Source organism: Pyrus communis, chromosome 12 (genome assembly GCF_041283825.1).
Source record: "Pyrus communis isolate YQ-2024b chromosome 12, ASM4128382v1, whole genome shotgun sequence".
NCBI classification, from domain to species: Eukaryota; Viridiplantae; Streptophyta; class Magnoliopsida; order Rosales; family Rosaceae; genus Pyrus; species Pyrus communis.
In genome coordinates, this window is record NC_142576.1 from 5087390 (window position 1) to 5222670 (window position 135281).

A 135281-nucleotide genomic window follows, 5' to 3' on the forward strand; every position below is an offset into this window, starting at 1 on the left:
CATATTTTATATGAAATCTGAACCCATGAACAATATGACTTTTATATCTACTCACAACTTTACCAGGATAATTAGCTAGCCAATGCAAGTCTTGAGATATCAACGTGTCATTAGCATGACATCTTGAATTCATTTGTAATAAGTATGAAGATAAAAGTTGACAAAATAACTATAAACATGTTATAATTAAAATGCAAAACAATAAAGAAATAATGTGATTGTAATATCAACTCACATGTTGCTTGAACCATTCTGGAAATCCTTTCTTGCTTAGCTTCTTAATTTGTTGCATAGTTAACCTTTCTCAAAGATGTTTAGTTTTCAAGAATTCCTCATGTTGCCTAGGCAATTATGTCCAAATTTAGATAATTAATTTTTCAAAGTTAAGATAACCAATAAAACATTAAGATGTATAATTAAACATTCTTACCTTCTAAATGGATTAACTTCATCACAATTATTTAGAATGTATCTATGGCACTGATCAAGAACATTTAGATCGAGCTCCACACTTTCTCCTGAACCCATATAACATCATTTGGAGTAAAAAATTGATAACCCGCTAGATACTTCACGTCCAATACCATCTTCATTTCAGCCTCTACAGGTACGATGAGACTCAACATCTCTAAGATATATGGAACAAAAGGACAAGCACTCATCCACCAAATATGCTTCAGCAATGGAAACTTCAGAATGACCCTTATTACGAACATAGCGCTTCAGTGTTTGCAAATACCTACAATTATAAAACGAAATACAAATTAATATAATTATTAATTAAAGTTATGACTACAATTGTAAAAAATTTATAAAAAATTTATTAATTACCGTTCAATTGGATACTTCCATCTATATTGAACAGGCCCTGCAAGAGCTGCTTCATTTGCCAAGTGAACTGGGAGGTGCACCATTATATCAAAAAATGCAGGAAGGAATATTTTTTCAAGTTGACATAATGTCAAGACAATTCTTGAATTCAGTTGCTTGAATCCTTCCACAAACTCCTTCTTACTACACAACTGTCTGAAAATTGTACTCAACTCTAATAATACCATAATAACAGCTTTAGGCAAAACCGGGCATATTGCAAGCGGGAGTAACTACTGCATTAAAACATGGCAATCATGACTTTTCAACCTATGTATTTTTTGTTCATTCACGTGCACACATCACAACAAATTTGATGAATATCCATCGGAGACCCAAATAACAGAAAACACTTTGCAAAATGCAGTTTTTTCTTCTCTTTTCAACGTGAACAATGTTGGAGGTCGAAATGTTCTATTTCCTTCTCTATGTGGGTGTTGACTGCGTCTTATGTTCAAGACTTCAAGATCTGCACGTGTAGCTAATCCATCTTTAGACTTTTCTATATCTAGTAAAGTTCCCACCACATTGTCACATATATTTTTCTCGATATGCATAACATCAAGATTGTGTCTAATCAACAGATTCTTCCAATAAGGTAGTTCATAAAAAATAGATTTCTTCTTCCACTGACTATTACTACTTGTATTGCTCGAAGTTCTTCTTATGCGTTACCCAATTGAAGCATCTTTGTTTGGTTTTCCAAAAGTAAATCTCATTGTAGAAAGTTCTTCGAGACATTGTAAACCAGTCCACTGCCTTGGTGCACTATGATGCTTTTGGCGACCATTAAAAGTTATGGTTTGCATTCTAAGCCTATGATTATATTCAAGAAGGCGTCGATGCCCCATATAACAAATCTTAAGACTCACCGGCAAGTAAATAGATTCTTTATCATGCATGCAATGTGGATAGGCTTTATAACCATGCGTATTCCATCTTGACAACATTCCATAAATTAGAAAATCACTTATAGTCCATAAGACGGTTGCCTTCATCGTAAAACTTTGTTTGGAATACGCATCATAAGTGGGAGTGCCTACCTCCCACAACTCATTCAACTCGTCAATTAATGGATGTATGTATACATCAATCTCTCTACCAGGACTGTGTAGTCCTGGTATTAACAGAGACAACAACAAATTTGGTTGCTTCATGCACATCCAGAGCTGCAAATTGTAAACAAAAAGCACCACAGGCCATGTGTTATGGTCATGCCTCATTTTTCCAAAAGGATTAAATCCATCACTGGCCAACCCTAATCGGACATTTCGAATTTCTGACGCAAAATCTGGATATAAATTATCCAAATGCTTCCACGCTGGAGAATCTGAAAGATGCCTCATAAACTTATCCTTAGGACAGTTGCGTGCCACCTCATATGTTCAGCCATATGCTTCGACATAAAAAAACCTTTGCAATCGTGCTTTTAAAGGAAAATACCACATAACCTTAGTTGCGATCTTTTTTCTCTAGCTATCTTTTGTGTTGGTAATTTTATATCTTGATTTACCACAAACCGAGCACACAGTTAACTCCGAAGTATCTTTCCAATAGATCATGCAATCATTGGGACATGCATCAATTTTCACATACGTCAAACCCAAGTCATTTATAAGTGTTTTTTCCTTATAGCAGGATTCAGGGAAACAATTCCCTTCAGGCAACATTCTTTTAATTAACTCCAGTAAAGTGGTAAAGATCTCATCTGGCATTCCCGCTAAACACTTGATTTGATACAGTCTTACAACTACTTCTAATTTCTTAAACTCCTTACAACCTGGCCACAAATCTTGATCTACCTCTTCAAGCAACCTAAAAAAAGTCTCCACCTTTTTTGGTCGCCCTTCCCTAATAGGGGGTTCAGTAGACGGCCCAACACTTTCTTCTGTTAATGGTTGGACAAATACATCGTTAAGAAAATCATGTATACTAGTCACCTCATCTCCTGTTTCTTATTCTCCAATTGCCACATTTTGCTCTCCAATGTTTTGCTCACCATGATGTTGCCACCAAGCGTTTTTATAATCTTTATCCATGTCATACAATATGAGATGTTCAACAATAGTGTTCTTAACAAAAGTATATTTATTACAACATCTTTTGTAAAGACATCTAAACTTATCAGGGCCAACGCCATTTGCAACTGCTTGATCCAAAAACAAATTAATTCCAGCTGTATACGCTTCCAAATTTCAAGGTATCGTCAACCAACTCTTGTCCATGTTTTACCACTTAACGAGGGCAAAATATTACGTTGACACTAAGATCTCTACAATCTTTCAATCCCTATCATGTAGGCATAACTATAAGAATTTTCAATTTCTATCTTTCAACCCTCAAACTCTATCATGATTGCAATCTTTTAATGTTCAACACTTATTATAGTAAAAACAAATTAAAATAACAACAAAAAGTAATCAAAATTATGCTCATCTAATCTATTCTAGTAAATAACAACAAAAAGTTATCAAAGTTATCAAAATAACAACAAAAACAAATTAAAATAACAATTAGAGTGCAAAACAAATTAATTTAACATAATATATTATAAGTTTATGTTATATTTAATATTGTTAATTTAACATAAATGCTTATAAATATTATTCATTTCCATTTTCTCATAACAATTCAAGTGACAAAATTAATTAATTTGACTAAATATTTATTAATTTAACAAAAATAGTAGAAATTTATCTAAGTACTTAAATAAATAAACTTGTGTATTATACAATTTAAAAATTAAGGAATTTAGTGATAGAAACCTGAATTATAGAAGAATTCCGTCGTCGATCAATTCTTTATGTACTCAACCAGCTTAAATAAATTCCCCACAAAAATAAATTGTAAATAAAAATTAAACAAAAGAGGAGAAAATAAAAATATTAGAAGCAAGAAAAACTTACTGTGATGAAGAAGGAATTAATGAAGTTGGAAGAACAAATAAGAAAGATGCTAGAGAGGAACAAGAAAACACGGGAGGGTTTATAAATTGGAAGAACAAATAAGAAAGATGCGAGAGAGGAAGAAGAAAACACGGGGGAGAGTATATAAAGGCCATCAATCTGTCGCTTACAACCGACACTTGGTTTCAAAATATTTAAAAACAATCATTAGTGTCAGTTAGAAGCGACACCTATTCTGACACCAACTTTATGTCGCTTAAAAGCGACACCAGTATTTAAAAATTATTAAAATTTATGTCGGTTATAAGCAACATTAACTGTTTACGTCGGTTAAAAACGACAAAGACTGTTTATGACGCTTATAACCGACAGTAAATCCAACATCATGTTCAGTAGGTGTCACAAATGTCTTGTCTACCACTATATTATATTAAACCGACATCACCCATTGACACAATAAGGCCGTTTTGTAGTAGTGACCTTCGGGCCTTGTTTCGTCCCATAGCCCTAGGTATGGAACCTTCACCCGAAGACGGATTTTCTACCCTTGTTTGTTGAATGGTAGGAGATCCATCTTCATCCCCATCTACAGTTGAGGATTGAGTTCTGAACACCGGCGTAGGACTTACTCTATGTTGAGGTGGATCTTCAATTAACACACACCCTTTACAAATTTCCCAACAACCGTGAAACTAATTAAAAGGGTTTTGAGCTGCTCTCCATATACAATTCCTCTGCTTGGCGTACTTAGAAAATATAATTACAAAAAATAAAGGAAATTAATTTATGAAATTAAATGTAATATAATTAAATATTTAAAATAAATTGTGAAAACATTTACTTCGTCGTAGTAATTTGCGCCGCTTTCATGTCTACTTGCGGCTGTTAACAGTGCTTGATGCCATTTATTCAAACTTGGATGAAGATGTTTCTTCCATCTTGAAGAACAACTCTCATGGTTCGGGTCTTCGGTGGAGTGGTGCCTTCGTAGAACTCATAGTATTTTTCAGACGCACGAGTCCAAACACCTTCACTTGTTTGAGAACTCCCCCTCACACTATCTTCCGAGACCCATCTATGAGCCATGCAAAGAGCTTCATCTTCTTTTTGGGGCCAAGCCCTAGCCTTCATTGCACATGAGGCCATTTGAAAATTATTGAAAAAATTGAAGGAAAGATTATTGGAAAATGTAAGAAATTATGAGAATTGAAATGGTGTAGGAATTGACACACCCCGACCGAGATCAGGGCGTGCTGGCCGTCACACGTAGGTGACGTAACCATGTGCGCGTGCGGAAGCTAATTAAGAAGGTAATATAAAAGTACGAATAGTTAAAAACCTAATAGCATACAAAGTACTAATACAAATACTAGTGTATGTGAGAAACACTTTCAGAGCAATCTACACAGTCCAAAAGGAAAAGATACGACATATATACACCCGAAGGTGACCCTACAATGGTGAGTGTCTGTCAGAAATGCCGAGACGCCCTCTGGGATAAACCACCGAACTTGCTAGACCACTAGAACCTGGAGGGGCGCAAAAACAAAAGCGTGAGTGGGCAAAAACAAAGTTCCTTGAAAACTCTTTAGCAAAACACATTCTAACCCCTCGCCGTAAAACCTGTATACTTCCCAGAAAATGAACATATATACGTATTTATAGGTATGTCAATCATGCTCCATGATATGCCATTTATGCTCGAGAATATGCCATGACAGAATCTCATAATCAAATATAAATGCTCAAGCGTAAATCACATCAACAACATATAATCTGGCAGCCGGGAGTCACCTAACGTGACATGTACCGCTGCACCTAGAGCTCCACGCTCAACTCAATCACTGAATCTGCACACGAGTCGGAACCACCTAACGTGGTCTGCACGACAAGCTGGGTGTAATATATATGTATGCTCTAGTGCTACGATCACGTGAAGCTGTGCGATAAATCGCGGGTCACCTACAAGTCGGAACCACCTAATGTGATCTCTACGACAGGCTTGCACCTAACTTGGATCCAAGACGAGCATGCGGTGCTGGTGAACATACACGTGAAGGCTGTGCCCTGGCCCTGGACGGGAGCACTAACACCGGGGGTGCAGATTATGAGCTCTCTAAGCATTTCAACTACTATTGCATAATAAACAGGAATGTATAACCACCTGAATACCGCTTACCTGGCACTTACCTGTGCATCCACAGCACCAAATACACATGTATATAGGTATGTATGTCACCAATAATACATGCAATGATGCGTAAACAACATTCATATAATGCATAGCATAAAACAATAACCTTTTCTATTTAATTTCTGGGAATTAATATGTATATAGGTATATACGGAAAACAAAAGCCCACTCACTGATAATTAGAAGGGTCGTAGCCCCCCTGCCTCGAGTGTGTACGCTCGTCCTCGGAAAACGAATCACCTATACGCGACAAAGTTACGAAAACATTAATTTAAAAGCACCTAAGCAACTTCTCGTAATAACTTCTCATACATTGCTCAAATTGGACAAATGAATATACCAATGTGATCTACACAACCTCAGGATCACACCCATATTTTTAGAAAAATTTTTGGACCACGCACGCGCCCCCACGCGCCTGACCCCGCACGGACCTACGCGCCCCCACGCGCGGCCCACGTGCACTGCACACTGACGGTGTCAACAGACGCCGTCAGGAATATTCCGTTAACTGACGGAATATTCCGTCAAATCTAACCAGATTCCATCCACTGCCGTTAGGAATATTCCGTTAGACTTAACGGAATATTCCTCTTTCTTCTCCGGCGAACCTCCGGCGCCGGAAAACTGGGTAATTTTCAAACCTTGTTTTCTCCTTCGTTTTTCAACCAAATTTCACGTTCTTTATACCAAAATGAAGCCTAGGACTAGTAGAACAACGTTAGACTAGTTTTAAGGCCTAAAAATTGCTAGATCATACCTGTCTTCAACTTCAAGAATCGGCCAACTTCGTACAGGACGATCCCGACGTCCAAATTCACCCAACGAACCACTCCGAGGCTCCTTGGGACCTCACAAACACATCTACAAGCTTAGAATCTCCTAAAACAAGCTAGATTAGGTTTGCATGAACAGTGCAATAATCGGACCTCGTTGAAACGACGTGAAAACAACGATATCCTTACTTGAAAATGGCACCTTTGAACTCCTCTCAGCTCCACGAACACGATGGTGGTCTTGGTTTCTTGTTTGGTGAAGATTTGATTAGGTTTGTATGTGTGTCCGTGTGTAGAGGAAGAAGAAGAAGGTGAACTCGGGGAGGAAGAGAGAGAGAGAGAGACTGAGAGAAGAGAGAAGAGAGAAGAGACAGAGTGAGGGAATGAGGGAGGGAATCCCGGAAAGTTAAAGTGTGTGTGTGTGTGGGTGTAATCCAATACATTCCACACCACACCAACAACTAATAACGTGACAAAAACGATCTAGGGGTAAAATCGTAAATTCAATGTACGTTTCTATAAATCCCGGGACGGGATGTTACAACCTACCCACCTTAATAGAATTTCGTCCCGAAATTCAAAACAACCAAAATACACCCCTACTGGTCAAAGAACAATCTAGGATACAAATCCCTCATTCTATTTTCTGTCTCCCTAGTCGCTTCTTCAATTGAGTGATTCCTCCACAAAACTTTCACCAAATTCACCGTTTTGTTCCTCAGAACCTTCTCTTTCCAATCCAAGATCGTTAACGGTTCCTCATCATACGTCAAATCTGGATTTATCTCTAACGGTTGAGGAGGTATCACATGCAATGGATCAGCAACATAATGTCGGAGCATAGACACGTGAAAAACGTTATGCACTTTAGACAACTCCGGAGGCAACTCCAACCTATAAGCTACCTCACCAACTTTTTCTGTGACTATGTACGGTCCGATATACCTGGGACTCAACTTCCCTTTCTTTCCAAACCGCACAACACCTCTCCACGGTGAAAGCTTCAGAAATACCCAATCTCCGACCTCATACGTTCTGTCCGTAGCATGCCGATCTGCTAAACTTTTCTGTCTGTCCTGAGCTGCTTTCAGGTTAGACTTAATTACCTGAACATTTTGAGTCGTCTCCTCGACAATCTCCGGACCTACCAAGACTCTCTCGCCAACCTCTGACCAACATAACGGAGTGCGACAAGATCTACCATACAAGGCTTCAAATGGCGCCATGCCAATGCTCGAATGGAAACTGTTGTTGTAAGCAAATTCCATCAAATCTAACCGCTGGTGCCAAGCATCACTGAACTGTAACACTGATGCTCGCAGCATATCCTCCAAGGTCTGAATAGTTCTCTCTGACTGTCCGTCTGTCTGTGGATGATATGCGGTACTGTATAGTAGTCTCGTACCCAAAGCTTCCTGAAAAGCTACCCAAAACTTCGATGTAAATCGTGGATCACGATCCGAGACAATACTTACAGGGACACCATGGTACTTCACAACCTTTGAGATAAACAACTCTGCTAACCGGCTCAAAGAGTACTTCTCTCTCACTGGAATGAAATGTGCCGATTTAGTGAGTCGATCAACGATCACCCAAATGCCATCAAAGCCATTATGTGTACGCGGCAACTTGTACACGAAATCCATAGTGATATTTTCCCATTTCCACTCTGGAACGGGAAGCGGTTGCAACAATCCAAACGGCTTCTTTCTTTCTGCTTTAACCTGTTGACAAACAGCACAACTGCTCACATACTCAGCTATCTCCCTTTTCATACCCGGCCAATAGTAAAATGATCGAATGGTATGATACATTTTAGTTGCCCCTGGGTGCATGGCATAAGCCGAGATATGTGCTTCATCTAGAATTTCCTTCTTCAACTCCGCATTACTAGGCACGAACATTCTACCTTCTAACATTAACATGCCATCAGAATCACGAACTCGGAGATCTCGCCTCCTTCCTTGATCTCGAGCTCGAATTAGTTCTTGAATCTGTTCATCAGCTACCTGAGCTTCAAGCACCCGATCAACTAAGATTGGCCTAACTTGAAAATTAGCAAGTAATGCCACTTCTCGATCTTCTGCTTCTAACCTTACTCCCGTAGCACGTAAGTCCACCAAAAGAGGAATACGACTAGCGTACAACGCATTGATACGGCCATGTGACTTTCTGCTAAGTGCATCGGCTACTACGTTCGCACGACCAGGGTGATAATCAATCGTGCAATCGTAATCGCTGAGCAACTCCAACCACCTCCGTTGACGAAGATTAAGTTCCTTCTGGGTGAAGAGATACTGAAGACTCTTGTGATCTGTGAAGATCCTGCACTTCTCTCCGTAAAGATAGTGTCTCCACAACTTCAACGCAAAGATAATAGCAGCCAACTCCAAATCATGTGTAGGGTAATTCATCTCATGGGTTTTCAACTGCCGCGAAGCATAAGCAATCACCCTACCATGCTGCATCAATACACATCCCAGACCATTCAAGGAAGCATCGCTATAAACCTCGAAATCACCACTATCGTCCGGGAGTGCCAAAACAGGTGCATGAGTGAGACAATGCTTCAACTGCTGGAAACTTTGCTCACACTTATCATTCCACTCAAACTTAACATCTTTCCTTGTTAACCTCGTCAGTGGCAAGGCAATCACCGAAAAATCCTTAACGAATCTCCGATAATATCCCGCCAAACCAATGAAACTTCTCACCTCAGTGACGGTTCGTGGTTGCTCCCAACTCTCTACAACTGCAACCTTCTGAGGATCAACAAGAATACCTTGAGCAGAAATGATGTGCCCCAAAAACGCGACTTGATCTAACCAGAACTGGCACTTGCTAAACTTAGCATACAATTGGTGTTCTCTCAACCTCTTCAACACCAAAGTAAGATGTCGGACATGCTCCGCTTTTGACTTAGAATACACCAGAATATCGTCAATGAAGACAATGACAAATCTATCCAGGTAAGGTTGAAATACCCGGTTCATTAAATCCATAAAAGCTGCTGGTGCATTCGTCAACCCAAACGGCATAACCAAAAACTCGTAATGACCGTAACGAGTCCTGAACGCCGTCTTAGGAACATCATCCCTACTAATCTTCAGCTGATAGTACCCAGACCTCAAGTCTATCTTAGAAAATACACATGCACCTCTCAGCTGATCAAACAAATCATCGATACGAGGCAATGGATAACGGTTTTTAATCGTCACCCGATTCAATTGTCTGTAGTCGATACACAGCCTCAAAGTCCCATCTTTCTTTTTCACAAACAACACTGGAGCGCCCCAAGGTGAAATACTAGGCTGAATAAATCCCTTATCCACTAATCCCTGTAACTGCACTTTCAATTCCCTTAACTCAGCAGGAGCCATACGATAAGGAGTTAAAGAAATAGGATTGGTACCTGGAAGCAACTCAACATTGAAATCCACGTCTCGATCCGGGGGTAAACCAGGTAAATCCTCAGGAAAAACATCAGGGAAGTGTCTGACCACTCTCACATCCTCAATTCTACTAGGAACGGTCTCCTCTAGCACCACATGAGCTAGATACCCCTGACAACCTTTAGTCAACAACTTCTTCGCTCGCAAAGCCGAAATAACGCCGTGTCTTACTCCACTCTGTTCACCCACAAAAGTAACCTCGGGTAATCCAGGGCGGTGAAACGTAACTACTTTCCCGTAACAATCAATGTTGGCACGATAGAAGTGCAACCAATCGTTGCCCAAAATCACATCAAAATCGACAATATCTAACGGGATAAGATCGGCGGGCATAACAACACCCTCTACTAACACTGGACATCCTGGGTACATACAATCTACAACACATCTCTCTCCTCTAGGCATAGCGAATTCTAGGTCGTACCCTAGAGGTGTGGGGCGAGGTTGCGTTACTTGAGCAAATGTATGAGAAATAACGGAATGTGTAGCTCCACAATCAATTAAGACTCTAGCAAAATAACCAAGAATGTTTAACGTACCCATTATCAAGTCCGGGTTGTTCTGAGCATCCTGCAGGGAAATATTGTGAATACGCCCTTGGCCCTGCTGTCGTCCGCCACGACCTCTGCTCGCTTGAACACCGCGACCTTGAGCTCCACGCCCCTGACTGGGCTGACCCATTTGTCTCGAAGACCCGGCACTACTAGTAGCAATCTCACCCTGCTGATATTGTCCTCCTTGGTACCATTGAGAACCACCCGTTGGAGCTGGAGGATACGGCATGTAATTGCTGGGATACGAGGGATAACCACCTTGTGAATACGGGTCCTGGGGGTACTGATACGGTCCCGGAGCATAGGGAACAACATCACCCTGATAGTGATAGGCACCACCTCTACCTGCTTGCCCATAAGTACTCGGACCTTGGATTTGCCGAATCGGTGCAGGTGGCGGCAGAAAGGTCTGCTGCGGCTTCTGCTGCTGACCCTGGGGACAATCCATCGCTCTATGTCCCAACCGTCCACACGTGAAACAAGCACCGCTGATCTGCCTGCACTCGCCGAAGTGTCGGTTATTACACCTACGGCAAAATGGGGGTCGGTTTCGGCCACCATCACCTTGTCTCTGGCCTCGAGCACTTCCATAAAATCTACCTCCACGTCCTTGTCCAGAGGCACTGAAACCACCACTAGACGAACTCGAACTGGCACCACCCCTTTTAAAGTTCTGAGTTTGGCGAGGCCCAAGTGACACTTGACTTTTCCCCTTTTCATCTTTCTTTTCATCACTGTCACTAGACATATTCTCTGAGTCCTCTATTCTCAACAGTATCTCATAGAACTCCTGGTAGGACTCACAGTGAGTAGTAGTGGCCATAGAACGCCATCTCTTTCTAGTGCCCAAGCGAAAACGACGAAGCATCTCCGCCGGATTACCAGCGACATCAGGATAGTAACGAGATAAATCAGTGAACTTACGATAATACTCGTTAGCCGTCATTTTTCGCTGTTTTAACTCAGTGAATTCCTGTTTCTTACGGTCGATATACTCAGGGGGTACAAATCTCCTTTGAAACACGTCTTTGAAAACATTCCAATCGGTCCTCTGAGCTGGAGTCAACCTACGAAGTTCTTGCTCCCACCAAGCTGCAGACTCCATCTCCAGAAACCAAGAGGTTGTCTCAACCCACCTATCCATAGGAAGGTTCCCCTGGTTATGCAACACACGAAAAGTCTTCTCTATGTGTTCTAACCAACGTTCTGCGCCTTCGTGACCCTCATTACCTTTAAACTTATCCAACTTCAGGTTATACATAGTCTCCAGAGGAGTCCTCTGGGGAGGGCGCATCACTGTTTGAAGGGTTGTAGCAATCACTTCCCCCAACTGAGTAAGATCAGGGAAACTAGACTCATCTGAGCGACGTGGTTCCCGACGAGGCGGCATGATTCTGACAGAAGACACCAACTATTAGAATACTCACAAAGACACAGGACTGCCAAACCTAGGCTCTGATACCAAGCTGACACACCCCGACCGAGATCAGGGCGTGCTGGCCGTCACACGTAGGTGACGTAACCATGTGCGCGTGCGGAAGCTAATTAAGAAGGTAATATAAAAGTACGAATAGTTAAAAACCTAATAGCATACAAAGTACTAATACAAATACTAGTGTATGTGAGAAACACTTTCAGAGCAATCTACACAGTCCAAAAGGAAAAGATACGACATATATACACCCGAAGGTGACCCTACAATGGTGAGTGTCTGTCAGAAATGCCGGGACGCCCTCTGGGATAAACCACCGAACTTGCTAGACCACTAGAACCTGGAGGGGCGCAAAAACAAAAGCGTGAGTGGGCAAAAACAAAGTTCCTTGAAAACTCTTTAGCAAAACACATTCTAACCCCTCGCCGTAAAACCTGTATACTTCCCAGAAAATGAACATATATACGTATTTATAGGTATGTCAATCATGCTCCATGATATGCCATTTATGCTCGAGAATATGCCATGACAGAATCTCATAATCAAATATAAATGCTCAAGCGTAAATCACATCAACAACATATAATCTGGCAGCCGGGAGTCACCTAACGTGACATGTACCGCTGCACCTAGAGCTCCACGCTCAACTCAATCACTGAATCTGCACACGAGTCGGAACCACCTAACGTGGTCTGCACGACAAGCTGGGTGTAATATATATGTATGCTCTAGTGCTACGATCACGTGAAGCTGTGCGATAAATCGCGGGTCACCTACAAGTCGGAACCACCTAATGTGATCTCTACGACAGGCTTGCACCTAACTTGGATCCAAGACGAGCATGCGGTGCTGGTGAACATACACGTGAAGGCTGTGCCCTGGCCCTGGACGGGAGCACTAACACCGGGGGTGCAGATTATGAGCTCTCTAAGCATTTCAACTACTATTGCATAATAAACAGGAATGTATAACCACCTGAATACCGCTTACCTGGCACTTACCTGTGCATCCACAGCACCAAATACACATGTATATAGGTATGTATGTCACCAATAATACATGCAATGATGCGTAAACAACATTCATATAATGCATAGCATAAAACAATAACCTTTTCTATTTAATTTCTGGGAATTAATATGTATATAGGTATATACGGAAAACAAAAGCCCACTCACTGATAATTAGAAGGGTCGTAGCCCCCCTGCCTCGAGTGTGTACGCTCGTCCTCGGAAAACGAATCACCTATACGCGACAAAGTTACGAAAACATTAATTTAAAAGCACCTAAGCAACTTCTCGTAATAACTTCTTATACATTGCTCAAATTGGACAAATGAATATACCAATGTGATCTACACAACCTCAGGATCACACCCATATTTTTAGAAAAATTTTTGGACCACGCACGCGCCCCCACGCGCCTGACCCCGCACGGACCTACGCGCCCCCACGCGCGGCCCACGTGCACTGCACACTGACGGTGTCAACAGACGCCGTCAGGAATATTCCGTTAACTGACGGAATATTCCGTCAAATCTAACCAGATTCCATCCACTGCCGTTAGGAATATTCCGTTAGACTTAACGGAATATTCCTCTTTCTTCTCCGGCGAACCTCCGGCGCCGGCGACGGCGCCGGAAAACTGGGTAATTTTCAAACCTTGTTTTCTCCTTCGTTTTTCAACCAAATTTCACGTTCTTTATACCAAAATGAAGCCTAGGACTAGTAGAACAACGTTAGACTAGTTTTAAGGCCTAAAAATTGCTAGATCATACCTGTCTTCAACTTCAAGAATCGGCCAACTTCGTACAGGACGATCCCGACGTCCAAATTCACCCAACGAACCACTCCGAGGCTCCTTGGGACCTCACAAACACATCTACAAGCTTAGAATCTCCTAAAACAAGCTAGATTAGGTTTGCATGAACAGTGCAATAATCGGACCTCGTTGAAACGACGTGAAAACAACGATATCCTTACCTGAAAATGGCACCTTTGAACTCCTCTCAGCTCCACGAACACGATGGTGGTCTTGGTTTCTTGTTTGGTGAAGATTTGATTAGGTTTGTATGTGTGTCCGTGTGTAGAGGAAGAAGAAGAAGGTGAACTCGGGGAGGAAGAGAGAGAGAGAGAGACTGAGAGAAGAGAGAAGAGAGAAGAGACAGAGTGAGGGAATGAGGGAGGGAATCCCGGAAAGTTAAAGTGTGTGTGTGTGTGGGTGTAATCCAATACATTCCACACCACACCAACAACTAATAACGTGACAAAAACGATCTAGGGGTAAAATCGTAAATTCAATGTACGTTTCTATAAATCCCGGGACGGGATGTTACAGGAATTGCTTAGGTATTTATAGGGAAAAAAAAAAAGAATTTTTAAAAATATTTTTTAAAAAAAATTTGGCCAAAAAAAAAAAAAATCAAATCAAATCCAACGGTAATTGATGTCAGCTAGTCGTTGTGTTTAAATCTAGCCTGGTCCGGGGCCAGTTGGCTGGCTGGTTTGGGCCGACCAGTTGGCCCTTCGGCCCTTTTTTGTCCAGTGGGGCTCACGAGCCCTTTGACCTGGTCCTTGGTTGGAGACGATTTTCGGGCTATTTTCGACTTATTGGTCCTCTGGACCCTTTGGTTGGAGATGACCTTATGTTCTTGGTCCAAAGCTCTTACGGTTATTGAAAGAAAGAATCACTTTTGCAGCTTAAGTTTGCTTTTAAGCCTCACATTGGGACTCCTCCACTCTTAATATGTTGATTTAAGTGTTGATGGAGTTTAATTGGATTCGTCAGAATTAAGGGAGGCGTGCAGTGGTGGCGGTGCAGTTTATTGGGTGTAGGGATTCAAATTAGACTTCAATTTTATTTATTTTTATTTGTTTAAGGACAAAATCGAAAGTTTAATGGAGAGAAGATATTAGTTGGGTGTAGAGAGAAAAACTTTGGGTCTAAATAAAATTTTTCTAACTAGATATATCATATTATAGGATTATTGTTGTTTCTTTATACTTCTTATACAAATCATACAGTAAGATTTGAATATAAGATCTCGAATTAAAACCTCAAATACAAAAGTAATTGCTACTGAACTATTTAAAATTTCAAACTACACGCCTTTTGCAGGGCTCTTAATGTATATTTCTAAAAATTAATCAGTTTTGACGAAACACGTTAAAATTTGCTCAACATGGTTAATGTCAACAATTAAGTTCCATGAGTTCATTAATTTTTTTTTTTTAATAACGATTAAACTATATATGCACGTATCTTATTTGTTTGACTTTCATTGTGTTGGGATTTATTTACTCCCAAAAAAGCAGAAGAAAGAACAAAGGTCCTCTACTTCACATTCTCTCTCAGACTCCCACTTCAAGTTCAAGCTCTTTCAAATCACACAAAAGCAAGCCAAACAACACCAACATCGATCAATCCAAAATCATGTTCAGTGGCAACCCAGACCCTCCCAAAAAGTCGCTCACAACTAAACAAGCTGATGAGAACAAGTTCTTCTCTAAGCATTTGTCCAAGGAAAGCTCCGTAGCTAATCCATCTTTGAGAGTATATTATGGAGGATTGCCTGCTAACGTTCCATTTGTGTGGGAATCTCAGCCAGGTACCCCAAAATACGCATTCCGTGAGGATACAGTACTTCCTCCTCTCAGTCCTCCTCCTTCATACTATTCCAATTCCTATAGAAAATCAACCAACAAGAAGTATTCAAGATCCAATCTTTTGCACACCCTTTTCCTAAAAATAAGTCTCAAGAAAACCCAAGTGCCATCTTCACCATCTTCGCCTTCATCGTCACCATCTTCATTGTTCTCGCCATCGTCAAATTCATCAGTGAGTACAAGGAAGTACCATGGAAGGAACCGGTTTACGAGCAACTCCTCGTTTGATTCTATGGGAGATTATGAAGAAGGGGATGTTGGCTCACCTACTTCAACATGGTGCTTCCGATTAAGCAGGGTGAGCACTGGAGGCAACCGAGGCTGCCATGGATTTTAATATGATGAAAAAGGCATGATGGCCAATGCAAGGTTACTCTTAGTTAGTAATGCTTTGTAATGTATCTTAAGTTTTGTTTGTTTAATGTCTAGAATGTATTATGGTAGTAACCTCAATTACTGCTCAAAATTCTTAAACATAATTATTTATCTGAAAAAGTGTATATCTAGTCGTTGTGCTTCTAATCAGTCACGCATACTCCTTTTGCTTCTCTTTCATTTTCTGATTTGTACAAGTTCGATGACCATCAGTTACATAATTTGTAACTCAAGTGGTTAAAAGCGTTTATTATTGGAGGTTTCATATTTGAATTCATCTCCCTAATACCCCTTCTATAAGGGGAAAAGACATAAATCTAAGTAAAATGTGGCTGTTAGCCTGTTATCAATATCAAAATATTGATGCTTTATATATTGAATGTGCAGCAAAGATGAAGATTAATTAACTTTAAGGTAGTACCATTTACAAAAATGTCAAGTACAACTCTTTTATTACTAATATTATCTTGGTTTGGGTTTATTTTTATGTGTAAATTAGAAATATCATCCTGATAATCATAAATAAAAAAAACTCTTGCAGAGTTTGGTTGGAGAACAAAAATTAATCCTCAGCTAGCCACTTCTCATGTTCTCGCTGATTTTCAGTAACCAATTTCTTTTGATGTCTTCTTCCATTGAAAATCATCATCATTGTTCTCTTCATAGCGTATCGAGCTTGACGTGTTTTTATTTTTTTTATTTTTTTAATCTAAGATTAATATTGTTATTCAGGAGGAAAGCCTTTATGTTTTTTTTAAGCGCAATATCAAGGATGGTTGGTGCTGTTGAGGGAAGGGTGGAAGGGAGAGAATCCATACTTTGAGTTAGAGAAATGCTAAGGAGACTCTCTCAAAAGTAGGTACAATTCCCGTGCCAACATTATAAAACAATGTGCCAAAAACATGAGATGACGGAGAGTCTATGGAGAGTTTCACTTCGAGAGAGTCTCTTTAGCATTTCTCTTTGAGATATCCATTGAGCAGCTCTTGTTTAAGCTGTTCTTAATACATCTACCATAGACATCATCTTATTTTGATTTGGGTTTTGAGAAATGGATTTGCTGTTTTGCACTCTGGTAGTTCGTTGTTGGGAACATTGTGTTTGATTTGTTTTTTTTTCCTCTACATCTGGCTGCTAAATATTTAAAGCAGTGGGGAAAGATGGGTGCAGGTCCCTGTCCATGTATTCAATATAGTGGCCACGTGATTTGTTAGGTATCTTTTAATTTGGCTCTGCCTTGTCCTCTTCACATGTTAACGACATTTTCGAGCTGTAAAGACTGTGTGTGCATCATGCAGTCCCTTCTTCTCCATTCACTTACTCCATTATTGAGTTGTACATAATATTATTACCACAAGGACCCATATTTCATTAATGCATCATATAGATATCAAATATGCCTAACTTGCCTACAAATCTTACAAATATCATATTCATCGCTGTCTTCGTTAAGACATCTGCAAGCTGATCTTCAGACTTAACTCCAGGTATTTCAATAATCTTCTTGTCAAGCTTCTTTTTGATGGAAAAAAAAAAAAATCTAGTTCCAAATATTTGTTCGATCATGATGAACTGTATTGGCTGCAATCTAACATGCGGCTTTATTGTCACAATACAACTTCGTGGCTTCTTTCAGACCATATCTTAAATCCTTCAAGATATTCCATAACCAAAGCATTTCATTAGTTCCCAAAGCAACTATCCTATACGTACTCTACTTCAATACTTGAGCGAGCAACAACATTCTGTTTCTTACTTATCCAGGTCACCAAATTACCTTCCACAAACTTGAAGTAACCTGAAGTTAAATGCCTATCATCGATCAATCCAGCTCAATCGGCATATGTATACGCTTCAACCTTTCAATGACCATTCTTTGAAAACAAGATCCCTTTTTTGGAGCTAGCTTCACATATCATAAAATTTGCACCGATGCATCCATATGTTGCTTCCTAGGATCATGAATAAATTGACTTACCACACTTAAAGCATAAGTCAAGTTTGGTCGCGTATGAACCAAATACATCAAATCTTCTTACTAACTGGTGGTATCTCATCGTATCACATAGTAGTTGATCTAAATCAGACAACAACTTCAACCCTTCTTCCAACTACATATCAACTGGTTTTGTGAAATCCTGCTCTTGGATTTCACTATTGTAAATTACGTACTATGTATTAGCAAGATTTTATATTATTTGCCAGAATTTATATGAGTTTTATTAAATCTAGATTTTGATTAAATTAATTACGAAGTTTGAATTTTGGTCAGTAATCGTTAAAAATCCGTAGACCTTACGAAGTCACATTAGGTACAGATGGACAAAGCTCAATCCTACGAGCGCGTAGGCGAAAATTGTTCGTGAATCGGAGTTGAAACAAAGAAATTAGAGGCATTTAAAAATAAAAAAAATGGAAGCTGTTTAATGGCAATGGGTGAGAGGGGAAAGGAGAGACGTGAGAGAGAAAAAGGGGGAGAGGGTGACCAATCAGGAGGAAGGGAAAGGAGGGAAAGGAAAGAAGGGGGAAGATGAGGGAACCCGATCTAACTCCTCGACCTGTTTTTGCGTGACTCGACCTGATTGTAACCATGGATTCCGACGCCAACTTTGGCTTTTCTCTGGCGATTCACAGTGAAAAAAACACATGGGGACAACTCCATAACCTTCCCTCTTCCATTTTCATAAAAAATATGATACAAATTCGTCCATTTCTTGAGAATTAAAGCTGAGGGCTTTGTGGGGTGCACGGCGGCGATCCGCCGTTTCTGAATGGTATTCCGATGCTTACCACCATCAAAATGCTTCCCTTGAACCCAGAAGTAAACCCCAAACAAGTATGGGCATGGTGGAGTTGTGGATTTGACAAATTGAAGCTCACCATTTCTAGGTTTTAGATGGATTGAGGGCAATTTCAAGTATTTTCTGGCCAAATTGGACTTCGGCCCAGGTATGAAAGTTATTCCCCTTGTTGTGTTCTACAATTCTATAAAATTCGATAATTTTTGCATGCGGCGGCATATGGCCAGTGGGCCAACTTTGTCTTTCTAGGCTAAATTTGATATTTTGATTTGATATTTGACATCCATTCGATAAAATTCCGTCATTTGAACCTAGTTCCATTAGGGTCCACCACTTGACTCATGTAGCAAACAAAGATTCGACTGTTAGATCGTCACTGAATGTTAATATGTTATCATATGTATTATTTAAGGACTCCAGAAATTTACAGATAAAAAATCCTACGGGCGGATCTTCCTAATTGAATTACTAGGGTTGACTTTGATCAAAATATTAGTAACTGTTCTTAAGTTCAAAAATTGCAACTACTAGAGACTAAGTAGAGTCTAGTGGGGCTATATTGGTTAATGGGCTATCCCAGTTAATATATACCTCGATTTACATGTATGAGATGCATTATTGTGATATATATATATATATATATATATATATATATGTGTGTGTATTTAATTTCTTGTTAAAATAAATGAGATGTATGATTGCTAGTTTGAAAATATGAGATGGAACCTTGTTAGAAATATTCTGTAGAATTCATATGTTTGGGTGACTAGATATTGGGTAGTTAAGAGGAATTAGTATTATGTATATTTGAAATTGTGATTCATAATGAATTGACGTAGGTTATAGTATGTGATTCAATATTCGTTTGTTTTGTGGAATCGATAGTGTGTACGCTAGTAATTGTAATTTTATTTATGTTGATGTATGTTGTGTGAAGATGTGACTGCACCATGTAGCAGTGGTACATGGATGGTTCCGCCTGGTTAATCTGCATTGGGCGATCCTCGTTACCTAAGTATGGCCATATGTAGTTTAGGGGTGATCACGCCTGGTTGATCCGCATTGTGTGATCACTGCCTATCAGCATGTGTAGGAGTTACTCTGCCTGGTTAATCCGCATTGGGGTGTTACAACCTACTTGGTTACTTATTGTAGGCTTCGGCCGAACTGTGTCACTCTAGCCTTAGTTTTTAGTGTATTTGTGAACAATGGTTTTGAGAATCTTGTGAATTGAATTGAAAAGCCCTTGGACGTCTGGGTGACTTCTTCGGGATTTCCAGCAATTCAATTATGATTTCATAAAGTATGAAATTATAAGGTATGGATATAATTGTTATTATTATGGTCAGATTAGTTAATTAATTAATATGGCTAGAGAATGGTATTGTGTTTCCTAGGTTCTTTGATATGTTACATGATGTGAATTGCGGTATTGTGTTGAAAACCTAATGATTTATATGATTGATGAAATGAAAATCTTGGTTGTCATGTGGGTTCACAATAGAGCCCTGAATCTAATAATTCATGCTTGTCGAGTTCCAACAATTATTTGTGGAATGTTATGCCTTTCTACTAGAACGTTTTGTGACAAAAAGTTGGAGTGTGGTGAGTGTTGAACTACGAATGGTTTAATCCCATCAGAGGGTACGCAGATAGTTTAACAAAGAGGTCAGATGCAGCAATAGAGTAAACAAAAATTTACTACGCAATTCGAATCTTGAGTTGTGCTTTGTTCATATCCCGAAGGCGGGGTATGTTAGATATACGGGTACTTGATGATGTTGTGCATTGATCCTGGATGTATGTCTGGATCGGGGCGTGACATGTTTACAGGCTGACATTCCAGTCTTATGTAACAAATCAAGAACATATTTCCTCTATGACAGAAAGATATCATTCTTCGAACGGGCAACTTCAACACCCAAGAAATACTTCAGTGGACGAAGATCTTTCATCTCGAATTCGTGTGACAAGTAACTTTACAATGCTTGTCGCTTCTTAAGATCATCACTAGTCATTACCATATCATCTACATAGAAAATGAATACCGTAATCTTACATTTCTTTTCTTTAGGAACAAAGTATGATCAGATTTTATTTGTTTGTAACCAAAGGCTCTCATAGACTTCATTCATTGTTGAAACAAAGATCTCGGTGATTGTTTGAGACCATACAATGGTTTCTTCAATCTACACACTTTATTTTGATATTTGGCTAGCCTACTCAAACCAGGTGGGAGCTTCATGTACACTTTTTTAGTTAATTCTCTATGCAGAAATACATTCTTCACATCGAATTAGTCCAATAACCAGTTGAGATTTGTTGCCAATGACATGAGAACTCTAACGGTGTTGAATTTTGCTATTGGAGAAAATGTCTCGACGTAATCAATTTCATACCTATAAGTGTATCCCTTCACACAAGTCTCACTTTGTATTTTTCGATTGATCCATCAGAATTATATTTCATTGTATAAACCCATAAGCACCCCTACAAGTTTTTTACCCAGTGGTATTTCAACGAGCTCCCATGTCGTTGTTGATTTTCATCTTGAATCTGCAAGGGCTTCCCACATTGAACAAATACAGAAGATAATTGACATATATTATACCGTATTAAAACCCTAACAAAAATAGTTTCAAGTTCCAAGCATTTTACTTGTGAAAATGCACTTTTTAAATTAAGCCATGAAATAATCATTATTCAGCACAAGATGTGGGACTACGTGACACAGTTCCAAGCATGGGGTATGAATATACGTGTCGTTTTAAAAGTGTACCAAGAAGATCAAAGGACAAAGAAATAGTGAGTGCTGGGTACACCAAATGAGTGTACACAGAGATTTTATTCTTGGCATATTATTCAATGAAGAGGATGTTACTGAAGAACCTAAACAGGAAGTAAAAGGAAAGAATTTGAAACCACCAACCAGACATATCGACTGCAACTTGATCAATATATTTTCAATCTTTCTTTGTTTGTCTAATTAATTTGTCGGCAGCTCTTGTGCTGAAGAAAATGACGACTAATTGCATGTACACTGGTGCTCCATGTGCGCGGGCCATTCGTTGAATGGAATATTTTAGACACAAATGACTCCAACTGCATCTCGACTCCACATGCACAACTGTTTTTGCCCTTTGGCCATGTACTTTTGGGCAAACAATCGTATTAAGGGCAGAACCATGAATTTATAGAGTCGTTTACATATGAACATCGAAGTAAAGTTAATTTATTTCTTCTTAAGAAGCAGGAAACTCGAATGTGATTAGCTAAGGGAGTTGTTTTTCATTACAAAGAACAAAAAAGAGCTATTAAAGTTGTTGACTGGGGTTCCATTTTAAGAGTCACTAGAGCGCGGTGGGCTATTTTTTGTTTGGTAAGCTTGGTTTATATGAGAAATGGGGTGGGAGGTCTAAAAATTAGACTGATATTTATCTTTCCCAATCCCTGCCCTGTGATAGAGGGCATCCCAATCTTGCCTTATACAGTTCCGCCCTTGTATCATATATAGATAGTGGGGTAAGATATATAAAAGGTTTATTTGTTGATTTGCCCCTTGAACTTGTATGGAGCTGCCAATTTTTCCCCTGAACTTTAATTTTAGCCGATTACCTCCCTTGAACTTTTATAATAAGCCAATTTCCCCCTTGAACTTTAATTTTAACCAATTACCCCCTGAACTTTATAAATAGCCAAGTTCCTCCTGGCGTTAGATTTTAAAAATTTACATCCAGTTTTCCATCCATCTTGATCATGAAAACAACACATGATAACTGTATGGAGGCAAAAATGATGAAAAATTAGATGGATGAAAAATTAAATAAAAGTTTTTAAAATTGAATGCAAGGGGAAATTGACTATTTATCAAAGTTAGGGAGGGAATCGGCTAAAATTAAAGTTCAAGGGAGAAATTGACTAATTAATTAAAAAAATTCAAAGGGGTAATCAGCTAAAATTAAAGTTCAAAAGAAAAATTGGCAGGTACATACAAGTTTAGGGGACAAATCAACAAATACCTCTATATAAAATTAACACAAAGCAAAGACCTTGTTTATGGATATTGTGGAGAGAGTGAGGTGCTCCTAATTTTTATCTACTGCATTGGAGGAAATCGAACACTTGATTTATGATAATCACTATAATTATTTACCTTTCAATGAAAAAAATATTCGGGTCATATCTTTGTGAACATGATATGGGCCTAGTTATTTGACCTATATAAATGGTTAAGGTGCCATACAATATATATACACCAGCTAGATTGATGTTAACAAATCACATGTAGATATCTTGATCACCATGATGCATATCATTTTGAAGCAGTTCTTATGTAATCTTGAAGCAGTTCTTACGTATAGCTTGACCAACAAGTACTATGTGCAGAGATTCCTAAGATAGATCTTCAAGTGGCTTCGAATGATATCTCATTCTATTGAACAATTACTGAAAGGCGATGGATTTCTTATTGCGTATTCATGTATCTCCATACTCATATATATGAACCCGAATATCATATTATCGGGCCCTGCAAAGCAGTGAGGGTTTAGTGTGAAATCAAAGTTCATATCTATAAATATAAGATACTTATGATGCTTCAAGTCTGAGAACTTTTTGCTACTACAACCAGAAGCTTTGTAACGTTTGACATGTGGTATGTATTCGTGCGTTTAAGCTTGGTCGATGTTCAATAAACTTGTTTAAGTGTCGATGTTCAGTAAACTTGTTTAAGCCTCTAAGGTTTGAGACCATGCTAACATTAATACGATATGCAGCGACCTTTTTGTATAGTCAATGTCCAGTTGACTATTCAAACTAGGAACGTTATTTAAGAACTAAGGGATTATATAATACAATTATTTTTGTCCTAACCCTGTTTTGGACATTGCATCCATTACTTAAATCCTACGGATTCATTCATAGTGTATGATATATCACCATAATTCAAACTCATGAATGAAAAAACTTGCCCTTTTATTAATTAGTTTAATATAAAGTTATATAATATCTAATATTACAAAATTAAATTTTAGGGCACAACTCCAACAACGTGTTATAAGCCTTGTGCATTTATTCATACTAGTTTAAATATATTCCTTTAATGTTAAAAATGTTACAATCAGTATATTTATATTTATGGCTAAATTTTTTATCTTATATTTTTATTTTTAATTTGTACCTATTTTTAATTTGCAAACCTTTTTTAATTTGTACTAATTTTCTTTTCAGTTTTAATTTGTACTCATATATTAATTTCTTTTTGTGCCCATATTTTAAAAAAAATTTATTTGTATTTGTGCCCATGTGTTTACAGTCACGTGACCAAGGTTCTAAAAAACACTAGGTGCTAGTCGAGCGGCGGGCAGGGGCCTAGCACCTAGGTGGCCTAGGCGGATTTATATAAATTGATTAAATATCTTGTAAATAAGTGCTTAATTACACTTTAAAAAAAAAAAAACTATACTTGTATGGATGATAGAAAAATGATAAAATGCAAAAATAGAAGAAGAATACACAAAGTACAACAATTGAATAAATTTGTAGTCAATCCATCGTTTAAAAGTTAATAAGATTGTAAGCATATAAAATGGGCCGGCCCAACCCACCCCACACTTTCTTTTCTTTTTCTCCTCATGTCTTCTGCCGCATCAGACATCTTTCTTATATTATAAGACTCCTCGTTTCCATCAACTAATTAAAATAACCAAATCAGCTTTTTCTCCTCATGTCTTTTGCCGCATCAGCTTTGTTTCTCTATTATTGTAGTCAACTCTCTCTGTCCTTTTTGGTTTTCTCTATTATTGTAGTCACCTCCCTCTCTACTTTTTGGTAAACAATTCTCTCTCTCTCTCTCTCACTCTGTCTCTCTCTCTTATTGTAGTCAGCTTTGTTTCCATCGCTTCCTCTCTGTCTTTTGGGCCTTTGGCGCTGCTTCTTCTTCTCTCATATCTCCCATCATCAGACCTCTCCCACCATCTCCAAAAGCTACTTCAAACCCCTAACCTTCAACCCAAAAACCCGAAAGAATTCCAAAAAACCCAACTATCAAGCAACATCAACGCGGCTCCGACGAGGCTCCGACGAGATTTCCAGTCCGCCCTCTTTCTTCTCGTTAGATCGCAACAGAAAGGAGAACCGCCAAGGCTCTTACGAGGCCGCCTAGATAGTCGCCTACCACCGCCTAGACAGTCGTCTACCAACTCCTAGACCACCTAGATAGCGCCTAGGCGGCCGACTAACCCATACCCGATTTTATGAATGATTTGGCATTAATCCCGGCGGCACTCCACCGCCCAGCGCCTAGGCGGCCGCTAGGGCGTTTTTTAGAACATTGCATGCGACATTGTATGATTAATAAAAGATAGAAAAAAATTACGTATGGTATATTTATGTTTTATGGCTAAACTTTGTATCATATATTTATATTTTTAGTTTGTACCCACTTTTCATTTGCAACCTTTGTTTTAATTTGTAGTATTTTCTTTTTGCCTGTGAACTTGGTATTGCGATTTGTATTAGTAGGATGAAACTGATTTTGGCTTGTAAAGGGAAGGAAATTGTTGATCAAATTCTCTGAAATTCTCTAACCCCATGTAAAGAATTCTCTCACAATTCATGTGAATTATCTGTAAGTTATAATCTAATTCACTCAAAATCTCTCGGAATTCATTTCTTTTTTTCTCGCAAACTCTCTCAAATTCCGTAGATTTAAATTCCCTGAAACTCTCTCAAAATCCTAATTGAATACATCCCTCTAAGAAGAATATATTTGCTCCCCAAATTATACAGTTATGTATAAGTAAAAAATCTCATTCCCACGTTCTCTCTACTTTTAATTGACACAATCATATTTAATGTTGCATACTAACTATAATAAAAACAAGCATTACAGCATCTCAACCCTTCCTGATGTTACACACTTGCTATAACAAAAACAAGCTGTAATAGCATTTACAGCATCTCAACTCCATTCTCCCTCTTCACGTGATGAAAAAATCAAGAAAAATGCTTTTATTAATGGAATTAATTCATCTACAAAAACACCACGTCATAAAAAGCAAACAATCCAAAATAGACACTTGGAAATAAACAAGCCAGCTCCCTGGTTCTAGAACTTAGTTGACTTTTCTACAATCGGTCCTAATCTGACCCCTAGAGCCCGTGAGAGGGCTAAGGTTTCCCATCTTTTTGATAGCATTTGCAAAGTCTGCTCTGAAGGTTGCAGGATTGCTCACGTAAGCGTTCACCTGAGAGTCTGTAGACCCACCACTAAAGAGCTGTTGGTCAGAGTGCAATAGGCCCTTTTGGCTCACCAAATTCCTGAAATAAGCATTGTCAAAAGATGTTGGACTTGTGACATCGAGTGGGGAGAGATTGTTATCGCCTCCCCTAGTTGGACAACTTGATTTCAATGATGTTGCGAATGAATTGTCTATGTTTGTTTCGTTGTAAAGACGTGCCCGGAATGATGTGCACTTAGCTTGCCCAATTGTATGAGATCCTAATTATTAAACAACAAAAAACAAAGTAATTAGAGATTGGACTTGATTATTAACGCTAAATAATAAGTAGAGATGATACAACTTTGAGCAAACCTGAGAGGGCAACTAGCTCCTTGGCAGTGAAGCCTTTGTTTGAGAAAGCAGTAATTAGGCCAGCAAGATTCAATGTGGGAGCGGGTATGTTGGAATTGGCAGCACTTAGGCTTGCTGTGGTGGAATCTCTTCTGCCCAATGGCACTGTATATGTAGGTCCACCCAACTGTTTAAACAACACAAATTAAGATTTAACGATCACTAACTATATAGAGAAATCGTTATTAGCATTGTAAACAAATCATCAAACAACCTTTCCTTATAATAATTTAAAGGAAAATTGCACTTGAAGAAATGCATGATAATTCTTTTCAGAGCCTCAATAATAGTTGATTATTAGAAGGGTCTTTGACTTACTGTAACAATAGAGTCCCGAGCAGCAACGGTTAAGATGTCAGCACAAGAGACCACTTTGGGGCAGAGACTTTCCAATTGAGATTTAATTGTATTGATTACATCAAATCCCCTCAAAGAATTAGCATTAGGACCTGCTGTTTTCTCTCCTGTGAAATTGGGTGTGTCATCCAGCAGAACCGAAGCATCACATCCCTGCATGCACAATTCACATTTGTTATCCAAACTTGTCAACTTTTTCTGGGAGAAACATGACTCTTTTTTTGTCCTAATCTGTATATGCATATTAACTATTTTTTGGCACTCCGGCAGATAGCTCAGTAGAATGCGTGGTCCGTGAAGAATGAGAAAATGAGAAGTCAAATCAGATTATTGTATGGTTAAAAATTAAAACCGGAATAGAAAAGAAAATAACTTGCGAACAACAAATCAAAAAGTCCAAGATTTTGGCCGTCGATCCGAGTGTTAAAAAAGGTTGTATTTCTCTTACTTTATCTTCCACTTTAAAACTGTAGGTGATAAAGACAGCAGACAAAAAATGAGACAATTTCATTATACAACTCTTTTCCGACATTTTTTTCCTCTTCTACAAGACTAAGAAAAAACTGTCCAATTGTCCTTTTGAAACAAATGTCCTAGCTCAAATAAATAAAAGGAAATGGAGTGATTGAGAATTTGTTTAGGATATACTATCCACATATCCTATTTTACTTCTCACACATCCTTTGTTAATTTCTGTCCGTTGATCTTTTTCAATTCATCTGATCCGACGGCCGAAAATTAGAAGGGTGTGTGAGAAGTAAAAAATGGTGTGTGGATATCACATCCCTTCATTTATAACTATCTTCTTTTTTTTTTTTCCTCTTCAACAAGGTAAAAAAAGAATTCACGGAATTATATTTGAAGAATTTATTAACTTCCTTTTTGGTAGGAAAAAAACTCTAAAACAAACTCCATCAAATTTGTATTAAAAAATATATGGAATAACAAAAATGTTTTTACCAATATGTTCCATATATAGAGAAAAATGTCAGCGAAGCTTAATTTTTTTTGTCACAACATAACCTAAGCATATACTAAACTATCCATGACATATTACAAGTGAACAATTATATATATGTTGTTGTTAATAGGACTCCAAAAAAGCCTGACGCACTCTAACTATGCACAAATATGCGGAAAAAAAAATACACTTGAAAGGAGTGCAGAATGAATCTACAAAATGTATTTTTTAGAGTGTGCCAACAACAATCTATATATACACACGAGCATGCATGCATGCAGGTTAAAGATAAGACATATATATGAGTGAAAATCATTAGGCGGAAATTTAAAGGGACGATAGTATGTAGAAATGATCACTTGCGTTAACAAAACAATCATGGAAATGAAGACGGAGCAAGGAAGCTCCCATGCGAGCTTCCTTCGACACTGCTGAGTTCACCGCCGATTTAATGGTGGACAGTGCATTAGGACACGATTTTCCATAAAAAGTAGAGGACAACTGAGCAGAAGCTCCAACAAGAAGGAAAAATAATGACAATGAGATTTTAGTGTTTGTGGGAGTGCATGCACCAGTATCATATGAACCCATGACTGATGTCTAACTGGGTTTCTGATAACCAATATAACTAAGAAACAAAGAGAGAAGAAGAAGCTTGGGACTAGTTTCTTGGTTTAATGCAGCATCATGTCCTATGTATTTATAGCCCGTGCCCCGTGGTATAACTGGACTATTGCATTTTGATAATGCTAGACTTCGAGTTAACTCAAAAATAAATAAATAAATAATGTTAATCAACACTTAATTTAAGTAATAATTCAATTATCCACAATTATAATATTTAATTTACTAAATTTAATTTAAAATTTTGATCTCCTTAGCATTATTTATTAAAAAATATTATGTGAAAAAGTAACTAAGAAAAAAAGAAAATGAAGGATTGGTGAGGTAAAGGCAGTTTCATGTACGACTGATTAATTATTAGAACCTTTGGATTTGTCTCAACTTAATAAGATATTAAATTTGATTAGTAAGATTAAGACTAATGTTAGTTATTGGTCCAGTCCACGTTTCATAGCCAATGGGCAATGATGGTATTGGCTTTCATGGACTTGTCAATGCAATATATATGTGCGGGTCATTTTCACGGTATAATCCACTTTATTTTCGCCTTTTTTATTTGGAAAAGACGAAGATCGTAGCTCCTATAACTGATTATAATTTCTGGGTCATTTTCACGGTAAAACCATTTTTTTTTCCTCTCTTTTTTTTAATTTTTTTTTTTAATGTTGGAAAAAGAGAAGATCGTAGCTCCTCTAATTAATTATAACTTTTTTCTAGCTTCATTTCATTCAATTTCTCTTCATAGTCCTGATTTAATGTTGATGATTCTTTACTGCGGTCATAGAAAGCAATTATGCATACATACTCTTACAAAGGTAGATCAGTGGATGCACAAGGGGATCAAGGTGGTTCCAGGACCACCTAGAGTCGGGAAATATATGTAAAGATCTTCTGAGGATTCTCCGAATATTTTGTACGAGTCCTTTTATACCTACTAAGTGTTTGACAAAATACATGTCAGGCATCTTTCAACATGTTGTTTCGATAACACTCAACAAATTCTCTCAATATCACTCATCAGATTATTTTTGCACGTATAGTTAACTATTGAAATGTGCGCGTCATGGTATGATTCACAAGAACACGTTCACCCAGTGTTCGATGAAATGCCTCAGTAAATAAATTGAAAATATTTTGCAAACTTCGTGCTCATTTTTTGTCTAAAAAACTTAAACCTTTTAATCCTTAGACCCCCAAAGATTCGAATCCTGGATCCACCACTGCACTCTTGTGAGGGGTTTGACACACATTGAATCCCCTCCTCCTTAACAACTAAATATTTAACCCATTAAACTATCAGAGGCGTAAGCACTATGAGGCCAGCATAGGCTTAGGCATACCCTCACTCTTTCAGCCTTTCCAAATAATTAGTATTATACGTTTTTTTTGGGTAAACTTAGTATTATATTTCTTTTAGTTTATACAAAACTCTTAAATTCTATTCACCAATAGTTAAAATAAGAGGTTTCTTTTCTTTTCAAGCCCAACAACACTCATCCTAAACCTAAATTTAGCATCTTCTTTTATAAATAAATCAATATCTCTTAAAATTAAAACTTAAAGTCTAGTTTACTTATATCAAAAAATATTCTTTACATTACCAACTGAAGAATATTTAGCTTTGAGCTTTTCCTCCTCTCCTTCTTGAAATTTCATATATTTTGTCCTCCAAGTTCCCAACCCACTACAATATTAAGGTTCATAAATTTCTCTGTCTCTTTAACTTATTACTAAATTTTTATAACTTCATGAATTTTGTTCTCCAAAATCCCAATCCATTCTTTGCATTTATTGTTCAAAAATTCTCAATCCGTCTATATTGACCTGGGATGATAATAGAGAGAGCATCTACTTAACCATATTTTGAGACCACATCACAATATAACTGTTAATAGTTGGACTACTTCCTTAAATCATTAAAGAAGGAACTCAATCAAATCAATTGCCTCAAACAATTTAATTAGCCCACAACTCCAAGCATTTATTATCCTCTCTTGTAAATACTATATATTTATTTTAGTGTTTTTATCACAAATGGTCCCTAAAGTTGTCCCAAGCGCAGAAATTGAAAATGGATCAATGTAATCTTCGAAAATAGGTGTCACAAATTAATGTGGTCCTTCTATCACAATTTTGTCAAAAGTTCTATTATATGTTGATGTGGCACATAAATGAGACCCACGAGTTTTATGAGTTTTTATCACAAATGGCACTATCGTATGTAAAAAAAATTATGATGTAATATTCATTTTCATTATACTATTGACACTTATTCATAATGAGAACCATATTTGTAGCTAGTTAGTTGGGATTAATGCTAATCGCATTTAATTATGCTGTTGATTAAGCAAAATCATGTCGGCCCCCAACAAAAATCTTATGCCGTGTAGTGGATTTTGTATACGTGTGGCTTGGCTCGTTTTATTTTTTTTTAATTTTTATTCAAAGGTTTATGAGGGAGCCATGGCCAGGGCATTATATGTACACCAAAGTCAATTATTTACAGACAAAAGCAGTAGCACATTGGCTTTCTGAATAAGGCCAAAGACATATAAACCACATATTCCATCTTCTGGTTGACTTGCACTTTAGACATCTAGAAAATCTTAGTCCTTTGGATTTTTGTGCTCAATTCCACGGGCTATAATCACTGCCAGAAATTATTATTCGACCGACAATATTTTTTCGGACGAACAACATTTAATTCGTCAGGCAAATATTCTTTATCTCACGGAATTTAAATGTTTATCAGGTAAAAACGGTCAATGTTTTCGTCACACAAAGTGTACTTCGTTGGGTAACGTTTTCGTGCCAAGAAAAACACTTGGCGTGTAATATGGCATTCTTTGCACAACAAACTATTAGGGTTTCGTTGTGCAAAAGTGTATTTTAGGGTTTAGGGTTTATATTTCGTGTGGCAAACTACGACATTTCGTCGAGTAAAGGTGAGGGACATTATTGGCAATATTTAATTCTTTCGATGATTTTCATAGTTTGCAAAACTAATTTCAACAATCCAATCAACAAACTTGTTTGTCTATACTCCAAGATCGCATACACCAAAAGTCACACAAAAAAAAACTAAGGGATTACGTAGTGGGATGGAATCCTTAGAAGATTACAAACAAAAAATCACAATTTAACAGTTAGTTTAGCCCTGGTTTTGATGATTTTTTAAACTACACTCCTCAACCCTTGAAGAATACACTAGTGAATATCACAAAATCTTACGTTCTACTTAATGGAAGTATAGGATAAGCTCTACGTGTTTGTTGAATCAATTGTTTTAACTGGATACGCATTCTACGAAACTAGTTTCAACAATCAACCATCAAACTTGTTTGTATATATACTCTGATATCGCATATGCCAAAAATCATCAAAAACAAATTTTAGGAGATTAAGTAATGGGACAAAATTCTTTGACGTTTACAAACATATCACCATGATTTGACAACTATAAGACCTTTGATCTTGATCTTTTCTTTTAAGGACGGTAATTGAGAATTTGAGAGTAAAACCACATAGTGAATTGACCTGGTCATCAAATTCGATGATTTTTTAACAGGCGAATGCTTTTATTTCATCGGCAAACATTTGAGCGACTAATTTTACCTAAAAAAATTTTGTTGAGCAAAATTGGAGATGACGAAGCAGTATTTGGTCCGACAAAATATTTTCGTATGGAAATGTTTTGTGTTTTTTTTTTTTTGTTTGGGTAGTGAACATTGTTGTTTTGTGAAAATAATATAGTGGTATATGAGTTTTTATAGCTAAGGCAACAGGAGATATTTTGAAATTGTGTTTTAATTAAAATTATGAATGATTTAGCTTAATTTGATATTAATATAATGTAGATTTTGCCTTGACTATTTTTTGGGAGCATTTTTGCTCACCACTATTTTGGTGTATGCTCGCCATACACCTAATCATTTGTTATGTACATGATGTGTTCTTTCGCTTAACCTTGGTTAATTTTTTACAAAATTGGGAAAGTAACATTTAATGTAAAAGTTAATTAACTATAATTATAGTTGAAAGGATACGTGACAAATAATTAGGTATATGATGAGCATATACTATAATTATGATGGAGAGCAAAAATGTTCTCATACTTTTTGGTGCGTGCATGCTAATTTTGTAAGACATAAAAATATCAAAATATTGAATTTCAGTGTCTTGTTGAGTATTTTCCCTTCCCAAAAGAAAAGAACATTTCATGTTGCATTACAACTTGTTATTTGGTTTTCGATTGTTTCACATATGTATGAAATGTATCAAAACTATTCCTCCATGACCTAATTAATTAACACTTCCTCTATAGACTCTTTGTGTAAAGAAAAAAGGCATGCAGGCAACAAGCTTTTGCTGCCCTAGCTTCACCACTCATCACCTACCCTATTACGACACTAATTTGAAGAGTTATCTGAATCTCTTTAATTAATTAGTTTTCAAATGTCCCATGCATAGTTTAATCACCTCTTCCAGGTCCAGTCAAGTCGCATGCATGTTTCGTTTTCTCACGGTATTATTTTGCTTTTTTTTGTTTTTTTAAATTCTTGTTTCTTTTCCTAGAAAGAGTATGTGCTTAGCCTTAGCTTTTTTTAGTGCGCCCATTTGACATTTGCTCAATTTTGATACCAAAGAAGCGAGGAAAGAATAAACACGAGCGTGCGTCCATTCGTCGTTTTGAAAGATCCGCACCTTGGACGACCCCACACGCTAATCGCTTTCTATTTAGAATTTGAACACCATGCATATGCAAATTATTAATTATACATGTCCCACTAATTAAGCACTCGATTTTGATTAAGCGTAAAGTTCCAATTTTTTTACATTTTTCAACCATCAAAGATTTTCTCTAAGATCCAGGATTATGTTGCATGCATGCATGGTAATTGAGATCATATACGTGTTAAGCTTGCCTAACCATAATTGTTAATTATAATATAATTTTGGTAATTAAGATCCCATAGAATTTTTGAAAGTTGGAGTATATAAACGCAGCAACGTTTGATGTCTGAATTTCTGATGTACTCGGGTTCGAAATCTGCTGCTGGTGTGAAAGTCAGACTTGTGATCAGAATGAGACTGAAATGCCTCTATGAGTCTTCCTGACCCCCGAAAGTTATGGATAACCGTAACTTGTTATCAGTTGTCCCCTTTTAAAATAAATATATATATAAAATAAAAAATAAAAATAAAAAACCTAGATACTATGGTATATTGTTTTACTACTTTGGCTGGTTGACTTGCTTTTCAAGTCTTGCTAGGCGCTAGCTTTTTGTCGGTTCATGAGCACATGTGCTGGAAAATAATCATAATTTGTTGTCAAGTCGAAAGGTGATTAGGGTCTGGAAAGGAGTAGGATTATCTTCCCTTTTTTTTCCCCTTTTTTTCCTTTTCTTCTTATTTAAACGGTCACGGTTAAGCCATATCAATATCTTATATTAATTTTTAAAGAAAGAGAAAGACAAAATAGAGAATGTGAGAGGAGGGGATAGAAGGGGATGGAAGGGGATGGAAAAAAAAGGGAGAGAATCCTAGTCCTTCCGGTAATGACAATGGTTTGCAAATCAAATCTTATTTATCATGTAGCAATCATGCTTAAAACATAATTAAAGATTTTCACAAAGTCGGTAAAGAATAATCAAGGTTTTAATAAGAATAACTATTGGAATAATTACTACGAAATCAACCATTCTGCAGAAATGAAATTATGCAAAAATCTAGAAGAACAAGAAAGAAGGAAACATACAAAAATGAAGATAAGATAGAGAGAAAGAGAGAGCGGAAAAATCAAGAGAAAACTAAACTCATGTTATTATCTTAATCGTCGCGCTGAATTAAAAGGGGTTGTGGCAATGCCTGGTCCAAGTCTTGTCTGTTGTGGCGATCGAATTATATGCGTTGAAGTTGGGGTTAGAGTTGGCGATTGATGCAAACCACAATCGCCAACCTGCTTCCCCTTGTTGTAGAATCTGATTCGCAAGTGGTTGTCCAGTTGATTTTACAGGAAGATGAGTGTTTGACGGGGACAGGAAATATGTGGAGGAGGTGCTGCAAATTATACATGGTTGTCATTAATTTGTGTTAACCTTTGTTTATTTTTTTATGGTTTTGGATCGGTTTCTTAGGGATAGAATAGCAGAGAATTGAGAGGATATTGGAGTGTGTTTTTCAATTTCAAAGGTTGTGCAGAAAATGCAGCAGCCTTACTTCATTAAGTAGAAAAAAAGATGTAAGGGTATGGTACATTTCTATTACCCATACTTGTGTAAAAGAGTTGGTGATTAGACAATATTAAACACTAAAATTACTTTACTACTCCAGATTAAATCCTAGCCCTTCATTGGGATTTAAGTGATCTAATCTGTAGTGTACATTTGTCACTCACACAATTAAACAAAAAACTAGCCGTTGGAGGCCAACCCTTCATTTCTTCTTCTTCCTTCTTCGACGCAGACAACACCCTTCGCTCAGGAGCACTTTGCTGCCTTCGACCCCTCGACTCCAGGAGCTAGTTAGCTTCCAACACTCCTTTCTAAACTGCTTCTAGGAGTCATTCCGAGCAAACCCCTCAGGTAATTGAATCTCTCCTTAGGTAGTGCTTTTGTGAATATGTCTGCGATCTGATCTTCTGTGCTGCAATAGATTAGTTTGATTGTATTGTCCTGCAATGCTTCTTTGATGAAATTATACCTTCTCTTGATGTGCTTTGTTCTTTGATGAAAAATTGGGTTTTTGGTCATGGCAATTGTAGAGGTGTTGTCACATAAGAGTGGTGTGGCATTAACCTGTAATTCGCCAAAATCTTTGAGTATAAACCTTAGCCAAATAGCTTGAGCCTTTGCTTCTGATGCACTCACGTATTCCGCCTCGGCTGTGGATAGTGCAATACTTTGTTGTTTCACAGAGGCCCACGAAAACACCCCTGAACCAAAGGTGAAAGTGTAGCCCGATGTGCTTCTACTATTATCTTCACTGCCACCCCAGTCACTGTCACAAAATCCAATTAGGATAGTTGACTTCCCCATTTCATACTTGATTCCATAATCTAGTGTTCCTTGCACATATCTCAGCACTCTCTTATCTGTGCCTAGATGTATCTTGCTAGGATTCTGCATAAACCTAGAAAGTAAGCTTGCTGAGAACATTAGATCTGGCCTTGTTGCAATTAAGTACAATAGACTGCCAACAATGCTCTTATAAAGACTAGCATCTGCAGATTCACTTCCATCATCATTCTTAAGTTTCTCATTTGCAATTAAAGGTGTAGAGACCGGTTTGCAACCCTTCAAACCAAACTTTTCAAGCAAGGTTTCAGCATATTTCCTTTGATGAATGAAAATGTTGTTTGCCTCTTGAATTACCCCAATGCCAAGAAAATGATGCAAGAAGCCTAGATTAGTCATTTCATACATCTTCATCATTTCTTCTTTAAACTCTTCAATCATTGCAGCATCATTTCCAGTGTAGACAACATCATCCATATAGATTGAGACAATGAGTGTCTTGTTGTTGCTTTCTGTCTTGGTGTAGAGTTAGCTTCACTAGGACTTTTCTGAAACCCTTTTTAAGTGAAATAGGAATCAATCTCATTGTACCAAGCTCTTGGAGCTTGCTTCAGGCCATATAGTGCCTTCCTAAGCTTGTACACTTTCTTTGGAAATGCTTCACTTTTGAACCCTTATGGTTGTTCCACAAACACACCCTCCTCTAGCACTCTATTTAGAAATGCAGATTTGACATCCAATTGATGTAACTTCCAACCCTTCTTAGCTGCTAGGGCTATCAAAGTCCTTATGGTGTCTAACCTTGCTATTGGAGCAAAGGTTTCATTGAAGTCTACACCTGGTTTTTGTAAGTAACCTTTGGCCACCAACCTGGCCTTGTTCTTTTGCACAGAACCATCTAAGTTGAGTTTCATTTTGTACACCCATTTCACTCCAATCACAGGCTTGTCACTTGGTCGATTTACAAGTTCCCAAGTGTCATTCTTTTCTATCATTTCAAGCTTTTCCTTCATTGCTTTCTTCCAAGCTTTGTCTTTCTCAGCTTCTTCATATGTTTCTGGTTCTACTACACAGTAATTACATGTAGCATAAATCTCATCTAGGTTTCTTAATCTCACTAGAGTCGAACTTGGAATAGTTATCTGTGATTGACTTGATTGTGGACTCATACTAGCTTGCTATGTAGTCTCTTGTATGTCACCATTATCTATGACTTTTTCTTGAACTGAGGTCTCCATAGGCTCCCTTATTTGGCTTTCATTGAGATTAAGTTGTAGAGAGACATTGTCCTTCTCTTCTACTCTTGTTTCCCAGTTCCATGTTGAGTCTTCATCAAAGATAACATCCCTTGATAAGATTATCTTCTGAGTTGATAAATTGTAAACTCCGTACCCTTTCTCACTGGTTCCATAACCTACAAAAACACCCTTATTACTTGATTTTTCCAACTTGTTCCTTAGTTGGTGAGGGATGAAAATGTAACACACTGAGCCAAACACTCTCAAGTGCTTCACAGAGGGTTTCCTTGTGACATCCCACATCGCCCAGGGGAGTGATCCTTAAATGTATATTCTCATCCCTACCTAGCACGAGGCCTTTTGGGAGCTCACTGGCTTCGGGTTCCGTGGGAACTCCGAAGTTAAGCGAGAAGGGGGCTAGAGCAATCCCATGATGGGTGACCCACTGGGAAGTTGCTCGTGAGTTCCCAAAAACAAAACCGTGAGGGAATGGTAAGCCCAAAGCGGACAATATCGTGCTACGGTGGTGGAGCGGGCCTGGGAAGTGACCCGCCCCGGGCCGGGATGTGACATTCCTTCCGCTGAACACTTCAAATGGTGTCTTTTTATCCAGTGCTTTAGTATGACACCTATTCAATAGGCACATTGAGGTGTTCACAGCTTCACCCCAAAATGTATAGGGCATGTTTTTCTCATGCATCATAGACTTAGCCATTTCGACTATAGTCCTATTCTTCCTTTCTGCAATCCCATTCTATTATGGTGAATATGCCACAGTGAGTTGCTTCTCCAACCCCACATCTTCACAGAATGCATTAAACTCATGTAAGGTGTACTCACCTCCCCTATCACTTCTCAATCTTTTGATTTGGTATCCACTTTGTAATTCCACCATTGCCTTGAACTTCTTAAATACTGTGAATACCTTTGACTTGAACTTCTTGGTGTTGATAACCAAAGTTCCTCTTCCAATGGCTTTGACAATGTTTCCATCCCCCATTTTCACTTTTCCAGTGAAATTTGTGTCAATGTCAATGAGTAATGACTCATGTGCAGTCTTGTGGTTGCTGCAGCCACTGTCAATGTACCACACTTCATTGTTTTTCTTCACTTTTGCACTGAAGGTACAGAACACATTTGCTTCTTCCTTCACTTAGTTTGTGCAGTTTACTTGCTGCACATTCTTTGATCTGCAGTCCTTCATAATGTGCCCAAACCTGTTGCATTTGTGGCACCTAGGCTTATCTTTGAACCAACACTCTCCAAGATGAAATTTATCACAATGTTTGCATTGTTGTTTGGTTCTTGGACCTGCATTAATGTTGTTGCCTTGGTTAGGTCTAGATTTGTGATACCCTTTTCCTTCCCATTTCTTGTTCTTGCCCTTCCACTGTGGTTTCTGGTTGCTTGCACTGGCTTAACTACTAGATCCAACATTGAGTGATTGAAAAGCTTTCTCAGGTGCAAAATCAGCATGCCTCTCGAATCTTTGGTCAAAAGCTCTTAAGGATGCCATCACATCTTGCACACTGAGAGTTTCAGTGTCTTTGGTTTCTTCAATAACACTTACTATTGAATCATAGGGTTTAATCAAACTAATCAACAGTTTCTGGACAATTCTTTCATTAGGCAGTTCCTCACCATATGTTTTCATCTTGTCTACAACATCAAACAGCCTAGTGAAGTAGTTTTTTAACAACTCATTTTCCCTCATTCTTGTATACTCAAAATCTTTTCTAGGGGATTGAAGTTTTACCTTTCTGACTTTAGTGTCTCATCTGTACTCTTGTTGTAAAACTTCCCAATCTCCCATAACAGTCTCTTCATTTACTATCCTCAGGAAAATGGTGTCTGAGACAGCACCTTGAATGATTCCAAGTGCTCTAGCATCCTCCATCCAATTCTGCTTCAGTGTTTTGAGTTGTGTTTTTGTGAGATCCTTCTCTAGAGCATCGATCTCCATCTCAGGTAGTTTATACCCGTGTTTAACCATATCCCATAGATCATAGGATTTGAAAATGGTTGTCATTCTTATTCTCCAAAAATCATAATTCTCCCTATCAAAGACTGGAGCTTTTAGCTCACTGCTATTGCTGGATCCCATCATTATTAGAATTGTTTGTTGGTTGTTGTTGTTGAGGGCACTTCGTTGGTGCTCCCAAAAATCTTAACTTGCACAGAACGCCCATAAGGTTTTTCAGATCAGAAACTAAGCTCTAATACCATGTTAACCTTTGTTTATTTTTTTATGGTTGTGGATCAGTTTCTTGGGGATAGAATAACAGAGAATTGAAAGGATATTGGAGTGTGTTTTTCAATTTCAAAGGTTGTGCAGAAAATGCAGCAGCCTTACTTCATTAAGTAGAAAAAAAGATGTAAAGGTATGGTACACTTCCATCACCCATACTTGTGTAAAAGAGTTGGTGATTAGACAATATTAAACACTAAAATTACCTTACTACTCCAGATTAAATCCTAGCCCTTCATTAGGATTTAAGTGATCTAATCTGGAGTGTACATTTGTCACTCACACAATTAAACAAAAAACTAGCCGTTGGAGGCCAACCCTTCATTTCTTCTTCTTCCTTCTTGGACGCAGACAACACCCTTCACTGATGAGCACTTTGCTGCCTCCAACCCCTTGACTCCAGGATCTGGTTGGCTTCCAACAATTTGGTGTTGCATTCAATTCCAATGAGTGTTAATGGAGTTGCTCATCAGGTTTACTGTTCGCAAGCAAGGGCTATCATTTAGATGGATGTAGGGCCACTGCGGCTAATGGATTGTATCAATACTGAAATCGTAGTAGTTTGAGGTTTGATTCTTGGTTTATGTTGGCATGCCCGGCCTTTTTTTCATTTCTCGGAGTTTTTTCTATGTGGTTTTATCTGGGAAGGTTTTTCCAGAGGTCTTTTCTTTGGGCGTGGCCGGTCATCTTCATGTATTTTATTTGGAATGAAATATATCTTTTCCCTTAAAAAAACAAACTATAGCTGACTTGGAAGCCTTGACACCTCATTACTGACTTATAAGTCAACATAAGTCAATATTCCCCCTCAATCTCAACTAGGGTAACCTAGCTTGAGATTGAAACAATGTTTTACAAATGTAGGACTATGGAGTCTTTTTTTCAATACATCAGCAATTTGATCATCAATAAATAGATATTTAATATGAAGATCTCCTTGGCGAACCCTTTCTCTCACAAAGTGGGAATCAATATCAAGATGCTTAATTCCTAAATGGTACACCGAATTGGCACTTAGTGCAATAGCTGACATTTAATCATAGTAAATGATGGGAAGACTTGAAAAAAATAAAAAAACTCCCAATTTTTCAAAATTAATCTCACCTAAGCAACATTTATTGTAATATGTGCTAATGCTTTATACTCTACCTATGTTGAGCTTCTAGAAATAGAATTTTGTTTCTTGGATTGCCATGATATGGGATTGCTGCCAAAGTATACCACATAACAAATTATTGACCTTCTGGTATTCAAGTTTACAGCCTAATCCATTTGGAAGAATCATCGTCAACTGTAGAACGTTGCTTTCATTTTTTCCACAATCTACCTTGTTGGAGCTCTTCTCATCGAATTTTTTCTTGAAGCGTCCATGCTTCTTAGTAGAATTTGGTACCTTTGTTGCCAGGTTCTCGTCGTTCCAAAATGTGTCACATTCTGCTAAGTCAAAAGTCTCAACTAAGGTTTGCTTAGGGGTCATGGTAATATCTATGCAGAGTAGATGATCTACTGGCAATCCTCACTTGAAAGTTTTCCACACAACTATGTCTTTGCAACTGACAATCTTGGCTTGAGTATTCCTTCGTGTAAATGAAGGTATGTTCCTTGAAACTTTTGATAGAACGTGGTTTCAAAGTGTGGAACTAATTCTGTGTTGCTCCCTACAAAGTCACAGCTAAGATTTTGCACATCATGGCTTCGTCCTACTTGTGAAATGTCAAAACACTCCGATAATGCTTCAGGTGACGACCAGGGTCTAAATCTCTCTTGAATAATGGAGAGAATCTTTGGGAAGGTCGTGCTTACTTGATCTCGTATATGAATGGTGAAACATTCATGGTGTCTGCCTGCTTGCGAGCATGCCCTTCAAGTTTTCTTTTGGCTTGAAGTCTCTAAGCCGTTCATCGAGTAACCATCGTATTTTTTTCTAATTAGATAGGTTGTCTTCCTGCATGTGGCTTCGCTGCTCTATGATTCCAGGAATGGTATGCGCTCTACTTCCTGCAAATGATAGACTGAAGAATTGGTGGAACCTGTTTCAGACACACAATCATGATATTGCTCTCATCTTACTAGATGTTGTGCTAATCTGATTCTTAGGGCACGCCCCTAGAATTACTCATCATAATCTACGGTCTCCTTCCTTGTCTACTGGATAATGTCCAAGTTTATGCCTCTGCTTCTGATAATGGGAACTATGTCGTTTGCAACTTCTTTTCCTGGCCTTCTGCATAATGGTGATGCATGCTTAAATTCCCTTTTGATTTGGCTGTAAGAATATGAACATGAGTATTTGGTGAACAAGCATCAGCTATTTGGTCCGATTAATATAAGAAGGCCTTATAGGAAGATGAATGTAAGTTCTTGTTGATAGAGGAATCTGTCATGGAGAAGAACTGATATAGACTAGGAAATATGAGTTGTTTCCTAAGTGGATTGTAATAGGAAATCCTCTTTGTATTAGGAGAGGTATATGTATATATATATGCTGTAATCTTTGCTCTCGGGTACACGCGCTCAGTCAAGAACTAAGCCCTATTCTTAGTTAGAGCATTAAGAGTACTGCCAGAGAGGAGAAGAGAAGTAGCATACAGAATCTGGACATCTGCTGCAATGGCATTCTCCAATGGAGGTTCATCAGGTTAGTATGAATACGATTGTTCATGTCTAAACAGTTTTGTGTTTTCTTGGTTGTGTTTATTGTGGCTTTAATCTGGATCTTGGCTATGTCAATCTTACATGTGGTATCAGAGCCTTAGATTTAAGTTCTTAAAATCAATCAAGCACGGGTCAATGAAAATCACCATGATCAGGTTTCGAAACCGGTTTTAAATCTCAAAACAATTTTTTCTTAAAACGGTGCGTTTTAATAAAATTAGGTTAGTTTAAGATGACTGTTGGTATTCGAAATCGATGCGATTTTCCGATTGGGATTTTCTGAGTTTTGTTCTTTTGTAAAAGAGGACTCTAACTCGTCCCTCTCATTCTGACCCATTTATTTGCAATCCGAGTAACTCAAATCTTGTTATTGAGTGTTCAACACCTGTACAAAAATGTTTCCGCTGCTATGTGTTGATGGTTGTCTCTTTAAAAGGTATGTAATCTTCAAAACTCGGATCAGAAATATGAATATATAAGAATCTTGTATAGAGATTTGTATAATAATTTTGATGAACAAGAAAGAAGTCATTCTTAGCATATGATTTAGTTTCTTAAAATAATGCATCTTAATGATCTGTACAATGAAAGAAGTCATTTGTAAGATGATTATATCTGGATAAACTGAGATGTATGGAACAAATCAGTGTGATGGTTGGTTCTGAATATATGGTGATCAGTTTATGATCTATTCAGAAATCAATAATCCTATATGCGCCTATCAACTGGTTGTTGTTAAGATTGTATATATGGATATTGGTTATAAAGCTTTGATGTGCAATAGACTGTGAAACGAAATCAGAACTTTGAATGTTCATATGGTGATTTCAGGTTCATCGATGTCTGCAATATCAATGAAGACCTTAAACTTAGCAAATATTCCGATCCTTACTGGCGGTAGTAATTACAAGAAGTGGAGGAGGGATATCAACTTGCTATTGACTCTCAATGAGTTTGATATAGCAATTGAAAATCCCAAGCCTGTTATGAGTGATCAAAGCACCAGAGCTGAGAAGTCAGATTTTGAGAGGTGGTCAAGAGCTAATAAGGTAGCACTTTCCATCATAGAAGCTGGAATGACTGACACTATCAGAGGGGGAATTAAGAAACCAGAGCTTGCTGTGGACTATTTGGCTGCAATTGAAATGAAATTTAAGGAGTCCGAGAAGGCAGAAGTAAGCCAGTATATGTCTGTGTTGACTCAATACAAGATTGAAGGTACTAGTTCAATAAGGGACCATATAATGAAGATGTCAGATGCTGCCGAGAAGCTAAACTCTATGGACATAAACATTGGTGAAAAACAGCTTGTATTCATGATCCTTCAAGCCCTCCTTACCAAGTATAATCAGTTAAAGGTCTCTTACAACACTCGGGACAAGAACTGGGGCATAGATGAATTGATTGCACAATGTGTGCAAGAGGAAACTCGGCAGAAGCAAGAGAAAGCCAAGGAGATCGAAGAAGCAAATTATGTGCAATCTGGTCGAGAGAAGAGAGCATTCAATAATGGCAGCTCTTCAGGTCCTGGTAAGAATTCTAAATTCACTAAGAATTCTAACAAATTCAATATGTCTGCTAAAGTAAATAACTCCCCTAGAAAATCTATCAATTTTAAACCTAGACCTAAAGATGTATCTAAACTAAAATGTTTTTGGTGCAAGACTAAAGGGCATTTAAAAGTCAACTGTGAAATTTTCAAAGATTATGTGAAGAGTAAAGAAAAGGAACAAGTACTTGTCTGTGTTGAATCAAACCTTTGTGAAGTACCTGTTGATTCTTGGTGGTTTGACACTGGATGCTCAGTACATATAACTAACTCTTTAAAAGGTTTTCAAAAACAAAAGGAAGTTGATGATACTTTATACAATGTTTATGCAGGGGAAGGGACAAGGGTTGCAGTTCATTCGATAGGGATTGTGAATTTAAAGTTAACTTCTGGTTTTGTTTTAAAATTAAAAGATGTGCTCTATGTGCCAAAAATGAGAAGAAACTTAATTTCTGCCTCTAAAATTGTCAAAGACAGTTTTGCTTTCTTTGCTGATGATGAGTGTTTGAAAATCTTTAAAAAGAACTATCTAGATTCTGTTTTAGGTACTGCCCTTCTTTTTGACAATCTGTGGAGTTTAGAATGTTCTATAGAGTCAAGTAATCACTCAATTTTGAATGTTAGTTTCAAAAGAATGCTAGGAACTGACACTTCTTATATTCTTTGGCATAAAAGGCTAGGGCACATCTCTAAAGAAAGGATTCTTCAACTTTGCAAAACTGAACTAATTCCCAAACTAGATTCTGCCACTGTAACAGAATGTGTTGATTGTTTGAAAGGAAAAATGACAAACTTTAGAAAACTAGATGCCAAAAGAAGCAAAGGGTTGCTTGAAATCATACACACTGACATTTGTGGTCCTTTTCCAGTCAAAACCATATGTGGAAACAAGTATTTTGTAAACTTTATCGATGATTTCTCTAGACTGGGATATACTTTTCTGATTAATGAAAAATCCGATGCCCTTAAATGTTTTATTGTTTACAAAACTGAGGTTGAAAAACAGTTAGGTAAAGTTATTAAAATTGTTAGATCGGATAGGGGATGAGAATACTTTGGCAGGTACACTGAATCAGGACAACAGAAGGGACCATTTGCAATCTATTTAGAGCAAAACGGCATTGTAGCTCAGTATACAACACCTGGCACACCTCAACAAAATGGAGTCTCGGAACGAAGGAATAGAACTCTCATAGGTATGGTGAGGAGCATGATGTCAAGATCCAAATTGCCTGGTTTCTTGTGGGGGGAAGCATTGAAGACAGCAAATTACATTTTGAACAGAGTGTCGAGCAAATCTGTTATCTCAACACCTTTTGAGTTATGGCATGGTAGAACACCTAATTTTGAATACTTTCACGTTTGGGGTTGCAAATCAGAAGCAAGGTTCTACAATCCAAATGAAAGAAAATTAGATTCAAGGACTCAATCTTGTTACTTCATAGGATATCCTGAAAAGTCAAAAGGCTACAGATTCTATATTCCTCAACATCACACTCGGATCCAAGAAACGCACAATGCAGTATTCTTGGAGGACCAAGATGTTACAGATTTATCACGGGAAACTTTCATTTTTGAAGAGGTGGATCAGTTACAAGACATCCAAGAAGCCCTCAACTACACTCAGGTCCCTTTATTCAGTCAGCCGTCCAGTAATGAAAGAGAAAGAACACTTGCAGATTTGGATTCTCTCACTGGCCAAACTATGGAAATCGATAATCAACTTCCTGCACCTGCATCTGCTTCAAATTCTGAACAACCAGTGTCAATTGAATCCAGAAAGTCTACAAGAGTCAGGAAATCAACTGCTATGAGTGATTATGTTTACTTGCAAGAAGCAGATTTTGACATTGGTGATTTGGATGATCCCATTTCATATTCTCAGGCCATTGAAAGTTCACAGTCAACTCTATGGCAGAATGCTATGAAAGAGGAACTAGATTCAATGTATAAAAATAATGTGTGGACACTTGTGGAATCTAGCCCTCAAATCAAGCCTATAGGTTGTAAGTGGGTGTAAGAGACCAAAAGAGATGCTCTTGGTAAAATTGAGAGACACAAAGCAAGATTAGTTGCAAAAGGCTTCACTCAACGAGAAGGTATTGATTACAACGATACTTTTTCCCGAGTTTCTTCTAAAGATTCAATGCGAGTTGTCATGGCATTGGTTGCATATTTTGACTTAGAGCTGTATCAAATGGATGTCAAGACAGCCTTTCTTAATGGCAACTTAGAGGAATGCATCTATATGAAACAACCACCTGGATTTGTTGAAAGGGGGAAGGAAAACATGGTTTGCCAGCTCAATAAGTCCATCTATGGGTTAAAACAGGCCTCTAGGCAATGGTATTTAAAGTTCGATCAAATTGTCTCTTCTCAGGGATTTGAAGAAAACAAATTGGACGATTGCATTTATCTGAAAATTTCTGGTTCTCAGTTCATTTTTCTGGTACTTTACGTTGATGATATTCTTCTAGCAAGTTCCTGTCCACAGTTATTACAGAAAACTAAGAAGATGCTCAGTGAAAGTTTTGATATGAAGGATCTAGGAGAGGCACACTATGTATTAGGGATTGAGATTGTACGGAATAGACAGAAAAGATTACTTGGCTTATCACAAAGAGGGTACATTGATAGAGTATTACACAGGTTCAATATGGAGAATTGTAGTTGTGGACAAGTTCCAGTTCATAAAGGGGATAAGTTCTCCAAGAGTCAATGTCCGAGGACTGACTTGGAGACAGAGAAAATGCAGGGTAAACCTTATGCTTCTCTGGTGGGGAGTCTCATGTATGCAACTATATGTACACGGCCTGACCTTGCTTTTATAACTGGAATGCTGGGAAGGTTTCAATCAAATCCAGGAGAAGCACATTAGATATCTGCCAAAAAGGTTCTAAGATATTTACAAAGAACCAAGAGTTTCATGTTGGTTTATGGAAAAGGCGAATCCTTGGAACTTGAAGGATACACAGACTCTGATTTGGCTGGTGATGTAGATGATAGAAAATCAACCGGTGGTTACATCTTCATGTTAAATGGTGGTGCAGTTTCTTGGAAGAGTGCTAAGCAAACTGTGATAGCCACATCCACTATGGAGGCTGAGTTCGTAGCTTGTTTTGAAGGAATGAAACAAGCTGTGTGGTTGAAGAATTTTCTGACTGATTTAAAAATTGTGAAATCAGTTCAGAAACCAGTAAGGATGTTTTGTGATAATTACTCTGTTGTGTTCTTTGCAAAGAATAATAGAAGAACTTCTGCCTCAAGGTTAATGGATGTAAAATTCCTTAAAGTAAGAGAGGAAGTGAAGAATGGGACGATTGAAGTTCAGCACATCAGCACTGTTTTGATGGTTGCAGACCCTTTGACTAAAGCGCTGCCCATTGGCGAATTTCAAAAACATGTATCTCGGATGGGAATGTTGGAAACTTTAGATCAGTGGGAGTAATTGATCTGTTTCAGAAACATTGAAGGTTGTTGCTATGTGAGTAATTCAGTTTGGGACTGTGTTTACATTTTGTTTTGATCTAGCATACTGAGATATTTTGTTAGATTGTTTTATGTTTTAATAAGAGTCTTTGTTTCGAAACTTAAGGCTTCCGTTTTGGAGTGCTGAGGTTTTGATGATAGACTTGTTAGATTCATATGATGTTTTGCAAGAACAATTTGTTTGTTTTTAAAAGTTGTATGTTTCATGAATTTTATTCAGTTAGTGAAATGTTGTTTTTCATTGAAGATTGATATAGATTGTAATCTTTTGAAAAGTGGGAGCATATTCTGGATTGGTATGGTTAATCATGAGTCATAATTGCAGATTGGATACATGTGAGTCTTGAATCAATGATTGTTTTGGGTAGCAATCTGAGATTTTGGCTTCTGTGTTTTGAAATGCAATGGGACATTGGTCATGATGATAAAATCTTGAATAAGGCTATGTGATCACTTCTTATAATTGGTAAAGGTTGTGCTCGTTCAATGTCTCATGTTCAAGTGGGAGAATGTAAGAATATGAACATGAGTATTTGGTGAACTAGCATCAACTATTTGGTCCGATTAATATAAGAAGGCCTTATAGGAAGATGAATGTAAGTTCTTGTTGATAGAGGAATCTGTCATGGAGAAGAACTGATATAGACTAGGAAATATGAGTTGTTTCCTAAGTGGATTGTAATAGGAAATCCTCTTTGTATTAGGAGAGGTATATGTATATATATATATACTGTAATCTCTGCTCTCGGGTACACGCGCTCAGTCAAGAACTAAGCCCTATTCTTAGTTAGAGCATTAAGAGTACTGCCAGAGAGGAGAAGAGAAGCAGCATACAGAATCTGGACATCTGCTGCAATGGCATTCTCCAATGGAGGTTCATCAGGTTAGTATGAATACGATTGTTCATGTCTAAACAGTTTTGTGTTTTCTTGGTTGTGTTTATTGTGGCTTTAATCTGGATCTTGGCTATGTCAATCTTACATTGGCAAGCCAAGATCAAGATCTTTATCGAGATTATGATGAGTAAGAAGTTAAGTGTGCATCCTCACATGATAATTGAGGTCTGCAACCTGGAAATAAAGAGCAATCGTATGGGTAGATCTTCAGAGGTTTGCTCTAGCGAGGGTCTACTAGCAAACGTATGATGCAATACGAGTAGGGCCGCTAGAGGCTGCATTGATATGCCAAAAAAACATAAGGGAGCTAGGGCTTCTTAATCAATGGGCTTAGTTCGTGAGGTCTATTCGACTGAGATTGTCTGCGCAAGCTAGTACGGATCTGTCAGAATCAGCCAAGCCGGTGGTTGAGGCTTGGTAGGAACCTGCTTAACTAACAATGGTTGTTTGGCAGAGAGTGGACGAACCTGCTGGCGCTGTGCCAACGATGGCTGTTGTTGTGGCTCTGTAACTATAATGACGGCACACGATAGTGGCACAGCGGTGGTTGCGAAAGCAACCATGGTGGCGATTTGGAGCCTCAACAAAGTTCCTCAACAAAGTTGCAATAATCTTGTTCCACAGCTAAAGTGGCTCTAATCCTCGAATAAAAGGTGCAGGGGTCGTGATCAACGAAAACTCTAGATTCACATTTTGAGGCGTCAAAGTGACAATCCCAGATTGCAAGGAGTGGCCGTTTTTGTTTTTGCTCATTGATTTGACAAAATTCCACCTACAAGAAAATACACATCGTTAGCCTAATTGACAAACAAAAAGAAAAATGGAGAAGGGTGTCTGCCAGAGCCCTCGATCCTTAAGTCAGAAAAGTAATAGAGAGAAAAATAAAACTTGAGAGTGTTCTGAGTAATACGTGGCGATTAATTTTTCTCTTATTATCTTGCTTATTTATAGGGAAGAAACCTTGACAAGCAGCTGCGAAAGGAAGCTGTAAAGCATACTAGGCAATTCTTGATGATGAGGCCAATCTCTGCAGTTCTACCAGCTAGTAGTCTTGAAGGTCCATGTTGGTAAGAGCGCAAGTGCACCAGACATCCAAGGGGAGACTCTAGAAAGTCGTTGCCCTACCACAATTGGACTGGTATGGGCCGATGGAAAGATGTATTATGAGGCCCGAAAAGCCATAATATGTGTCATGAGAGACCCAAAGAACCCATGACCCGCACTAGGCAGCCTAGAGAGCCCATGACTCGCATCATGGGCAGCATGGAAAGCCCATGGTCCGTTAGTGGCATAAAAGCTAAATTACCTTAAGGCAGACAACGTCTTACTCCCTTAGGGTAATTTTGTGGTCTACTCACGACGTCAAAGGCAAAACTGTCATATTGAGTATATAGTCCACAAGTCCTTCTCTTATTAGATGTGATTATTTTGTGTCTCCACAGTGAAGATACTTTATTTACAAGGTGTTAGATATGTGCATTCCCTTAATGAGAGGAATGCATATTTTATTCAGAAGGGATTCGCCTGTTGGAAAGGAATTTTCATTGACAGAAAACAGACAATACACCAAAAAATAAAAACTACTGAAAGAGAGCCATGAGTGAGGAATTGATCGATCTCAATAGACTTAGAGCGATGTGAGTAGGGGAGGGACGGATGGGGGGGAGAGAGAGAGAGAGAGAACTGAGTAATTAATCAAACTCAATAGCAGAAATCTGGAGAGAGAAAGTGGCAACTGTGAGAGAAGGAAAGCGGGAGAGGCAAAGAGAAACGACGTCAAGAGAGAATAGAGATATGATAGTTAAGGCGTATAATTTTAATTTCTATCCTGGCGTATTCAATATTCGACAAGAAAATAAAAAACTTCCACGGCAAAAACATTGACGGAAAAGCATAAATATTTGCCGTCTAAAGTTATACCCGCGAGTTGACAATTTGAGGAGAAAAATATATTTGTGCCGGCCAATCACTTACTGGCTAAGGTTGTGATTTCGCCAACATAGTTTTTGCACCTTTAACTTCAGTTTCACTGTATTTCTCAAAGGACAAACGCAGAATTTTGCCGGGATAAATGTCCTTTCCTGGCAAATTCTAAATTTGCCGGCATAATTTTGCCGAGAAAGCCACATTTTTTTCTAGTGTTTAAAGGCATGCACATTATGATCATATATATAGACTGCATCCAAAGTGAATTAGTAAACAAATTTACAGAATCTAACAACTACTCTCATATTCCCTTTGAGATGTTCCCCCACGTACAAGGCCAGTCTTCCAAATTTACAATCATTACGCCCTAACATTTTGTTAGTTTTCCCATATTGTTAATTAATTAGTATCTAAATCCTCCAAACTTTTAAACCTATTATTCTCACCTGCATGACATTGCTGCATCGATCCACCCACAAATTTATCATATGGGCAGAAGGACAAACATGCCTTACAACAACTATGAAAGACATGAAAACAAAACACCCCATCGTAATTGAATATACATATGCACACAGTCATCTTCCGTTGAGGGACAACGTTTGGTGCCTATTCCATAACTTTTTCTCAACGATCCGAATCATTTATATTTGATTTATCATTAATAGATCGTCTTTGAAAAAATTAAATAAATTCAAAATCTGACATCTAATTGTAATGAAGAAAATACACGAATATAGTTTTTCCAAAAAACGCTAATAATGGCTACCATTTAATCTAACGGTCATATAAATACAAATTTCTATAATATAATATTGGTAATAACGATCTTTAAGAGAAGACCTAAAAAATATACCTTTGATCGCTAAATATATATGTGTGTGTTTCTGTGTGTAAATTATATGTGTAATGTAGCAAATTGTCTTTGATTCGTTCCACTCATTGAAAACAACATGAGCTACCAACAAGTGATCCATTACCCACTTGCCATACACATGTGGGAAAATTTTGGCAGTTAGAATCATCTTTCTTATTGGATGTACCTAGAAAAATTCTATCCAGAATCTATATGCTTCAGGTTGAATTTGAACCTTTTCAAATTGTTTTTTTCCTTTTGTATTGCATGATATTTTTTCTGATATAAATAACATACTACTTTAAGGGTGGAGAATTTTACACTCAAGGAGAGGTGGATTGAATTAGACCGCATAATGGGCTAGTCACTAATTAGGTGTCGAACTGAACACATATGTAAAATGTTATTGCCATCTATACATGTGAGTTGAACCTAAAACTTCTCACTTACAAATAAAAAAATACCACTAAACTTACTAGTTTTTTTCTGTAGTGCATGATGAATGATGTAATAAGTTTCACAAATGATATTTTGTTTTTACAAAGGCCTACTTGAGCGCATTGATTATCCGACATTATCTAATATAATTAAGCTAACATTTGTAACTAGATGATTACTTGAACAGTTCATTGGCCCCAGCGGAAGAGGGGAACATAGCTAGGGGATAGGACAAAGAAACAAAGGGTAGAAAGTGCAGCAAAAGATACAATACGTATGAAATATAGGTCAGTAATCTTGCTCACTGCTTGTGCTCCAAGTTTGAATAGCTTGCAAGACTGCTTGTTCCACCGCCTGAGCATCTATGCTATCAGCCCCCTGTTCAGTGCAATGGAAATGCAACATAAGTAAAAAGAATTTTTATAAATTCTAGGTGATCTCAAGCAATATACATACCTCGAGTGCCCTCGTTTCGACAAAGTTAAAAAACTGAGTTCTAACTCGCTGATTGAATTTTAAACCATGCAAATCAAAATTTGATGTCATGCCACAATAATTGCGTCAGAAATAGCGTAGTCGCAATAAGGAATACAAAAGGTGTGGTTAAGACCATGTTTGTACAACTCACGCGCGTGATGTTAATTTGTATAATAATATACGTAAAAAGTTAGAGTGCATGACCCATATATACATTTATGTATGCTGGCATAATATACACATTAAAAAAATAAAAAATAATAAAGGGGCCAAAGTAAAGGGTTAAGTACAATGGGGCTAAAGTGAACGAGACTAAGGGTTTTTCTATAGTACATTGGTGCTTGCACCACTTTTTGGATAGCTAGGTTATGACGGTTGAAATTCAACCATGCAAATCCTATCGTCCACTACACTGATACATCTCATACTTTATTGCATTGTAGAATTTTTGAGAAATTAAATTTGATAATATAATTTCTTACTTCTCCAACAGCTTCTAGTTGGAAAGTGTCTGAACAAGAAACCCTAGCATCCAGCACATCGAGGCCCAGTTCCTCAAAGGCTTCGAGAATGGAGACCAGCAAACCCGGGCATTTCTTTTCCGACAACACATGAATTTGGAAACCCTTTTCCAGGGTTTGAACTGTTACCTGCTGGAAATTATAACAGGAAGGACAATTAATCAAATGAACAAGAACTATGTTATGATAAGGTGTCCCAAAGAAAATAAAACAATCTTCACTAGTTTATTTGAGCAAATATGCACCGCGGGTAATGGATTTCGGGCAATCGAATTCTGGGAAGTTCCAACGCCTTGGCTCAGCATGTCCACTTTGCACTTCAACTCATTGATATATTTGGATGCATCAACAATAATTGAAGTTTTGTTCAGCTGCCAAATCACAGAAATCAGCAACAAATTATGAAAATTTGGACGAAAGATATTGGAATACTTTATATCACTAATAAAATTTGGATATACATATATAGTAACTAATTCTGGCTAAAGTAAGTCATAGCTTATTTTAAGTTAATTACATCACTGGAATTGGTGGCAGCACGAAGTTGCAGCAATTTCTGATACAGAGCTGCTTTCTTTCGTTCCTTAGAACTCATGCTTCTTCACCCCTGCAGTCTCTCTTGATCTTATTATGGATTTGAGGGCTTTTAAAGAGAACAGGGATGTTGCATACTCCGGCCTCAATATTCCCTAGATTTTTCTCCAGTATATTGACGTAATTGACCTTTCTAGTTAATAATTCAATTATTTTGACATATAACAGGGCACATATTTTGTTTTTACAAGCAAAAACCGGGCGTTTTTGGTTTGCAGCGCATGTACTGTTGGTGATCATATTTTAGGAAACAGTATCAAGTAGTTACAAATCATGCATGCGTTGTGTGTGATGGGGGGTAAAACAAAATCATGTGATAGAGATTGGAGTGGGGAGAGAATATATAATGATATATATGTTGGACTGGATTATTGTAGTGTCTATGTTGGTCGTATGAGGAAAATAAGAGTCATATATATGCATGAGCTGTAATTAGCATTTTGGAAAAAGGGTAATTAAACGCAAAGACGGGTCTATAGGTAGAAGATGTTAACCTAGTAGAAAGCGTGAGGAGGAAGATTTCGATTCAGCCCATGTTAGAGAGACCACTTATTTGGATTAAAGTTTATAAACAAATTGACATGTTTGTCAGATTAGATTATTACGTGTTGATTAACGTGCTTATTTTCTATCGGTGACACATCACACGATTTGCAAATTTGTTCTAAAAACTTAGTCTATCTAACATTACTCTGTAAAAAAAAATTATCAAAAACTCATTTCTTGTAAAAAATTAAATACACATGTATATCTTTTTAATTTTTTATTATCGAATAATTTTCTTCTATGAGATTTGAAGACTACCTCCAACAAAGGTGGATTCTATAGCTAATTAAATGGCCACTACACTAAATGGCTTACAGTATACACTACAGTAATATAACTTTAGCTTTGTAAGAGTGTTAATATGGATTTGAATCCTCTGTTTGAATGCTAGGGTCTCCTTGAATTTTCTTCTCCACATGCCACCTCATTTAAATAACATCTGATGGTTAGAAAACTAGTATCTTTAATGATCATCAGTTCTTTCTCAAATCAATTTCTTCTAACCTAGGGCTTAGTCTAGTGGAAAGTCAGTTAAGGCTTGAAACTTCAAACCAGGTTCGAACTCCTATGGATATTTTTATTGGGGCCACCGGCACTGCCTCAACAATACCGTTTCTCATTTGCAATGGGGCTTCATAGGGAATAATAGCTTTTCCCCGAGGAATTGTAAGCTGTGGACTTGGGGATAGATCTACCATAAATTAGTCTGAATGAACCAGTAATCCAGTGGCAGCAGCAATGGTGGCATTTCATTATCAAACGACATTGATTTTGATTTTTGATCCAACGATGTTATCTACACTAAAGGGGTAGAGGAGTGGGTTAAGCCTCATAATGGGCTAGCAATAATGTGGTTCAAATTCGTCTTTGGCGAGAATCGAACCTAAGACCTCTCACTTACAAATGAAAAGGAATATCACTAGAGCGTAGTACTAAGTGACTCAAATGACAGTGATTTAAACTAAAGAAAATGGAGTGATGTAGGGCAAGTGAGAGCTAAGGACAAAGGGACGACAGCAATCGAGAGAGAATAAGTACGTACGTGCGGGAGAGAGAAGTGAAGAGAGTGAGTCCCGTGAGTGAAGAGTTTTGGAAGGATTGACAGCTAAACAACATTTGACGCGTCCTTTGCACCTTTTGGATGCCTCACTCACTCTCGTCCTCCCTCCTCATCTCTCTTCTGATCACGCGTAGATTCTCTTCCGATGTATTACTTAACGAATTAGTAACTTTTTCATTTTGAATATTTTTGTTTTTTTTTTTTATTACTCTCCTTATATCCAGATCGTTTAATTTTTATGCCACTTTCTAAAAATCAACTCTGTCAATAACCAACCAATTCTAAAATTTCTTAATCATCTAATAGTAATTCAATAAATAGACAAACCTTATTATTAACTTAAACACTAAAAGGAGAACTGAGAAAGTAGAACGAGAATGATCGACTGAAAATGTTGATAACTTTCTCATTTGAATATTTTTTTTACGACTCTTTATATCCGAACTGTCTAATTTCTACCTTCTAAAGATCAACTCTGTCAGAAACCAATCAAATTCAAATATCTTAATCATCTAAAATTAATTCAATAAATAGACGAACCTTGTTATAAACTTAAGCAATAAATTTTTGACATTGTTAATCAAACCGTTGAACAATTTTGAATTTGGTTTTGTTTTATTTTTTTTATTTTATTTTTTTTGTAGATTTGATATTTGAAGTGTGAACTAGAAAATAGACGGTTCTAATCATTGTGCAACATTGCGAGATGAAAACGAGAACCAAGAAAGTAAAAGGAAAAAGTCCGACTGAAAAAGTTTGATATTATCTCCCCTTACTTATTCACCTTAAGTATAGAATATTACTGTCTGAAAATCTCTTTTGCACTTGCCCTGCGTTTGTGGTTTTTTTAAAAAGATTCAATCATTAAAGAATCAAGCTGCAGTACTACAGTTAACAATTTCGACGACTTGAATGTTCTAAATGTTTTTCAAAAACATGCAAATCACAACTAACAGTTTGCTGCATGTAGTACTACTCCTTCGCTTCAACTGAACATTAATTAAGGAACAATAAAGCATGAAAACCTATTACTAAGATATGAAAATTAAACAAAAATTCTCAAAGTTTGATAATCATATATAGCTAGTTAATAAAAGCGATTGAATATTTTGTTACTGGGATAAAAATGGATTTGGATATTTCAAATATATTGCTTCAGAATTGTCTTGCACACAAACAAATAAGCAAGTACCCCTATTCACATGTGTGCCTCTTTAATCATCACAACACAACAATGTACAAAGAACACACAGCAGCTCCGACCTTGTCTCTTTGCCTACTTTCAGTTTCTGTGTTTCTTAGGACGGCCTTTAAGGATCTATCATGCTCTGTAGTCATTATATATACGTGTGTGTGTGTGTATATACATATATATATGAATTTTTTTTCTTAAATTGTATCCTTTAAGTACAAGATATGGAGCTCAGACGATCGGACAGTGAGATCCCATTTTGGGCGAGATAGCTGGTTGGCACCAATGGACCGATTGTCTCACATTCGGAAAAAATTCAAATATAAATTTGATTTTGTGAGCTATTATTAGGAATAATCCATTTTTTTTAATTATCCTTTTGTTAAGTTTGTGATAAAACTGAAAATTTTAACGAATGCAATATCCTAAACTATAAGATTAATAGGAAAACTGACATTTGAAACCTTGAACTATTATTTCAGTTGACATCGACCCTCGAATTATTTTTTTGGTAAATTAACATTCTGAACTATTTGAAATTAGCTAATCAACCCCTCACCATTAGATTCGATGAAATTTCATCCACTTTGCCGTTAGATACTGGTACGACTTGACCCTCAAGAGTGAATCACGTGTTGGTTACGTGCTAGTATTTAACGGTAGAGTGGAAGAAATTGCATTGAATCTGACAGTGAAGGGTTAATTGACTAATTTCAAATAGTTCAAGAGATCAATTTCAAATGAAGTAATAGTTTAGTGGGTCAAACGAGAGTTTAATCTTAGATTAATACTTAGAATTAAATTCTTTCAAGTCCTATATCACAATTTCATTTATTTATTTATTTTATATACCTATATCATATGTTGTTCTAAAAATTCCCACCTAAGCACTAGGCGACTGGACATCGACCCGATTAATCTCTAAGCATTTGAAAATTAAGAAATGGTGCTTAGACCTACTTAGTCGCCTAGATCCACTTAGGTCGCGACTCTCACTTAGACAAAAAATAGATAAATTTCATTTTGCATTTTATTTTTCAATAAATTGTAGGAGACTTTTTGAATAATTAGTTAAACACTAAATCTAAAAAACAAACTTGGAATTTTGAACTTGGATCTAACTGCTTTACATATATTTTGATCTAGAGTTCATTATTTAGTATATATACAGTATTATCTCAATCAAACATATCAGTGTATAGTATGGTATAATTACTCTGTAAACACAATATACGTGCTACGCACTAATTTTAGTCAAAAACATATATAAATCCTTGTTGCGGATCCAACGAGATGGTCCCATCATATATTGCATCAATACATTATGCAAAAGAACTTTGTTTCAAGGATAATCAGCATGCAGCACATGCTCTACTACCTTGACTTATGTAATGACATGCTATTTGTTGTTTTCTACACAGAAATTCCAATCTAAACTGCTACAAACTAGATAAAGTGACACATAATTGGACATCATTATTGGTCTTGGAAATTCAACAGCGGTCTTCAATCTCGTTTCAATTTTCCCAACAATCATGCATGTAATTACAAAGTTGTCAGCCAATTAACCACTTGATAAGAGATTAACCTTCATTTTCTTATTAAATTATAATATATATATATATATATGTGTGTGTGTGTGTATCTAGTCAAACTTGATATTACGAAGTTACAAAAAATATATTTATAAAGACCTAATAAAATACTCTACCCTAACATAAAAATGAATCAAATTGCTAACTTGCAAACCTCTTCAACAATCTATGGCCAACATAAGTTGTATTAGTGAACTTAATTTTCAGCCACATGTACTGGTGCTGCATGGGTTTGTTAAACAGCAGAATTGATTGTTTCAAACCACATATTTAAATGCAAGAAGGATGGAACTGTGAAATGATTAGCTGCAGCATATTTACAATATTATTACAACAAAGCTAACAGGATCGACGTATATCTCTCGCGGTCTGTGTGTGTGCACGCCAGCAGATTGTGAGGTGCATTTTAACTGTGAACTAATTTTAAGTTTTACATGAACCGTTGGGAAGAATACATTTTAAGAAGCATGATTGGATGTCCAATCAGACAATACGGATATTAATACAAATAATGCAAAATTTGGAAATGTATCTCGTGACAAACCCTATTTCTTTCTGGATATAATTTTCTTGCAAATTGAGATTTCAATACCTTGGAAAATTAGTCACTTAATACTACAGTATAGTGGTATTTCTCTTCACTTGTAAGTGAAAGAGGTTTTAGGTACGATTCTCGCTAAAGACGAATTTGAACTACATTATGTCTGCATACTACCGATCATAATGGGAACTTAAAATGGCAAAAAAAATTAAAAAAATTAAAAAAAATAAAAACAACGAAGTATTCATGCAGTTTCAGAGATCATATCATATTAACATGTACATGTAAAGCATTAGAAAATAATTAAGAACTATATATATCTCTAAAGGTCTAGGGATCAAAATTTTATCTTGTCAATTTTATTAATCCAGTCATGCAAAACTTTCACAAAACCAAATCATTATTAAGGCTATATATCATAAGATCACAAGAAGAATTTATTGTAGGACAAAGTATGGCAACGGAAATTAGATAATTTAGCAGTTGCGAAAACACAGAAAGTTTAAATTAAACAATAATAAAGGATAACTAGGATCACTCCAGGGCATCACACCCGTTGTTGGCATCTCACCAAGAACTTTGGCAGCTCTCCAGAATCATCCCATCGCAGGATTAAAATTCCAATCTCTCAAAAACAACCCTTTTCTAGTTATTAACTCTTCACCATTTGTTAATATGAATTACAAGGGATGTTTATAAAGCCTTAAAACTAAGTTATAAAACCTTAAACCTAATGAACGCACAGAAAAGTAAACTTATTACAGGAAAGAAATCCTTATTCAAAATAGAATAGAATACTAAATCTAACCCTCATAATCAAACTAGAAAGAATGTTAATCCCTATAAGTAGGAAATCAAAAGATTAAAACCATAAATATTAAATTAAAGACTAAAACGCCCTTTAATTTAGGACAGCCACAATTTTTGTTCCACATCAAAATTGGTTTGAGGCTGCTTCCAAGTAGAACTCGGAAACACTGACTTGCATTTCTATTGTGAATCTGTGTGATGAAAAACTCGGAGGACATTTGAGCTCACGGGCAAGGTTCTAGCTAGGAAAAAAGATTAACATAAATTTCATATATCATGTCATAAAAACTAGATATGTCCCTAGCTAGATAAAGAAAATTTGGTAGGTTGGGACAACTAATATCTATAAAAGGGACAAAAAAGCTTAAAAATATAATTTCCAACCCCAGTGAAGTTTAGAACTCATGGAATAAATATAATCGAGTACAAGTTAGGCATTCTTTGTCCCTTTTCCTCACGTGTGGGATAGCCTGCAACATATCAGAGAACAAACCAAATGCATATGATAGCACAACGATCGATAAAACATCTCCAGACTTTTGAAAGATAAATTCTTGACTTGGGGCCGTGGACAGCTAAGATATTGTTTGATCCCCATAAAATAGGAGCCCAGCCAATACCAATGTCTCTTCAACAAGACTTTGACAACATTAATATACCTTTTAAGGAAAACAAAGCACCATTTCATACAAAACACCATTTCAAACAAAAACCTAACTGCCTTGATAATTGGAAAACCATTTCAGTCAATTAGAACATATGCAAATTGGTAGATGAGAGATTTTCTTCTTTTCTAATTGAGTTAAATGTGCAATCTAAAACTTATAATTATTGGAGTATTTTTTCTAATTTATTATTAAAGAAAAAGCAACAGCAACCCCTTCGAGACATTCATCGCAATGTATGATTAATAGTGTATCAAATTAATATTAGCTAGGTGAGACGAGAGGCCACCAACTCCAAACATATTGGCAGCAATTTGGAACTTCTAATTTGGGTTTATTCTATGAGCTTATGGTTTCAGAAATCATATGCATGAACATTAATGATCATCTTGATCAGAATGTGTAAGGTACAATTCTTATCAAAACTTAATGATGGTTCTTGACCCCAAGATTTGAGGATAAGGTGTGTTATTGAAAAGGGTCCTCTATTCACATCAATCATATATATCGGTACAAGGAAGGAAGGGCTGAAGCCCAACAAAACCTACGTACCTAGCTAATCTCAGAGAATAACTTACATAGAGTGAGTACACAGTTACGATGACGTCTTGTGTTAATACATGTGTAAATTTTATGTCCACATGTTCTTATTTCATTAGCACAAGACACATGGTGGTGCACCCGTACCATATAATTAATTAGTTGTTCTCCTAATCTAGACCAAGGGACCCCATGCATATCAGGTATCCTATTTTTTTCATACAAACCCTAGATAGTGAGTGGATTAGATTATCCTTCACATATCTTTAAACCCCAAGCGATTTACAAGATTTGGCCATTGAAAGTCGTACCTATACCCATACAAAGGTTACATAAGCGTAACAGTTACCAATTAATTGAGTGTTTGCCCAAAATAATTGAATGTTTCCAATTTACAAGAACTAGAGGATGATCACTGTTTGTTCTCTTCTAGAGGGTGAGCTCCTGTACGATACTTTGTTTCTCTTCTTTAATGCTTAGGATTGTTCACAATTTTCTTGTAATGCAACACAATCAAATCAGACGTTTATATATATGTAGAGAGAGAGAGAGAGAGAGAGAGAGAGAGAGAGAGAGAGAGAGAGAGAGAGAGAGAGATTTACCCTTAAGCAATGTGAGGGAGCAAGGTGTCAAAACCAGCGCCCAGACACCGCATGAGTTCTGTCTAGTTCTTGACTTGAATGTGGAAGCGTATTAGGGTCCTTGGTTTTTTTGGATCAAATAGTAGGGTTCTTGGTGATTGTCAATCTTGGAATTGGGGGCCCCGCCCTAAATCCCATCCTCAAATGGGAGAATGGTAATCAAGCCAGTGAACAACAAACAGTATTTGTCTGATTGTGGAGGACAGCTCGGTTGACCATTGGACCCTAGCTTGGATAGTTGGGCTTCATATGAAGCTACTAACTGCTGGTCTTGTGTATGAGTCGGGATTGTGGTCCTTTATAAGTGGGCTTCCCCGAAGTCACATTCACCTCTAAGTAAAGGGACAGTACTATTAGCAAATCACCCATCACTCTAATTTCATCACTTGTTACATGATCAAGTAACTGTAATAATAGTCACTTAAATTATAGTCTAGTAGCATTAATCTTTATTATTATTTCCAACCCATTGTGATGCTTAGCTCAATCCTTCACCCTCCTTAGTGTAGATAATATCACTTGCTCAAAAAAAAAAAAAAAGTAACCGTAATTAAAATGTGTGTACCATAACGACCTAGTCTTTAGTCTAATAGTATTTGTATTCATTTGATTGGAGAATCTATCTGATTTTAACTCACGTGGTAGCGATGAAGTTATACATTTGTGATGAGTTCAACACATAGTTGCATAGTTGCTCATAAACCATTGAAAAACTGAACTTAGCTTAGCAGGTGGACTACTAAGCAATGTGGTCTCTTAACAAAGTTAACCGATTTAAAGAATAATATTTAAAAAATTGCCTAACCCAAAAACTGAAAAAACAAACAAACAATTGGATTCGGTTCAGCTGTTGCTTTTGTAAATGTACTCTTTGAGCTTAATCACATTTCTTCTTCTCTTATGAACGTGTCAAAAACAACCAAAAATTCTGTTTCCTTTTCCTTTATAAATCGAAATCGAAGCCAAAAAAACAATGCAGTCAGTTGCTATGGCCATTAGGCAATGAGTGTCTTCTTCTCTTCCTTACCAAGTAATATCCAAGCCCTCCAAAAACAAGAAGAATAATCAACCCATCAACCACTCCTACCAAGATCAAAACCCATTTCTTCAAATTTGACTTCCCATGACCCCCATGACCTCCCCTTGGAACCTTTACCATATAACTCAATAATCCACTTCCCTTATTCTCAACCTGTTTAACACCAATTACCATTCCATATATAAAGCACTCTTTTGCAGAAGAGTACAATGCTGCTGTACAATTACAGTCCTCGAAGCACAAATTACCACATTCTTCTTTGCTCACATTAACAATCTTAGCACCTCCTCTCAAAACACTAGTAACACGCTTCAATTCACGCATCTCCACATTCGTTTTCTTCCCTCCTTTGCAAAACCCTCCTGATGAAATTCCTCGTCCGCAGTCAGAAGCAGTAGTACTAGTACTAGTACCCGTCTCATTTTCGGTGGGCATGAGTTGAATGCATGAACAAGCTCCGGACAATGTACAAACTCCGTAGGGCTTACACGCCAATGGAAGATCACATGTGGCGTTGAGCGCTTGAAAAGAAGCATCAAATTTCGACATACTAGGTGAGTAAAAATAGAGCCTCAAATTTCCTGTTTGGTTCCCCAATGCTAAAAACCTCATGGGCTGAAACTGAAATTTTTCATCAGATGGATGAATCTGTGCAATTTTCTTTTGATTATAACTGAATAACTCTAACCCTTTTGGACCCAATTGAATATAAGCAATGTTTCTGTTCTCGGTGGGCTTGAATTCCCAATAGGAATAGTTCCACTTACCAGAATTCAAGTAGAGAGCAATCCTGCTGGGTTCAATTTCGAGAGAATAGTATGAAGTGGAGTTGCTTGGGAATGAAGTCAACCTAGAAGCCACGCTTAGTCTCTGTCCCCAAAGCATTACATCAGTTGGAAAATTAAAACTCTGCCACTTTATTCTGCCTAATGCATCAACTAGAACTAGATTGCCTGTCCTCAATATCTGTAATTTCTGCACCAAATTGACAATAAAAATCAAAAAAAGGAAGAAAAAAAAAAAAAAAGGAAATCAGCACTGATCAAATATTGTACGAACAAAAGGTAGCGATTTTGACACTCCAATGTTAACCATCTGCACTCCAAATTGAATAATACAATTTTTGAGAAATGGTTTTCTATTCCTTTGTTCAACTCCAATTCTCATTTTGTTTTTCTTTTCCTTAATTCTCATTTGATCTATCAATACAACAGCTAAAAAGATAAAAGAGAAGTGCAGGGGAGAAAAATAGAGCGTAAAAGTGCATGAGGATAAAAAAAAATGAGCGTTAAAATTATCATTTGCAGAAAAACAACCATTTTTACGGTACCACTTTACACTTTAACCATATGCGCACTTACAAATGGAGTGTAGAGGCTAAAAGATGAGCATTAAAATAACTAGCCAAAAATTAAATTTATCGGTATAAATTTACCTGCACACCTTGTCCAGAAGTCCCACTTCTCCATCCCACTCTACCTTTTGGGCCCTTCAATCTCAAATCACCGTCACGGGAGAGCTCAAGAACACATATTTTTGAAGTATAAAACTTTGAGTAATGGCCAGAACTCCACACCTTGACATCTCCAAGAAAGACTTGCAAGGAGCATGAGTACTTCCCACTCACAGGTTCCACACTCATTCCAACTTTAAAACTTGGTTTGGTTTCATTGTTCTCCATCAAAAAAGCTCTGGATCCCAAACTGTTCTCAAATGGCACTGGCAACCTGAATTGGTATCCGAGAGGAGCATCGGTTTTCGAGTAGCCGTAAGTGCAGAAAATGGTGAGGGAGATGAAGAAGTACAGCTGCATGAGTGAATCGCAGGCTCAAGTTTCAAGCATGAAGGCCTTTTTCTGGCAGGAATTTGATGAGAGACAGAGTGGGGAGAAGGTAGGCACGAATTGTGGAGCTTTTGCAAAAAGGGTTCGTGCTTTCATTTTGCTTTGTTTTTTTGCTGTGTTAAATGTATACAAATGCGGGGGATATAGTGGAGTTGCTCATTGGCACGCTGGAATGACTTGTGAGTGTGAATATTCTTGTTAGGGTTTTAAAAAGTAAATAAATATAAGGTGATGATTCTCTACAGGGTGTCCACGTGAGGGTGTTTTTGGTCACGAGGAATACCAATAACATCTTAACATTCTTCAGATTGGATTTGGATCCTCTCTTAAACTAATGGAGAAGATCTTCATGACCAATCATCGTGAATCGTTATATTTTTATCCAACAGCTACAAACAGGAAGGTCCTTTTAAAGTTATAATAATTTTAGCCGTTAGATAAAAATTCAACCGTCCATGATGATTGATCAAGAGGATCCTCTCCATTAGCTCAGGAGAGGATCCAAATCCCTCCAGTTTTTGTACACTCTGAGGTGTCTTATTGCCTTTTAAAGCTAGTGTGGAGCCCATAGAGTGAGAGTAACGTGACAAGATTTTTCGAAGTATCTAAGATATGGGACTAAACAACACGTGTCATTATATAATTAAAACAAATTCTTTAAATGTCTCTCAAATTGAATAAAAATGTATAATGTTTCGCTTTGTATTTCAAATACACTGAAAATCCATCGGTTAAGTAAGACCGCCCATCTATGATTCTATAATGCGTTTGGTGTCAAATGAGTGCCAGTCGTCGTAGTGGGGGCAGCAGGCCAAGTTGCATGATGGAAAAACATGGAGCCTCCTGCCACGTGTACGATCATTATGTCCTCCACATTTCCATGCTGACGTAGTTCTCGCGCCACATTGACGTGTAGGGTTCCTAAAGGACCGAACCAATTGGGCCATTTTGGGCTTCATTGAGCGACCCGACCCGAGACAAATCCAGGTTCATCTGAATTCTTGCAGCTGACGGTTCGTTTATTTCGGTGTCGGTCCGGCTTCGTCGTTTTGGGATATTAATGGAGATCGGATATGCGGCTCTTCTTCCACCGTACAACCTCTAATTCCTCACCTCCTCTTCGTCGTTCGCTATCGCCGCTGTTCCTTCTCCGCCAAGTTCTTCTGCCGGGAAAGTGGATGAAGAATTGGAGGAACGACGGTCGTACGACGAGCTCTGAACCGCCGGGTTCTCCCGTCACTCCCGGTGGCAATTCCGTAATTCGATCTGATTCCGTGAGTTTCTCGTAATTCTGTTTTTCTATTTTCAGAAAAATAGACTGTATAAATTTACTGCTGAATGTGCGCTATAAAATTAAAGAATTTATTTAGTACATTATTACTTTGCTTTCCAGTGGAGGATAAATTGTTCACTATACCGGGAACACGGTTCGATACACCAACTGTTATAGCATATTTTTTAAGCCTCCGGCCATTTGTGTTATTAAACTCAATATATAGGCCGTGTTGTCGGCACATTAAAAATTTAGAGTTTAGAAATTTTGTTTGGTATTCAAATTATATATTTATATGGTATATGTTCTCTTTGATGTTCTTTTCATTTCCTTGTGCTTTTGTGTCTCCCTAAACAGTTGTTAATGTTATTTAAAGACACTCCAAGAACTAAACTTTAGAAAGAAGTAAAAAAACTCACAGTGAAAATGGTGCTTCTAAGGTTTTTCAAATTGGGAAGAACCCTATTTAAGAAAGTGTTTGATACTAGAAGTAAGCTAAGAAGTACACTAAAATGTTGTTCAAATATCCAGAGGTGGTTTTTTGAATTCGTAGTATTTAGTTTATTCCCGCCACTCCTTAGTCCTTTTGAATTTTAAGCAAAACCAACTAAAAAAAAGGACTACTGAAAAAATGAAAGCTATGGAACACATTTTGGTTTAGAGTTTTTGCAAGATATTATTTGTACCAAATTTACCGATCAAGTTACTAAACAATTTTTAAGCCTGACATGTGTTCGTGTTGTGCTTGAGCCGCTTGTTGTTGTAAATGTAGCATTACAGATTTAAGGTTTGGTAGTTAGTACTACATTAAACCTTTTATCTATCAGATTAATAGCAGCCCAATCATTGGATTCTTTTAATTATTACGTATTTGGATATCATTTTCCTAATTAAGTTCTGTTTCCTGTTCTTTAAACTAACAGGTGACCAGCTGTGGCTCTTCTTCAAATACTTATGCTGGTGTTGTGAGTGGAAATGTCGGAAACACAAACAAAAACTGGCAGATGATAAGGGTTGGAAGTTTTTCAATTGATTACAAGATTTCTGATGTCCCATCTGGTATTAGATCAACGCAACTTGTTCCCAAGTCTGCATTAGATCCTACTGATAAGGCACACTGCTACTCTCTCAGTTCGTTTATTCATTTCAATAAAAGGAAGTATCGAATCGATTTAAGATCAAAGCTAGTTAATATGGAAGATGCTGCTACAAGTTCAAGCTCTAAGAATATAAGTAAACTTCCACATGAAAGCTCAAATATGTCAGATTGTCAAAGAGACAAGGATATATATTCATCTTTACCTACAGAATTTGGGAAAAAAAGAAAGCATGGCCTCCCAGAAAAATCTCAGTCCACACCAAGAAATATGAAATATGTGCCTGTTAGCAAGAACTCATATTGGTCTAAGGGTTCGCAGTTGCATTATAATGAACCGTTTGATATATGTATGTCTCTGACCAGAAGTTCTGCACCTAAAGATTCTTGGCATGCAAGAAGGATAGAAAACCGGAATGAAGAGGAGGACATGGTGGAATTCGAAAATCCAGCACACACGGAACTCACAAGTTCAATAGTACTACTGAGGTCTGGGATGGTATTGTTGAAACATTTTGTCACCCTCAGTGAACAGGTTTTGCGTTCTTTCCCTTCTAGATCATAGATTAGCAATTCTAAACCGGAGAAGTAGTCTCGTATAGCATCAATTTCCAGTCATGATGTGCATTTGATCAGCGATATAGTATTAGTAGTGTATTTTGGTTTCCAAAATCATTACTGATAATTAGGTTTTGGATATTAGTGCCACCAACTGAATCCTTAGTTAACAGTTCAAGATGTTCTGATGATTCTGGTCCGTGGTGTCACATTTTACAGTTTTTTTTTTTTAAATTGATTGTTTTAGAGTTTTTACACTGCAAACTTGTTACTAATACCTTGGTAACACTTAAATTTACAGGTTGAAATAGTGAAAAAATGCCGGGACCTCGGAGTAGGTCCTGGAGGCTTTTATCAGCCAGGTTACCAAGATGGAGCAAAACTTCGTCTACAGATGATGTGCCTTGGCAGGGACTGGGATCCTCAGACAAGAACGTACGGAGATAGGCGAACAATAGATGGTACTCGGCCTCCTGGTATTCCTAATGAATTTAGTTTGCTGGTAAAAAGAGCGATTCATGAGGCACATGCCCACATTAAAGAGCAAGTTAGCAGAGCTGAAGAAGTACCCCCTTCAATGACTCCTGATATATGCATTGCCAACTTTTATACAACAACTGGCCGACTTGGCCTTCATCAGGTATTTACTCAAAGTCTCAAATACACCTTTAATAAAACCAAACGTATATATGCGTTGCAGGATCTTGAATCAATGTAAGTAGAATTATAAATTTACATTTACACGTCAAAATAATTCTTCAACGCTGTTAATTTGGTTAATCTTATTCTTAAATTTGCGTCACTTTCCACGAGCCCCAATTGTCCTTGAAAGCAACAATGATTTTATTGTACTTTTTTGGTGATCGGACAAGCTTTGATTTTCAGGATCGCGATGAAAGCAGAAAGTCTCTCCAAGACGGATTGCCTGTGGTCTCCATCTCTATAGGTGATTCAGCAGACTTCCTCTATGGAGATCAGAGAGATATTGCAAAGGCAGAGAGTGTTATTTTGGAATCAGGTGACGTGCTGATATTTGGAGGACCTTCGAGGCATATATTTCATGGCGTGACATCCATCCTACCGGACTCAGCCCCATGGAGTTTGTTGGAAGCAACCAGCCTTCGTCCTGGACGTCTCAATCTTACCTTCAGACAGTATTAATTAAACACCTTTCATATGTTACCACAGGTCTGGCATTCTACTTGCACACCTTGTTACCACAGTATTAATGAAACTTTATATTATCCCCCAATACAATTTATCGACTTTGTGATTTACGCTGTGACTGCAACTTGGTGCATTCACTGATCTAAAAACAATAATTGCTATAAACATATTCAAATTTTGTATGGTATTAAGCTTCTTCGGGAGTTACGCTGTGATTACGACTTGTTTAACTCACCGATATCAAGATTCGAGGCTTCATTCAATCGCGTAACATTTGAACATAAATCGATTAACTAAATGCTTATGAAGCCTATTTATTAGTTCCCTGTTTGTATATTAGGTTTGATGTGTACATCTAGAAGGTCATTTTTGGCAGTGAGGCTGTTTGATTGGTTTAGTTATGAGCTTAATATTCCAATTAAACATAATGTGACGTTGATCCAGTGGCTAATTATTTAATTATGAGTTAAGTGATAGAATTAGCAACATTCTACTTCTCAGCCGCTGCTTTTGATGCGTGCACTGCATCAGCACTGTCCTGTTAGATGATGCAAGTATCTTATGATTTTTATATTCTTGAACTTGTCAAAAATCTGTGTTAATCTGTGGGCTTATGAATAAAAATATTATGCTACTTGTGCAAGGAATCTATTTGGAGTTGTCAAGATAAGATACTTGCCTCAAATACACGACATTTGGCTTTGATCTGACGTCGGCCCTTGTCTTTTGTTGATCGATAAAAATTAAGAAATGATGGTTAGACACTTTCACTTTGATCTGACGCAACTAACTTAATGGTTACACTTTCCCAAAAATTTGATAGGATAACAGGATCTTTTCTGGATTTTTTTAGTGTCGATTTTAAAAATTCGTAAATCTTGTATGTTCATCGTACATCACTGTTTTATAAAATGATGAACTTTGATTATGCTTATAGTTAGTTAAGCCACTCCCTATAGTATTAATTTGTTTTATGACGGGATCTCAACTTTTTTTATAGTATGTTTCACATGTGAAGCTCAATGGCTATATGCACTCCACATCATCCTATTTGTGTTGTTTATGTGTTAGGCAAAATGTGTGAAGCCCAACAGCCATAGGCGTTCCCCGTCACCGTTTTTGTGTTGTTCCCGTGTTATACTTGAGAATTCGCGACACTTGAGGGGATGTGTTAATGATCAAATTCCACATAAAGGAAAGGATGAACCTTGCATCTGTTTATGGTTAGTTGAGCTGTTACTTAGTACTATAGTCTAGTGGTATTTATCTTCACTTGTAAGTGAGAGGTTTTAGGTTCAATTTTCGCCAAAGACGAATTTGAATCACATTATTGATAGCCCAGTGTGAGGCTTAGCTCACTATCCCAGAGCAACTTGTTCCACGTGTGAAGCTCAACAGCTATATGCGCTCCACATCATCCTATTTGTGTTGTTCATGTGTTAGGAAAAATGTGTGAAGCCTAACAGCCACAGGCGTTCCCCGTCACCCTTTTTGTGTTGTTCATGTGTTAGACTTGAGAATTTATGACACGTGAGTGGATATGTTAAGGATCGAATCCCACATAAAGGAAAGGAAGAACCTTGCATCTATTTATAGTTAGTTGAGCTGTCACTTAGTACTATGGTCTAGTGGTATTTATCTTCACTTGTAAGTGAGAGGTTTTAGGTTCGATTTTCACCAAATGCGAATTTGAATCACATTATTGATAGTCCGGTGTGAAGCTTAGCTCACTATCCCAAAGCAACTTGTTCCACGTGTGAAGCTCAACAGCTATATGCGCTCCACATCATCCTATTTGTGTTGTTTATGTGTTAGGCAAAATGTGTGAAGCCCAACAACCATAGGTGTTCCCCGTCACCCTTTTTGTGTTGTTCCTATGTTAGACTTGAGAATTTATGATACGTGAAGGCATGTGTTAAGGATCGAATCCCACATAAAGGAAAGGATGAACCTTGCATCTGTTTAGAGTTAGTTGAGCTGTCACTTAGCACTATGGTCTATGATATTTCTCTTCTTTTATAAATGAGAGGTTTTAGGTTCAATTTTCGCCAAAGGCGAATTTGAATCACATTATTTCTAGCCCAATGTGAGGCTTAGCTCACTACCCCACTCCCTTAGTGTAGATATATCGTTTGTTAAAATATATATATATATATAGTTAGTTGAGCTGATTATTATATTGACAATTCATTTTATTTGTGAAACCTGAACTTTCTTCACGCTATGCATTATATTCAGGTACCATCTAACCTTACGTAGGTACAACTCTAGATGTACACGTCCCAATCTTAATTTATAAGTTGTTGAGGCTCCCCAATTAAAGATTCTCCTGTCAATTAGCTTGGGCATCAATTATGCTATTCCATCCTTGATAACAATAGATGATTGTATCAAGTTAATGTGATATGTATTTTGTTGTTAGGCATGCATGTTATATTACTAAACTATCAATTTAAACAATTTACATATGTGTATTTTGTTCAAAATACGCATTTAAAATTCGAATTAACGGTTTGACAACATAAATTATTAGATTACTGCTTTCTTTTTAACGAATTGTTTATCGGGGGAGGATGTTTAGAATCAAAGGAACGACTGTGACATATAAAATAACACTGATAGGCAGGGCCATCTCTAAGATTTTGGAGGCCTGTGCGAAATTTGAAAGAGGGCCCCTCCTTAAGATAGTTTTTTTTTTTTTTTTTTAAATTTATTTATTTTTAAAAACAATGTATTGATGCTAGAAAAAAAGTCATTTAAATCAAAACAAATTTTAACACTCACTGAATGCAAATTTACAAATGTCATTAATTATAAATAAAAAGAGTTACTAACATAACATTCGCTAAATAATAAAAGCAATTCATTATTAAACAACCAAACATGAAAACCAAAAAACTTCAAAACCCTTAACTTTGAAGTTTCACTTGAACATATAATATTATATATATATATATATATATATATATATATATATATCATTAATGAGTGTTATTACTAGCATACAAAATATCTCATTGTACTCCAAATTGTTATATTTAGCATATTTACTCTTATAAGAGGTGCACAAAAAGATTTTAAAGTACTAACAAAAACTTTTTTTTTTTTGAAATATAAAACATTATTACATAATATTAGATAACAAAATTTTTGAAAGTTCCTCTAAATTTAGAGCCATGCGCGACTGCACTTTTCATTCTCCCTCAACGCCCTCTCTGCTGATAGGGATGTGGAAATCCTACGCAGAAAACACGTAATGGTGGCATCTGATCAACTTGCACGTCGAAATCCATTTTGTTAATTGCAATGATGATTTGGTTTGTACTTGGGTCATTGTGTTAATAATTATTTAATTGAATCTTCATAGTTTAACAGTTTTAATTGCATAGTTGCCCTCCAAATACTCAAACCACAACCGCAACTTCAAACCTTCTTTTATTAAAGGGATGTGATATCCGCACACTCTATTTTACTTCTTACACATCTTTTTAATTTTCGACCGTTAGATCGGATGAATTGAAGAAGATCAACGGACAAAAATTATCAAGAGATGTGTAGATAGCACATCCTTTATTAAATCTTAACATGTACGTTGTTTAATAGTTCTTGAATATGATTAGCACTAATCTCCAGACTTACATAACTTACATAAACATCCCACCTTATTAGTGATTGTATTCAAGATATCCATGGTGTTGTGACTCCCTTTAGATAAACCGATATTACGTAATGTACGTAATTAGCTCTCCTTTGGCTTTGATTTTCGACTATGTTCATAGGAGGTTGGTTTACTAATTAATCCTATTTAGGGTTCATGTGAAATCCCGTCCTTGGATTTCATTATTTAAAATTACGTATCTCGTATTCATATTCGTAATTTCGACGAGTTTATATTTATGGCATATAAAAATTTTATTCGATAAGTAAAAGGACGAAATTGCCCCTATTGTGTTAAACGAGAATCTTTGTGGACGTATTTGATCCTTTCATAATTTTTCAGATTGCTTTACATATTTGGATAGTATATGTCGATACGAACGTGTGGGCACAAATGAAATGTAATTTAGAGTTATTAACGAACAAAGTCAAGGGCAAAATGACCATATAATTATTAAATTTGGAAGGCTCCAAATTTGTTGGAGCAAGAATGGATGGCATGAAGCCACGTGTGTGGCTGTGATGGAGAGAAAAGAAGAGAAATGGGTGTGGAACTGCCTAATCGAGAGAAAAAGACAGACCAATGAAAAGAGAGAGCCAGGAGGGGAAATGAGAGAAGAGAAAAATACTGGATCACCCTGGACTCGACGACTCGACAACTCGACCTGGTTTAACCGGACTTCCGCGAGTTTTCACACGATTTTCCGTCAGTTTTCTGACGAATTTCTTTAAGCTACCACCTGGAAAACCTTCCATAATCTTCCCTTTCCCATTTGCACCCATAATTGAAGAAGTTTGGCCCTAATTTCACGAAGAACGGAACTCGTCGGCATTAATGGGTGCATAGCAGCGATTCGCCGTTTTTGTGAACACCACCATCGACCACCACCATTAATCGACTCCTCTCAACCCCAGGAACAAGGCCCAAGCATTGTATGAGGCATCGGAGTTCGTTTTGGTGACGAATCAAAGCTCACCATTTTTTCTGGTTTTCCAACACTTCAAGGGATTTTCTAACCACTTCCTGGCCGAACTAGGCTTTAGCCCAAGTATGAAAAATGTTCCTCTCCTTCAGTTGTACATTTCTACAAAATTTGGTGAATTTTAGTGTTGGTCGGAATTTGGGATTTCCGTTCGCCAGAAACCGCCACCCGCAGCGACGCGTGGCTAATGGGTCGACGTTGCCTTTTTAAGTTAAATTCAATGTTCTGATTTCAAATTTGTTAACCGTTTGATAGAGTTCAAGAGTTTGAACCTAATATGGAATACTACGCCACTTGACCATTTTATAATTCGACGATCCAATCGTTGGATCGTCACCAAACCTTAACACGTTATAGTACGTAATATTTGAGAACCATAGGAACTGACGGATTGGGAATCCGACGTACGGATCTTTCCAAATTGAATTTCTAAGTTTGTAAAACCAAACGTTGATAGCAACCTAATTCTAGCAATTGGCGGAGATCCAACCGTTGGATCGTTCCAAAATTTTAGGATATTGTTCTAGAAGATAAATGAGACCCTTGGGAAGTTATGAATCAGAAATCCATAGTGGATGTTCCAGATTGACTTGTATAGGGTTGTGAACCCCATCTTTGACAAAGACTTAACTTTTGGTCAATATGCTACGAATTGATCTTAAATATTAAAATCAGTATTACTAGAGACTATGTAAGGCTTAGTGGGCCTATATTGGTTCATAAGTTACCCCGTATAATATATACATTGGTTTACGTGTATGAGACGTTATATTGTGATATATATGTGTTTATTTATCTTCTTAATAATATGAATGATAAGTATGATAAATGTTATGACAATGTGATCCTAGAATCCTATTAGATGTATTTGGTAGAACTTATATGCTTGTGTGACATACTAGTTGGTGGCTATGAAAAGTTGATGGTGTAGGTGACTACGTTGTAACGCATAGGATTTGAGGTATGGGTAGGTTGTGTGTTGAATTTATTGCATCATGTAGCAGTGGTACATGGATGATCCTGCTTGGTATATCCGAGATGGGGGACCATACGTATTTCAAGGGTGATCATGCTTGATATATCCGTGATAGGTGATCATCGTCTACACGATTAGACTATGCTTATGGTTCTGCTTGGTATATCCGCGATGAAGGACCACAAGTGATCATGCTTGGTATATCCGCGATGGGTGATCACTTCCTAGAGTTATAGGATACAGTCCTGCTTGGTATATCCGCAGTGGGGGACTGTTATTAGACTATGCATATGGTTTTGCTTGGTATATCCATGATGGGGGACCATGCGCATTCTAGAAGTGACCATGCTTAGTATATCCACGATGGGTGATCACTACCTAAAGCTATAGGATACAGTCATGCTTGGTATATCCGCAATGAGGGACTATTAGGGGTGATCATGCTTGGTATATCCACGATGGGGGACTATACGCATTCTAGGAGTAATCATGCTTGGTATATCCATAATGAGTGATCACTATCTAGAATTAGGATGTGGTCTTGCTTGGAATATCCGCAATAGGGGACTATACATATTTCAAGGGTGATCATGCTTGGTATATCCACGATGGGTGATCACTACCTGCACGCTTAGATTAGGCCTATGGTTCTGCTTGGTATATCTTCTATGGGGGACCATACACATACTAGTAGTGATAAGGATTGGTTGTACTTGGAATATTTCAGTAGGTGCCATATTTTAGTTGGATTCCATTGAGTGGTCTGGAATCCTTGTTCTTGCTCATTTTCATAAGGTTAGTCTCACCCTAGATTTGACTGAATGGGGAGTAACCACAGTAGACCTTGTGAATATAAATGAAATTCACCATGTTATTACTTATAATCCAAGTGGGGATTTATGTAAAGTTCTTTAATTAAATTTGTGAAATGATATGTTATTTCATTGATTGATTAACGTAGTTACACGTTAATATCGTGCATCTTTGATTCATGGATTTGATTAATTGACATGATTGTGGAGTGTCATTGGATATGATTGTTATTATTATGAATAGATCAGTAGATCAATGTGGCTTGAGAATAATATTGTGTTTTGTTGGTTTTTTGATATGTTACATGTTGTGGATTGAGGTATCATGATGAAAACATAGCGATTTATATGATGGATGGAATGGAAATCTTGAATGTCATGTGGGTTTGTTATGTAGCTCTGGACCTAGTAATTTCATGCTTGTCAAGTTCTAATAAATGATTGAGGAATGCTATCCTTTTCTACTTGAACGTATTGTGATAAACGTCGGAGTGTAGTGAATGGTGAACTACGAATGACTTGATCCCTATTTAGGGTACGTAGGCAGTCTAACGAGGAGGTTAGATGCAGCCATAAAGTATACGGAAATGACTAAGCAATTCGAATCTTGAATTATGTTTTGTACATATTCCGGAGGCAGGGTCTATTGGATATACGGATACTTGGTGACGTCACGTGTTGATCCTGGACATATGTCAGGATCAGGGCGTGACTTGGCTAACCACTTCTTTGGAAATGGTATAGAGACGCATGTCAGTACTTTGCTTAACAATCCTTATCATTCGGTCTAAGTGCATTTTTGCTTGATAGACACGGATCCATTTTTTTGCTTACTCCATTGAGGTTAGGTTTATGGATGCTTTGTTGGGATGCACTGCTCAAGCAAACACCCATTTATGGTTTTGAGTGCGTGATTCACAAAACTACGTAAACAATAGTTGTTTTAAGGAGGCAAGAAGGGTAATCGTGACATAGGCCTGCTTCTGGCCTAGGTCAACTTAGGTTATGGATGTTTTGTTGGGAGACATGGCTTTGAGTACGAGATTCATAAAACTATATAAACATTAGGTTTTTTTTTAAGGGGGTAATAGGACAGTCTAATCATGTAATTATCTAGTTATTTTTATAAAGTAACAGTTATTTTGTATTTGTGTATCGTTGGGCCCAGCATAGGTGCAATCCTCAATGCACGAAGTCCCCTTCTCTATAAGAGTGTCTAATCAACTAGGAATCAGATTGACCTATTGAAATTTTAACGTGTTTTAGGGCCTAACAAATACCAATGAAATAGACGTAGGTTTGGACTTATATCAGAGTCCTTGGAATTGAAACATCTTTGAAAATGACTTTCACCTTCACCTCAGTTGTCTATTTGATTATATTATTATGAATACGGATGTCTAACTTTCCTTTGCATCATAATCCATGGTTCTTTTTCTTGACTTTTGTTGCGTGGTATTCGGTATTCCACATGCCATTTGAGTTTATTATGCGGATAGTGCTTGCTTCACATGCTCGTTAGGCAATTGATTCTTAGGTTGAGTTATGCATTTTAAATGCGTTTTCAGGCACAAATAACAGTAGTTAATAATACAACATAATAATGTAACAGTGGCAGACTCACATCTTTTAGGTTCTTAACATGAATTTTAACATGGTATGGGTTGAGTACAATGATAAACACATGGACCAACTAATTATAGTACTACAAAGGAGGCACATAGAAAAAGGTACCTTTTCTATAGCTAATAAGGGCCTACTTGGTGGGTGCTCAACTCCCCGAGCATGGTTTACCATTTTCATGATTTCATTCACTAATATGTTTTGGACAAGCAACTTTGCAATGTCTGTTTCCACATTTCCCATCATTGTCGAAATTTGAAAGAACCAGTCCCACATTACATGTACCCTTTACCCCAGCCAAAATATAATAGAATCGGTGAGATCATCACAAGAAGGCATTTATGACTAAGTATCGTGACAATAGACTTAAGCGTAGTTACATTAATTAGAACGAATATGTTTTTCTTGTGCTCAAGTTCGAATCTTGTTTTTCACAATTTAGATTAGTTTTAAATGTTTTAGCACAAATAAACTATTATACTATTGAGAAAGTTGAGGTTTCACCATAAAACCAATTAGCATGGAGAGTTATTCAATTACGTATAAGCACACGCAATGTCACTTCTTTCTCCGATGTAAGATTCATCACATGCAAGTTCCCTTCTTTCCCCGATGTGTGATTCATAATCTCAACAAGCACATCACATGTGGCGAATTTCAGGCCTAACAAGTGGGCAATACAAAATCGGGTGACGTGGAGCGTGAGTGACCCTTGGACCTCACATGCAAGACAACCTAATACCATGAAGAAAGTTGAGGTTCCACCATAAAACAAATGGATAATATGGGAAATCATCCACTTACTTCCAAGCACATGCAATATCTCTTCTTTCTTCGAGATGAGATTCATACTTCAATAGATATCAATAAATAATTAAAATAAATCTAACATGGCTCTTATGGGGATAATGATAAGTAATAGGCACAAAATATAAAGGCTTATTAGTTGAAATGCCCCATGAAACTGTCATTAAGTTTCAATTTACCCCCTGAAACTGGTTTTGTTTCACTTTCCCCTTTGAAACTGACATTTTCAACTATTTTATCTCACTTTACCTGTCACATCCCACACAGGTTACGCTGTAGCACGATATTGTCTGCTTTGAGCTTACCATTCCCTCACAGTTTTGTTTTTGAGAACTCACACAAGAACTTCCCAGTGGATCACCCATCCTGGGATTGCTCTCATCCAAACTCGCTTAACTTCGAAGTTCTGATGGAATCCAAAGCCAGTGAGTTCCCAAAAGGTCTCGCGCTATATGAAGGTGGGCATGTACATATAAGGTACATCACCCCCTCTCCATTGATCGATGTGGAATGTTACAATCCACCCCCCTTAGGGGCCTGATGTTCTCGTCAGCATACTCGCACCACACGGCAGAGTGGCTTTGATACCATTCTGTCATATCCTAGTCTCGACTCTGCCGAAGCACGATATTGTCTGCTTTGGGCTTACTATTCCCTCATGGTTTTGTTTCTAGGAACTCACACGAAAACTTCCTAGTGGGTCATCCATCCTGGAATTGCTCTCACCCAAACTCGTTTAACTTCGGAGTTTCGATGGAATCCAAAGCCAGTGAGTACCCAAAATTCCTCGTGCTATATGAGGTGGGTATGTTCATATGATGTGAGATGTTACATTACCCACTTCCGTTAATGGACTGTTAAATTCAAGGGTAATTTAGATATTTTAGTTTTTGCATATTTATTTACCTCTAACCCCCACACTAAACAAGTCTTGATTTTATTTTTGACAACTCTAATTCAAACGCATAAATTTTGGGCATTTTTAAAAACAAATTATTCAATCCATAGAAAAATTTCGGGCAACAAAATCATTGTATCAACCAAAATAAAGGTTAAATTTGCTCGTAAAGTCATTTCACTTGCAAGACATCCATGTATTGGCTCGAAACTTTGCAACTGAAAAATATTCATTACAACAAAATCATTATACCATTAAGCTATCATATCCAAAATACTTCCCAAATGAAAAAAACATTTAAAGTAAATGTGCACAGTTTGAAACAAAAAATTTCACATTGTTGAGCATTGATTCCACTAGGCATAAGCTTGTTCAAATTATGCACATTTGCTTTAAATGATTTTTTTTGTTTTTTTGTTTTTTTGGTTTGAGAAGTATTTTGGATAGGGTAGCTTAATGGTATAATGATTTTGTTGTAACAAATATTTTTCAATTGCAGTGTTTCGAGCAAATACATGGATGTCTTGCAAGTGTAATGACTATACGACCAAATGTAACCCTTATTTTGGTTGATATAATAATTTTGTTACTCGAAAATTTTCTATTGATTGAATAATTTATTTTAAAAAATGCCTAAAATTTATGCATTTGGATTAGAATTGTCAAAAATAAAATTGAGACTTGTTTATTGTGTAGGTTAGAGGTAAAAATAAATGTGTTAAACTCGAAATATCTAAAATATCCTTAAATTTAACAGTCCATTAACAGAAGTGGGTAAAGTGAGATAAAAGAATTGAAAATGTCGATTTCAAAAGACAAAGTGAGACAAAATCAGTTTCAAGAGATAAATTGAGACATGATGGCAATTTCAAGGGACATTTCGACTAATAAGCCAAATATAAAAAAGGACATAGGTTTTTCAGTCAACATTTATCACATGGGTCACCACGTTTTTGTTGATAAAAAATGTGGCAGCTTGCCATACCATTATTCAATTGCTCTTCTAGACTTTCAGTTTTAACAAGCCTGTGGTGCACACACATCTTTTAAAGATCAGCTTTGTGAAACAAATTGGTATCATTGTAGCTTAATATGTTATGTTGTCGAATTACAAATCAAACTAGTGACTAAGTACGAGTTATTTCACTATCGTCACCCATGTAACCCTTACACTTGTTCTACTATTTTTCAAGACATGTTTTTTAAGACACGTAAACTCTACTTATATCTGTATTTTTGTCAAAACGACTCTACCACTACTTAAAACTAACAATTTGATAACGCATCGTGTTGAACTAGACGAAATATATTTAACATTCAATACGAATATATCATGAATTTAAGCCGTTGCAATCAAATTCAAGAGGGAAATCAAATCCCTCATATTTTGCATTTCACCAGATGGATTGATCTTTACCATCAATAACCAAATACAGACAGATTAAGCTAATTAATCCTGCTTACCACAAACCAATTAAGCTAATTAATCCTGCTTAAAAAACTAACCAATTAAAAGCTAATTAACAACAAAAATCCAACACGTCTTCAAAATCTCCCTATATATTTTCCCTCTCCGCCTTCCCCTCCATTATCTCCACCTCCCTCCACCACTCTCTCTCCTCTCTCTCCTCTCTCCTCTCTCTCCCCATTTATACACTCTCACGTAACCACAAAACGAAACCAAAAACTCCTGTATTTTCGGAGAGAGGCAGCGAAGGGAAGAAAGTTAGAAGAAAAAAACAGGAAAAAAAAAAAAAAAAAAAGATGCAGGGATTAATAGGGAGAAGGGTTTTATCGAGAACTGCAAAATCCCTGCGGTGGCAACAACAACGCTGCTTCTCTCAGGTGTCTCAGAGGGAGGAAGCCCTTCTCCAAGACAATGGCGTCGATGTTCCCAAAATGCCCCCGTTCGACTACTCCCCTCCGCCGTACACCGGCCCCACCGCTGACGAGATCCTCGCCCAGCGCAAGGAGTATCTCAGCCCCTCCATGTTCTACTTCTACAACAAACCCGTGAGCCCTGCCGCACCCGATCCCTCCTCCTTTCCCTCCCTATCTAATCACGTGTTTCATATGTTTGATTTATTTTCTTTGTTTTGTGCAGCTGAACATAGTGGACGGGAAGAGGCAGTACTTGTTCGACGAGAACGGGCGGAGGTATTTGGACGGATTCGGGGGGATTGCAACGGTGAGCTGCGGGCACTGCCACCCGGACGTGGTGGAGGCCGTAGTCAACCAGACCAAACGCATACAACACTCCACCATCCTCTACCTCAACCACGCCATCGGTGACTTTGCTCAGGCGCTCGCTAACAAGTTGCCCGGCAATCTCAAGGTTGGTTGGACGAAATAAACTTAATGTCACAGTGACGATATCTCAACTGGTCATGTATTTTTATTAAATTGAAATACAGTCACTATAACATAATTAATTTATCATGAGTAATTTGACGGTCTACATTTTTTGATGAATAAACTTAATTGCATCAAGAATTATACTATGACAATTAATTTATCTTAGTGTATTCAACTGTCACAACTTTTGGTGAAAAAACTTACCTAGGAGATAATATTTACTCATCTCAACGTATTTATGGAGTGATACTGAGTTGGGATACCGTTGCAATATCTCAATTTTATTTCAATGTATTTATGTAGTGATATTAAGTTGAGATATCATCACAAAATTAAGTTATATAATTAATCAAGCATAATCGATCCAACGGTGTATGTTTTTTCTGTGAAGAATTGTCATTATGACCGATGACGATGAGTGATTGTGATAATTTTTGTTGGTAGGAGTCGCAATCACACCCATGATAGAATCAATGCCTAGTTCATCATGGTATTGTTCTCCTAGTTATTAAAATGACAAAAAAACCCATTTGTAATCTTTGGGATTTTATGTGTATTTCTTATTCATTTGTGGTAAATTTGTTGGTAGGTGGTGTTTTTTACAAACTCGGGGACGGAGGCGAACGAGTTGGCGATGTTGATAGCACGATTGTACACTGGATGTCACGACATTATCTCGCTAAGGAACGCATATCATGGCAATGCTGCTGGTACCATGGGTGCCACCGCCCAGGGCAACTGGAAATTCAACGTCATCCAGGTCATTTTCTCTTCTATTTTCTACTTTTCACTCTAAAAAATTTTGGATGCTTCAGAGTATTGATGTTTAAACCTCTAAGGATTAAAATATCTAAAATATTAGATACTCCAAAGTACCCGAAAAAGTCTTGTCTTCGCTTTAAATATCAATAAATTAATATTCACGTGAAGTTTTCAAATTGTAGTGGCTAAAGCCGAAAGGGGTCAAGACATTTGTTAATATGTTATCATTCTCGATTGGCTACATACATGCATACAAACTGACCCCATGATACGATATTGACACCACCTAACGTCATCCCAATTGGAATGCCTTCAGTAATGGAGGTAGATTGTCTGTCCTCCTGTTTGGATACCTTTTCCATCCTCTTTATTTTGTGCGGTCACAGTTAAGCTAGGTCAATATTTTATATTAATTTTTTTATAGAGATAATAAGACAAAAAAATATATATAAAATGTTAACATGACTTAACTGAGACCCTTAACTGAGACCGCACAAATAAAAAAAGATAAAAAAAACATCCAAATAGGATGACAGATAATCTACCTCCTTCAATAATACCAAAAATGGCCCAAGTACTATATAAATATGACTAAACGATAAGGATGTCCAAATCATTGCTTGGTGATAATATTTTTTTTCTCTATTGTTTTTCATTTGGGTGGGGATATAAGTCCATTCCAATTCATGCATCAAATACATTCCCCATGCGTAAATTATTTTTCAATTATGTATTCACCAATATAGAACGGTGACGCATTTACCAATATCCTTCTTTTAATTCTCCTTCTAAAATAATATCATGTTAAATACGTAACTATTAGCACATGCATATCAGAAGAAAGAATACTTAGTAGGACATGATTATATTTGTACACACTGATTTTGGCTTACATTTCGCGTAAGATTTATACTGCATAATAATAAGTAGGTTATTCTAGTTGGTCAAACTAGTGTCAGTCTTTTTCTATCTATGTTCGAATCCTTATTTTCTACAGATTAAAATAGTTTAGAATATTGTTTAAAAATAGGTGATGTTAGGAAAATTAAATTTGTAAACAAAACTTATAAACTAAATAATGTGTCAACCAATAGGAATGAGCACACATTTATTAACGCTTAAGTCATGATTTAATCATCAACTTCCATGTTATTTATTTTGTAAAATTTTGTCTAAAGGCTAATTTATGCTTATCAATATTATCAACGCTAAGTTATGCATTTATGAGATTACCTTTAATTGACTCTATTATTTGGTTTTGCATTGTTCCCAATAAAATTATTAGAATTCCCAAGGGGGAAGTTAGATGTTGAAAGCAAAGTTCAATAGAACCATCACGGGTGGTCCAGTGATTGGGACGAATTCTAAGTTTTGTATTTTACACAATTCATCTTGAGTTCGATTTCTAGTGCTAGTGAATCACACAAAGATGGCTTGGGAGATGTTGAAATACTTCTGTGAGTCTACTCATTCCCTAAAATGGTGGACAGTCGTGGCTTCGCCACCGGCTAGCCCTCTTTAAAAGAAAAAAAGGGCAAAGTTCAACAGTACGTATATTATACTGTTTAGGCTGTATAAAGAATAGTAAAGCATTAGAGAATCATTAAGTAAAAGACGCAAATGTTTCATGAAATTGTACATTCTCAAAATCTTTTGCTTCTCCAACGAAGATATTTAGATGGTTTTTTTAATACTTTAGCTAAATACTTAAACCAAGTTCTGTTTCTGTGCCGTTAAATGAGGATCGTGAGACATAGGAGAGAGAGTTGTAGATGCATATACTCATTCGCTACGAAAGTTGTAATTAGCATTCTGAAATATTCTTCAGTTTTCCGTCTATGGAGTGCAGAATGACGTTTTTGCTGATACCTTGATGATTTTACATTAGGAAAACTAATGAAAGGGGCTTGAAAACTTTGAGTTTTAACGATAATGACAAAATAAAAGGTAAATTGAATAGTACCATGATTGACTTTTTAGTGTAAAAATGTGATTTTTCATTAAAGTGAAAAGTACTGATAGCTTTTCGTTAAAGTTCCCTTTTACATTTGCACCAAATATATCAGTTCTATATTAGAAGGGCTTACTGTAATTTGCATTGTTCAAAGTTTGCTAACGAAATTATATTGGTTTGATCAACAGAGTGGAGTTCATCACGCCGTAAATCCGGACCCATACAGAGGAGTTTTTGGTTCAGATGGAGAGAAGTATGCAAAAGATGTCCAAGATCTCATAGATTTTGGAACTTCAGGCCATGTAGCTGGTTTTATGTGTGAAGCCATACAGGTATGTCATCTGCCTAATAATCAAGTTATTACTAAAACCCTTCGAGGGAAATGCGGCAAAAGGAAGAAAAATCCATGGATCAACCCCCTTTTTTGAGTACTAACTTTTTAAATTATGTTACAGGGAGTAGGCGGAATTGTAGAACTAGCTCCGGGTTACTTGCCAGCCGTTTATAATAGCGTGAAAAAAGCCGGAGGACTTTTCATTGCTGATGAAGTCCAGTCTGGTTTCGCTCGCACGGGGAGCAACTTCTGGGGATTTGAGGGCCATGGTGTTGTGCCTGACATTGTGACAATGGCAAAGGTCAGCCGAAGAGTGACTTAATAATATCATCATTCTTTTCTTCAACCCCAAGAAATATATATTTGAAGCTGGTCTTCTGTGTTTGACTTAAATCTTTGACTGCATTTTGCAGGGAATTGGAAATGGCATTCCCCTTGGTGCTGTGGTAACCACTCCTGAGGTTGCAGAGGTCCTAACTCGCCGCAATTACTTCAACACCTTTGGTGGCAATCCAGTGTCTACAGCTGCAGGACTGGCGGTTCTAAAAGTGATTGAGAAAGAAAAACTGCAGGAGAATGCGTTGGTTGTGGGATCGTATCTGAAAGAAAGACTCAATGCTCTTAAGAATAAATATGAACGTGAGCATTCACTTGTACATCAATATCCATGGAGTCATGACAGGCAATAATTTCCTTTATAATTACAATAGATCTTATAAACTAATTGTCTTTATCTCAACTTCCGGTGATGGTTGCGTATGTAGTTATTGGCGATGTGAGAGGAAGAGGATTCATGCTGGGAGTTGAACTTGTTACTGATCGTGAGCTGAAGACCCCTGCGAAGGCTGAAACTGTACATGTTATGGACAAGATGAAAGGTTTGTGTTAACCTCTTCGATTCTCAATCCCTTCCATGTTTCAATGCTACCTAACCTGCAAATTAATCTTTTTTTTTCCTCCTTCCGTTATCAGATTTGGGAGTCTTGATCGGAAAAGGTGGCTTCTATGGAAATGTTTTCAGAATCACACCTCCCTTGTGCTTCACCAAGGAAGATGCAGGTATATATTGTTCTACCGCCTTAGCGAAAATAGCAAATTAGTAACATGTCATTCCGAAAAGTTTGTAGTACCAATCGGGTTGTGTTTTCTCTGGCTGCAGATTTTCTTGTGGATGCAATGGACTACACGATGTCGAAAATTTGAAGGCTAGCTCAAGTCTTAATGTAGATGAAGGGTGTAATTAATCATTCACCAATCGGTCTAAGCACCAACGAACTGTTATCTCTTGAAAATAAATTGTCAAAATAGTAGGTTTGTGCTTCAATAATTCGACTACGATCACGAAGAGTCAACAACTTGTTGTCTCTCACTCAGCACAAACCTTGACGCTTCTTTGGTTTACTTCTTATGATCTTTGTGAATATTTGAGGGGTGTCTCTCCATTTATATATAATGCATATGTTATTGGTTTAGCGTTTGTACTTCTGTCACCTTTTTTCGGGTTATTAGATTTTCGGCAACTGAAACTGCAAATTCATGCGAGCTTTGCACATTCATGTTTCCGCAACGTGTAATGCAGGTGAGTCCCATTAGAGATGTGATCTATTGGAATGGTATTTTGAAAATACAAATTCAGTTATGTACATACAAGTTCAGATAAGTTTGTTGAAATTAGAACTGAATGCTATTTCCTGACCATTTCCGCCTGTCGAAGGGGAAGCAACGGTGCACTCTCCGTTGAGTTTTCGATGACATGATTCATTTACTGCATTAATGCGCAGAAGACAAAGAAGAAGAAACAAAACTGATGTGGACTCGTGACTAAATATTTTTTTTTTCCCTTTGCTGTACTTGGAAACGAAAAGGTAATGTCCAAAAACAATTAGACAAAGTTGTGAAGGATGGCTCCAAGGCAAACCATTGAACTTAACACCAAATCGTTGACATCAATATGTTTATTTGATGTGATCATCTTAACCATAGCTTACTCTTTCACTTCGAATGCAACGGTAGTTTTCTAGTGTTTCCGTTGTAATCAAGGAGCAAGTAGCTCAGTTTGGTGTACTTAACTGCTTATAAAAGTCCATTTCCATTAGTTTCTTCAATTCCCGGTCTGCACAACCATGGCGTGCACTTCATTTACTTTTCTGGCCTCTCCAACCTCCTCAACTCTAAGGCCGAAAGACATCTTCAAAGAGCATATTCGTGTCCGAAGATTTTGCTCAGTTAACCATCCTTGTCATTGCATCAATCATATCCAGGTCTCTCAATCAAAACTACAAAACAACAACCGTTCCATTGGAATTTCCCCGTTTCAAAGTTTGAGTTCCATGGTCCCAAATTTGCTTAGATCATTTTTGTTTGGCCCGGCCACGAGTAAGCATATGAAAATGCAGAATAGCATGCATATAATGGAGAAATTTGGAGAGAGTACTAGTGATCAAGGGGAGGAAATAAAGGGAGCCAATTGGATGGAGGGGCTTGTGGCACTCGGTGACCTGTGGAGCAATATTTGGGAGCAAAAAGAGGTTGCGGACGAAGACAACACTCATGAAGAGGGTGAAAACGGTGGTTGTGGAAGTGGTGGAGAGGAAGGTGGTTGTGCGGAGAGTTGTGGTTTAGAAGATAATGATGGGGAAATGAGATACAGATCATACGACCAGGAGTCTTTCTCGAGGTTTTTAGTTAGAGTACCATGGTCAGATACCAAGCTATTTTCTAAGCTAGCCTTCTTGTGCAACATGGCTTGTGTGATACCAGAGATCAAGGTATGTTTTTGTTAATCATGTACTTATAACCATAATAATGTTGGGTCATTAAGCATTTTCCATCCGCAATACTAACGCGCATGCAGGCCGAGGATTTGAAGATATATGGCCTCCAATTTGTAACATCTTCATTACAAAAGAAAGCAGAAGTAGCTGTTTCTTTGGAATGTTCAACGATGACAGAAGTACTTCAAGCAGCAAGTGAAATGGCAAGACAAGAGACGGAAAATGACCTTCTGTCACTCCACCACTCCTTGCCTTGTGAATGGTTTGTTTGTGATGACTCCAGTACGTCTACTCGTTGCTTCGTGATTCAGGTTATTTCTTAGAAGCCCTTCATTACAATCTGTGTATGACAGGTCTTTACTAACTTTATTTAGCATTAGCTAGCTCCTCCAATGGTATTTGTTACATCTATGTGGGTCAAATTTTCGAAACAACGAGATGATGTGCCACAGATTGGAAAATGCACAGCTGAAAATCGTCCTTCATTTGCAGGGCATGGACTCCCTTGCTTCCCGACAGGCATACCTCTTTTTCGAACCCACCAAATTTGAGGTAAGCATAGACATTCAATGCATAACCTTATAATATCTTGAAGGGGAAGAAAATGCGAAATTAACCATTGACAAACTAGGCCTAGCTAACAGTGTCGTCCCTGTGTAGGAGACGAATGTACATGTTCACAGAGGAACCTATGAAGCGGCACAGCAAATGTACCAGCAATTCATGCCAGATATATTGGAGCACTTACATAGAAACGGTGAACTCGCAAAGCTTCAATTTACTGGCCATTGTCTTGGAGGAAGCATTGCTCTTTTAGTCCACATGATGCTCCTCACTAGGAAGCTTGTGAAACCCTCTACTCTTCTGCCGGTTGTCACATTTGGATCACCATTTGTGTTCTGCGGAGGCCACAAGTTACTTGATCAACTAGGGTTGGATGCGAATAATCACATCCATTGTGTGATGATGCATAGAGATGTTGTCCCTAGAGCTTTCTCCTGCAACTACCCCAACCATGTGGCTACACTCCTCAAGCGTTTAAATGGTTCATTTCAGTCACTCCCTTGCCTGATAAAAAATGTAAGTACCAGTACGATAACTTCATAGAAACGGGTGAACATTCCATCAATATTACACCAATAACATGTCAATGACAAAACGTGCCCACAGGTCATTGATGTTATCGACAATATAAATAGTGCTAAAAGTCCGTCACCTAATAAAAGACGCACGTACTGCACTGAGAATATTGTTTCACTCATAGAATCCTCCACATTAATAAATCGCTTTTTCTGATGTATATGTTTTTATGCAGAAGACGTTGTACTCTCCAATCGGCAAACTATTCATTCTTCAACCTGATGAAAGGTTATCTCCTCCACACCCTCTACTCCCTATGGGGAGCGCCCTCTATGTCCTGGACAACACGCAATCTGGTTTCTCTTCAGATATCTTTAGGGCCTTCTTGAACTCCCCACATCCACTAGAAACCCTTGGTGATCCTACAGCTTATGGTTCAGAAGGTACAATCTTACGTGACCACGATTCAAACAACTATCTAAAGGATATCAATAAGATCCTACGGAAACACACAAGGATGGTTGTGAGGAAAGTGAGGAAGCAGCGGAATCTCCTGTGGCCGCTGCTCACTTCACCATCTCCACACCAGTCGAACAATGAAGATGAGAGTGGTCCGAAGAGAGAAACAAGTTACTAACAAGATATCGTACAGAGGAATTTCACATTCTTCTTGTATTCTCTCTCTCTCCTTTGATTTCCCCTTCACGAAACTTACTGATCCAATACTCTTAATATGGTTATGGTATCATTTGCCAAAGTTGATCGATCTTGGTTTCGTTCATCGTCTAATATCATGTTGATTTACATTCAGTAATAATTAATATAGTAAGTTAAACCATAATTATTGGCAGAATAATTCAGCTTAATTAGCCCGAAAACAAACTGGTAATGTATAAGTACTGAATCTGAAACAAAAGCAAGCTCACTACAGCACCACCAAAATCGAGTGATATATATATTGTGGGATATATATATAAAGCACAACTTACAGTTCAAAATATTGAGGCACGAATTTAATCTGCAGATAACTACCGATCATTTCAAGCAAACATTGACGACATCGGAGAATGCCTGCCTCCGGCAGCAGAAACTCTTGTACTTCGAAGGAAAACGAAGCCCGAAAATTGAATCGTTGATGTTAGAATCGAAACAAAGTCCATTACCAAAACCCCGAATTCCTCGTATACTTGAATGCTCTTCCTAAGAAATACCACAGTCAGCACCGTCGACATGGCATCCTTCAATCTAGCCATTTTCTGCTTCCTAAGCTTAAGCTCTCAAGCTGTTCTTTGTCTGTGATGACAAAACTTAGATTTCATATGATGTTACATCAAACATTGATTATGTTATGCTCGTACTATTACAGTTGTATCAAATTAATAACATATGTACGAAGTTAAATTACTGATGTACCCTTTGGTTTTACCACCTGAGATCTGAACTTCCTTTTTAATTTTTAAGTGGTTTGCATGATGCATGGGTACAAAAGTTCAAACGCTGTTGTTTTCGAGATCAAAGCACTCATTTTGTGTATGACTTTTATGTGAAATCTTTTTTCAGTTTGTCAAACACAAAAACAAAACTTTTCTCTACATGTATAATAACGCGTAGCATACCGCTTCGTATTCTAAGCATGCTGAAAAAAAATTTATTTCTGTGATTTCTATTATTGATTAACGTACTAAATTTATGACAATAAAATTAAAAATGGTTAAGTTTATTAAAATGTATAAAGTAATGATAGAGATCGCTAAAGTAATTGGCCGAGTAGCATGTCAGAGAAACAAAACGTTGAAAAAAGATGATGACATTGTGGACTCATCCTTTGGTACATGTAGGCTTATGTGTGCTGTCCGTACAGCAATTTCGAATAACTTGCTTGAAAAATGTCGACACTCGATGCACCCCTTTTACTTTACGCCAAACCTATTATTCATTTTGTATTTATTTGGTAAGGAGAAAATTATGGACAAATTAAGAGAGCAACACTCCTTGTCCTTGCCTCCCAAAGGTGCCGAAGGGACGGGCAGAGTGACGATCCGAGAGTGGATTCACCACCAACAGGCCTAGCCCATAAGGGTCATGAGACTTGACGTCGTTCCCGCCTTGCTCCTGTTTATCACTGGTAGTCCATTGTGAGCGCGGCATGCATTTTTTATTTGTTTCGTAACTAACACATATTTGGTCTTGTTACCATCTCCTTTCAGGCAAGCTACTTCGTTAGCTTGTACTGTATTCCTAAGAATCATTTTTTTCTTCTCCTTGTTGGCTGTGTGTTGATCGTTAATTATTTTCTTCGGTATGGTGTGCGTGAGTTCTACATCCTCTTATCCATTTTCCAATACCAAAGCCAAACTTCATAATTCAGACACACCCATTGGCAACCAAATGTAACCTTCATTGGTAACCTTCAAGCTCAAGTTACCGTATTCTCATAAACCAAGGATGAGAAAGCGTTTTTATTTTTCTTTGTGCATGACTTTAGAGAATTTCAATGACTTTAGAGAAAGCGTTTTTGTTAGCTTCATGATCGTGTTAGAAATTGGATATTTAGGGAATGATTGAGAACAAAAGGTAAGGAAGAACAAAAAGATTTTTTCAGAGAATTTCAATGACTGCAAAACATGGCAGCGGCACTAAGATTTCATTCATTGTAATTTTTTTAGGAACATTCTTCCTACTTATCTGCAGGTATTGCAGATGGTACACGTCCTTCAAATGGACAGCTAGATGAAAATTCTAATTCTACCCTTATGGTTTGATAAGGGCTTCTTTTATATTGGAAGGCAGTGCAAGTGGACAGACTGCAATTGCAATCTTGCTGTTGCTGATCACTCGGTGCATCTGGACCGTCATGATATAAAATTCCACTGCCCCAATTCTTCTTCGACATCAATGGGTGTATCTGGAAGCATTGGTAGGTGACGATTTAGTGGTGTTGATAGTGAGGTTGTACACTGGGTGTCATGACATAATCTCATCAAGGAACGCATATCATGGCAGCGCTGATGGCACCATGGGGGCTACTGCCTAGGCCAATTGGGATTTTATCAGTACCACGACTTCTGGTGATGGTTGCTTAAGTAGTTATTGGTGATCGTGAGCTGAAGACACCTGCAGAGACCGAAACTGTACATGCAATGGACAAGATGAAAGGTTCGTGTTAAGCTCTTCAATTCTCAATTCGTGCTTTGATGCTACCTGATCTGCAAATTTATCTTTACTTAGTTTTTCCTTTTATTATTGAGATCAGGGAGTCGCGATTGGCAAAGGTCTTCTATAGAAATGTTTTCGGAATCACACCTCCGCGGTGCTTCACTAATGAAGATGCAGGTACACATTCTTGTCCACCATCTTAGCAATCATAACAAACTGGTGACTGACATGTCATTTCAAACATTTCTAGCAACTGTGTTGCTTTTGTTTTTCCCGGCTGCAGATTTTCTTGCTGATACAATGGACTACACAGATGTCGAAAATTTGAAGGCTCAAATTTAATTGTTGATATAGAGTGTCTAATTATCATTCACCAATCGGTCCAAGTAACAATGACCTGTTATCTTTTGGAAACATATCAATAAGTTTAGGTTTATGCTTCAATAATTCGCTATGATCCTGTAACACGAAGAGTCAACAACTCGTCGTCCCTCGCTCACCACGTATCCTGGCTCTTGCTTGGTTTCTGTCTTATGACCTTATGAATATTTGAGGGGTGTCTCTCTCCATTTGAATATAATGCATACGTTAAAATTTTAGTTTATGTACAATTTCCTGAGCATTGCCATAAGTATGTTCAGTTACGCTTCTGCACGGCAATGGCATGCACTTAATTTACACTTCCGGCCTCTCTGGCTTCCTCCGCTCTTAGGCCCAATGACATCTCCAAAGAGCGCCTTCGTGTCCGAAGATTTCACGCCGATTGCTCCATAAGTAGGGATGGATAAATACCCATTGGTTATGGGTACCCGCGGTTATCCGCCTTTTTAAATCTGACGGTTACGGTTATGGGTAACTAGGTTTAGTATCCCGAGATATATTTGGTTATAAAGGGCCATATTATATATATATTTATGCCTCACTTGAGAGAAAAATATAGTTGATAGAACGGGCTAATGTTTAATATATGTGATTGAATGTACTAAAGCATTAGAGTGTTCGACAATTTTGTTTTGGAGTCTTTTGGAGCTTTAACCAATTCAAGATAATGATTACCTTGAGCATTTAGAAACATGTTATTATTAGATGATGCGTGTAACACCCCGGCCCCGAAATATGTTTTATTTCGGAAAATAAGTACATTGGTGATAGGCCTAAACTAAATTCTTGTTTAGTTAACATACCATTAATCCCAACTAAATACTTTATTCTCATGAACCCTCACAATAAATTTATAACCAACATTTAATTATCAAAGCATAAGGATAAAACTCAAGTTATTAACCCAAACTCCCTTCTCTTAGCACAATCGTTCAACAAAAGATTTACCTCAATTAATTAGCTACCACTTAACGTGTTTCTTTATTTATAGACCTTGTTTCCATCCATGGTCCACAATCACAATTTCTATATCAAATGCACTTTTTCTTTTCACACTTTGTCACCGCCTTCCTTTATAGATCAAATCTCATTCCAATTATTTATTCTCAAAGTATTTAATCTCACTTATTTTATGGTTGCATCTAACGTCTTGTTAGACTGCATACGTACTCTAAATAGGGATCAAGCCATTCGTAGTTCACATTTTCAAAAATGCAAACAAAACCTGAATATATTCATTTAGTCCAACATATACCACAATCGTATTGATATTTAAACCACAGCAGTTAGGTCTCAAAAGCATAATTATAATAATGAAATTCGCATCAAAACACAATGTTGGCTCCCTGGCCGTGCGTCGCCACGGGTGGCGGTCGGCCGCCCCAGCTCGCTGGAAAACTCAACTATTTCTAAAAATTCTCAAAAATTACAGAAATGAAGATCTCAAGGAGTTGAGCAAACTTTATACCTGCGGCTAAGTCCAATTTGACCTGGAAAGGCTCCAATTTGCCTCGACCCCGCCGGAAACCCTATAAATGGGTGTCCTCGATTCATCATCTCTGGTGTTCCGCCGCCCATACAATTGTTTGGGCTTTGTTTCAGACCTCAAAGGTAGTCTCATGGTGGTGGTAATTGAACCAAATCATTTCAAATTTGGTGGCTTCCAAGCAAGAAGGGTCGCGGCACCCATGGGTGTGTTTTTCCCAAATGCAAGGCCAAAATTCATGATTTTTGGGGTGTAATAGGGAGATGGAAGGTCGTGGAGGGATTTCCAAGTGGTTTCTTGAAGCAATTCACCAGAAAAATGGGTGAAAACCTGTCTGAAACATGCATGGGCGCTGACCGGGTCGGGTCACCAAGGCCCGGGTCCCGATCCCCCGTGTCTCTTTTCTTTCCTTTCTCCTCCCCGTTCTCTCTCCCCATTGGTCACCCTCCTTTCTATTCTTTTCTTTTAATCACAACCATATCATTTATTTTTCTCTTCAATCACAACCACACATGTGGCACAACTCATGGCTCCAAATTTCTGGAGCATTCTAAAGGGAAATAAAATTACCAAAATAGCCCTGATTTTAAACGTTAATAACTCTTTTGTTATAACTCCGTTTCAAGAACAGTTTGCGCTTATGCGTTCGTGAAATCAGGCTCTATTCAAAAATATAAATTGTGACCTCAAAGGTCTACAGATTTTAAATAGTTAATTTCCAAACTTTAAACCTTGTAAGCAGTTTAATTTAAAACTGAACTCAAATAAATTAATATAAATTCCCAACAAATAATATAAACTCTCAATACCACGAATACGTATTTTATAATAATTCTCGGAACAAAACTTTACGATTTTCCCAATTTTATCTTTGGGACCGTACATCGATTCAATTTCGATTTTCTTCACATATTCACAATTATGAATATAAAATTCATATATTTAAAATTTCAGGGGTATTACAATGCGTACCTATATATATTATCAGAGTTTTTAGAGATTGAAGTGAAACGGGAGCCATGTATTATTCTGTTTATTTTCTTCACTAGTATCAGATAAAAGAAATGAACGTAGAGAGGGACAAATGAGGAAAACATGATTATTACTTTCTGCTTTTCATCTTTTTGTACTACCCATATGATACAAGCATACGTCTCTTTTAATACATGTAAAAGGCTTACACACCAAAACAATAAAAACCAAACTTCTACTATTTAAGCAATATAATTTTGACTTCTATTCTTCCACTTTCCACCCTTAGCCATATGTGATTGTTTTCTTTATGTGGGCATTCACACCAATTTCACAATAGAAATCATTACTTGAGTATTTATAATCTCAACAACTAAAAATGTTAGTGAGAAATAATTCAAGAATTAATTACAAAAAACAAAAAGGCACAACTTTGTATTACTTGTAGGGCAAGTAACCCCATTATTTTTCTTAAAAAAGGCACAAGGTACGGAGAAATATCATCATAGTAATTCCCAAGCCTATCTTTTCTCTTTATGCAACTGCATCCCTCTCTCTCCTTTAGTTAAATTTAGGCCACAATACATTGTTAAACACGCTCCTGACATTGAGCTAAGGAACTGAATGCTTGTTTACTATAAAGTTGTTCACAATATTCATCAAGCAATCCAAGTAATCAATATAACATGGTTTCAATTTCAATATTTTTTCAGCAATGATTGCATGAAACATTCATCATGAAGCATGAACTCTAATTTTACGTTTTTTTTTTTCAAACTATAGAATCAGCTTATATTTATTGTTCTTATAATTGTGGTGAATTGAATATGCGTGAACAAGAGAAGAAAAAAAAAAGGGATTTTTCAAACCCTACATGCATAGGAGCCGCAGCCTGAAGCCACGCTGCCCGAGCCACCAAGTCGTTCTTACTCCAAAACTCTAAGGTCCAAAACAAAGCCGTTTTGCATCACCTTTCTTACAGACTTGGGTTGCCTGCAGTCGACCTGCAACCCAATTGGGCATATGCACCAAACCGTCCCACTTGTTTTTTCTTTTTTTTCTTTTGGGCCTTGTTTTATTTTTGGCTCACATGAAATACCAAGCGCATGGGTTAGGCCTTGTTTTTCACTTTTCCTTCTTAGCCCAATAATTGGGTATATAATCTGTTAACCCATTTACTTCTCCTTTGTTGCCAAGCAACCCAACAACCACTCTTTTGGGCCTGCAAGCCACGACAGCCTCATATTTTGGGTCGTTACTCATTATTTTCACACATAGGTCCCGAAGCTATTCTCTTTCACTACATATGTATATTGTGTTTATTTGCAGGTATTATGAACCTAGAGTTCGTACTTAAACTTGAACTTGAAGTTTTGAAAATAAGTGCCATAGAAATTCGAAGTTTCATAAAACAATACACCTGTAAAAATCCGAAGTTCTTGTAGGTGATTTGTTAGGATTACATGTAGATGATGCTTTTAAAAACAATTGTAAAATTTAGTTTGTGCAAATTACTTTATTGTCCATAATTTTATTTTGTGGTAGAAGACAAAAATGTTTTTCACCCTCTTATTGTTGACAAAAAAAGTTTCATTAATATGTGGTTTAAACTAACTTCTTCCTTACAAATCTGTTATGTGTAAATAAACTAACTTGAAATAGGTCCAATTTTATGGAAAGAGATCATCTCCGGATCCCTTCCACCAAATTCACCCAATCAATCAATACAGGCCCTTGAAATTTGATCCAACGACTACAAACAGGGGATCCCTTTAAAAGTTATAACTACTTTAGCTGTTGGACTAAATTTCAAGGGTCCGAATTAGGTGATTGGGTGGATTTGGTGGAAGAGATCTGGAAAGGATCCCTTTCCCAATTTTATGGCCTAACAATTAGATTAGTCCAATTTTTAGTTATTTTTTTATTTAGGTCCATGAATAGGACTCCATGTGTCAGCACATTTTGTTGTTAGGTTGATACTTTGCATTGTGATTACTATTTTACTCTACTATAGCCATTCAATGTAAAAAGTAAAAAAAAAAAAAATAGAAAATGATACGATCGGTAGTTTTCTAGGTATTCTGCTCCAGAGTAATCGCTATAATGATAGCGACTAATACCACAAACAGTCGCTATATTCATACCGATCCCTCCCTTTTCAATTTTTTTCTTCAGTTTTTTATTTTTATTTTTTATTTTGTTAATGTTTCTTTTAGTTCTCTTACCATAACAACAAACTATCATATTCGTGTTTTTCAAAATATATTTTTTCCGTGAAAAATATATTATAATTCATTTTTAAACACTTGTAATCAATGATTTAAAACCTAAATTTAAAGATATTTTTTTTTCCCACTTTAAGAATCAATAAAAAATAGTTTCAAGACCTAATAATCGGTAGGATCACATCCAAAGGTTTTGCAATATTTTCCTTAACTCCTGTGCAAAATATTTCTTAAAGCTAAAAATTTCAATTTTTTTTTCACAAAAAATTGTGTGCTATAAGCCAAAGTTAGAGTCATTCTATTCGCACCACATATTTCCTAAAATTAATTTAGGACATTTCCAAAATTTTGGACACCTATAAATCTCTTAGGGGGCCTCGCTATTAGTGATATTATTTTTCTATTTTTTTTTCAACTTAGGTACCCTATTAGTCGGCATAAACTCAGATTTCAGCTGATCTTTTACAATCAAAACTACATACCATATAAGTATTTTTATAGTCTAAACTACATGTCATATAAGTACTTGTACAAACTAAACAACCTATCATATTATAATATTAGTCGGCATAAACTTAGATTTCAACTGATATTTTATAATCTAAACTACCTATTATATATAAGTACTTTTATAGTCTGAACTATCTGCCATATAAGTACTTGTACAAGCTAAACTACCTATCATATTGTAACTACCTATCATGGTGGAATAAGTAATTTTGCATGATTCTAACGATAAGATGTAGTCCTCTATCTTGGTAACGTTAAAAGCCCCCAAAGCTAACACAATCAATGTCAAAAGCCTCCTGAGTAATTACTTACATAAGACAATCAATGTATAATGCTCGCACATCATGTAACAAATACCAGCAAAAATGAAGCTTATTGTTGTAAACGACTCAACGAAAACATGTAAAATTACTTGTAGTTCTCATAGCTTCATGCGAATTCAAATTCAAATTTGGATACTAATCCGCAGGAATCGTGAGGAAAATTCAAAACAGGAGTCGGATAGAGTTTTTGATGAAACGATGAGATTTGATGAGTACTTTTTTTTTAATTTTTTTTTAATATAACGGTATATTTTACACTAAAAAAGATGAGAGTTTTTTATGAAATGATGAGATTTGATGTGTAACTTAAAGTTCCATGTTAATTCTGGAAAAGTCAAGATAAAACATTTAATGACAGTCAGTGCAATTTTGTTTTCAAATTATGGACACTTTAATTGCTCTACTTATTAGACCCTACCAATGGCTGTGCAATACATTAGACCCATATTAAAACATGCGGATCATGATCCTCTTCCGAGCAAAAGGTGAGGATCCTCCTGACCAAGCCCATCGGGGCGTTGAAATTTTATCCAATGACTACAAACAGGGGCCCCCTCTAAAAGTTATAATAATTGTAGTCGTTGGATAAAATTTCAACGGTCCGATGAGTTTTGTCAGGAGGATCCTCATTAGGGATGGGCAAATACCCATCGGTTATGAGTAACCGCGGTTATCCGCCCATTTAAATTTGATGGTTACGGTTACGGGTAACCGTTTAGACAAATAAATCGTTATGGATATAACCGTTTACCCGTGAAATTTAAATGGACGGTTATGGGTATTACCCGTGGTTATAAACGGGTACCCATTTAACCGTTTATTTTAATATATGTAAAACTAAAAAAAAAAAAAAAATTAGTTTCTAACTAAGTTTAGTATCCCGAGATATATTTGATTATAAAGGGCCATATAATATATATATATATATATTTATGCCTCACTTGAGAGAAAAATATAAGTGATAGAATGAGCTAATGTTTAATATATGTGATTGAATGTGCTAAAGCATTAGTGTTCGACATTTTTGTTTTGGAGTCTTTTGGAGTTTTGACTAATTCAAGATAATGATTACCTTGAGTATTTAGAAACATGTTATTATTAGATGATGCGTACCTATATATATATATATATATATATTTAATTGGCCTCGAGTTTTCAATAAATATTTGACCCCAAAATTAGAAATCGATTAAATAGCTTGGATCAATGAACATATGTTTCTAAATAAAAATCCAAATATTTATCAAATTAGCCTATTAGCAGACTGATGCATACTTACATATATATATATATATATATGTATACAAGAATATTAATTAACCTACAACCATGCATAATTCTTGTAATAGATTGACCGTCAAATAATTGGGAGACATCGCATATATTCATAAATAATATTGTCGTTAATATAAAAATACATGTTAAATGTATTTATAACGGTATTTAATCTCACTTCATTTGCAGGGCATGGACTCCCTTGCTTCCGACTGGCATACCTATTTTTCGAACCCACCAAATTTGAGGTAAGCATAGACATTCAATGCATAACCTTATAATATCTTGAAGGGGAAGAAAATGCGAAATTAACCATTGACAAACTAGGCCTAACTAATAGTGTCGTCCCTGTGTAGGAGACGAATGTACATGTTCACAGAGGAACCTATGAAGCGGCACAGCAAATGTACCAGCAATTCATGCCAGATATATTGGAGCACTTACATAGAAACGGTGAACTCGCAAAGCTTCAATTTACTGGCCATTGTCTTGGAGGAAGCATTGCTCTTTTAGTCCACATGATGCTCCTCACTAGGAAGCTTGTGAAACCCTCTACTCTTCTGCCGGTTGTCACATTTGGATCACCATTTGTGTTCTGCGGAGGCCACAAGTTACTTGATCAACTAGGGTTGGATGCGAATAATCACATCCATTGTGTGATGATGCATAGAGATGTTGTCCCTAGAGCTTTCTCCTGCAACTACCCCAACCATGTGGCTACACTCCTCAAGCGTTTAAATGGTTCATTTCAGTCACTCCCTTGCCTGATAAAAAATGTAAGTACCAGTACGATAACTTCATAGAAACGGGCGAACATTCCATCAATATTGCACCAATAACATGTCAATGACAAAACGTGCCCACAGGTCATTGATGTTATCGACAATATAAATAGTGCTAAAAGTCCGTCACCTAATAAAAGACGCACGTACTGCACTGAGAATATTGTTTAACTCATAGAATCCTCCACATTAATAAATCGCTTTTTCTGATGTATATGTTTTTATGCAGAAGACGTTGTACGGAATCGGCAAACTATTCATTCTTCAACCTGATGAAAGGTTATCTCCTCCACACCCTCTATTCCCGATGGGAGCGCCCTCTATGTCCTGGACAACACGCAATCTGGTTTCTCTTTAGATATCTTTAGGGCCTTCTTGAACTCCCCACATCCACTAGAAACCCTTGGTGATCCTACAGCTTATGGTTCAGAAGGTACAATCTTACGTGACCACGATTCAAACAACTATCTAAAGGATATCAATAAGATCCTACGGAAACACACAAGGATGGTTGTGAGGAAAGTGAGGAAGCAGCGGAATCTCCTGTGGCATCTGCTCACTTCACCATCTCCACACCAGTCGAACAATGAAGATGAGAGTGGTCCGAAGAGAGAAACAAGTTACTAACAAGATCATACAGAGGAATTTCACATTCTTCTTGTATTCTCTCTCTCTCCTTTGATTTCCCCTTCACGAAACTTACTGATCCAATACTCTTAATATGGTTATGGTATCATTTGCCTAAGTTGATCGATCTTGGTTTCGTTCATCGTCTAATATCATGTTGATTTACACTCAGTAATAATTAATCTAGTAAGTTAAACCATAATTATTGGCAGAATATTCATCTTAATTAGCCCGAAAACAAACTGGTAATGTATAAGTACTGAATCTGAAACAAAAGCAAGCCTACAGCACCACCAAAATCGAGTGATATATATAATGTGGGATATATAAATAAAGCACAACTTACAGTTCAAAATATTGAGGCACGAATTTAATCTGCAGACAACTACCGATCATTTCAAGCAAACATTGATGACATCGGAGAATGCCTGCCTCCGGCAGCAGAAACTCTTGTGCTTCGAAGGAAAACGAAGCCCGAAAATTGAATCGTTGATGTTAGAATCGAAACAAAGTCCATTACCAAAACCCCGAATTCCTCGTGTACTTGAATGCTCTTCCTAAGAAATGCTACAGTCAGCACCGTCGACATGGCATCCTTCAATCTAGCCATTTTCTGCTTCCTAAGCTTAAGCTCTCAAGCTGTTCTTTCTCTGTGATGACAAAACTTAGATTTCATATGATGTTACATCAAACAGTGATTATGTTATGCCCGTACTATTACAGTTGTATCAAATTAATAACATATGTACGAAGTTAAATTACTGATGTACCCTTTGGTTTTACCACCTGAGATGTGAACTTCCTTTTTAATTTTTTCGGGGTTTGCATGATGCATGGGTACAAAAGTTCAAACGCTGTTGTTTTCGAGATCAAAGCACTCATTTTGTGTATGATTTTTATGTGAAATCTTTTTTCAGTTTGTCAAACACAAAAACAAAACTTTTCTCTACATGTATAATAACACGTAGCATACTGCTTCGTATTCGAAGAATGCTGAAAAAAAATTTTATTTCTATAATTTCTATTATTGATTGACACGTATTAAATTTATGACAACAAAATTAAAAATGGTCAAGTTTATTAAAATGTATAAAGTAATGATAGAGATCGCTAAAGTAATTGGCCGAGTAGCATGTCAGAGAAACAAAACGTTGAAAAAAGATGATGACATTGTGGACTCATCCTTTGGTACATGTAGGCTTATGTGTGCTGTCCGTACAGCAATTTCGAATAACTTGCTTGAAAAATGTCGACACTCGATGCACCCCTTTTACTTTACGCCAAACCTATTATTCATTTTGTATTTATTTGGTAAGGAGAAAATTATGGACAAATTAAGAGAGCAACGCTCCTTGTCCTTGCCGAAGGGACGGGCAGAGTGACGATCCGAGAGTGGATTCACCGCCAACAGGCCTAGCCCATATGGGTCATGAGACATGACGTCATTCTCGCCTTCCTCCTGTTTATCACTGGTAGTCCATTGTGAGCGCGGCATGCATTTTTTATTTGTTTCGTAACTAACACATATTTGGTCTTGTTACCATCTCCTTTCAGTCAAGCTACTTCGTTAGCTTGTACTGTATTCCTAAGAATCATTTTTTTCTTCTCCTTGTTGGCTGTGTGTTGATCGTTAATTATTTTCTTCGGTATGGTGTGCGTGAGTTCTACATCCTCTTATCCATTTTCCAGTACCAAAGCCAAACTTCATAATTCAGACACACCCATGGGCAACCAAATGTAACCTTCATTGATAACCTTCAAGCTCAAGTTACCGTATTCTCATGAACCAAGGATGAGAAAGCGTTTTTATTTTTCTTTGTGCATGACTTTGGAGAATTTCGATGACTTTAGAGAAAGCGTTTTTGTTAGCTTCATGATCGTGTTAGAAATTGGATATTTAGGGAATGATTGAGAACAAAAGGTAAGGAAGAACAAAAAGAATTTTTCAGAGAATTTCAATGACTGCAAAATATGGCAGCGGCACTAAGATTTCATTCGTTGTAATTTTTTCAGGAACATTCTTCCTACTTATCTGCAGGTATTGCGGATGGTACACGTCCTTCAAATGGACAGCTGGATATATGAATCATAGCCGTTACATCTGTTGTTTGAAAACTAGAATCCTATGCTTCATTCCTTCACAAACTAGCCGTTACAGCTTTTTAAGTTCCTTTTGGTCCTGCCTTCGAACCTTCAAGTCTGCAATATAGCTTACATTTCAACAGATTGGGGTGGTTCTAGCTCATCTGGATCTGCAAGGGATTGTATCCTGCTAGCTGCTTGTGAAGCATACGAGACTCTTCCGCAGAGTGCTGAATTTCCTGCTGATGTGTTTACTTCTTGTCTCAGAACTCTTCCACAGAGTTCTGTTTCAATTTTGTGATTCTTGTTATTTGTTGTGAATAATGTTATTGATAGCTTCTGCATTGCTTCGTTTGCTAGAAGCTTGTCACTGCATTTTCTTCAATTCAAGGTCATAAACCTGGGGTGCGAAGTTTGAATGCTGTTGTGGATTGGCAACAACAATCTGGATATCTGGCACTTCTTTCTTTATGATGTAAAGATTACATTTTCTGCAGTCTGCTCCTCAAATTCACTAGGGTCAACTTGCAGCCGGTTTTGTCGACGGTTCTGTCCGACTTTATGATGTGCGAACTCCTGAAATGTAAGCTCATCATATCTTCTTCTGGCAAGACCAAAAATATGGGTTATGATATTTTTGAAAGTGTTGCAACTTTTAGAAAAGATAAGTTACAAATAGTTACGTTTGCTTACCTAGATGCACAATTTCTTTATATGTTTACAAATGATAAGCTCTTCATTTCTGCTTCTGTCACTATACGTTTGTCCCACTATACGTAAACATTAAACATGATGATATGCTATGTAGCTGGTTGTAGCTCTTCATTTCTAGCCTTCCATCCCTACGAATCGCTGCTTGTAGCTGGTGCTGCAGATGCTTTTGCATTCATTTATGCTGATGACAACTCTAATTCTACCCTTATGGTTTGATAAGGACTTCTTTTATATTGGAAGGCAGTGCAAGTGGACAGACTGCAATTGCAATCTTGCTGTTGCTGATCACTCGGTGCATCTGGACCGTCATGATATAAAATTCCACTGCCCCAATTCTTCTTCGACGTCAATGGGTGTATCTGGAAGCATTGGTAGGTGACGATTTAGTGGTGTTGATAGTGAGGTTGTACACTGGGTGTCATGACATAATCTCATTAAGGAACGCATATCATGGCAGCGCTGATGGCACCATGGGGGCTACTGCCTAGGCCAATTGGGATTTTATCAGTACCACGACTTCTGGTGATGGTTGCTTAAGTAGTTATTGGTGATCGTGAGCTGAAGACACCTGCAGAGACCGAAACTGTACATGCAATGGACAAGATGAAAGGTTCGTGTTAAGCTCTTCAATTCTCAATTCGTGCTTTGATGCTACCTCATCTGCAAATTTATCTGTACTTTGTTTTTCCTTTTATTATTGAGATCAGGGAGTCGCGATTGGCAAAGGTCTTCTATAGAAATGTTTTCGGAATCACACCTCCGCGGTGCTTCACTAATGAAGATGCAGGTACACATTCTTGTCCACCATCTTAGCAATCATAACAAACTGGTGACTGACGTGTAATTTCAAACATTTCTAGCAACTTTGTTGCTTTTGTTTTTCCCGGCTGCAGATTTTCTTGCTGATACAATGGACTACACAGATGTCGAAAATTTGAAGGCTCAAATTTAATTGTAGATATAGTGTCTAATTATCACTCACCAATCGGTCCAAGTAACAATGACCTGTTATCTTTTGGAAACATATCAATAAGTTTAGGTTTATGCTTCAATAATTCGCTATGATCTTGTAACACGAAGAGTCAACAACTCGTCGTCCCTCGCTCACCACGTATCCTGGCTCTTGCTTGGTTTCTGTCTTATGACCTTATGAATATTTGAGGGGTGTCTCTCTCCATTTGAATATAATGCATACGTTAAAATTTTAGTTTATGTACAATTTCCTGAGCATTGCCATAAGTATGTTCAGTTACGCTTCTGCACAGCAATGGCATGCACTTAATTTACACTTCCGGCCTCTCTGGCTTCCTCCACTCTTAGGCCCAATGACATCTCCAAAGAGCGCCTTCGTGTCCGAAGATTTCACGCCGATTGCTCCATAAGTAGGGATGGGTAAATACCCATTGGTTATGGGTACCCGCGGTTATCCGCCTTTTTAAATCTGACGGTTACGGTTATGGGTAACTATTTAGATAAATAAATGACTATGGGTATAACCGTTTACTCGTGAAATTTAAATGAGCGGTTATTGGTATTACCCGCGGTTATAAACGGGTACCCATGTAATCGTTTATTTTAATATATGTAAAACTAAAAAAATAAAATAAAATAATTAGTTTCTAACTAGGTTTAGTATCTCGAGATATATTTGGTTATAAAGGGCCATATTATATATATATTTATGCCTCACTTGAGAGAAAAATATAGTTGATAGAACGGACTAATGTTTAATATATGTGATTGAATATACTAAAGGATTAGAGTGTTCGACAGTTTTGTTTTGGAGTCTTTTAGAGCTTTAACCAATTCAAGATAATGACTACCTTGAGCATTTAGAAACATGTTATTATTAGATGATGCGTGTAACACCCCGGGCCCGAAATATGTTTTATTTCAGAAAATAAGTACATTGGTGATAGGCCTAAACTAAATTCTTGTTTAGTTAACATACCATTAATCCCAACTAAATACTTTATTCTCATGAACCCTCACAATAAATTTATAACCAACATTTAATTATCAAAGCATAAGGATAAAACTCAAGTTATTAACCCAAACTCCCTTCTCTTAGCACAATCGTTCAACAAAAGATTTACCTCAATTAATTAGCTACCACTTAACGTGTTTCTTTATTTATAGACCTTGTTTCCATCCATGGTCCACAATCACAATTTCTATATCAAATGCACTTTTTCTTTTCACACTTTGTCACCGCCTTCCTTTATAGATCAAATCTCATTCCAATTATTTATTCTCAAAGTATTTAATCTCACTTATTTTATGGCTGCATCTAACGTCTCATTAGACTGCATACGTACCCTAAATAGGGATCAAACCATTCGTAGTTCACATTTTCAAAAATGCAAACAAAACCCGAATATATTCATTTAGTCCAACATATACCACAATCGTATTGATATTTAAACCATAGCAGTTAGGTCTCAAAAGCATAATTATAATAATGAAATTCGCATCAAAACACAATGTTGGCTCCCTGGTCGTGCGCCGCCGCGGGTGACAGTCGGCCGCCCCAGCTCGCTGGAAAACTCAACTATTTCTAAAAATTCTCAAAAATTACAGAAATGAAGATCTCAAGGAGTTGAGCAAACTTTATACATGCGGCTAAGTCCAATTTGACCTGGAAATGCTCCAATTTGCCTCGAACCCGCCGGAAACCCTATAAATGGGTGTCCTCGATTCATCATCTCTGGTGTTCTACCGCCCATACAATTGTTTGGGCTTTGTTTCAGACCTCAAAGGTAGTCTCATGGTGGTGGTAATTGAACCAAATCATTTCAAATTTGGTGGCTTCCGAGCAAGAAGGGTCGCGGCACCCATGGGTGTGTTTTTCCCAAATGCAAGGCCAAAATTCATGATTTTTGGGGTGTAATAGGGAGATGGAAGGTCGTGGAGGGATTTCCAAGTGGTTTCTTGAAACAATTCACCAGAAAAATGGGTGAAAACCTGGCTGAAACATGCATGGGCGCTGACCGGGTCGGGTCACCAAGGCCCGGGTCCCGATCCCCCATGTCTCTTTTCTTTCCTTTCTCCTCCCCGTTCTCTCTCCCCATTGGTCACCCTCCTTTCTATTCTTTTCTTTTAATCACAACCATATCATTTATTTTTCTCTTCAATCACAACCACACATGTGGCAACTCATGGCTCCAGATTTCTGGAGCCTTCTAAAGGGAAATAAAATTACCAAAATAACCTTGATTTTAAACGTTAATAACTCTTTTGTTATAACTCCGTTTCAAGAACAGAGTGCGCTTATGCGTTCGTGAAATCAGGCTCTATTCAAAAATATAAATTGTGACCTCAAAGGTCTACAGATTTTAAATAGTTAATTTCCAAACTTTAAACCTTGTAAGCAGTTTAATTTAAAACTGAACTCAAATAAATTAATATAAATTCTTGAAAAATAATATAAACTCTCGATACCACAAATATGTATTTTATAATAATTCCCGGAACAAAACTTTACGATGTTCCCAATTTTATCTTTGGGACCGTACATCGATTCAATTTCGATTTTCTTCACATATTCACAATTATGAATATAAAATTCATATATTTAAAATTTCAGGGTATTACAATGCGTACCTATATATATTATCAGAGTTGTTAGAGATTGAAGTGAAACGGGAGCCATGTATTATTCTGTTTATGTGGGCATTCACACCAATTTCACAATAGAAATCATTACTTGAGTATTTATAATCTCAACAACTAATAATGTTAGTGAGAAACAATTCAAGAATTAATTACAAAAAACAAAAAGGCACAACTTTGTATTACTTGTAGGGCAAGTAACCCCATTATTTTTCTTAAAAAAGGCACAAGGTACGGAGAAATATCATCATAGTAATTCCCAAGCCTATCTTTTCTCTTTATGCAGTTGCATCCCTCTCTCTCTCATTTAGTTAAATTTAGGCCACAATACATTGTTAAACACGCTCCTGACATTGAGCTAAGGAACTGAATGCTTGTTTACTATAAAGTTGTTCACAATATTCATCAAGCAATCCAAGTAATCTATATAACATGGTTTCAATTTCAATATTTTTTCAGCAATGATTGCATGAAACATTCACCATGAAGTATGAACTCTAATTTTACGTTTTTTTTTCAAACTATAGAATCAGCTTAAATTTATTGTTCTTATAATTGTGGTGAATTGAATATGCGTGAACAAGAGAAGAAAAAAAAAAGGGATTTTTCAAACCCTACATGCATAGGAGCCACAGCCTGAAGCCACGCTGCCCGAGCCACCAAGTCGTTCTTACTCCAAAACTCTAAGGTCCAAAACAAAGCCGTTTTGCATCACCTTTCTTACGGACCTGGGTTGCCTGCAGTCGACTTGCAACCCAATTGGGCATATGCACCAAACCGTCCCACTTGTTTTTTTTTTCTTTTGGGCCTTGTTTTATTTTTGGCTCATATGAAATACCAAGCGCATGGGTTATGCCTTATTTTTCACTTTTCCTTCTTAGCCCAATAATTGGGTATATAATCTGTTAACCCATTTACTTCTCCTTTGTTGCCCAGCAACCCAACAACCACTCTTTTGGGCCTGCAAGCCACGACAACCTCATATTTTGGGTCGTTACTCATTCTTTTCACACATAGGTCCCGAAGTTATTCTCTTTCACTACATATGTATATTGTGTTTGTTTGCAGGTATCATGAACCTAGAGTTCGTACTTAAACTTGAACTTGAACTTGAAGTTTTGAAAATAAGTGCCATAGAAATTCGAAGTTTCATAAAACAATACACCTGTAAAAATCTGAAGTTCTTGTAGGTGATTTGTTAGGATTACATGTAGATGATGCTTTTAAAAACAATTGTAAAATTTAGTTTGTGCAAATTACTTTATTGTCCATAATTTTATTTTGTGGTAGAAGACAAAAATGTTTTTTCACCCTCTTATTGTTGACAAAAAAAGTTTCATTAATATGTGGTTTAAATTAACTTCTTCCTTACAAATCTGTTATGTGTAAATAAACTAACTTGAAATAAGTCCAATTTTATGGAAAGAGATCCTCTCCGGATCCCTTCCACCAAATTCACCCAATCAATCAATATAGGCCCTTGAAATTTGATCCAACGACTACAAATAGGGGATCCCTTTAAAAGTTATAACTGCTTTAGCTGTTGGACTAAATTTCAAGGGTCCGAATTAGGTGATTGGGTGGATTTGGTGGAAGAAATCCGGAAAGGATCCCTTTCCCAATTTTATGGCCTAACAATTAGATTAGTCCAATTTTTAGTTATTTTTTTATTTAGGTCCATGAATAGGACTCCATATGTCAGCACATTTTGTTGTTAGGTTGATACTTTGCATTGTGATTACTATTTTACTCTACTATAGCCATTCAATGGAAAAAGTAAAAAAAAAAAAAAAAATGATACGATCGGTAGTTTTCTAGGTATTCTGTTCCAGAATAATCGCTATAAAGTTAGCGACTAATACCAGAAACAATCGCTATCTTCATACCGATCCCTCCCTTTTCAATTTTTTTCTTCAGTTTTTTATTTTTATTTTTTATTTTGTTAATGTTTCTTTTAGTTCTCTTACCATAACAACAAACTATCACATTCATGTTTTTCAAAATATATTATAATTCATTTTTAAACACTTGTAATCAATGATTTAAAACCTAAATTTAAAGATATTTTTTTTTTATTTTCCCACTTTAAGAATCAATAAAAAAATAGTTTCAAGACCTAATAATCGGTAGGATCACATCTAATAATCATGTAACAAATACTAGCAAAAATGAAGCTTACTGTTGTAAACGACTCAACGAAAACATGTAAAATTACTTGTAGTTCTCATAGCTTCATGCGAATTCAAATTCAAATTTGGATACTAATCCGCAGGAATCGTGAGGAAAATTCAAAACAGGAGTCGGATAGAGTTTTTGATGAAACAATGAGATTTGATGAGTACTTTTTTTTTAATATAACGGTATATTTTACACTAAAAAAGATGAGAGTTTTTTATGAAATGATGAGATTTGATGTGTAACTTAAAGTTCCATGTTAATTCTGGAAAAGTCAAGATAAAACATTTAACGACAGTCAGTGCAATTTTGTTTTCAAATTATGGACACTTTAATTGCTCTACTTATTAGACCCTACCAATGACTGTACAATACATTAGACCCATATTAAAACATGCGGATCATGATCCTCTCCCGAGCAAAGGGTGAGGATCCTCCTGACCAAGCTCATCGGGGCGTTGAAATTTTATCCAATGACTACAAACAGGGGCCCCCTCTAAAAGTTATAATAATTGTAGTCGTTGGATAAAATTTCAACGTTCCGATGAGTTTTGTCAGGAGGATCCTCATTAGGGATGGGCAAATACCCATCGGTTATGAGTAACCGTGGTTATCCGCCCATTTAAATTTGATGGTTACGGTTACGGGTAACCGTTTAGATAAATAAATCGTTATAGGTATAACCGTTTACTTGTGAAATTTAAATGGACGGTTATGGGTATTACCCGTGGTTATAAACGGGTACCCATTTAACCGTTTATTTTAATATATGTAAAACTATAAAAAAAAAAAAAAAATTAGTTTCTAACTAAGTTTAGTATCCCGAGATATATTTGATTATAAAGGGCCATATAATATATATATATATATATATATATATTTATGCCTCACTTGAGAGAAAAATATAAGTGATAGAATGAGCTAATGTTTAATATATGTGATTGAATGTGCTAAAACATTAGTGTTCGACATTTTTGTTTTGGAGTTTTTTGGAGTTTTGACTAATTCAAGATAATGATTACTTTGAGTATTTAGAAACATGTTATTATTAGATGATGCGTACCTATATATATATATATATATATTTAATTGGCCTCGAGTTTTCAATAAATATTTGACCCCAAAATTAGAAATCGATTAAATGGCTTGGATCAATGAACATATGTTTCTAAATAAAAATCCAAATATTTATCAAATTAGCCTATTAGCAGACTGATGCATACTTACATATATATATATATATATATGTATACAAGAATATTAATTAACCTACAACCATGCATAATTCTTGTAATAGAGTGACCGTCAAATAATTGGGAGACATCGCATATATTCATAAATAATATTGTCGTTAATATAAAAATACATGTTAAATGTATTTATAACGGTATTTAATAGTTAGAAAAAAGAAAATTATGACAAATTTCTTATTAATTTTCAAGTTGTTAAAAAAATAGGTAGACGGGTAAAAAAAAAAAAAGTAAATGGGTACGTGGTTATGAGTATGCGGTTATGGGTAATCGTTTATAAACGGTTATAGGTATGGGTATATCCGTTTATGTAAATACCCAATGGGTAAACGGTTATGTGGGTAAAAGCTTAAATGGTTATGGGTAAATAACTGCGGTTACCCGCCCGCCATAACCGATGCCCATCCCTACCCATAAGCGCTTGGTTTATGAAATTCCATAGAACCAAATATACAGGAGAAATGGAATGAAATGAAAACGGTTTTATGGTATTCAAATGAAGGGCTTTTATGCAATTAACTAATATTCAGGATCATATTGAGTTTAGGTTTTTATTAGAGAAATTATTTCTGCTCATTTTTTCACCTCTTGCATCCTTTTTTTCGGAGAAATTTTTTATTATGATGGGAACATGGGCAATATACCACATGTTTGTATATAAGTGGTGAGAAATTTTACTTTTTAAGTTATTAACTTTTTAAAACACATATCCCTTCATTTGTATAATGACACGTGGTGTACCACCTCGTGTGCCGGTCACACTGAAAAATCTCTTCTTTTTTGAGACCACTGTTAAATAAATTAAAGGAGAATCAAAATCCATAATAAAGAATAAATGAGCCATTAAGTAAAATTGAAAATAGGATACGTAGAAATCATATTTATTTTGTTGTAAGCCTTTATGTGAATGTAAGTATTGTAAGAGGCCTATATCGGATTACAAAATATTAATAGTGTTTTAACGGTTAAATCTTAGTTTGTTGTGTTTTTAAACACATATCTGACAGTTAAAAAGTCTAGAATAAATACTCTAATACAAAAGTGTCAGCAGGATAAAAACCTTCTTTTCTTTTCCTGCAGTGGTGTGATGCACAAAGCAATGAGGAAAAAGTTGGACATGGAGAAAGGTGATGGTAAAGTCATTGCGTTCGGATCGTTTCAACATCTTTTATACATTGTATATAAAACTGCAGACTTGTAGGTCAACCTTTATCCTTTTGGCTTTTGAGGAGCTTTTATAGTGGTTGGTTTGGTTGTCCTTGAGAGAGAGAGAGAGGGAGAGAGTGTGTGTGTGTGTGTGAGTGAAGGATGGCACCGAGCCTTTGTCTACCTCACTTTGATTCTTGTATGACCCCTTGAAATGCCCTTGTACTTATTCGAATGCTGCACTGCATGTTTGTTGTGTATCGTGGATGGCTCAGTTTATGCAGCAATTTGACCTCGATGCATCGCAGCAATCCATGAATTAAATTAACTTCACAGCAGATTATGTACAAAATTAAGAGAGTTGTACATCCCCAAATGTAATGTTATTTAGTTGGAAATTGGAACTTTGCACGTTTTGAAAAAAAATACTTTTAAATTAAAAATTAGTTAAATTATTCGTAAACGTATGTGTCAATATCAGAACTAAGTTTAAAATTCTTAGAATTTGAGGTTAACTATTCAAACTTCGCGCGAGCTGAAGGGAAAGTATTTTTAAATTAAAATTAGTTGAGTCATCCATAACGTATGCATCACGATCTGAAAGGAAAGTATTTTTAAATTAAAATTAGTTGAGTCATCCATAACGTATGCATCAATATTGGAAATAAGCCTTAAATTCTTAGAATTTGAGGTAAACCATTCAATGGGGCTTTATGCTTCTCTGTATATGCTCTGAGGGTTTTCGATTTGAATGGCATTGGGGGGGATTTGATGGCCTCCCGGTTTTCGCAATCCTCGGTGGTGGTGGTCTCCAGCCAGTTGGACGACTGCGCCTCCAGCCACGATGACGGAGATTTGAGCTCGCAGAGAAGGGAATCAGAAACTGCCAGTAGTAGCTATGGAAATGCCACCGCTACCACCGTCACAAGCTTGGCCTACTTGCCCCAAACCACTGTATTGTGTGAACTTCGGCACAATGCTTTCGAGGCTTGCGTGCCCACCGGACCATCGGAATGGCGGCCTAAAGACCGAGTAAGCCCCTTTTTTCAGTACATGCTCTTCGTATTTCTGAAACTGAAATCTGTAGATAAAATCCCAGCAATTCAAATTAAAGTTGTTATGAAAAATTGTTAATTTGTTTATGTAAAAATCAGGTATTTGTATTGTGGCTAGGAAGTTTTAACATTCCCTCGCTAATTTTGTTCTTTTGAATTTGTAATCATCACATACTTTGGTGGTACAACCCAACAACTTGGTTTTGAATTTGGTTTCGATCAATGGGTTGTTTGAATAATTCCATTTTTAGTTTGATAGGAAAGAAAAGTTTGTCAATTTCTCATATTTAGGTTTCGATCAATGGGAAGTGACTTTCACACTCCCAGATTTCTCCTTCTGCACTCCTCAACAAAAAACCAAAGTGTATACGTCATGTGGTCTCGAAGAAAGTGATAACTGAACAATTCTTAAAAAGGAGTAATCACTCAAGAAACCACCTTGTACGCAATTCATTTTCCAGTCATATCCGGCTGGAAGCTGCTGATTGTAAGGACAGGTTTTTCTTTTTCCTGCCCTCTTAATGGCCAGGTTCCTTTCAGCTGGCTATTACCACTAGTTTTTGTTGCTGTGTGATCCATTCAAACCTCCCACAGATACGTGACATTTTCTTTTTGCAATTTGTTACAGAAGGATGTGTGGCTATCCTGAGAATTTAAACCACCATTACTTGTGTGATGTATCACATGACAGGCAGAATTAGTACAATGGTTGGTGAACTTTGATTCGAGAAAAATGATTTTGTACGGTTTTGGAATGTCTATGATCAATCCCATGTTCTTGACTCTATTATTGAGACTAATAAAGGACACAACTTCTGCTTTTATCTTTGTTTCCAAATTTTCACTGCGCAAACCATTAGAAATTTTGAAGACTTTTCTTATGCAGTTTTACCAGTGATCATAAGTTGGTTAGGGTTAGTAATGGAAGTCACACAGATAGCCTAGGTGCCCCTTGCGGTCTAGCCTGTGGGTGACTTTGGTGGTACTGTCAATGTTGGTTGAACTATTATCTGAGGAAAACCTGATCTTTATATAGGATTTTAGAATTTAGACACTAATTTCTGTTGTAGAATTGCTAATTTAGGTTTTTTGTTATGAACTTTCAACCCTATTCTTGAACGACGGCATTGAAGGAATTCTTAAATATAACTGTTTCCTTTAAAAAATACAGCTACAATATTCTTTCCGGGGATGGCCAAAGCTTAAAGTAATTCTTACTCGGAGCTATTCGATTTGTTGATCTTAGTTTCTTGTTTTTGTTCCGACTGAAGACGCTCACAATATTGTACTCGTTAATTTGTGCTTATTTTGGTTTAACTTTCAACTTCTTTGCAGATGAAGACGGGATGTGTAGCTCTGGTATTATGTTTAAACATTAGCGTTGATCCGCCCGATGTAATTAAGATATCTCCCTGTGCCAGAATGGAGTGCTGGATAGGTGCTTTTACACTGCTGATTTTTACTCTTGCTTTAGTTTGTTGGTAGTGTATTGGTTATTAATTCTGTTCTTTAACCGTTTGGGTTGTCTTATTGAGTTTCTTACTTGTTGGACTTGGTGTTGAGTGCGTGAGTTCTAGATTCTCTAATTCATTTTCAATACCAAAGCACCCTTGGCATGCTATGGCTAATAATTCTACAGTCCATGACGTAAAAGATTGATTTAAGTTTCACTAAATATGACATATTCCTTAGTGGAGTTTGAATTGATCTTTTGTTAAAATCTTCTTGTACCCATTATTAAATATAATGGTAAATACATGTTGCCAAGAGGGAATGATACACAGTTGTGGGGTCTACAAGCATTATAACTTAGACACAACCAAACACTTTTACTTTTATTATCCCTTTGGCAACGTAATGTTTTTGGATATTATATTTTTTTTGTTTGTCAAGTTTACCATGCTGTTAACATTTTTATTCTGTGTTCAGATCCATTTGCTATGGCTCCACAAAAAGCTCTTGAAACAATTGGTAAAACCTTGAGTCAACAGTACGAAAGGTGGCAACCAAGGGTGAGACAGTTTTTGTTTACTTTGTGCATGCTGTTAATTTTGTTGTCTAAAATTAACTTTTAATTTTGTTTGATAATATGCAACCAGGCTCGCTACAAGGTTCAGCTTGATCCTACAGTAGAAGAAGTGAAGAAACTTTGTAATACATGCCGCAAATATACCAAGTCTGAGAGAGTTCTTTTCCATTATAATGGACATGGTGTACCCAAGCCAACTGCTAATGGTGAAATTTGGCTCTTTAATAAGGTTTTTACCAATTTGAAGCCTGCTGTTTTGTTCCTTACTATCTTTAAATAATGTTTTGTAGTTCTGATTTAGTTTTTATTGGGTGCAGAGTTATACACAGTATATCCCCTTGCCAATTAGTGACCTCGATTCCTGGTTGAAGACACCTTCAATATATGTGTTTGATTGTTCTGCTGCTGGGCTGATAGTCAATTCTTTCGTTAAGGTATCCTACAGTGCAGTTATGAATGTTTATGTAAATTTGATATTTTAGGTTTCCAAGATGTCTGAACTGGTATTATTATTTCGTATAGACTTCAATGTAATAGTTGGATTTTTTTTTGGTTAGCTTTATGATTGGGGTGGCTCTAGCTCATCTGGATCTGCAAGGGATTGTATCCTGCTAGCGGCTTGTGAAGCACATGAGACTCTTCCACAGAGTGCTGAATTTCCTGCTGATGTGTTTACTTCTTGCCTCACAACTCCCATCAAGACGGCATTAAGATGGTGAAGCTTGTTCTCCTTGTTTTGTTACAAGAAGTGATTATTGGTCTTAAGTTTTGTCTACTGTTAGGAGTTGTACTTCATCCACTAGGCTGTTTGTACAATTACTGTCATTGATTATAATTTCTCATGCTTTCACTTTTTGTTTCTCTCTTTGTTATGTTCTAGTGTTCTATATGTTTCTACTTATTGGATTGTTATGTATTCTCTCAGGTTCTGCACACGATCATTACTTCATGAGTCTCTTGATTATTCGCTAATAGATAAAATCCCTGGCTGTCAAAATGACCGGAAAACGCTTTTGGGCGAGTTGAATTGGATTTTTACTGCGGTCACTGATATGATTGCATGGAATGTTCTCCCTCACGGTAGTTTTTTTTTTCTTTTCTGCTGTACCGTTATCTAATGTTTTTGAACTGGATGTTCATTTATGTCTGCTTTGGTGACAGTACATCGATGTAATACTCAGTTCTGTGTTGCAGATCTTTTCCAGAGACTGTTCAGACAAGACCTGCTAGTTGCCAGCCTTTTTCGTAATTTTTTACTTGCTGAGCGAATTATGCGATCTGCAAATTGCTCTCCGATCTCTCACCCACAGTTGCCTCCAACCCATCAGCATCATATGTGGTACTAAAGGAAAGAATTTTTCAGTCATGCTTCATATGTTGGTTAAATCAATTGTCACCTCTTTTGCTTATGCTAACTGCAGGGATGCATGGGACATGGCTGCTGAGATATGCCTTTCTCAGCTTCCAGTATTGGTTGAGGATCCTAATGCGGAGTTCCAGGTGTGCTTCTGGGTTCTTTTTATGCAAGTTTGTTGCATTTTTTATTTTATGCAGTTAGGTTCCTCACAGTGTTATGTGGAATTAGATATTTGTATAACCTTCCTGTTTTGTATTTTTGGGGCATGCCTGACATTCACTTTATTCAAGCCAAGCCCATTTTTCACTGAGCAGTTGACTGCTTTTGAGGTATGGCTTGACCATGGGTCTGAAAACAAGAAACCACCAGAGCAATTGCCTATTGTTCTTCAGGTATGATATTATACTTATCACTTTTTAGTTTGGTACTAAAGCATTCTGGGATATAGGTATTATGTATGCTTTCTTTCTTTATATCATGTCTAATTGATTTTGTTTTTAAAGTTGGCTGAAAATAGTAATCTTGAGGTCGTTTGTATCCTGTTTGAGACAATTGATATAAAGTTCCTTAATTAGGTGTATTTGGTAACAGTACCTTATTCGTAAACCCAGCTGTGAAATAACTGGGAAAAATTACATGGTAGTCCTAGGGAGTATTGGTTGAGTTCATTTCTATTGAGATGATAACAGAGTAGTGCCATAGACTGTAAGTTGTGGTGGTGTAATTTGGCTTGAAGAGCGGTTCTACTTTTCTTCGTTATGTTGATTCAACTTGCTGGTTTGTTATTCATTCACGTATCATTGTATTAAGTTCATTCTCTGCGCTTTTTTTTTTCTTTTTTTTTTTTCTTCTTCTGTTTCTTAATAATCCCTGACTGAATAACATCTGTATTTAAGGTATTACGCAGTCAATGCCACCGATTTCGAGCTCTGGTTCTTCTTGGAAGATTCCTTGATATGGGACCCTGGGCTGTAGATCTGGTATGTGTTGTCATTTGAAAATGTTCTGTCTTGTTATCTCTATGTTGGTTGAGAGCAATATTTTGATGTTCTTTAAAAATTTCACATTTCTGTTTTCTAGGGCTTGTCTGTTGGGATTTTTCCGTATGTTCTGAAGCTGTTGCAAACGACACCTGAACTACGACAAATTCTTGTATTTATATGGACAAAAATTCTTGCTCTTGATAAGGCATGCCTAGATTACTGCAGCACATTCTTTCTCCAGATGTTTATAATTGCTATCATTGTGACATGCTCTTAATAAGAATTTGGTACTGTCATATACTATCTTGATAACTGCTTCTAATCTTAGAATTTGGTACTGTTACATACTATCTTAATACCTGCTTCTAATCTTAGGCATCAATGTCTCCATATCAAAACTCTTTGTCACCGACAATTTGTGAAGCATGTGCTTCTTTGCTTTATTCCTGATGGGTCATGAACTTAAGATCTATTTTCAATCCATTTTTTTGTTTATAAGTTCCCTTCTGGTGCCATATGCCTGCCCCTTTCAGTTCCTCAGTACCACAGTAGTAATCACACATTTTTTTTTTTTTGGTGGAATCAGTCATGTCAGGTTGATCTAGTGAAGGATGGGGGTCATACATATTTCATTAGGTTTCTTGATAGTATGGAAGCATATCCAGAACAGCGTACAATGGCTGCTTTTGTTTTAGCTGTAATTGTCGATGGGCATAGACATGGGCAGGAGGCTTGTATTGAAGCAGGTTTGATACATGTTTGCTTGAAGCACCTTCAGGGTCCAACTCTAAATGATACACAGACAGAACCACTATTTCTTCAGTGGCTTTGCCTCTGTCTGGGAAAGCTGTGGGAGGATTTTACAGAGGCCCAAATACTTGGTTTGCAGGCAGATGCCCCTGCAATATGTGCTCCTCTACTTTCTGAGCCCCAACCAGAGGTAAACTTTGACTATATAGACTCTATTTTTAACCAATGACATTTTTGGGCTATGTAACCTAGTCACTGAGATTGTTCTATTTCAGGTTAGAGCTTCTGCTGTTTTCGCACTGGGTACCCTGCTTGATGTGGGTTCAGGCTCATGTAGAGATGGCGTTTGTGGAGAAGAAGAATACGATGAAAAGATTAGAGCTGAAATTAGTATTGTTAGAAGTCTATTAAGTGTTGCTTCAGATGGCAGCCCTCTGGTCAGGGCTGAAGTTGCTGTTGGTATGTGATTAGCCATCTGATAATCAATTAAACATACTCGTTTGGTTGGAATTTTATTGCTTTTGGGTAATAAATATGCACTAGATTTTCTGTCACCAGTACATACCCTAGTGTTCTTTCCTTTCCTTCTTTCCCCTCATTCAAAACAACAGAGGGATTGTTTTACGGGGCCCTGAGATTTAATTGATCATCAAGAGATTTCTTGTAGGAAGTTGATTTGAGTAAACTTTATCTTCTTTACAGCACTGGGACGCTTTGCCTTTGGCCACAACAGGCACCTCAAGTCAATAGCTGCTGCATATTGGAAACCACAATCTAATTCCTTCCCCTCTTTGGCTCATATTAAAGGTAGTGTTGTTTCATCTCAAATTGATCCACTGTTGAGAGGGACCAATGATAACTCATTGGGTCGAGATGGGAGAGTCTCCACCAGCAGCCCTCTAGCGAGTTCTGGAATTATGCATGGATCACCGTTGTCTGACGATTCATCTCATCATTCTGATTCTGGAATATTAAATGATGGTGTGAGCAATGGTGTTGTCAACCACTCAACACCTAAACCCCTGGACAATGCAATGTATTCGCAGTGTGTATTGGCTATGTGTACCTTAGCCAAGGATCCATCTCCATGCATTGCAAGCCTTGGTAGGCGGGTTTTGGCCATTATAGGGATTGAACAAGTGGTGGCCAAACCCGTAAAGCCCACTGGTAACAGTGTTCGACCTGGTGAATCCATTACAGCAACTCCAACTCCCAGTTTTGGTGGATTAGCTCGGTCTTCTTCATGGTTAGATATGAATGGAGGTAACGATACGAGAATTACTTACTTTTTCTCCCAGTCATTGTCCTTTTTATTTATTGCAGGTTCTAACATTAGTATATTAAAACATCAATGGAGCTGGGGGGTAAAAAATATCTTGGAAGTTATTCTTTAACCTGACATTGAGCTCCATTTGATTTTGGTGATGTATGGTATTGCTAGTTAGTTTAATCTATCTATGCACTTCTAGTCTCTTTGTTTAGCAACCGATTTTTGACAGGTCACATGCCATTCCGAACTCCTCCTGTCAGCCCTCCTCGGCCAAATCACTTAGCTGGAATACGGAGAGTATGCTCTTTAGACTTCAGGCCTCATCTAATGAGTCCAGATTCTGGATTAGCGGATCCACTTTTAGGTTTTGGGGGAACTTCTGGAACCTCGGAACGCAGTTTTCTTCCTCAATCAACCATCTACAATTGGAGTTGCGGGCACTTTTCCAAGCCACTTCTCATTGTGGCAGATGACAGTAAAGAAGTACTAAGTAGAAGAGAGGAGAGAGAAAAATTTGCCTTGGAGCACATTGCTAAATGCCAGCACTTTTGTTGGTTTTCTTCTCTAATTCTTCCTTTTGCTATTTATCTTTTAGTTTTGTTTATCATTATATAGGCTTTTTTGTGGAATTAATGTATCTTCCATGTTTGTGGTCAGCTGTGAGCAAGCTTAATAATGAAATTGCTAGCTGGGACACCAAGTTTGAGACGGGTACAAAAACAATCTTGCTGAAACCATTTTCTCCTATTGTGGTCGCTGCAAACGAGAATGAGCAAATCAGGTGTGTAGGTTATCACTTTTTTAAAATTTCACCTTTTAATATTTATGTAATGTGTGGGTAATATTCATTCTATGTTTTCTTTATTCGTCACGATAAACTTTCATAGACAGAAACAGCTGTAATTGAAATAGTATCATATGAAATTGTCTTTTTCTTCAGTTGTTTAGTTTAGTTTTGTACGATTATTAATAGGTATCCTTTTAATATATGCATCAATATTTGATGAATGATGGAGGGTTGCTACCTTGTTTGAAAAATGAAATGGCCTCTCTTTGTCAAACTATGAGGTTTTGTTTGGGTTTTGGGTAACTATTGGGTGCATATGTATTCTTGTATGAGTGAATTTGGTTCATATTGCTAAGATTTATTGATTACCCTCAGTCTTTGACTATGTAGTCATGTTTATGTTTTGGTGGTTATTTCTTCATAGGGTGTGGAATTACCAAGAGCAGGAGGCTACCCTTCTCAACAGCTTCAATAATCATGATTTTCCTGACAAAGGAATCTCCAAGCTCTGCCTTGTCAATGAGCTTGATGACAGCTTGCTTCTTGCTGCTTCAAGTAATATTCTATACTACTGAAAAACTAGCTTCTTCATCAGGAAGGGCGCTATCATTGAACCTTTCTAAATAAGTTGCACCTTTTTGCGGTCATATAATTAGGTGATGGAAACATTCGAATTTGGAAAGATTACACTTTGAAGGGTCAACAGAGGCTTGTCACCGCATTTTCTTCAACTCAAGGTCATAAACCTGGGGTGCGAAGTTTGAATGCTGTTGTGGATTGGCAACAACAATCTGGATATCTGGTACTTCCTCTCTTTAAGATGTAATACGTTAGGGCTATAGGACAAGTTCTGTTTCATTTTGTGATTCTTGTTCTTTGTTGTGAATAATGTTTTGATTACTTCTGCATTGCTTCATTTGCTAGTATGCTTCTGGTGAACTATCACCCATTATGCTTTGGGATCTGGATAAAGAGCAGCTTATTAATTCTATTCCTTCTTCATCAGATTGTAGCATCTCAGCACTGGTGAGTATTTACCACCTCAACTTACATTCGACATCTGAATTTACAGCTGTTTTTTAATCAATTTACAGACGTATGGATTTGGCTATTGATTTTGCATTCTAGAAAATGAATGGTTTAATAATGACTGATTCCTGCATTGTCTGTTAGTCTGCTTCTCAAGTTCACAGGGGTCACTTTGCAGCTGGTTTTGTAGATGGTTCTGTCAGACTTTATGATGTGCGAACTCCTGAAATGTAAGCTCTTCATGTCTCCTGTGGCAAATATATGACTTATGTTCTTTGCGAAAGTGTTGCAACTAACTGCAAATGATAAGTGACAAATAGTTAAATTTGCAGACCTAGATGTACAGTTTCTTCATGTCTGGTGCTGTCACTGTACATTTGTCCCTCCATAAGTAAACAACAAACGTAAACAATAAACAAACGTATTAGTATGCTACTGCGTTTGAGTTCAGCTCCTCACTAACCTTGGATTTCTTAATGTGGTGCTGATTATTTGCTAAGCTAGTGTTTTGTGCTGTTTTACTTGTGTGTTTGTAAATCTTAGGCTTGTCTGTTCAACCCAGCCACACACTCAGAAGGTGGAAAGAGTTGTGGGGATCGGCTTTCAACCCGGACTTGATCCTTCCAAGGTAAGTGGAGAGACCCTTGTTTGATATTGTTTCTGAAGTTATTCTGATAGAAAGTGAAACTTACATGAAATTCTCATCTTCATCCAGATTGTAAGTGCATCTCAAGCTGGTGACATTCAGTTCCTTGATATCAGAAACGACAGGGATGCCTACCTCACGATTGAAGCTCACAGGGGTTCACTGACTGCTTTAGCTGTTCATAGGCATGCCCCACTCATTGCCAGTGGCTCAGCCAAACAGCTCATGAAAGTCTTCAGTTTGGAGGGTGAACAATTAGGCACAATAAGATACTACCCTTACTTTATGGCCCAAAAGATTGGTCCTGTTAGTTCCCTAGCCTTCCATCCCTACGAAGTGCTGCTTGCAGCTGGTGCTGCAGATGCTTTTGCATCCATTTATGCTGATGACAACTCTCAAGCTAGATGAAAATTCTAATTGCAATCTTGCTGTTGCTGATCACTCGGTGCATCTGGGCCGTCATGATATAATATTCCACTGCCCCAATTCTTCTTTGACGTCAATGGGTGCATCTGGAAGCATTGGCAGGTGACGATTTGGTGGTGTTGATAATTAGGTTGTAGACTGGGTGTCATGACATAATCTCATTAAGCAACGCATATGATGGCAGCGCTGATGGCACCATGGGGGCTACTGCCTAGGCCAATTGGGATTTTATCAGTATCTCGACTTCTGGTGATGGTTGCTTACGTAGTTATTGGTGATCGTGAGCTGAAGACATCTGCAGAGGCCGAAACTGTACATGCAATGGACAAGATGAAAGGTTCGTGTTAAGCTCTTCAATTCTCAATTCGTGCTTTGATGCTAACTCATCTGCAAATTTATCTTTACTTTGTTTTTCCTTTTATTATTGAGATCAGGGAGTCGTGATTGGCAAAGGTCTTTTTTTCTACTATCTTAGCAATCATAACAAACTGGTGACTGACATGTAATTTCAAACATTTCTAGCAACTGTGTTGCTTTTGTTTTTCCTGGCTGCAGATTTTCTTGCGGATACAATGGACTACACGATGTCGAAAATTTGAAGGCTCAAATCTAATTGTAGATATAGAGTGTCTAATTATCATTCACCAATCGGTCTAAGTAACGATTGTTTGGGTGGATATTTAATGTTGGGCTTATTGCAGATGAAGGCCCAAGAACGTGAAAAGTAGAAGGAGAATTGGGCTCACACAGTTGGCAGCCCATGAAGAATTGAAAATCATTTTTTTCCCCAAGAAATAGGCAGCAAGCCTATGTGAAGTGACAAGTGACAGAGGGCAGCTCACCCCCAGCAAAAAAGTATTTTTCCATGACATGGATAGGTAAATAACAAAAGTAGATGGTGACTCACCATACTCTGGAATCTATCACCAAAAGGGGAGGCTTGGACGATCGGGCTAGAAGGTCTATAAAAGTAGTTAGGGATGCAAACAGAAGGGCTCTCAACCAATCAATCAAATAACATTCAACTCTGCACTCTAATAGCAAGAAACCAGAAAGTTTTAGTTTGTTCAACCTTTACTCCTGTGCTGTAGTATCAAATCTCTTTAGGTAAACTCGGTTTATGTTCCATTTTCTAGGACTTCAATCCCTGTAAAACACAAAGAGAATGGTTGCAAGAAGATGAACCTTGCCTGACAAGGTTGTGATCTTGCTCGAGTCTCTTTTGTTTGTACTTACCTAAAATAGATATGTCGTTTTTGCATCTTTCATTGGATCCTACATCATTTTCAATTGCCTTCATTCAAAGTTTCATCTAAGATTAATCTTGCTAAACTAATTAATCTAGCTTCTTTATTGTTAGTCTAAAACTGTAACTAAAGAAATAACTGGATGGGTCTTGGACTCCCTTTAATTAGACATATGATATTATGAGTAAAGTCCTTGTTTACAAGGCAAGAAAAAAGAACTTTGACAGACTTAACCCATTTGTGAACAATCTAATCGAACTAAAAAGTCGAAGTAACTTGTGGCGCAATTAATCAATCCATTTAATAACTGAAAAGAACAATATGTTATACAGAAATAACAATGGTACGCTCAGATTCATATTAGTTTTGATCACGAGCCTCAAGCCTAACCAAGACCCCATAAAGGCACCATTCAAACTAATAACAAACTCATATTGCAGTACACAAAGCAGCAAACCTTGTCTGACAGGCAGGACCCAAGGGAATTGTGCGAGGAACAAATCTTGCCCGAACTTAATTTTGGCACGTTTGGTGGGGCACATTTTGTAATATTGTTTGCCAAGACGAATGAAGGATCGAACATTCAAGTGGAAGGTAGCATTTGGGCAACCTCTTTGCATGCCAAAAGTAGATATGACGAATCATCCATAGGATTTTCCTTCACCACACAGCCCCAAGATCATAGAGAGCTTGACCTATTATGAGAATTGGGTGGAAAGTTCACTAATGAAGATTTGCAAGCCACCATGATACAAGTACTGAGGAGTATGGAAAAGATCTCTCTGGAAACCAGATCAGAGGTTAGAAGGTTGTGTTCCTTAACAAGGACGCTACAAAGAAAGTTGGAGTTAGAATACTCTACACTAAAAGATGGCTATGCCAGTGAAGGAGTCGTGGAGACAAGCCCAGAAAAAAGGGCCAGCAATTCCTCAGTTTCCCTTACTTGAAGAAAATAAGAACAAAGGGAAAAGGAAGGAAGGGACTGAAACCAGGCATCAACAATACCCTAAAAAGGAGTTTCAAGAGATAGGCTTGCCCGATCTTTTGCCACCATCACCAAATGTTAGAAGGCAAATCGAGCAGGAAGGAATAGAGATTTGTGCGTCTAACTCGGTTGAAGAAACAGGTGGAAAAAGGCTTATCCATTACTGGGGACAATTCTCCTTCTTACAGGCCACCACCATTGGTTAATAAAGGAGGGGGATAAGCTAGATGAAGGCATCTCGACATACAGAGGCAAGCTTCATCAGGCATTGACCATGGCCGAAATGGGGGACTTCTTATACCCTACACAATAATATGGCTACTCAGCAACTCATGAATGAGTTGGCGGAGTTTAGAAGGATGGTAATACATAATGCTCAACCTCAAGCTCGCCCGATGTTTATAATAACATATCAAAAGCCTTATCCTAAGTATGTTGATGAGCATAATCCTTTCTCTCTCAATTTCAAAATGTTCGCGTTCCCAACTTTTAGCAGAGAAGACTGTAATGTATCTTCCAGATATCACATTTTTAAATTTTCAAATCAACGTGTGGCATTCGATATGGTGGAACCTGCTGGTGGGATTGGCTTCCCAATGATACTTTCTGTTACCCCTTAATTCCATTGCTAACTGAAGGCAAATGAAGATGGTTTTTCATGAGCAATTCCATATGGTGGAACCTGAGATGACCATTAACGATCTGGTGAAAGTAGAGTAATATGAACATGAGTCCATAGAGGATTTGATGATGAGGTTTAGAAAGACCAGGATAAGATGCTAGTTCCCAATTAACCATGCACAACTCATAGCCATTGCCAGAAGGCTCTAAGACTACCTCTGAGGAAGAGTTTATACGATGTGCAGTTTAATGAGCTTTATGAGCTGGTGGTTGCAACCACGAATTATGAAAAGCTATTAACATAAGAACAGCAAGCGAAGCATTCATCTAAGGTACCTTCTTTTTATAAAAATAAAGCACCAATACATCAACTGGAGTTTGAAGGCCGATAAGATGACAACAGCCTGATAGAAGGGATAAAGCTATGTGCTACAGAGATGACCACTCATTTCAAACCTTTGATGGTGAAAGGATTGGTTCAACCCATCTAGGACCAGAAGATCGTGATGAACGATGGAGGGTTTATACCCATGAAACCTCCAAAGTATCAGTCATATTCCTTTGACTTAACTAAGGCCACATACATCTATGAAGAACTAGTAAGGGCTCGGGTAATCTTGCCCAACAGCACTAAGAAGATGACTAAACCTGAAGAACTCAGAGGGAAAAAGTATTGCAAGATCCACTACACGTTCAATCACTCTATTGCTAATTGGTGCAATTCAGAGATTGGATCCAAGACTTTATAGTCAAAGAATTTATCTGAGGTATTCAGAAACTTTGAAGCATTTGAAGAAGTGGAGGATAAAGATGTAAGGTTACCACGCTAAGTAGATGTTAAGGCCCCCTAGCTAACCAACCACAGAAGAATGAGACAAGGGAGGCTAGAAATAACCATGAGCCTGATACCACCAGTTACAAGGTGAACTCAGCCTGACTTGGCCAAAAATGGTACGTAGTAGGAAATATGGAAGACATATCAAAGCAATTGTTGTTGGAAGTTTAACAGTTCTAGTAAAGGGAAAGATTGACAAAGAGAGATTTCAAAGCATAAATTCAAAGATTAAAAGACATTAAGAAAGGCTTAAAATTGCTTAAAAGAAGAGGACTCATAGAGATGTTGTCATCCTCTACAAAGTGAAGTATTTTTCCAATTGTTAGATTAAATTGGGAGGCGAGGGTCACTGCCATTGCTAGAGGCATGAACGAAGAAGAAATAACTAGTGCTTGTTCGACTGAAGATGATGGGGTGCCTCTTCTTGCTTGGAAAATAATAGAAATAAAGTCAATGCTTAAAACTTAGAGCTACAAGGTTGACAAGTTTTGAGAAAAGGAATTTTACCTCTGAAGGCTCAAGCCGAGGAGAGGAAATGCGCATAAGTCGAGCTGGAGGTGAAAAGGGCTTGGCTTGGGGAAGTCCCTTCTGCTTTGGAGGCCTACTTTGGAAAATAACAGAATTGGTTAAGTACAAGAGATAATTTCAGAAATAATTAAGCACTAAAAGTTCAAGGAAACTACCTTCAACTCATTCGATATCTTGGAAATGACATCCTTATCACTTTATTGCTCTTCCATACTTACCTTCATCTCCTTAGGAATATAATCAAGCTTTTTACTGATAACATGCTTTGATCACAAGAAAGAATATGATAAGTTCAAAACTTGCGAAGATGAAATTAAATAAAAGAAAATCAAGTTTGAATCACTTACTGGCAGACTTCTGTATTTTCTGCCTGCTTCAGTGGGAGGGGGAAGGAAAAGATTTAGAGACTTGGGAAGTCTAGGATATGGTTCTTTTCTTGGTTGGGGTGGCCATTAGAGTAAGGGCATCACGTCTAACCTGGGACCTCTTCTCGGGCTCAGAATCAGAAGACTCTACAATGGCATATCTTGCCCGATGAGGAGCCCTAGTCTCTGCTTCGAGCTCAGCATCTGTTTCCGATTCACTAAACATCTCAGAGATAGTTTTAGCTTATCCGAGAGTTTAGCTTGGGCCATCCTCTTTCCTAGTAACTTCAACATCAGCTTCTTGTAGAACTAAAATATCAGTAGCTTTTTCTTCCTCTTGCCCAATGACTACTTCATCAGGATTTCCTTGGGCTCGGAATTGAGAAAACAAAGTCAAAATTTAAAATAACTGTGTAATTAAAGGAAGGGGTTAGGAAGATAAGTTACCTATCAACAGAAGTTGGTTTTTCTAATTGATGAGCTCTTTCAAGCTCTCCAGTTCCTCTTTTTTGGGGAGAGACCTGAAGAATACTTGCTCGAATATCCTACTGTGGGCTTCTCTGATGTCTCTATCTGGACCACTTGGCCTCCCACCAAGTGGTAAATAGGGCAGTGCACTCAAAATGATAGCAATGGGCTTGTGAGCAATTTTGGTCACCACTTCCAAGCTACGCCTACTTGCTCGATATGTGACCTCAGAGGGGGAACAGAGGCAGTAGGAGGTTCCGTAATGCATTGAGCCAAAGAAATGAACTGGGATGGCCTGCCTAAATCCTAATTGCCTACACAAAAGTTGGGGATGGTAAACTTATAGGTCGCACTTATAATCGGCTCGGTCACTCCTCGCTCCCCAAGCTAGATCCTTTTGCTGAATGCAGCTGATGAATTTCTCATTGTAGAAGGTACTAGCATATGCCCTAAAATAATCCTGGAAGAGATTGTTCGAGAACTAGGGATACCTCATAAGCACTGAGGCACCATCGGTTATGATTATGCAGATCTTGAAAAAGTAGAGGCAAAAGAGGGTCGAGTGATTGATGGCTAAAGCTTATGCCAAATTTTCGGCCGAGGCTTCTTCTTCAGGAAACTCTAGATTTGATGCCCAAAACTCTGGAAAGTACCACTAGAGCCAAATCTGGACCATCCAGGTTGCTCTATTGAGATTTGTCTCAAAGGGCTGTCATTTGGTCATCTTGTAGAACAGATCATAGAAGTGGGCTAGGATGAAGGGCACCGTAGCCACATCATCAAAAGAGTGCAGAGTTTCCACCTAGGGAATCCACTCCAACTTTACCTATTTAGACTTGTTGGGGAACACATGTTTATTCAACCAGTAAAGAAGGAATTACATGTGTTCCTGAGCTAGATCGGTAAAAGAGGATGGCAGTTAAAAACTCTTCTTAGCAAAATGAATGAAGCTCGCAAATAAGGTTCCATAACTTTTGATGGTGGTCATAATCCAAGCTCACTACAGCCCTTGAAGTCTCAGAGCTTTCAGCAATTACATAGGAAGGGGAGAACCAATTATTAGTGATGTCCACACACCTACTTGATGGCTTTAGCCCGAACACTTGAGCCATGTCCAGAACAGTTGGAGTCATGGGCTACATCCTGGAATCAAAGGTGTTGGCCCTAGTATTCCAGAAGAGAATAGTTGTTGACATAAGCTCGTGCTTGATGGGAATGGTAATCTTGGACATTCTGATCGTAGATGTCATTTTCCATCCACTTCTTCTTCCAGATTGGCTCTATCTCATCTACCCACTTCGACCAAGCTGCGTCAGTTATAGAAGGAAATCACATTTTGAAGTTCGACCATTTGGCAGCAGAAATGCCTTCCCCAGCTTTATAGGGGTTAGGGGTAAGCCACTCCTTGGCGGGCATGCTGCTTTCTATAGTAATTGGAACTCTAGAAGTCCAGGTAGATCCCAGTGAGTGCGTCTCATCTTCAAGAAAGAAAATGGGGAGATCGTCGAGGGTGGTGAAGGGCGTTAAGGCTGTGACAAAGAGTGACGATGCCTTCTCTAGACTCGCATACAAGACGAGATTTGGGAGCCACTGTTGAATTTGAAGGCTGAAGAAAATGACTGGAACTAAGTCAGAGGGAAATTGAAATTTTGAAAGAAATTGTTGGCTCTAAAGATTAAGCTTGTTGAAGGAGTTGGCCAAAAGGAATAAAGTGGAAGTTATTTAATAGACATGTAGTTAACGTTGGAAATCATGGGTTAGTGCAAAGGTTTATTTAAAAATGGCTAATTAAGATGCGCTAATACCTAGTTTCGGCAAGCAATTAATTTTAATCATTATCAATGTCTTGGTCAGTAGACTTAACAATGATTAAAGGGGGCATTGTTTGGGTGGATATTTAATGTTGGGCTTAGTGTGGAGAAGGCCTAAAACACAAAAAGTAGAAGGAGAATTAGGCTCAGACAGTTGGCAGCCCAGGAAGAATTGAAAATCATTGTTTTTTTCAAGAAATAGGCAACAAGCCTATGTGAAGTAGGGGTGGGCACGGGCCGGGCCTGGCCAAATTTTGGAGGAACCAAACCTTACCCGTTTTAAACAGTAACAGGGTGGGACAAGCCGGGTAGAAGGATTTTGAGTTTTGGAACTGGACCTAACCCAGCACGTTTCAAACGGGCCGATTTGGGGCGGGTCCACAGGTACAACTTTTTTTTTTTTTTTTTGTGTAATTTATAAACTATACTGCACAGCAGTACTGTAGCACACAAACATGTTTTAGAAAATTACAAGACCTGAAGCTCCACCACATATTGCAATACATAGCTATCCAAGGTCTTATGATCTTCTCCACATAAACTGTCACATAAAAAAATAAAAAAGAACCAATAACTTCACAAAAATTGTCATATAACAAAGGACATAGCATGTCACCAAATTGAAAAAAGAAATCATAAGAGACACATATAATCAACAAGTATCACTTCATTTATATCTTTCCAGGCAAGCTTTGCATCCCTCAAGGAGTTTTCAACTGGTGTTCTAAGCCTAAAATATCAACAAAATGATAACGTGACTTTAGAATCAAATATTTCCAGAGCTCATAGAGTCAAAATTATACCACCAAATATAGCAACCAAAATACATTCCACAACATTAGGCTTCAAAGGGGACATCTTGAAATTAGCAACAAAGAAAAACTACAGCCAAATATACAGATATCCACAATATATGAGCACGTTGAAACAAAAGTTCACACATGTCAAGCAGATCTGAGCACAACTCCTTAAACTTTGCCCTTGTAAGGGTTGTCTTAATGTGCTTCGGCCCATCAACAGTTGCAGTAAAGAAATGCGGACTGGAACAAAACAATTATGGGATATAAGCATATGATGAACAAAGCATGGAAATCTAAAACCAAAATTTTATGAACTCTAATCCCAATCCCAATCCCAATCCCAAATCCACCAAAACAAAAACGAAAGCATCAGAAATCCAAAAGCTACAAGCTTGGTGGCTCAAATCTATGATTAATTTCAACATGTTCAAAAGGTAATAACTAAATCAGAACCAACCTTCATTTTTTCTTATGGCAGATTATAGGATTTATCAATTATCATCACCAAATATACAAATTCAATAAAAAAGAACAGAACTTTATCATCATCATCCCAAATGGTCAACTTTTAACTCATGCAACTTTGACCACTAGTTGGATTCAGCGGGATCCATAAATCCCTCTCAGTTTTCTTAACAATCCATCATAAAAAATTAAAATTATCCAATGAATTACAGAAACAAAATAGAATGAGAACAAGATAAAACCTTTAGTTATTCATCTGACTAAATTGGAAAATAAAATTAAAAAAACAAAAACAAAACAAAACAAAACCACCCAACTCAAATTCATCAAGGGAAATCCATGGCTCAATTCGAACATACCCAATTGCAATTTCGAAATAAGAAGAAATATGAATTGACAAATTAAAAAAATTGGTTTTAGAGGGACTCACTGAGTGATCGGATATGGGACAAGGCCGATTGACGAAGGTGAATTACAAGTTTAAATTTAATTGAATAAAGATATTAATTAATTAATATGGAGTAAGAGATTTGCTTTCCCTTGACATAGTTGAGCTCGAGGAGACCTAGGTACAATGACAGAATCAAGCTCGGGGTGGTGGAGGAGACGACGAGGAAAGAGAGAATTGAGTCGAGTTTGAGGACTCCAGTGACATAGTCGAGCTCGAGGAGACCTAGGTCCTAGGTAAAACTCACGGTTCAAATTTGCTGGTAGGTTCCTTTTCAATCTCGTCCGTCCATTGCAATTACAAACGGGCTGGTTCGACTATCTGTTTTTCTATACTTCTGGAGCCGGCCCGCCCCACCCTGTTTCTCTTTTTAAAAATTAGGAAACGGCCCATACCCATCCCAAACCTTGATTACTCGCCCCGACTCGCGGTTCTTATACCCATTTGCCCACCCCTAATGTGAAGTGCCAAATAATAAAGGGTAGCTCACCTCCAGCTACTTTTCCAAGGCATGGATAGGTAAATAACAAAAGTAGATGGTGACTCACCACCAAAAGGGAAGGCTTGGACAATCGGGCTAGAAGGTCTATAAAAGTAGTAAGGGATGCAAACAGAAGGGCTCTCAACCAATCAATCAAAAGGCATTCAACTCTGAACTCCAATAGTAAGAAACCAGAAAGTTTTAGTTTGTTCAAGCTTTACCCTTTTTAATCGCAGGTCCACTATAGAAAACTATCTTTTGTCAAGTTTTAAAAGCTTTGCTACCTTTCCCTGTGTCGTAGTATCAAATCTCTTGAGGTAAACTTGATTTATGTTCCATTTTCCAAGACTTCAACCCCTATAAAACACAAAGAGAAGTGGCTACAAGAAGACAAACGTTGCCTGACAAGGTTGTAATCTTGCCCGAATATCTTTTGTTTGTACTTACATAAAATAGATATGTCGTTTTTGCATCTTTCATTAGATCCTACTTCATTTTCAATTGCCTTCATTCAAAGTATCATCTATGATTAATCTTGCTAAACTAATTAATCTAACTTCTTTATTGTTTGTCTAAAATTGTTACCAAAGAAATAACTTGAAGGGTCTTGGACTCCCCTTAATTGGACATATGATATAATGAGTACAGTCCTTGTTTACAAGGCAAGGAAAAGAACTTTATACAGACTTAACCCATCTGTGAACAATCCATTCGAACTAAGAAGTCGAAGTAACTTGTGGCACAAGTAATCAATCCATTTAATAACTAAAAAGAACAATCTGTTATACAGAGATAATAGTGGCACACTTAGATTCACATTAGTTTTGATTGGGAGCCTCAACACCTAACAAAGGCCCTACAGAGGCATCATTCAAACTAATAACAAACACATATTGCAGTACACCAAGCAGCAAACCTTGCCCGATAGGCAGGACCCAAAGAAAGTTGTGCGAGGGACAAATTTAGCCCTAACAATGATGAACTGTTATCTTTTGGAAACATATCAATAAGTTTAGGTTTATGCTTCAATAATTCGCTATGATCCTGTAACACGAAGAGTCAACAACTTATCATCCCTCGCTCACCACGTATCCTGGCTCTTGCTTGGTTTCTGTCTTATGACCTTATGAATATTTGAGGGGCGTCTCTCTCCATTTGAATATAATGCATATGTTAGAATTTTAGTTTATGTACACTTTCCTGAGCATTGCCATAATTTGTTCAGTTGCACTTCTGCACAACAATGGCATACACTTCATTTACAATTCCGACCTCTCTGGCTTCCTCAACTCTTAGGCCGAATGACATCTCCAAAGAGCGCCTTCGTGTCCGAAGATTTCACACCGATTGCTCCATAAGCTCTTGTTTGTTGTTTCTGAAATTCCATAGAACTAAATATACAGGAGAAATGGAAAAGGCTTTATGGCTTTCAAATGAAGGGCTGTTATGCAATTAACTAATAGTCAGGTTCATATTGATTTTACGTTTTTTATTAGAGAAATTATTTCTGCTCATTTTTTCACCTCTTGCACCTTTTTTTGGGGCTGCTGTTAAATAAATTAAAGGAAAATCAAATCCATAATTAAGAATAAATGTGCCATTAAGTAATATAGAAAATAGGATATGTAGAAATCATAATTATTTTGTTGTAAGCCTCTATGTGAATGTAAGTATTGTAAGAGGTCTATATCGGATAACAAAATACTTAAAAGTGTTTCAACAGTTAAATTTTAGTTCGTTGTGTTTTAAACACATATCTGATAGTTAAAAAATCTGGAATAAATACTCTAAAATACAAAAGTGTCACCAGATAAAAAGCTTTTTCATTTCCTGCAGTGGTGTGAATCGTGTGATGCACAAAGCAATGAGGAAAAAGTTGGACATGGAAAAAGGTGATGGAAAGTATTATATTTGGATCATTTTAACATCTTTTATACATTGTGTATAAAACTGCAGACTTGTAGGTCAACCTTTATCCTTTTGGCTTTTGAGGAGACCTTTATCCTTTTGGCTTTTGAGGAGCTTTTATACTGGTTGGTTTGGTTGTCCTTGAGAGAGAGAGAGAGAGAGAGTGAGTAAGTGTGAGTGTGAGTGAAGAAGAAGAAGGATGGCACTGAGTTGATGAGTTGATTCTCCTATAAGCCTTTGTCTACCTCACTTTGATTCTTGTAGGACCCCTTGAAATGCCCTTTACTTATTCGAATACTGCGCTGCATGTTAGTTGTGTATTGTGGATGGCTCAGTTTATGAAGCAATTTGACCTCGATGCATTGCAGCAATCCATGAATTGAAGTTATCTAGTTGGAAATTCTATTCGCACGTTTCGAAAGAAAAGTATTTTTAAATTAAAAATTAGTTAAGTCATTCGTAAATTATGTGTCAATATCAGAACTAAGCCTTAAATTCTTAGATTTGAGGTAAACAATTCGAACCTTGTATGTTCTAAAAGAAAAGTATTTTATGACATCAGTGCATGATGTATGAATAGATGCTCTTAATGACTAACATTTGAGAATTCAGTCTCTCGAAGTAGTTAGCACAACATACAATACAACATATTTAACATTTTCACATATACAACGTCGCATGATTAAATTAAGATATTAACACTTCAAGTTCTTGTCTCATGTGCGTCTTCTCCACGTACGTTTACACTCCACTCAATACTCAATGTACACAAATATAGCCAACTCATTCAAAAATATAGCCACATCATTCAATACTGAGGCCAACTCATTCAAAAATATAGCCACATCATTGCAAACAAGAAACCGTATACTCAATGTACACAAATTTCAGAAAATGTTTTGGTGACTCATCTACTCATTGATCAGTAGTCAAGCAATTACCTTATGCTGTTACTGTATTGGGGCCAGCCATCCTTGTTTCAACATCAGTCTGTCTCAAAACCCCCCATTTTTTTACCAAACCCTAAGACCACACCAATCGCACGGTCAACTCAATTCAACCCAACCAGTTAACGTGGAGTATCATGGCCACGTACACAACCCTAGTTACTCTGCAAGCATGCCTTCAAAACGACATAACTCCAAACTTCCTTTTTATCTCTCGGATATTTGATGGACTTTTCCAGATATTACAAACCATAGAAAACGAAGATTATTGTCTTTTTTTAGGTCACCATCTCAAAACCCCCCCATTTTTTACCAAACCCTAAGACCACACAATCTTACGGTCAACTCAGTTCAGCCCAACCAGTTCACGTGGAGTATTGGTGAACGCGAACGCAACCCTAATTACTCTGCATACATGCCTTCAAAATGATGTAACTCCAAGCTTTCTTTTTCTCTCGGATATTTGATGGACTTTTTTAGATATTGCAAACCCTAGAAAACGAAGAGGCTTGTCCTTTTTCAGGTCACTGACGTTGATTGGCCTGCGCAGGTTAACTCTTGTTTGGCTAAATACTGGTTTGTTTAGCATCAATGTCCCTAAAACTAATCACACATTCATATTTCTGTCTTATTCAATCATTAATAGGTGAAGACGATGGGAAATGTTACTGTCAATACTCCACGTGGTTTGCATATATGCCTGCTCTCTAAATTAAGCTTCAAATGGTTGAGTGTTGAGTCATAATTCTAATATTCTTATTCATGCAAGACAAATTAATGTATTCGGTTGGTGAGTTATTAAGGGAAATGACTTCTACATGTACTTTTATTCAGACACGCATGTTTGAAAAAAAAAATAATATATATATATATATATATATATATATATATTAAAATGTTCCTTTAGGGACATCCAAAAAAATGGGAATGATGCAGGCATTAGATGATTAGCATCGTTTCTACGTTAAAAAATGACACACATAAATCTAGAAATGATCCAAATTTAAAAAATGCCAAAATTTAACAGAGAAGTGTGAGAATTACTTTGAAATATTAGTTAGGTAACAATTTATTTTTTTATTTTCTTTAACTTTATGAAATTTTAATATGAGAAAGCAGATCAGTTGAGTGATCAGAAGAAAATGAGAGTTTTTCTTCAAAAAAATTTATTATCATTGAGGGGAGGGGATTTTCGAACTAAGACACATTGGTAAAAATCTAACCATATATACTAGAATATTAGACAACATACAAAAGAAAATGAGAGTTTAAAATCACTCTCCTTGTTAGTTTTCAAACCACGCATTTTGAAATACAATCGACTTGAGTAATCATTCATTGTTAGATTTATTAAAAAAAAAGTTGGAAGGAAGTTAAGTTTTTTTTTTTTTTTTTTTTTTCAAACTGCATTTTAATATAATATTTTGAGGATTTATTTGTGAATAACTCTAACCACCTCCGCAAACTCTTCACATATATGACAATGTTAAGAACAATATTACAACCGTCGAATTGTCAATTCAAGGCTTATACTTAATTATAAGATTTGTTGGATTTGTTTGTGTTGAATAAGTTCTTCAAGGAAAAATATCCTAAACATAGTACCTATAGGGTAGTGCTATCCACACATTTTTTTTAATTTCTGACCGTTGGAGTGAAATAATAGGATTCAAAACAAAAAAAAAAAGAATTAATACAGTGTGTATGAAAGGTGTAAAGATGTGTGTGGATCTGTAAAATTGCAAACCTCTAATATTCTTTTGAATCAAAATATGTCACTACCCTTTCATTTTCAATGCACATTTCAAAGTGCATTACTTGGCACTCGGACATTTGCAAAATTAAGATGCTGAACGTGATTAACAAGTCTTAATCAGAACAAAACATGACCACTTAATTAATTATCTATTATTGTCATGTTATGTATCTTTTGCAATCAAATCGGGAGAATTCGGCATGTCTTTTAACTCCATTGCTTATTTGTTTACTCCATATGTGGACATCGGACGATACAGAAACCGACATGTGGACGGCCTGCTTGTTGCTTAAGCATGCGTATAAGTATATAAATCTTAATTTAAAGGTTTTATTTTTATTTTAAATCAAGTGCTTAATCATCTAGCTAGCTTAGTTTTGTTTCCACAAGGTTGATTGGGACAGAATGAGGTCAGTTGACATGCGTCAGGGCATATGATTTTATGTTAATCTGTTGAAGCATATCCGCTTCAGAGATATTGAGATCAAGCTTTATGGTGCACTACCCTTTTAAATTCATTTTTGATGTGGAAATGTCTTTTTCTCTCTTCTTTTATTACTTGTCTTTTTAAGAGGTTGCTTGCGAAACAAAAATGATTCCCTACTCGTATTTCATGCTTGTTAAGCTTTTGAGATTAGGTTAATGGCGAAGTCAGAATTTCATCACATCTTAATGTAAGCATGATATTGAAGAAGTTATGCGCCTCATACCACTCCAAAATCACATTTAGTGTTTATATGCCTTGTAATTCATTTTATCAAAACGTTCTTTTTTTTTTTTTTTCAAATGAAGAAAAATTGGGCGAGATTAGTTTTCGGCAATTGTCGTGTGTGTAACACCAATCCTTGTGAAGACCATTACACCCAGAAACCTCTGGCCAATCCCTTCTCCACAAATTTTATTGATAATAAATGAAAGTAAACAAAAAAGATACATGCAAAATAAGGACAAAATGAAATGCCACGAGCATGAGGAGAGGCCATAAAATCTGAAATCGTGGACCACCAGTAATAAGCATAACTATCTACCTCAAAGAAGCTAAAGTATATGTAACCTGATTTTCTTATCTATAAATATGTGTACAGATAAATTGCATTTGACGAAGTCGCCAGATAATTTTTTTAATCCACCATAAGAAACCACGAGACTGCGTTAGAAACCTTAAAAACATATCAAGGTCGACATTAGAAATTGAAATAAGGATTAGTGAAATTACTGACCCCCTATCTACAGTATTCCGTTCGACTACAAGTGCGGAGCCTGAAAATAAATGGTGAAGACAGCTTTGAATAGTAAAATATGATATAAAATAACTTAAAATTAATTGATAGTAATTGAATGGAAAACCATATTTTCACTACTTATGCCATCTTATTCCAGCATATTTTTTTTTTCCATTTTTCAAAAATATTAATGCTGTGATCTAATTCTTTTGTTAATAATAAGCAACAAAAGCAAACCCAAAATTTTAATATATCTTATAACATAGTGTTCGTTAATTTTTTTTAAACTTATTTAGACATCTTAAACATTTCGACTAATATTTTGCAAGGATAATCTCAAAAGTGCAACTGGAAAGGGATAGTACTATTCATATACTCATTTTTATCTCTCACACACCCCTTTTAATGTTGCCATTAATCTTATTTGATCCGAATGCTAAAAATTAAGAGGCGTGTGTAAGAAGTAAAATAGGTGTGCATATAGCACTACCCCTTGAAAAATAGACGATTCGGATAATTGAAGTTTGATATAGAGTGAACCCCACAACTAGTCCTCATTTTTACTCAAAAACAAAATCCCTTTAGATAAAGAAACTATAACTTAAAAATAAAAGTTAAGCTAGAATATGTTTGAAATGCCAAATGGATAGAGATCCTAGCCGGATCTTTCCCACCAAATCTTAAGGATTTAGAGATCCGGACCCTTGAAATTTGATCTAACAACTACAATTATTATCACTTTTAGAAGAGTTCCATATTTGTAGCCGTTGTATCAAATTTCAATGATCCAAATCTCTGGATCCTTAAGATTTGGTTGGGTAAGATCTGGCTGGGATCTCTGGCCATGCCAAATGAGTTGATATGTGTGTTGAAGTTAGAATTAAGTGCCTAGATTCAAGGGAAGAGAACCAAACATGTGGCCGACGATCAAATCATGAAATTTGGACTTGGGCGACGAGGTTCCTTCCTAAACTAGGAGGAGAGTGGAGGAGACCCAACAAGAATAATTATAATTCCTTGTTTTAAATGTGCAATGTAAGCATCTTCAATAACACCTCAACATACTCGTGGGCACCTTCTTTTTGAGTTGCGTATATACCCAACAAGACATTGGTTGGCTAATCCCTTCACCTTCAGTACTATTTTTACTTTTGAGTTATTTGGATTTATACCAGAAGAAAGAAAAAAGAAAGTGTCTTTACAACAACTCATTTTAATCATTTCGTCAATTATCTACCTTTAAACTAATCTCAATTACGA

General features: G+C 37.1%; 9 protein-coding genes, 3 long non-coding RNA genes and 1 pseudogene across 22 annotated transcripts; 9 read left to right on the plus strand and 4 right to left on the minus strand.

The window, feature by feature from the left end:
- Nucleotides 1-12406: 12406 nt before the first annotated feature.
- Nucleotides 12407-14315, minus strand: LOC148692219 (uncharacterized). The gene is made up of 4 exons (XR_015953956.1): nt 14167-14315; nt 13962-14083; nt 13363-13429; nt 12407-12524 (listed from the first exon to the last, which is right to left on the minus strand). It is a non-coding gene; the product is annotated as an uncharacterized LOC148692219 (long non-coding RNA).
- Nucleotides 14316-15469: 1154 nt separating this feature from the next.
- LOC148692220 (uncharacterized) lies at nt 15470-16397 on the plus strand. Its single transcript, XM_088681837.1, has one exon. The coding sequence runs from the start codon at nt 15617-15619 to the stop codon at nt 16184-16186; it is 570 nt and encodes a 189-aa protein (XP_088537963.1). The 5' UTR covers nt 15470-15616; the 3' UTR covers nt 16187-16397.
- A 9624-nt stretch (nt 16398-26021) lies between these two features.
- On the minus strand, nt 26022-28648 carry LOC137745945 (cationic peroxidase 1). Its single transcript, XM_068485978.2, has 4 exons — nt 28341-28648; nt 26978-27169; nt 26621-26786; nt 26022-26526 (listed from the first exon to the last, which is right to left on the minus strand). The coding sequence occupies exons 1-4, from the start codon at nt 28566-28568 to the stop codon at nt 26141-26143; spliced, it is 972 nt and encodes a 323-aa protein (XP_068342079.2). The 5' UTR covers nt 28569-28648; the 3' UTR covers nt 26022-26140.
- A 12987-nt stretch (nt 28649-41635) lies between these two features.
- Nucleotides 41636-45327, plus strand: LOC148692221 (uncharacterized). The gene is made up of 3 exons (XM_088681649.1): nt 41636-41741; nt 42590-43688; nt 44370-45327. Exons 1-3 carry the CDS (start codon nt 41714-41716, stop codon nt 45325-45327), a joined length of 2085 nt encoding a protein of 694 aa, XP_088537775.1. The 5' UTR covers nt 41636-41713.
- Nucleotides 45328-50970: 5643 nt separating this feature from the next.
- On the minus strand, nt 50971-52571 carry LOC137746284 (transcription factor bHLH61). 2 transcript variants are annotated; one of them, XM_068486361.2, is made up of 4 exons: nt 52428-52571; nt 52156-52281; nt 51872-52039; nt 50971-51290 (listed from the first exon to the last, which is right to left on the minus strand). In XM_068486361.2, the coding sequence occupies exons 1-4, from the start codon at nt 52503-52505 to the stop codon at nt 51201-51203; spliced, it is 462 nt and encodes a 153-aa protein (XP_068342462.2). In that variant the 5' UTR covers nt 52506-52571; the 3' UTR covers nt 50971-51200. The 2 variants fall into 2 exon arrangements, with proteins under 2 accessions (XP_068342462.2, XP_068342461.2); XM_068486360.2 differs by having other exon boundaries at nt 51872-52042.
- An 8336-nt stretch (nt 52572-60907) lies between these two features.
- Nucleotides 60908-63106, minus strand: LOC137744094 (G-type lectin S-receptor-like serine/threonine-protein kinase SD2-5). Its single transcript, XM_068483959.2, has 2 exons — nt 62569-63106; nt 60908-62108 (listed from the first exon to the last, which is right to left on the minus strand). The coding sequence occupies exons 1-2, from the start codon at nt 62944-62946 to the stop codon at nt 61074-61076; spliced, it is 1413 nt and encodes a 470-aa protein (XP_068340060.2). The 5' UTR covers nt 62947-63106; the 3' UTR covers nt 60908-61073.
- A 535-nt stretch (nt 63107-63641) lies between these two features.
- On the plus strand, nt 63642-67273 carry LOC137745857 (DNA N(6)-methyladenine demethylase ALKBH1D). Its single transcript, XM_068485887.2, has 4 exons — nt 63642-64250; nt 65173-65880; nt 66205-66543; nt 66789-67273. The coding sequence occupies exons 1-4, from the start codon at nt 64050-64052 to the stop codon at nt 67062-67064; spliced, it is 1524 nt and encodes a 507-aa protein (XP_068341988.2). The 5' UTR covers nt 63642-64049; the 3' UTR covers nt 67065-67273.
- An 11061-nt stretch (nt 67274-78334) lies between these two features.
- Nucleotides 78335-83703, plus strand: LOC137745166 (alanine--glyoxylate aminotransferase 2 homolog 2, mitochondrial). Its single transcript, XM_068485067.2, has 9 exons — nt 78335-78839; nt 78931-79161; nt 79771-79941; nt 82086-82229; nt 82353-82532; nt 82645-82870; nt 82996-83109; nt 83204-83290; nt 83391-83703. The coding sequence occupies exons 1-9, from the start codon at nt 78591-78593 to the stop codon at nt 83432-83434; spliced, it is 1446 nt and encodes a 481-aa protein (XP_068341168.2). The 5' UTR covers nt 78335-78590; the 3' UTR covers nt 83435-83703.
- Nucleotides 83704-83840: 137 nt separating this feature from the next.
- On the plus strand, nt 83841-87435 carry LOC137744240 (phospholipase A1 PLIP1, chloroplastic-like). The gene is made up of 5 exons (XM_068484100.2): nt 83841-84999; nt 85086-85316; nt 85498-85557; nt 85666-86085; nt 86321-87435. The coding sequence occupies exons 1-5, from the start codon at nt 84355-84357 to the stop codon at nt 86720-86722; spliced, it is 1758 nt and encodes a 585-aa protein (XP_068340201.2). The 5' UTR covers nt 83841-84354; the 3' UTR covers nt 86723-87435.
- Nucleotides 87436-88082: 647 nt separating this feature from the next.
- LOC148692222 (uncharacterized) lies at nt 88083-89845 on the plus strand. Its single transcript, XR_015954454.1, has 2 exons — nt 88083-89241; nt 89339-89845. It is a non-coding gene; the product is annotated as an uncharacterized LOC148692222 (long non-coding RNA).
- Nucleotides 89846-96605: 6760 nt separating this feature from the next.
- Nucleotides 96606-97553, plus strand: LOC148692223 (phospholipase A1 PLIP1, chloroplastic pseudogene; annotated as a pseudogene).
- A 2082-nt stretch (nt 97554-99635) lies between these two features.
- LOC148692224 (uncharacterized) lies at nt 99636-101830 on the plus strand. 3 transcript variants are annotated; one of them, XR_015954355.1, is made up of 3 exons: nt 99636-100487; nt 100713-101228; nt 101326-101830. It is a non-coding gene; the product is annotated as an uncharacterized LOC148692224 (long non-coding RNA). The 3 variants fall into 3 exon arrangements; XR_015954356.1 differs by lacking the exon at nt 99636-100487 and having other exon boundaries at nt 100502-101228; nt 101326-101405; nt 101479-101830; XR_015954354.1 differs by lacking the exon at nt 99636-100487 and having other exon boundaries at nt 100502-101228.
- Nucleotides 101831-109392: 7562 nt separating this feature from the next.
- LOC137745269 (regulatory-associated protein of TOR 1) lies at nt 109393-120401 on the plus strand. Of its 8 annotated transcripts, XM_088681727.1 has the most exons (25): nt 109393-109833; nt 111192-111294; nt 111786-111868; nt 111956-112114; nt 112203-112319; nt 112443-112600; nt 112811-112965; nt 113080-113224; nt 113307-113385; nt 113533-113634; nt 114139-114222; nt 114323-114430; nt 114812-115165; nt 115251-115434; nt 115678-116238; nt 116475-116795; nt 116903-117026; nt 117457-117587; nt 117689-117834; nt 117957-118058; nt 118206-118291; nt 118605-118689; nt 118777-119235; nt 119318-119470; nt 119656-120401. In XM_088681727.1, exons 1-23 carry the CDS (start codon nt 109573-109575, stop codon nt 119113-119115), a joined length of 3987 nt encoding a protein of 1328 aa, XP_088537853.1. In that variant the 5' UTR covers nt 109393-109572; the 3' UTR covers nt 119116-119235; nt 119318-119470; nt 119656-120401. The 8 variants fall into 8 exon arrangements, with proteins under 8 accessions (XP_088537853.1, XP_088537850.1, XP_088537851.1 ...); XM_088681724.1 differs by having other exon boundaries at nt 118777-119470; XM_088681725.1 differs by having other exon boundaries at nt 118777-119470; nt 119689-120401.
- Nucleotides 120402-135281: the final 14880 nt, after the last annotated feature.

Bases quoted from the DNA above. Each gene is read 5' to 3' on its own strand.
- LOC148692220 (XM_088681837.1), top strand. From the start codon at position 15,617: ATGTTCAGTGGCAACCCAGACCCTCCCAAAAAGTCGCTCACAACTAAA.
- LOC137744094 (XM_068483959.2), bottom strand. From the start codon at position 62,946: ATGCAGCTGTACTTCTTCATCTCCCTCACCATTTTCTGCACTTACGGC. The intron at 62,109-62,568 runs GTAAATTTATAC...AATTTGGTGCAG, and splicing joins CTTCTGGACAAGGTGTGCAG to AAATTACAGATATTGAGGAC.
- LOC148692221 (XM_088681649.1), top strand. From the start codon at position 41,714: ATGGCATTCTCCAATGGAGGTTCATCAG. The intron at 41,742-42,589 runs GTTAGTATGAAT...TGGTGATTTCAG, and splicing joins CTCCAATGGAGGTTCATCAG to GTTCATCGATGTCTGCAATA. The intron at 43,689-44,369 runs GTTAACTTCTGG...ATACTTTGGCAG, and splicing joins ATAGGGATTGTGAATTTAAA to GTACACTGAATCAGGACAAC.
- LOC137745166 (XM_068485067.2), top strand. From the start codon at position 78,591: ATGCAGGGATTAATAGGGAGAAGGGTTTTATCGAGAACTGCAAAATCC. The intron at 79,162-79,770 runs GTTGGTTGGACG...ATTTGTTGGTAG, and splicing joins AGTTGCCCGGCAATCTCAAG to GTGGTGTTTTTTACAAACTC. The intron at 79,942-82,085 runs GTCATTTTCTCT...TTTGATCAACAG, and splicing joins GGAAATTCAACGTCATCCAG to AGTGGAGTTCATCACGCCGT.
- LOC137744240 (XM_068484100.2), top strand. From the start codon at position 84,355: ATGGCGTGCACTTCATTTACTTTTCTGGCCTCTCCAACCTCCTCAACT. The intron at 85,317-85,497 runs GTTATTTCTTAG...CTTCATTTGCAG, and splicing joins CTCGTTGCTTCGTGATTCAG to GGCATGGACTCCCTTGCTTC. The intron at 86,086-86,320 runs GTAAGTACCAGT...GTTTTTATGCAG, and splicing joins TCCCTTGCCTGATAAAAAAT to AAGACGTTGTACTCTCCAAT.
- LOC137745857 (XM_068485887.2), top strand. From the start codon at position 64,050: ATGCGGCTCTTCTTCCACCGTACAACCTCTAATTCCTCACCTCCTCTT. The intron at 65,881-66,204 runs GTTTTGCGTTCT...TTAAATTTACAG, and splicing joins TTGTCACCCTCAGTGAACAG to GTTGAAATAGTGAAAAAATG. The intron at 66,544-66,788 runs GTATTTACTCAA...TTTGATTTTCAG, and splicing joins GCCGACTTGGCCTTCATCAG to GATCGCGATGAAAGCAGAAA.
- LOC137745945 (XM_068485978.2), bottom strand. From the start codon at position 28,568: ATGGGTTCATATGATACTGGTGCATGCACTCCCACAAACACTAAAATC. The intron at 27,170-28,340 runs GCAAGTGATCAT...TTGTGCATGCAG, and splicing joins TCCATGATTGTTTTGTTAAC to GGATGTGATGCTTCGGTTCT. The intron at 26,787-26,977 runs GTAAGTCAAAGA...TTGTTTAAACAG, and splicing joins CTCGGGACTCTATTGTTACA to TTGGGTGGACCTACATATAC.
- LOC137746284 (XM_068486360.2), bottom strand. From the start codon at position 52,505: ATGAGTTCTAAGGAACGAAAGAAAGCAGCTCTGTATCAGAAATTGCTG. The intron at 52,282-52,427 runs GTAATTAACTTA...GTGATTTGGCAG, and splicing joins CTGCCACCAATTCCAGTGAT to CTGAACAAAACTTCAATTAT. The intron at 51,291-51,871 runs GTAAGAAATTAT...TGCACTGAACAG, and splicing joins AACTAGAAGCTGTTGGAGAA to GGGGCTGATAGCATAGATGC.
- LOC137745269 (XM_068485187.2), top strand. From the start codon at position 109,573: ATGGCCTCCCGGTTTTCGCAATCCTCGGTGGTGGTGGTCTCCAGCCAG. The intron at 112,320-112,442 runs GTATCCTACAGT...TTTTTTGGTTAG, and splicing joins TAGTCAATTCTTTCGTTAAG to CTTTATGATTGGGGTGGCTC. The intron at 112,966-113,079 runs GTAGTTTTTTTT...TCTGTGTTGCAG, and splicing joins ATGGAATGTTCTCCCTCACG to ATCTTTTCCAGAGACTGTTC.